This window comes from Erinaceus europaeus, chromosome 22 (genome assembly GCF_950295315.1).
Source record: "Erinaceus europaeus chromosome 22, mEriEur2.1, whole genome shotgun sequence".
In the NCBI taxonomy this organism is placed as follows: Eukaryota; Metazoa; Chordata; class Mammalia; order Eulipotyphla; family Erinaceidae; genus Erinaceus; species Erinaceus europaeus.
The window spans coordinates 14,020,623-14,164,801 of record NC_080183.1 but is presented as its reverse complement, the minus strand read 5'-3'; the positions used below and the strand labels follow the sequence as shown (position 1 = coordinate 14,164,801).

The following is a 144,179-nucleotide window of genomic DNA, read 5'->3' as shown; positions in this document are numbered from 1 at the left end:
ACCGCCTGTGAAGCGACTCCCCTGCAGGTGGGGAGCCGGGGGCTTGAACTGGGATCCTTACCACGGTCCTTGTGCTTTGCGCCATGTGCGTTTAACCCGCTGCGCTACCGCCCGACTCCCACACAGGAGAGTCTTACAGAACCATTATGCTAACTCCCTGGAGCACTTTTCCTTCTTTGTTTCCAGATACTAGCATGCTCAGTGCTGGGAATGCCCACAGCGTGAAAATGACACCTCTGGCAGTGACAGCCAGGGCTAAGCCTGAAAGAGAAGGGTGCAACGGTAGCAAAGACCTTTTAGGATACAGTAGAAGGCCTCCGTGGAGTACGGTAGCAGATTGAGAAAATCCTAACTAGACATCCAGGGCTCCAAGTTCTTAGTGACACCCGCCCCCCACCCCCCGAGATATGAGAACTTCGTCTGGCTGCCACCAAATGCCAGGAGAGGTGGGATCAGAGAAGGAAGCAGTGCCTGGGGCTTCCTGCAGGACTTTCAACCGAGTCACTTGACCTTCCCAGGTTGTTTTGGAAGTGGAGAGAGACCAACTGCCTGCCAGTTTGACAGAGTTCATGATAGGATTAGATTTTATTTATAAAGAGGTTTCACATCCTGAGCTCCAGTGCTTTGCTATTAATAAAAGGAACATGTTCAGGAGGTCAAGCTGTGAGTCCAGAGTTATGGGCCAGGCAGTAGTGTGCCTTGTTAAGCACTCAAGGACCTGGGTTCGAGCCCATGCTCCTCACCTGCAGGGGGGAGTATTGCCGCCTCAGTGTACAAGTCCAGTTTGTATGGGGCCAGTTAGCGAAGCAGGGACCCCCAAAGGAATAGAAAAAAAATCCAAGGGACTTGGACTTTTCAAAGTCCTTTGATGTCTATGGAACTCTGTTTCTTAGTTATTGCATATCAGAAAGGCAGAAGTAACATGGAACCTGTTTCCTAAAGCTGCAAGATGGAAAATATATGCGGAACCATTAATTCACCGTGAGCATTGAGAAAGGGTATTTTTTAACTGGCATGTACACATTAAGGTCAAATGACTGGATAAATGAGGGGAGTTAGACTTTCTAAGGATAAGTTCAGGACGTTAAATGCCTCCAGTCAGAGTGTCTCTTGCCTCGCTGGATCTCACTCAAGTCTAGGGGTTTGCCTGCAGCACCTTCTATAATTCTATACCATTTCACCTGAAAACTCAAAAATGAAGGGATGAAGTTCACTGCAGAGTTAACCAGTGAAGGCAGAATGTGCCCAGGCTTGCAGGAGGAGGGAAATGTCTGGCTGTCCAAAATTACCTGGAGAGGTGATCTCTGGAATCCTGGCTAGAGGTTGGATTCCAAGTTTCTCATCTACCTGTGGAAGGACACAGAATCCTAGGAAGTTCTTCTCTCTCAAAAACCATGCCTTTGAGGGCTGGGAAGAAAGCACATTGCTGGTGCATGGGTCTTGCACGCAAGGGGTCCTGGGTTCAACCCCTCACATCTCCAATAGCCAGAGATGAGCGGTGCTCTGGTCCACAATTTTCAGGTGTCAGCTCTCTATCAGATTTCAATTAGGAGAAGGGCCTTTTGTTATTGCAGGGGTTTAATGACTCTGAGTCCAGAAAGAGAGGTACAGGGAGAGAGGGAGAGAAGGACACCACAGCACCAAAGGAAGCTTCCTTCAGTGTGATGGGAGTCTGGTTTGAACTTAATTCATAGGCATGGCAAAGCAGGTACATTATCTAGGTGAGCTATTTTGGGGTCTGAAAGGATTATTTTATACCTCACTCCATCTTATTACTCAGGTCCCCAGGTCATTTCTTAGGGGCCGAGTGGTGGCGTGTCCAGAAGAGTACACATGTTACAACGCACAAGGACCCTGGTTCAGGTCGCTAGTGCCCACCTGCAGTGGGGGGAGAAGTTTCACAAGTGGTGAAGCGGTACTAAAGGTCTCTCCCTTTTTATCTTTCGCCTCTCTCAAAAGTTCTGTCTCCATCCAAAATAAAGAGTAAATATTTTTTAAAGAAATCTTTAAAAATACATTTCTTAACATTTCTATGCATTTCTAAACATGTAAAGAATTCCTAGCACACTCAAGTCATCCCCCAGAGGATAATTTTACACTCCTCCTTCTCCTCCCACAGTCCAGCACCGTAACCTGTTAGCCTGCGCTGAGTTATCTCTGAGAGTATTCTATGCGTATCTGGAGAACATCCATTATCTCTGGCTATCTGGAGCTCAGTAACATTCAAACTTCTGGCACATTTGGGATTGGGGAAAAATACAGTCAAAGGAAACAAGCGCTCATTATGTCTTTCTTCTTGGGTCTCATTGTGCATGCCAACATATTTTCTCCTAAGCATCCACTCTTGGAAGAGTCTACCATTACATGAGCAGTGAGTCACAGTTAAGGGACTGTTGTGACTTGTTCCACCCATCAGGGTATGAACCAAATCATGGATGATCTTCGCTGCTTGGGAATAATTTCATGGGGTGGGGAGAAGGGGAGGTCTTCCATCAAGATTTCTTTGATCACATGCACAGATGTTTATTCATGAAGGTGACCTCGAATGAAATGAGCGATTTCCTGGCCAGAATGTAAATTCAGCCAAGTGTCGACTCAGTAGGCAAACCCAATTCCAGGAGAAATTAAAAATGAGATTATAGCGGGTCAGGGGAGATAGCAAAGTGGTTATGGAAAAGACTTTCTCCCACCAGGCTGAGGAGGTGGCATAATGGTTATGCAAAAAGAGTTCATGCCTGAGGCTCTGAGCTCCCAGGTTCAATATCTGGCATCACAAACTAGAGCTGAGCAGTAATAAAGAAAGGTAAAGGTGACTAGCTGGAGCCCTGCAGTCGCCCAGGGATACACATGCCTTATGTTAAAAATAAATAAAAATGAGACTATGAAAAGCATGGCGGAGGGGCTGGGAGATGACTCGTCTGGTAGTGCACAAATCTTGGGCCGAAGGTTCAAGCCCCTGGCTACCCAACTCTTTTTACAAAATAGGGAGACTCTGAATCCGAAAATGTTTCCCAGGTGTGAATCTGGCTCTGGACTCAATCATCTTTATTCACTCACTCATTCACTTACTCACTCACTCTCACCCTCTCCCTTCTCCAGCAGCAAGATCTCAGGTCCTCTCCCACTCTGGCAAAGAGAGTCAAGTCTCCTTATCAGCAACTGAAAAGGTGTGGATTCATTTAAGACTTGAAAGATTTTCATTTGGAAGTGGGCCTCCTACCTCCTGCAAAGATAATCATTCTCTCTAAATAGATATACATATTTTAAAAATTTGCTTTTTAATTTCTTAATAAAAGAGGGAGAGAAAGGAAACCAGAGTATCACTCTGGCACATTCAATGGCAGGGATCAAACTGGGGACCTCATGCCTGACAGAGAGAGTCTAACACCTTATCCACTGAACCCATCACCCAGGCTGCAGTAGACAGTATTTTATGCTTCCCAGCCAATGCTCTGCAGGCTCTAGAGGAACTGGAGCATTTTGAGTCTTGGTCCCACACTACGGGGAAAGGGTGGTTAAAAAAAAAAAGAAAGAAAAAGAAAAAAGACAAGCAAATTCTCACTGGCAGTGCCCTAAAAGAATATTTGGGAACTGTTTTGGGCTTACCGTAGGGTAAGAGGCAAATTGCAGGGAGTCGGGCGGTAGTGCTGTGGGTTAAGCGCACGTGGTGCAAAGCACAAGGACTGGCGTTAAGGATCCTGGTTCAAGGCCCCAGCTCCCCTCCTGCAGGGGAGTCGCTTCACAGGCTTCACAGGCGGTGAAGCAGGTCTGCAGGTGTCTGTCTTTCTCTCCCCGTCTTCCCCTCCACTCTCCATTTCTCTCTGTCCTATCCAACAATGACATCAACAACACTAATAATAACTAGAACAGGGGCAACAAAAGGGAATAAATAAACTTTAAAAAAATACAATTCACTAACAGATGTGTACTTGGGTATGTTCACATTTTTTTAAAAAAGAGGCAAATTGCAAGGGCTTCAGAAATCAAAGTCTACTACACATTGATTTTTCAGGGTTTCAAAATAAAAATGAATGAAGCCAATGGTTCATCTGAATCCTCAGCATAAACAAAGGAGTGAACCAGCCTGCCCAGATCAGAGAAGGGAACAGACACCTCAACTGAGCACTGCAATTTCAAGTTTCTTTGAGTTCCTGGTACTTTGTTGGGTGGTTAAGGTGTCTATTTCCTTTTCCTTCTCTGTCTCTCTTTAACACACACACACAAAGTTGTTCTTGTATTTTTAAGGGTGGAATGGAAAGTTAAAAAACTTCAAATAATCCCTCCCAAAGCAGTCACACTAGTGAAAGCAGTCAACGAAGTGTCGTAGCACGATTTACTTTCCACTGGGCATTCTCACCACACTTCTAGAGGGCAGCCAACGCTCTCTCACTCACTGGCTGGCACCCACCCACCCGGCTCTCCCAGCACCCCCAGTGGAGCCGCCTTTACCCTCCGAAGGCTCTATTACCCGTAAAGATGCCGCCATAACACCAATCACAGCATTTCCTCCAAGCTCCTTTCAGATTCCCAGCTGCAGATGATGGCTGGGCCAGTCGGAACAAGTCTGATTTACTCTTTAAAAGACCATTGGCTCTGTCTAGTGGCAGGAGCCACCACTGAGTACTTAGTGATCTATGGCCCCTGTGATTTGCAGGCTCACTGGATCCTCAAGACCAGGCAGTCAGGCTGTGGTCCTCCTTAACACGGCTTTACAGATTAGAGAGAGGGGCAGGGCGGCACCGAGGGGTTGCCCAGAGGAAAATGGGAGAGAGGCGGCCAAGGCCGGTGGCTGCAGGGTCTCAGTTAATGATTCACTGGCAGCCCTCCTCTCGCCCTCCCCCCACCTCCCTCCTCTCTCTCTCTCTCTCTCTCTCTCTCTCTCTCTCTCCTCTGTCTCTCCGTGTCTCTCCCCTGCTCTTCCTCTCTTCCTGTTTCTGTCTCTCAGCAGTGCGCCAGGGCACGAGCGCACGCGTACACACAGACACACAGACACACACACACACAGACACACACACACAGACACACACACACACAGACACACACAGAGGCACACAGACACACACAGACACACACACACAGACACACACAGACACACACACACACAGACACACACAGAGGCACACAGACACACACAGAGACACACACACAGAGACACACACTCACAGACACAGAGACACACACACAGACACACACAGAGACACACACAGACACACAGAGACACACACACTCACACACAGACACACAGAGACACACACAAACACACTCACACACACACACTCAGACACACACACACTCAGACACACACACACAGACACACACACACAGAGACACACACACTCAGACACACACTCAGACACACACACACAGACACACACACACTCACACACACACACTCAGACACACACTCAGACACACACACAGACACACACACACACACTCAAGACACACAGAGACACACACTCAGACACACACACACAGAGACACACACACACTCAGACACACACTCACACACACACACTCAGACACACACAGAGACACACACACTCAGACACACACACACACCAGACACACTCAGACACACACTCACACTCAGACACACACTCACACACACAGAGACACACACACACTCAGACACACACTCAGACACACACACACAGAGACACACACACACTCAGACACACACTCACACACACACACAGACACACACACTCAGACACACACTCTCTCACACACACTCAGACACACACTCAGACACACACACTCAGACACACACTCACACACAGACACACACTCAGACACACACACACCAGACACACTCAGACACACACACTCAGACACACACTCACACACAGACACACACTCAGACACACACACACACCAGACACACTCAGACACACACTCACACACACACACTCACACACACACACACTCAGACACACACACACACTCACACACACACACTCAGACACACACACACACTCAGACACACACTCAGACACACACACACCCAGACACACACACACACAGAGACACACACACACTCAGACACACTCACACACTCAGACACACACACACACACAGACACACACACACTCAGACACACACTCACACACTCAGACACACACACACAGAGACACACACACACTCAGACACACACATTCTCTCTCTCTCTCTCTCTCTCTCTCTCTCTCTCTCTCTCTCTCTCTCGCACACCCTCTTTCATCTCCATCCCTCCGGCCCCGCGCACAGCCAAGTCCTCGCAGACCGACCGAGCTGCTCGCTGTCGGGCGGGGCGGGTGCGGGGAGGCGAGGCCAGAGCCCGAGTCTCTGTGCGGGGCGGGCGGGCCGGGGGTCGCCGCTCAGGGACACCTGTTGTCGCGTCCCCCCTCGGGCCCACGGAGACGCCCGGGTCCCCAGCCCCGGAGACACCCCGCTCGGCTGAGCGCAGGCGAGGCCCGCTCCGCCCCGCAGCCCCCGGCGGGCGCCCCCCGCACACCCGCGGCCCGAGGAGGCGGCGCGCCCCGGGCTCAGAGGAGCAGCGCCCGTGCCGGGGCGGCGCTAAGACCCCGCGGCCGCCGCCCGCCGCCCGCCGCCGCCCGCCGCCGCTCCACCTGCGGGGCCCCCTTTGCGGCGCGCTCACCTGCGACGCCGCCCGCAGGGCCGCGAACGTCGGCGGGAAGGTGCCGGGTGTCCGCGCTCCGCGCCCGCCCTGCCGCTGTCCCTCCCGGCCGCCGCTCCGACTCGGCGCTCGCTGGGGCCCGCGGCTCGCCTCCGGCGCCCAGGCCGCTCTCTGATTGGCCGAGCGGGCATGTGGGCGTGGCCGGGCGCTGCGGGGCGAGGAGCCGGCCGAGCCCGCCCGAGCTGCGTCTGTGGATTCGGGTTGGAGTTGTCACGGCATCTCTGTGCCGCGCCTGGAGCCGCGACTTGTGCAAGGTCCTAGCCACGTCAATAAACCCCTGAAAAATAAGAAAGATCATCAGTGGTGGTGGGAGTGGTGTGCAGCTCTACCCCATGTATAACCTATATAATCTAGTAAACCATTATTAAATCACTAATAAAAAATGTAAGAAGAAAGATGATGACAGCTTCATTCCCAAGGAATTACGTATCTGAGCTCAGGCGAGGCTGTAGTAGTAGTAATGCTCACGTTTTTGAACCACGTCTCCTAGCTGGGGGGATTCTGGAGACAGAATAACACAACTAGCAGCAATAACAAAGCTAATGTTTCTCTATTATTTGCTTTTCCCAAGTGCGCTACATAGACCATAGATTCCGAAGTACAGGAAGCAGTGCCATTAGAATACCCATATGTTCTGAGAAACGTGTGTACAGGTGGCATCAATTCTGAGACCTGAGAGGTTTTCATCTGGAAGGCACTGCAGTAGTCACTAGACCTTTAGCCATTTTCTCCTATGGGTGTGGAATCCATGTGAAGAGCAAAAACAACTGTTACAAATCAGGGAGCAGGCTAGGGAGATAGCATAATGGTGATGCAAAAAGGCTTTCATGTCTGAAGCACCAAAGGTCACAAGTTCAATAACCAGCCCCATCAATAACCAGAGCTGAGAGTGCTTTGGTAATAAACAAATAAATCGGAGTACCACTACAACTTTGTTTTCCTGTTCATCGAGTGAACCCTTTAAACATCCACCTAGACCATTAGGTAGAAAAAAATAGCACAATCTGAATTTTAGGTCATTTGACTTTGGTCGTGTACATATGTTTAAAGCAAATATGTGCTCATTTTCCTTATTCCTTCCTGACTCTGCTTCCTTTGTCAACAGAACATTTGAGTGACAGATTTGGCTCTGTAGAGAAGACGCAGGTGAAAACCAGCCTAGTCCACTCTGAAGAGTCTTGGATTTTACCCAAGTGCAAGGTTTAAATCATGTGCTTTGAGGAACCCAGGATACTAGGAGACCATGAACTCAGTTCCCAACCCCTTCCCCCCTTTATATCAAGGAGCAAGCCATTGACTCTCTTTATGGATGGGGCATGGGTGGAGGCACCGTGACCACAGCAGACTGTGTGAAGATGTTCTTTAATCATTATCTTTCTCCATGAAGCAAATGAAGACATGTGCTCTCTTTTATAAATGTGTCTTTTTCCAAAGCAGAATTTATGTGGCATTGTGTTTGATACCACTGTTAAGATGCATCTCTGAGCTAGTTCTTGTTTGTTTGTCACAGTTTTTTGAATGAAGTCTTTTCTAAAATTTTTAAATATTTATTTATTCCCTTTTGTTGCCCTTGTTGTTTTATTGTTGTTGTCATTGTTGGATAGGACAGAGAGAAAAGTAGAGGGGAGGGGAAGACAGAGGGGGGAAAGAAAGATAGACACCTGCAGACCTGCTTCACCGCTTGTGAAGCGACTCCCCTGCAGGTGGGGAGCCGGGGTTTGAACCGGGATCCTTATGCCGGTCCTTGTGCTTTGCGCCACCTGCGCTTAACCCACTGTGCTACCGCCCAACTCCCATTGCCATTGTTTTTTAACTGAAGAGAGTGGGCAGAGAGGAGAGACAGAAAGAGCAGACACACCATAGCACTGTTCCACCATCCAAGAAACTCACTCTGATGCCGTCCATGCTGCTCCCATGTGGGGCTGAGGTTTGAACCCAGAATGTTGTACACCGTAAAACACACAGTCGCTTAGTGATCTGTGTCCCACACCAGAAGTTCCATTTGGATTAATCACATTGTCTCTACAAAGAAAAAAAAAAGGTAATTTCAGCCAGAGAACAATTAATTTTCTCCATCATCCTGGCCGCATCACACGAAACTCAGTAGTCTTCCAGAAGAAAGAGGCATGAAAGCAGAGTCTGGATTCCCTTCTTTATTTTTTTTACTTTCTTAAGTGTATTTATTCATTTTTTTATTTTTTAATTTTTTTTTAATTTTTAAATTTTATTTATTTATTCCCTTTTGTTGCCCTTGTTGTTTTATTGTTGTAGTTATGATTGATGTCGTTGTTGTTGGATAGGACAGAGAGAAATGGAGAGAGGAGGGGAAGACAGAGAGGAGGAGAGAAAGACAGAAACCTGCAGACCTGCTTCACCGCCTGTGAAGGGACCTGCCTGCAGGTGGGGAGCTGGGGGCTCAAACCGGGATCCTGACGCCGGTCCTTGAGCTAAGCGCCACCTGCGCTTAACCCACTGCGCTACAACCCGACTCCCTATTCCTCCTCTCCCTACAGAGGAGGAAGAAGTAGAAAGAACCAGAGAATTCCTCTGGCACATACGATGCCACGGATCAAACTCCAGACTCCCAGCTTGAAAATACACAGTGCCTCCTCCCAGACTGCCAAATATATTTCTTTCTTTTATTTTTATAAATATTTATTTATTCCCTTTTATTGCCCTTGTTGTCTTTTTGTTGTAACTATTATTGTTATCATTGTTGGGTAGGACAGAGAGAAATGGAGAGAGGAGGGGAAGACAGAGGGGGGAGAGAAAGACAGACACCTGCAGACTTGTTTCACTGCCAGTGAAGCGACTCCCCTGCAGTTGAGGAGCTGGGGGCTCGAACCAGGATCTTTATGCCGGTCCTTGCGCTTGGCACCACCTGTGCTTAACCCACTGCACTACCACCCAACTCCCCATATTTCTTTTTTAATTATTATTATCTTTTTAAAAATTTCTTTATTGGGGAATTAATGTTTTACATTCGACAGTAAATACAATAGTTTGTACATGCATAACATTCCCCAGTTTTCCACATAACAATACAACCCCCACTAGGTCCTCTGGATTCCCTTTTACTTGAATCATATTATGGGTAAGAAGTATCTACAAATCTGTCTCCCCCTTCCCTATCTGCCCCCCCCACACACACACACACTCATCTAGTTGTAGACTTGTAGACTTTGCTTACTTCTGTCTCCTATATTGCATTGCTTTTTTGGTGACTTCTCTGCAGCATCAAGATTCAACTAGATCATACTTTCTCCAAGAGAGCTTCACTAATTCGTCTGGGCAAAGGTAGAAATCACCTGGCCCATTTTATATCCTTCTTGTACTGGGCCACAACATTCTAGTGATTACTTTGCAGGACCATCCCCCCAAACAAATCACAATGCATAGCCTAGCAAGTAGAACATAGTAGGTACTGAATAAACATGAACCATGTGTCTAAAACCCCCAGCAGGCTATTAAGGCAGCACTACAGAGACTGGAAGCACATCACACCCCTACCTCGACCAACAGAGCAGCCTCCACTTACAGCCTGAGAGGTGTTGAGAAATTGTGCAGATGTGGTTGAACACTGGCAGTTCCCACAAACCACTATATTTCCATGCAAGAATTAGTTACAGACCTCCACCACATTATCCCCTAAGGGTGTTGCTAATTCAGTCAAAACCATTGCAACAGTTGCTAAGGAGGCTTCCACCTTCCCAACATGCCTTTTACCTCTCTCCACTCCCTTTCCTAGCCAATCCTGTCCTGACTTGCCACTTCCGGAATTCTCCCATAAAAGCCTCTCCTGCCTGTTTCCACTTCTGCTCTCTTTCTCTTTTCTCTTCCTCAACCTGACCCAGAGAAGGGATGGTGGGCATAGTGGGAGGCGGCCATTTTGCTAGCTCCACGTGGCCTAAACCCCTGTGCTCACACCCAATTCTGGGGCATCCGGGTGACTAATGATTTGCATGCCTGCTCCACCATGAGTTCCTGGTCTCATCTCCCTCCCCCCCCTCGCCCCGCAACGCAACCTGACAGAGAGGCATTTGTTGTGGGTCATCCATCTACTTCAATCCAATCAAAATAGGCTTCTTCTGTCTCTCAGGCATGGTCAAGTCCAGTGAATAATAAGCTCTCTCTCAAATGGTACTACTAATTTTGAAAACAGTTGGGCCTTTTCTCAGAGAGTTAAACACAGAGTTATCATATGGCCCAGTGGAACTACCACTCCCACATATCTACTCAAATAGGATGAAAAATATGTTCCACACACAAAAAAAAAAAAAGAAGAAGAAGAAAAAGAAAGAAAGAAAAAGAGAGAGAGAGAAAGAAAACCAGGACGAGAGTGTTCATAGAAGCATTGTTAATAATGACTGACAAGGGGGACAGATGGTGGTGCACCAGATAAAGTGCACATAGAACAAAGCATAAGGACCCCCACAAAGATCCTGGTTCAAGCCCTCAGCTCCCCACCTGCAGTGGCGTCACTTCACAAGCGATGAAACAGGTATGCAGGTGTCTATCTTTCTCTCATCTTTTCTATCCTCCCTACTCTCCCAATTTCTCTCTGTCCTAACCAAAAAAAAAAAAAAAAATTGAAAAAAAAATGGCTGTAGGAGAGTGGATTTGTAGTGCAGGCACCAAGCCCCAGCTATAACCCTGGAGGTAATAATAATAATAATAACAATGACTGGAAAATGCAGACAGAGCAGATGGTCATCAGATGATGAATAAAATAAAATGTGATGGAGCCATAAAATAAGGCATTTTTCTCACTCATAAAAAGAGATGAACACTGGCATATGTTACACTGTGGATGAACCATGGAAACTAAGTGAAAAAAAGCCACATGCAAAGGCCAGATAGTGTATGAATCTATACCGATGCAATATTCAGAAAAGGTAAATTCATAGGACAGAAAACAGGGGATGAGGCAGTAGCGCAACAGGTTAAGCGCACGTGGCACGAAACGCAAGGACCGGCTTAAGGATCCCAGTTCGAGCCCCAAGCTCCCCACCAGCAGGGGAGTCGCCTCACAGGTGGTGAAGCAGGTCTGCAGGTGTCTTTCCCTCTCTCTGTCTTCCCCTCCTCTCTCCATTTCTCTTTGTCCTATCAATAACAGCAACAATAATAACTACAACAACAATAAAAAGCAAGGGCAACAAAGGGGAAAATAAAAATAAATAAAAAGACAGAAAACAAATTAGTGGGGCCAGGTAGTGGTGCACCTGGTTGAGCGCACAGGTTACAATGCACAAGGAGCTGGGTTCTAGCCCCTGGTCCCCACTTGCAGGGGAAAACTTTGTGAGTGGTAAAGCAGTGTTGAAGGTGTTTCTCAGTCTCTCTCCCTCTCTATTACCCCCTTCACTCTCAATTTCTGGCTATCCCTGTCCAATAAATAAATAAATATAATGCCAAAAATAATCAAAAGAAAACAGATTAGTAGTTGCCAGAGGGCTTACAGAAGGGGAAATAGGTAGAGACTGGCTGGCAAAAATAGGGTTTTCTTTTGGTATGATGAAATGCTCTGGAACTAAATAGTGGTTATGGTTATATAACTCTGAATATACTAAATACACAACAGTGTCGGGGGGGAGGAAAAGAAATGTACACAGTATGCATTCTGAGAATGTGGAAGCTGACAATGAAGGAAAGGTTAGTTCACTCCTTAAGTTTAGGCAGGAAAGGTATAAAAATGCAGAAGAATAGAAAAGTTGATAAAATCAGTTAAAAGTGGACTTGTTGGATCTCCACACCTCAGTCTCCGGCATCCCAGAGAATTTACTTCTTCAGACTGCATTGTGCCAATACTCTCTGATAGTGGGAATGTTCTTTATCTCAGTGCTTCTGATGGAAGGCTGATAGATACATGCACTGGCAATGTGGTTCTTGCAACTGGGGAAATGAGTTATTTATTTACTTATTTATTTATTTTTGCCTCCAAGGTTATTGCTGGGGCTCAGTGCGAGCGCTTCCACACTACGATCATCCTCTCTGGCATTACGCTATTCCACTGCAGAATACTGTGCCCCAGGATGGTTCCGTAGCCCCCATGCCCACTTGGTTGATTCCAAATTAAATTCCTCCATGAGGATCATTTCTGGAACCATCCGTTCCAGCCCGGTCCCATGGCTGCCAGTTCTCAGCAACATCGCCCCGCCAGATATTCGTCGGGATGCGGCATCATCTAAGTTCATTCCCCACGTCTACGCTCGACCGGACCTGCCAATATACGCGGATATCTTCGCCCACCCTGTCCAACGCTTGACGTCTCGTCACCCAATCTGGTCCCCTACGCCTGCACTGAACTTCTCTGTTCCAGACTCTTGGAAACAGAGTTGGCAGTCAGCTACGTAAAGAACAAACACCTCATCACAGACCCCTGCAAGCGTCAACCCGGCTTTGACCTAGCACGTTATGATCGGGCCCTCCTCAATCGCTATCGAACAGGCCATGGCCGGTGCGCCGCTATGTTCCATCGCTGGGGAGCCAGAGACGACCCGAACTGCCCCTGCGGCTCCAGACGGACTATGACCCACATAGTCAACGACTGCCACCTCTCCAGATTCAAAGGAGGTCTCAAAAGTTGACATCAGGCTCAACCTGACGCTGTTGACTGGCTACGGAAGAAGGGCAAACGCTAGAAGAAGTGCCTGCACCACAAATTCACTGCTCCTGGAAGCCATTTTTTCCATTTTGTTATTGTTGTTACTGGATAGGACAGAGATATTAAGAGAGGAGGGGAAGACAGAGAGGAGGAGAGAAAGACCTGCTTCACCGCTTGTGACGCGACCACCCCCTTCCCCTTGCAGGTAGGGAGCCTGAGGCTTGAACCAGGATCCTAATGCCAGTCCTTGTGTTTCACACCATGTGTGCTTATCCTGGTGTGTTACCGCCTGCCCCCCCCCCACGCCAGGAAATGAATTTTAAATTGCATTTAAATTGAAGTAGCTTTGTGTGACTACAGGTTAAGGTACTAATATGTAGCTTTCCCTGTTTAGAAGGCTGGAGCCATCGTATAAGGCAGTTTGGAAAAATGCTAGAGGGCATGGGAGTGAGACAGTCTATGTGTTCTGCCCACGGCCACCTTGATCCTGTGTTCACCAGGAATTTTTCAATAATATCTTCCTCCTCCCACCTGTGTTCCTCCCATGAACTCTTAATGAACTTCAGTTAATATCTCAGTGGTTTGCTTTGTTTTTATGGCAAGGTCCATTTCAGGCATAGTTATGGACAAAGCACTATGTGAAATTCTGGAAAGATTGTGGACAATGTCAGCCAAATTCCAAGGCAGAGAGGAAGAAGGAACAGGGAAGAAGAAGAAAAAAAAAAAAAAAAGCTAGTGGAAAATCTTTCTATTAAGAAAGTGGGAGATTGGGGCTGGCTGGTGGCACAACTCATTAAGCGTACACAGTACTAAGCACAAGGACCCGTGCAAGATCCACGTTTGAGTCCCCAGTTCCCCAAATTCAGGGCAGGGGGGTCACTTCACATGTAGTAAAGCAGGTCTGCAGGTGTCTGTCTTTCTCTCTCCCTCTCTTATCTCCTGCTCCTCTCTCAACTTTTCTCTGTCTTACCCAATAAAAAAAAGTGGCCAACAGGAGCAATGGATTAGTTCAGCAGGCACGAAACTCCAGCAATAAACCTGGAGGAAGGAGAAGAAGAAGGGGCCGGACAGTAGCATACCGGGTTAAGAGCACATAGTGCAAAGCACAGGGATCCTGGTTCGAGCCCCCAACTCCCCACCTGCAGGTGGAGTCACTTCACAACTGGTGAAGCAGGTCTGCAGGTGTCTGTTTTTCTCTCCACCTCTCTGTCCTCCCCTCCTCTCTCCATTTCTCTCTGTCCTATCCAACAAAAACAATAGCACCAACAACAATGGAAAAAAGATGGCTGCAAGGAGCAGTGGATTCATGGTGCAGGCACTGAGCTGCAAGGACGATAACCCTGGATGAAAAAAAAAAAAAAAAAGGAGACTGAGAAGCAGCAGCAGCTGGGAAATACACTTCACATATATAAGGATGCAAGTTTGAATCCCCAGGACCACATGGGCCATGTCGGTGTCTTTCTCCTTCAGTAAAGGACCTTCCTGGACTCTATTCTGCCAAGGGTATTGACCAGAGGCTCCAAGAATATTTGGGGTCACACTTCCTGGCATCTATTCAGGAGGCTAGTCTGCAGCTGGCTGGCCTGGCTGATTGGTGCCCACTTTCTTTTGCAGAATGACCAGAAGGGTGATGGCATACTGATTTAGGTTTGAGTTTCTTTCTTTTTTTATTTTAATTTCATTTAGAGGATTAAAAGCATTGATAAACATTTTTATTGCCACCAAAGCTCACTGGAGCTCAGCGTCTACATGATGAATCCATTGCTCCTAGTGGAAAATTTTTTATTTTTAAATATTTTACTTATTTGTTAGATATAAATGGAGATAGAAGGGGTAAGTCGATAGGGAGAGAGAAAGAGAAAGACATCTGCAGCACTGTTTCACTACTCATGAAGCATCCTCCCTGCAGGTGGAAACCTGGGGCTTGAACCTGGGTCCTTGTGCATGGCAAAATGTACACTCAACTGGGCATGCCACCATCCAGTCTCTGCCTTTATGTATGTATGTATGTATGTATGTATTTACTTGTCTTTTTATTTATTTATTTTGCTAGAGATAAGGTTGAGGGGGATTGATATAGAGGGGGAAAAGAAAGACCCCTGTAGCACTGCTTCACTGCTTGTAAAGCTTTCCCCCAGCAGGTGGGGACCAGCAACTTGAACCTGAGTTTGCACGTGGTAATGTATCTGCCCTAGCAGAACGCCACCAGCCCCCTAAAGGAGTTTCTTAAATGAGATCAGAGTGCTGCTCGGCTCTGACAAAGCATAAGTGCCAATGGCTGAAGCCTTGGGTTTGCCAATGCTGTGCTCTAGCCCAGACTGCTTTTCCCAGCTTAAGGGGGCCTGATTTGGGATGACACTCAGTCTACCAAACAATGAATAGAGGCTCAGAGCCTCTGAGAGTTCACTGACCAGTGTTGACGTGAGCTGTATATACGGTCTCAGGCATTGAACTTTGCGGGTCATATTCCAGCTGCAGTGCTGCCTTGGTTCGCCCAAGGGCAGCTGGGGTGGAGGTGGGCTGTCCTCACTCTGTGCCAGAACCCAAGCAGTGACTCAATCCTCCTCCAGGCCAAATGAGGTGGTCATGCCTATTTCCTTCCCGAGCTTTCCAGAGGCCCTTCTGGGGATCAGCAAGGTGGCCTTGTGCTTAAGCTGTGTCAAAGGGGGTGACTGCATGAAGAGATTGCTCTTCTTGTCCATCCCATCTTCCCCACTGGTGACAGGGGTGAGAACACTGAAAAGAGACTGCACAGCAGGAAAGGAATGATTAGACCATAGTGTTCAGCAGAAGACTTGGTGAGGGCTACGCTCAGTTGAGCGCACACACTGCCATGTTCAGGGACCTGAGTTTGAGTCCCTGCTCTCCACCTGCAGGGGGAAGCTTTAGGAAGCAGTGCTGTGAGTGTCTCTCCTTCTCTCTCCCTCTATATATTCCCCTCCCCTCTTATTTTCTCTCTTTGTACTAGCAACAATAAAAAATATATATGTAGAAAAAAATGGCCACAGGGCCAGGTGGTGGCACACCTGGTTAAGTGCACAGACTACAGTGCACAAGGACCCAGGCTCAAGCCCCTGGTCCCACCTGTAGGAGTAATGCTTCATGAGTGGTGAAGCAGGGCTGCAGGTGTCTCTCTCTGTCTCTTTCCCTCTCTCTTCCCCTCCCTCTCAATTTCTCTGTCTCTATCCAATAATAAAGAAAGAAAAAGAAAAAGAAATAAAGAAAAAATATGGCCACTGAGAGCAGTGGATTTGCAGTGTCAGCACCAAGCCCCAGTGATAACCTTAGTGGCAGTAAAAGGCCGGGGGTGGGGAGAAGAAAGACGGACTTGTTTGGGAGTTGTATTGATGCCCTGGAGAGTACTTTGTTGACTCAGTTGCACACAGATTTTGTTTCTAGATACAGTGAAAGGGAGAAAAGGGAAAGGGAGAGGGAGAGGGAGAGGGAGAGAGAAAGACCACAGCGCCAAAACTTCCTTCAATATGGAGAGGGCCAGGCTTGAATCTGGATGCTGCACATGGCAAAGTAGTGTACTATCCAAGTGAGTTTTTATTTATTTATTCTTCATTTTACCAGAGCACTGCTCAGCTCTGGCTTATGGTGGTGCAGGGGGTGGAGGGGGGGTGTGTGGAGGTGGGTGTTGAATCTGGGACTTTTGAGTCTCAGGCATGAGAATCTCTTTGCATAAGCATTATGCTATCTCTCCCGCCCCCACGGGACCTATTTCACAGGCTTCATAACTGTTTTTTTTGTAAGTCCACTTGACAGAAAAAACTTGGAGCCAGAGATATCTCACTGGGCAGAATGCAGAGATATCTCGTGCTTTACCCTGCCTGCACCTCAGGTCTGAACCCCAGCAGCACTAGGGAAGGGCTATGACCCAGCATCTGAAGGCTGACCGCACACTTGCAGCGCATTCTGTTTTTCCATTCTCGGGCCTTGTTTTCATGACAGCGCGTCCGTTCCAGTATGTCCTGTCTTTCATGGTCATGTCCTGTTCTTAAACTGTATATCCAGCCAAGCAGAACACCAAGGCAAAGCATCATCATCTCCAAAGAACAGAAAACTTGCAAAAGAAATCAGAAGCAAACAAACATGAACAGATACACGAAGAATGACCATCATATTCAGCTGTAGCATTTCCCACCTGGACACTCAGCTTTCTTTGACTCTTTGTCCTCTGTCTGCCGTTCTGCTCCTTGCTGGAACATGTTATTTGCAAGTAGTCTCTCTCTGCCGCTTGCTGGATACTCTCTTGTTGGCAGGTTTCTTACTAAATATCCCCTTTTCTTTCTTCTATAGTTTGTGTTGAATGCTTTCATAGATTTACCAGGCCAGCCACATGCAAGCACACCTCAGGAAGGAGGGAGGAAGAGAGAGAGAACCAGAGCATCACTCTGGCACATGCTAGGGATTGAACTCGGGACCTCATGCCTGAGAGTGCCATGCTTTTTCCACAGTTCCACTCCTTTTTATTGACTCCTGGGTTATCTCTGGGACTCAGTGCCTGCACTATGAATTCACTGCTCCTGGCGACCATTTTTTTTCCATTTCATTGGATAGGACAGAGAAAAATTGAGAGAGGAGGAGAAGAGGGAGATAGAGAGTGGGAGAGAGGGACAGACACCTGCACATCAACTTCACTGCTCCTGAAGAGGACCCCCTGCAGATGGAGAGTGGGGACTTGAACTCGGGTTCTTGCACTTAAGCAGGTGCACTAACACCCAGCCCCATAAATATTTCATAAAAAGCAAGTTCTGGGAGTCGGGAGGTAGCACAGCGGGTTAAGTGCGTGTGGCGTGAAAAAGACGGGCATCAGGATCCCAGTTCGAGCCCCCGGCTCCCCACCTGCGGGGGAATCGCTTCACAGGTGGTGAAGCAGATCTGCAGGTGTCTGTCTTTCTCTCCCCCTCTCTGTCTTCCCCTCCTCTCTCATTTCTCTCTATCCTATCCAACAACTACAACATCAATAACAACAACAATAATAACTACTACAACAATAAAAAAAACAAGGGCAACAAAAGGGGAAAATAAATAAAAAGATAAATAAATAATTTTTAAAAAAAAAACAGGTTCTATCCTTTTATTTTAGTGGTCTGCTTTTCAGTGATGGGAGTGCAGGGAGAAGGAATACAGAGATAATACCTCATTCTTGCCTTTGCTGTGCAAATCTCATATAACAAATCACCAAAGACTTTTTCCAGCTAACTTTGAAATTCTTGTGTTGGGTACACAGTCTCTATATTAGCTGTGACTGGTGGATTTATAGAAGTATTTCAGTAAACCAAGGGACCCAGGGTCAATGTGCCCCAATACTACCCAGCTCTTCCAATTCCCTCCCAGTCCCCTCCTTAGTTCCTGAAGTCTCTGGTCCTTGTCACACCTCACAGCAGCCTGCAATCTATAAAATCATTACAATTCCTATTGAATTCCCAATGACACAATTCAAGGAAATAGAACAGCTTATTCAAGAATTTATACGGAACTTTAAAAAAGCAAAAATAGAAAAAGCATTACTAAGGAAAAAAGAGGAAAATGATGGGGTACATAGGGATAGTTTGAAAAAGTGGGGTACATAGGGATGGTTTGGTCTCTGTGGAGCTATGGCGTCGAAAGGGAAGAAAGAGGGCCAGAGTGAGCTGGAGAATGGGAAACATCTGAAAGGTGTGATTGGAAGTAGGAAGTGGGGCCTTGCAGGTTATCGTGATTATGGATAGAAGCTAAGATTACTAGAAACCTTCCTCCACCCCCTGCATGACTGTCGGGGGTAGAGGGCTCTGGGTCTGCGAGGGCCCCAGCTATGAACAGGCATGGGGGTGGGGCCAGGTAGATAGATATCATAATGGTTATGTAAAGGAACTTTCTGTCTGAAGAGGGGGAAGAGGGGGAGAGTGGAAGAGGGAAGAGGGGGAAAAATAGCCTCCAGGAGCAGTGGACTCATAGTGCAGGCACTGAACCCCAGCAATAAACCTGGAGGCAAAAAAAAAGTTAATGAAGTAAAAAAAAAAAAGCTCAAGGGGCAGAGAGGTGGCTAGACTGCAGTGTTCCCATTGGCTTTGTCCCAGGCTGGATTTTCTCTCAAACTCAAAAAGAAACTGATAGTAAAAATTGGCCTAGATTGAGGGGATGAGAGTGTTTTACAGACACCTACTACAGGGAGATGGGAAGCTGTACCATGCTTCAACAACTATTACTCGCCCTCATGAAATGATAAATAAAATAAAAATTAAGAAGAGAAACTTATCATGTTAAAAAGAAAGGGGAAAAACACTCAGGTACAGTGACCGTGAACTTCTGAGTGGAAGAAGCAGCAAGACATAATCAGCCAGAAAGACCTATGGACCCGGGACAGTCTGCCCAAACCCAGATTCCCTCCCTCAGCCGCTGCCTCTCTTGGATGCAAACATTTCCAGTGCATTTTCTCACCTCTGAAATGCGAGTAACACCAGCCTCTAGGTGGTGGTGGTTTCCATGAGGAAGTGAGATAATAATGCGATCCCTGGGGCGGCTTAGAAGACACTTCCATTAGGGACTAGGCTACACCTGGCACAAAGTGCAGGGACCTGCGCAAGGATCCCGGTTCGAGCCCCTGGCTCCCCACCTGCAGTGGGGAGGTCACTTCACAAGCGGTGAAGCAGGTCTGCAGGTGTCTATCTTTCTCTCCTCCTCTCTGTCTTCCCTGCCTCTCCATTTCTCTCTGTCCTATCTAACAATGACGACATCAATAACTACAAAACAATGAAAAACAACAAGGGCAACAAAAGGAAAAATAAATATATTTAAAAAACATAAAAAAAAAGAAAGAAATCATCCAAGTGTCTGCTAGACAGAGAGCACAGGCAGTGTATGATGCTGTCTGCTGCTAGTCATTAAAAGCATAGCATTCCCCGGGTCATGTGGTGGAGTCTTCACCAGGCTTCTCAGACTTGTGCGGGGGTTAGCGTCCCCTCCGGAAGCCCGAAGCCCAGGCGGGTGGGGTTCTGGCAGTCCCTTTCCCCAGCCCTTCTCCAGCTGACACAGAAACTCCCCTGGGATCACATCAGGAGGACCCACTCCCTCTGGCTGTTTGTCTGTTCCTAACCACAGACCAATCACATGATTTCAATGGGAAAACAACTCTGGCCTGGGAGAGTTGTTTGATCTGGGTCCCAGACAGCCTGGTCTAAGACTTCCTGGTTCCCTGGGTTCGTGTCCCTGGAGGGGAAGGACGGTGGGTGGGAAGTAAATGGACTGAAACTCCCTGGGCAGCACCAGCTCACAGCCTATCAGGCTGTATTTCAAGATTCCCAATCCTGATGCCAACCTCACAGGAACTGCCTCTGCAGGTGACCTGAAGCTTAACCATAGGGCTGGGCGGTGGTGCGCATGCTTAAACACACACATTACAGTGCACAAGGACCCGGGTTCGAGCAGGGGGAAAGCTCCAGCAGTGGTGAAGCAGGGCTGCAAGTGTCTGGCTGTCTCTTTTCTTCTCTATCTCTCCATCCTGTCTCAGTTTCTCTCTGTCTCTATTATAAATAAATAGCTTACCCACTACAATAACCCAACTGGACAGTGGTGAACCATTTTCCTTCCAGCAGTAACAAGAATGGGGCTCAGAGAGGCCAGTGGGTCTCTTCCAAGCAGTCAGACGCCTTGTGGGCATTCCATTTATGTATTTTATTTTTTATTTATTTATTTTTTGCCTTCAGGGTTATCTCTGAGGCTCTGTGCCTGCACTATGAATCCACTGCTCCTGGAGGCCATTTTTTGTTGCCCTTGTTATTGTTCTTATAGATGTTATTGTTGGATAAAACAGAGAGAAATTGAGAGAGAAGGGGAAGACAGAGAGGGGGAGAGAAAGATGTGAAGCGACTCCCCTGCAGGTGGGGAGCTGGGGCTCAAACCCGGGTCCTCATGATGTCCTTGCACGCTTTGTGTCATGTGCATTTAACCTGCTGTGCTACCACCCCCACCTTTATTTTAACGAGAGCAATATCTATCTATCTAGAGAGAGGGGGGGGGAGAGAGAAAACGGAGCCCTTCTCAACTCTGACTTATTATAGTGCTTATTATTATATATATATTGAACTTGGGATCTCTGGCCTCAGGCCTGAAATTCTTGTGCATGACCATCATGTCATCTCCCCAGGAAGCTGTCAGATTCCCTGTGTTCTGGCCTCTGCCCCTGCCAATCCTTCAAACGCGCACACACACACACACACACACACACACACACACACACACACACACACCCTGGAACCCTGGGATCCTACTCACTAGGTCCAGGATTGACCTGGGATTCTGTATTTCTAAGGCATTTTTCATGGCCTGGGCTGCATTTTGGAAATGCTGGGAAGTGTTCAGAATGCTGGTTCCCAGGACCGACAGTGTTGTGGTTCTGGGGTGCTCTGCCCCAGAGCAGGATTGTTAAAGCCCCTTCCTCCCTGCCCAACCCCCAGATGAATTTGCCGATAGGCTAGACTGGCCTTCTTCAGCCTCTAGAGGACCCCTGTGTCCCTTCCTTCCCCCAACCACAGAGGCTCTAGGCCTGGGCACTGAAGTTGCCCTTGAAAAGGCCCTTCTGTCCCCCCCCTGCCGCCTCTGAGGCAGAGGCCACCTGCTTCCTTGAAATAGTTTGCAGCTGTGCGGGTGACCTCACCCCTCTGGCTCTGCTGAGGGCCAAGCAGAGATCAGGAAAGTCCTCTCTTCCCAAGTCATTAAGGCAATATTTAGCACCCCCTCCCAATCTGGCCTGTCCAGGGAGGAGCTGCAGAGTGGACTGCATCCAGGGGGTGGGCCTGGTCCCTTGTGAGGAGCTGCCCCAGGGCTGGGTAGTCTGGGTGGGGAACCACTGGTAGCCTCTCCTTGACCCCACCTCCCACAGCTCCTCACCAATTCTGACACCCCCAGGACTGTCCTCCCTTCAGGTGGGGTATGAGCCAAGACTGAAGTGTGCAAGCAGAGATGGAAAGACTGGCTCCCAAAGGCAGCCACGACAGGCAGAAGCAGCGGGCCTGCATATGGGAGACAGCATAATGGTTCTGCAAAAGACTTTCCTGCCTGAGGCTCTAAGGTCCCAGGTTCAGTCCCCAGCACCACTATTAGCCAGAGCTGAGCAATACTCTAGTCTGTCTCTCTCTAATTAAAACAAAATATATTAAAAGAAGTAGGATTATGTACCTGTAGCTTTTTCTATGCACAAATAAGTATGTTTACATACTTACGTGATAGTCTACTATATCTTTCTCATGTTGCTACACTTGCTTATAAATTCTTTTGGCACATTTGAAACGTCTCAAAATTAGAACTTCCTGGGGGTACTTGTTTTTTTTAAAAATTAAGGTTTATTACTCATGACTTTATTTTATTTTTTTATTTTATTTATGTATTCCCTTTTTGTTGCCCTTGTTGTTTTATTGTTGTAGTTATTATATTATTGTTGTTGTCGTTGTTGGATATGACAGAGAGAAATGGAGAGAGGAGGGGAAGACAGAGAGGAGGAGAGAAAGACAGACACCTGCAGACCTGCTTCACCGCCTGTGAAGCGACTCCCCTGCAGGTGGGGACCCGGGGTTCGAACCGGGATCCTTATGCCGATCCTTGCGCTTTGCACCATGTGTGCTTAACCCGCTGCGCTACAGCCCGACTCCCTATTACTCATGATTTTAATACTGGCTTATAAAAGTCTACTATTTCGGGGCTAGGGAGAGTAGCATAGTGGTTATGCAAAGACTTTCTTGCTTGAGGCTCTGAGGTCTCAGGTTCAATCCCCCACACTACCATAATAAGCTAGAACTGAGTGAGCGCTGCTCTAGTTAAAAATAATAAAAGCGGGGGTCAGGCGGTGGCACAGTGGGTTAAGCGCATGTGGCACAAAGCACAAGGACCGTAAGAATCCCGGTTCGAGTCCCCGGCTCCCCACCTGCAGGGGATTCGCTTCACAAGCGGTGAAGCAGGTCTGCAGGTGTCTATCTTTCTCTCCCTCTCTCTGTCTTCCCCTCCTCTCTCCATTTCTCTCTGTCCTATCTAACTATGACAGCATCAATAACAATAATAACTACAACAACAATGAAAAACAAGGGCAACAAAAGGGAAAATAAATGAAAATTAAAAAAATAAATGTGTTAAAAAAAAGATGTAGCATGTTCCACCTCAACCAGCTCAGAATATATGAGAGTTCTGAGCTTTGTTTGTTTGTTTGTTTGCTTATTTATTAATTGTGTTCACTGGGGCTGAACCCCACGTGTGGGCTACAGACACATCTTTGAGCTGCATTCTTTTTTTTTTTTTTTTTTGCGTCCAGGGTTATTGCCGGGGCTCGGTGCCTGCACCACGAATCCACTGCTCCTGGAAGCCAATTTTTTCCCCCTTTTGTTGCCCTTGTTGTTTATCACTGTTGTGGTTATTATCTGTTGCTGTCGTTGTTGTTGGATAGGACAGAGAGAAATCGAGACAGGAGGGGAGACAGAGAGGGGGAGAGAAAGACAGACACCTGCAGACCTGCTTCACCGCCTGTGAAGTGACTCCCCTGCAGGTGGGGAGCCAGGGGCTCGAACCAGCATCCTTACACCAGTTCCTTGTGCTTGGCGCCACCTGCGCTTAACCTGCTGCGCTACCGCCCATTTGAGCTGCATTCTTGACCAGTGAGAACACTTGTTGTTGTCAAGGGGATTCACTCCACCGAGATGACTTTTTTCTTTTCTTTTTAAATATTTATTTATTCGCTTTTGTTGCCCTTGTTTTTATTATTATGGTTATTATTATTGTCATTGATGTCATTGTTGTTGAAGAGGACAGAGAGAAATGGAGAGAAAGAGGAGAGAGGGGGAGAGAAAGACAGACACCTGCAGACCTGCCTTACGGCCTGTGAAGCGACTCCCCTGCAGGTGGGGAGCCGGGGCGCGAACCGCGAACCTTAAGCTGGTCCTTGTGCTTTGCACCACGTGCGCTTAACCCGCTGTTCTACCGCCCAACTCCCCCGATAACTTTTGTGCATAGACTGAGACGGAGGGAGAGAGGGAGAGAGGGAAAGAGCCCACAGCTCTTCTGCCAGTGCACTGGGAGTTATGCTCAAATCTGGGCACTACAAATCCACCACTCCTGGCCACCATTTTTCCTCTTTCTCTCTTTCTCTCTTTCTCTCTTTCTTTCTTTCTTTCTTTCTTTCTTTCTTTCTTTCTTTCTTTCTTTCTTTCTTTCTTTCTTCCTTCCTTCCTTCCTTCCTTTCTCTCTCTCTCTCTCTCTCTCTCTCTCTCTCTCTCTTTCTTTCTTTCTTTATTAGCTAGAACAGAGCGAATTGAGAGAGGCTGGGGAGACAGTGCCCGCTGAGCATGGGCACTGTATTCGTTTTTTAGGTAAGTCAGATCTCACAGTTTAAATGGTGAACCCTTCTGTGTACTGGTGACTAGAAACATGTGTGCTAATGCCCTCTAGTGGATGCCGGAGTTATTGCCAGTTTATTTCTCTCTTTTTTTTTCTTTTAATTTTTATTTATAAAATGGAAATATTAACAAGACTATAGAATAAGAGGGGTACATTTTCACACAATGCCCACCCCAGAGCTCCATATCCCATCCCCTCTCTTTATATTTTCCCTATTCTTTATCCCTCTGGGCTTATGTACCCAGGGTCATTATGGGGTGCAGAAGGTGGGAGGTCTGGCTTCTGTAATTGCTTCTCAGCTGAACAGGGGTGTCGGCAGGTCGATCCATACTCCCAGCTTGTCTCTCTCTTTCCCTAGTGAGTTTCGTCTCTGATCCAGCTTTCTGGTCCTTTTCCCAACTAGGACACCATCTCCCCAGACCTGGGTCTACCTGCATATTAGCTGTCAGGCTCAGGCAAAAACTGGTAAAGTCATGGGCCCCTTGGAATAGACCTAAAATAGACCTACTAGCTTTTTCCAAAACAGAGACCCCCAAATCTTCATCTGAAATATTCTTGCCTTTAGGTTCATGATTAGTCAACAATTTGTTCTGCTTTATATCTTAACTCTTTTTTAGCCACCAGGTTCCAGATGATACCATGATGCCAACCTGACTTTCCTGGACAGACGACCCCACTATGTACCACTTTCTTCCTTCCTTTCTTCCTTTCTTTCTTTCTTTCTTTCTTTTCTTTCTCCCTTCCTTCCTTCCTTCCTTCCTTTCTGTCTTCCTCTCTCTCTTTTTTTAATTGAGGGGTAATGCTTTGCAGTGTAATTATTGGCATATGTAGACTATCAACCTTCCTCCGTGGCTTTGTTTCTTGCCCATCACAAGTGACTCACCGCAGTGGTTTTTGCATGAGCCCCGTGTTTCAACAAGAGTGGAGTCAGAGTGACCAGGAGCTAGCGCAGTGTCACAGTCTCAAGCCTGAAACATGAGTTTGGCCTTCAGGATCACAAATTCCAGAGTGATGATTTACTTCTTTCTCTCTTTCATTTATAGATAAAAAAAAAGAAAAGAAAAGAAAAGAAAAACTACTTGGGAGCTGGGTCAAAATCTTGGCACACCTGGTTAAGTGCCCATGTTATACTGTTCAAGGGCCTGGGTTCAAGCCCCAGGTCCCCACCTGCAGTGGAGAAACTTTACAAGTGGCAGAGCAGTCCTGCAGGACTATCTCTCTCTCTCTCTCCCCCATCTCTCTCAATTTCTCCCTATTTCTATCCTATATATTAATACCTAACATTAAAAAGATAAATTTCAGAAAAAAAAAAAAAAGTACAGCCAATGCTGAGTCCATGGGTCCACAGTCAGCAGCTTCTTGCTGCAGGTTACCTAGTGACCACATCTGGACAAGCACTCAGCTGGCAGCTTCACTACAGAAAGGGGGAGGACTCAGAAGATTGAATGTGTAACACCCCCCCACACACACACACACTGGCTCATGGAGCCCCCTGCCTGGAGAATGAGTCACTGAAAACAGGACTGTTTGGGGGAACTTCTCTGACCATAGAGGATTCGGTTTGGGGGACTTCTGACCACAGAATAGTCACCAGATAGATGGGGCCACATTTCTCTAGGGAAAAAGCCAGTGCAGCAGGTGTGCAAAGTGGTTATCAGTCACCGTGGAGATAACCACCAGGTGGGAGTCATGTGAGGAGTCTGGGGACTTCCGTCTCCAAATTCCACAGTCTCTCTCCAGTGGAGACGCTATGGAAACCCCTTTAGGGAGCACACTTTACTCCAGTATTGGGGATGGGGGTGGGGGAAAGGGAAGCAAAAGACACTCACCACACCCTCATTTCCTTCAGCCCAGCAGGAGAGAGAAGCCTTCAAAAGAGGGGCACTGGGGTGTTAGGAGCTGCACCCCACATGGTGCAAATGGTAACTGGGGAGTTGGCTCAGTGGGCAGAGTGCAGGTCTTCAGACCTGAGGCTCTGGGTTTGGCCCACATGTTGCATATATGCCAGAACAGTGCTCTAGTCTCTCTCCTTCCCGCTCTCCTCATCAAATACATTTTTTTTAAAAAAGACCTTACTTATTTATTAATGAAAAAGATAGGAGGAGAGAGAGAAAAAACCTGACATCACTCTGGTACCTGTGCTGCCGGGGGTTGAACTCAGGACCTCATGCTTGAGAGTATGATGCTTTATCCACTGCACCACCTCCAGGACCACTAAAAACATATATTTTTTTAAAAATTTTTTATTATCTTTATTTATTTGTTGGATAGAGACAGTCAGAAATCGAGAGGAAGGAAAAGACAAAGAGGAAGAGAGACGGAAAGACACCTGCAGCCCTGCTTCACCACTCGCAAAGCTTTCCCCCTGCAGGTGGGGACCAGGGACTGGAACCTGGGTCCTTGAGCACTGTAACATGTGTGCTCAACCAGGTGCGCCACCACCCGGCCCCTAAAAACATATTTGTAAAAGCCATGAATACCAAGTTCATATTCAGTCAAAAAAATTTTCGATTTCCTTTCTAAGAAAATATTTTATGAGAGGGCTAGGTGGTGGCACATTCCATACAGTCCACATGTTACAGTGCACAAGGACCCTGGTTCAAGCCCCCAGGCCACAAAAGCTTCACAGTGAAGCAGGGCTGCAGGTCTCTCTCTTTCCCTCTCCCTTTCCTTCACCCTCCCCTCTCAAGTTCTGTCTTTATCCAAAGTAAATAAAATATTTTTGAAAAAGAAAAAAAAAAGATCTTTAGAAAATATTTTTAGTGTATGGGATTCTCACTGCCAGGCAGGTCTCCCTGACCCTCTCTGACCCTTGGGCGGCTTAGTCAGTGAGGAAGAAACCGCCCCCCACACCCTGCTGCTTCCTCCCACCCCCAGAGCCTTGTTTTCCTCAGAACCACTGGAGGCCCTCCCTGCCCTTCCCTGCCCTCCCTGCCCTCCCTGCCCCTGCTGGCTTCCTGTGTCTGACTTGGGGGAGAGTTTCTCCTCTTGCTGCTCAGGAGCACAGGAGACCTGAGGGTTGGCCAGGGGGTGGCTTCTTAGAGGATAAAAGGCTCAGAGGATGTCACTGAAAGGCTAAGACCACTCTCACCCCCCAGAGCACAGCCACGTGAAGGGAGCAGCTTCAGGGGTGTTGGGTGTGTGTGAGGGGGGCGGGGAGGCTGGACCCCTCACCCACCCAGGGGTGCAGCTCCAGGAAGCTGGGTGCTGTTTATAGGGGAGCACTGTCTCTGTGTGAGGAGGATGCCTTCAGGGCCAGAACTGAACTGCTTGGCACAGAGGTGAGAGAAGGCACTCACCCTGCTGCCCACTGAGCCCTCCTCCACGGCCTACCCTGTGCTGGGAGTGGGTCTCAACAAGTATTTCAAGAATATTGGCTTTTCTCTACCCGACTAGGGAAAGCTAGAAACAGGCTGGGGTGTGTGTGAGGGGGGAGATATGGATAGACCTGCCAACACCCATGTCCAGCAGAGAAGCAATTACAGAAGCCCAAATTCCTACCTTCTGCTCCCCAAAACCAGTTTTGATCCATGCTACCTGTGGGGGGAGAAGTGATAGGAGGAAGAGGATAAGAGGGCTCTGAACTCTTATGGAGATGGCTCCATCAGGACCCAGAGAGAGAGGAGGAAAAAGAGACGGACATTTGGATGGAGTAATAGGGTTATGTGTGGCTTGGAGGGGAAGAGATGGGGGACCTGGAAGAAAAAGGGGGGGGATTATGTACAAATGTGTACAGAGAGTTGTAGAGATGATGGTGACCATGTCTACAGCCTTGGGAGAACTGCAGTGGTTTGCAGTGGAGGGACTGGGGACTCAGAACTCTGGTGGTAGAAATGGTGTGGAATTAATTGACATATAATTTTTAAAAAATATTTTTCAAGTATTTTATTTATTTATTTTTATTTTTGAGAGAGATGCAGAGAAAGTCACAGGGAGAAACACCAGAGCACTGCTCAGCTCTGGCTGATGGTGGTGCGGGGGGATTGAACCTGGGACTTGGCAGCCTCAGACATGAGTTTCTTTGCATCTACCCCCACCCGACATATAATCTTGTAAATCACTAACAAAATTTTAAAAAGGGGAATGTTGGCTTTGGGTGGGGAGAGAGCACTAGGCTTTACCGTGTAAAAGACTTGCATGTCTGAGGCTTCGAAGTCGCATGTTCAATCCTGGCACCACCATCAGCCACAGCTGAGCAGGACACTAGTGAAAGGGAGGAGGTCCAGGAGGGGGAGGAAGAGGAGGAGAAGGAAGAGGAGGATAAGAAGGAAAAGGAGAAGGAAGAGGAAGAAGAGGAGGAGGAGGAGGAGGATATTAGTTTGAGGGTTAGAAAACTAGCTCACGGGAGTCAGGCGGTAGCGCAGCGGGTTAAGCGCACATGACGTGAAGCGCAAGGACTGGCATAAGGATCCTGGTTCGAGCCCCCGGGTGGGGAGTCGCTTCACAGGTGGTGAAGCAGGTCTGCAGGTGTCTATCTTTCTCTCCCCCTTTCTGTCCTCCCCTCCTCTCTCCATTTCTTTCTGTCCTATCCAACAACGAACAACATCAACAATGACAATAATAATAACCACAACGAGGCTACAGCAACAAGGACATCAATAACAACAAGAATAATAAATACAACAACAATGAAAAACAACAAGGGCAACAAAAGGGAAAATAAACAATTTTTAAAAATTTAAAGAAAAAGAAAGAAAGAACACTAGCTCACCGGGAAGGAGGGGTGTGTCCATGTGTGCAGCCCAGGTTTGAGCCCCAGCACCTCATGGGATGTGTTTAGGCATTAGAACAGGCTCCAGTGCTGTGGTATGGCGCTGGGGGTGTCTCTCCCTCTCTCCTCTTTCTAAATATTCATAAAAATAATTGGGCCCAGGAGGCCTAACAGAGGTATTACACATACCCTGAAATCATTCCATAAATGCTGCAATAAAAAAAAAATGAAAGAAAGAAAAATAAAAACTCACCCTCCCTCCTTCCCTCTCTCTCTCTGCGTGTCTCTATCTGAATGAAAAAATAGTCTGTGTGGTAATGGTGAACTCACATGTGAGTGAGGCCCCATCTCCAAGGGAGAAAACAAAACAGAACGAAATGAAACATGGACAGTCTGTGCGGTGCCGTGAGGTCCCAGAGCTGAATAGCGGGTGTTGGGAGGGTAGAAAGTGGTGGCCGAAGGGTGAGAGGTCACTTTCAGTGTGCCTCCAGGGTCAGCCCGCTAAGGATCCCCTTCTTCCTTCCTTCCTTTCTTTCTTTCTTTCTTTCTCTCTCTCTCTCTCTCTCTCTCTCTCTCTCTCTCTCTCTCTCTCTCTTTCTTTTCTTTTCTTTTCTTTTCTTTTCTATGATACACAAGTGACACCCACATCCTTACCTGTCAGGAGAGACACCGTGAGCACAGATGGTCCCCCCCAGGGTAAGGCTACCACTTTACTGGGGACATGTGGGGCCTCAGAGGTATCACACATTCCCAAGTTCGTTCCCTGATGCTGCATTAAAACAAAACAAAACAACTAATTGGAAGGAATCTGAAGTTCATCCAGCATTCTCATGAGCTGGTGGAGCAGGAGCCAAGAATGAGGAACTAGCCCTTTTGTTCCTGCCTGTCAGTGTGATGATATTTTATCTCCAGAGGGACAGCGTCTGGGAAAACGCAGGCTTAAGGCACTGGGGGAGAGGCACAGAAGAGGGGGAGGTTGGGCGTATCCCCACGAGTGCACTTGGGAAGTGCTTTAGTCCAGGACTGAGGAGCCTGGGAGATTCCTGAGGTAAATTGATTAAGAGAGTGTGCAGGGAGACAAGGAGAGGGCAGAAATGGCACAGGGAGATCAGTGAGTGATTAGAAGATTTTTTTCTTCGTTCCTTCCTTCCTTTCCTCCTTTTGGTTGCCCTTGTTGTTTTTATTGTTGTTGTTCTGATTATTGATGTTGTTGTTGGTGGGTAGGACAGAGAGAAATGGAGAGAGGAGGGGAAGACAGAGAGGGGGAAAGAAAGACAGACACCTGGAGACCTGCTTCACCACCTATGAAGTGACCCCCCTGCAGGTGGGGAGCCAGGGGCTTGAACTGGTATCCTCACACCAGTACTTGCGCTTTGTGCCATGTGCGCTTGACCTGGTGTGCTACTGCCCGACTCCCCAGATTTGGTTTTTAATACAATGCTGAATGCCTCCAAACCCTCCAGGCTCAGGTCCCAAGTCCCATGTCCTATATACAAACTCTCTGGCTCAAATATATATATATATATATATATATATATATATATATATATATATATATATATATTTTTTTTTAAAGAAAGGGTGTGTGTGTGTGTGTGTGTGTGTGTGTGTGTGTGTGTGTGTGTGTGAAGGGTAAAGATATCATGAAATGACCACCCCATCCATGGGGTTCCTCTGGTTTCTCCTTAGGGCTCTAGGGATGTTGGGCCTGGACCCATAGGCCTAAACATATATTCAGACATATGCTTTCCTGGCTGACGCATCTCCTGGACCTGCTGAGAAGACTTTGACCAAGGTAATAACAACAGAACTAACAGGTCATCAGAGCCGAGGAAGCACAGAGGAGATGTCCTTTTCCAGGTGGGGACCTCAGGCCCCTGCCTCTATTTCCCGCGGCCATGTTGTCCTCTCTGCTTCCTCCCCTCTTTCCGGAAGTCTGCCCTAACTTTCTCCTCTCTTCCCCAGCTAGGAAGGGTGGGGTCCTCTCTAGCCTGTGAGTCTCTTAAGGACAGTAAGCTTGGTATCTTCCCTTTTTCTTTTTTCTTTATTTTATTTTTTTGCCTCCAGGGTTATCTCTGGGGCTCAGTGCCTGCACCAAGAATCTACTACTCCTGGAGGCTATTTTTTCCCTTTTGTTGCCCTTTTTTTTTTATTATCATTGTTGTGGTTATTATTGTTGTTATTATTGCTGTCATTGTTGTCGGATAAGACAGAGAGAAATGGAGAGAGGAGGGGAAGACAGAGAGGAGGAGAGAAAGACACCTGCAGACCTGCTTCACTGCCTGTGAAGCAACTCCCCTGTAGGTGGGGAGCTGGGGGCTTGAACCGGGATCCTTGCTCTGGTCCTTACACTTTGCACCATGTGTGCTTAACCTGCCCAACTCCCTTTTTCTTTTTCTTTAAGAATGATGTGAACATTGCTTAGACATTCTTTCCATTTCTTATTTTTAATTTGTTATTTTAATGTATTAATTGGATAAAGACAGCCAGAAATCAAGAGGGTAAGGGGGGATAGAGAGAGAGAGACAGAGAGACACCTGCACTTCACCACTCATGAAGCACTTGAATCTGAGTCCTTGTTCATTGTAATGTTTGTGTTTTACCAGTTGCACTGCTGCCTGGCTCCAATTTTTTTCTTATATATTTTATTTTAATGAGAGAGCAACAAAGAGAAAAATGATACGAAAGAGCAAGAGACCAGGGCACTGCTTGGCACTAGCTCACAGTGGCGTGTGGGGCTGAATCCGAGATTTTGGAGCCTCTGCCTTGACAGTCTGTTATTTTATTTCATTTTATTTTTATTTCTTTATTGGGGAATTAATGTTTTACATCGCCAGTAAATACAATAGTTTGCACATGCATAACATTTCTCAGTTTTCCATATAACAATACAACCCCCACTAGGTCCTCTGTCATCCTTCTTGGACCTGTATTCTACACCCCCCCACTATTTTATTTTATTTTATTTTTTATAACCATTATTCTGTCTCTCCCACCCCAGCGAGCTTGATTTTCATTTGCACGCTGTGCCTTCAACATACATATTATTTGTACTGCTGTGGCCTCATGTCTCTGAGGGGAAATGACTCAAGGTCTTTGCTTCTTTCTTACTTGGTTCTGTTACATATTAATTTTCCCAGTGTACTTTGAACATAAAAGGCAGTTGATGTATCTCCTTGGTGGAAGGTGGTGACTCAACCCTGAAGGAACTATTAAAAAAAAAAAAAAGCTCCCAAGATTAAATCTAAGACCGTTTCACACATGTCTACATCCCTGCCCACAAAAACCAACTTTTTCCTCCTTGGGGGCTGTATTGCCCCTGGCAACAAGTTATCACAAACTCTGTGACTTCAAACAGAAATGTCCACAGCGACGGTGTCAGCGGGAATGTTCGCCCCCTAGTGGCAATGGGGAATATTGCTGCTTTACTTTTTCTGGCTTCAGATAATCCTTCTCTACCAACTCTTCTGATTTCACATCGGTTCTCTCCTACATCTCTGAATTTCTCTGTAAGGACACCAGCCATTGGCATTACAGCCGTCCCCAACAATACCAGCTCTCATGGCAGTATCCTTAACTTTTCCCAAACAAAGCCACATCCATTGGTTCCAGAGGTCAGACCATAAAAAAACAAAACAAGACAAACAAACAAACAAACAAACAAAAAACACAACTTTTTTCTTCGGGAGCTATCACCGAACCCATTCCCATGACTAAATGTGGAGGGGAGACAAGGGGCGGACCATTCACCCCCGAAGGAAAGCTATTCATTCATTCTTCAGCAGCTCAGGTAAGAACTCTGTGCATATTTCACAAAGCATCCTGCTGGCCCAGTGTACTTCATACTTATTCGATGTTTTGAGTGATTACAAAGGCATTCTTGGGGAGCCCCAGAAAAGTTCTTGTTTTTTTCTTCTTTTTTTTCCGTGACTCAGCCTTTTCTCAGATGCAGCCTCCTGGTTCCCTCTTGTGGCATGTTTTGGTCACTACAACATTTTACTTTTCCGAGGAACTAGAGACACAATATAAAAATGAAGCAACAAAGGAACTCGGAGCATCTATATTAGAACCTAATTTGCCACTCATCCTCAAGAGAAGCAACTTTGCAAAGTTCTCTCTCTGTAGAGTCAGGTGGAGCAAGCTGAGAATGTCTACAATTGAGGGTGTTGCCCTCCACAAATTGGGGGTGGGGTGGGGGGGGAATTGTACTAACTGGGAGTGTGACATTGAATGGAGCCTGGGTCTCCCCTGTCAGAAAACCCCAGGAAACAGGGGTGGGGGGGATAGTTTTATGAAAGCAAGAGATCCTGGAACCTTCTCAGTTGTTGGATTTTGATAGGGAGACCCTGACTAGACAAGATTTTCGAGAAAAATCCACACACACACACACACACACACACACACACACACACACACACACACCTTGTTGATACTAATCATTATGTTCCTACAATTGTTATTAGTTACTGAAAAGTAACTATATAACTATAGAAAAACTATATAGCTATAGAAAAGTTTGTGTGGTGGTCCGGGAGGTGACACAGTGGATAGAGCACTGGACTCTCAAGCATGAGGTCCTGAGTTCAGTCTCCAGCAGCACAAGTACCAGAGTGATGTCTGCTTATTTCTTTCTGTCTTCCTATCTTTTTCATTAATAAATAAATAAAATATTTTTAAAAGAAAGAAAAAGAAGGGGGCCGGGCAGTAGCACAGCAGGTTAAGTGCTTCCTTCACAGGTGGTGAAGCAGGGCTGCAGGTGTCTGTCTGTCTCTCCCCCCTCTGTCTCCCCTCCTCTCTCCATTTCTCTCTGTCCTATCCAACAACGACAACAACAATAACAACAACAACAATGATAAACAACAATGGCAACAAGAGAGAAAAAAAAGTGCCTTCAGGGGCCCCTGGCCCCCGAACTCCCACCCTGCCAGAGGCCCCCTCTTTCTTCTCTGACACAAGGACTTGGCTGTGACGGCAGGCAGCAGCGCTGAGTCGAGCCACCACTCAGGTTGTCTTGGTTTCTTTTCATCATGTTTTTGTCTGCTGTTCTGTTTGCAAAGCGCTTTGTGGCCACCCTAGAGGCTCTCCTGCCTCCTTTCTCTGGAGCACAAACTCAGCTCTGTGAGCTTCGGCTTCACTCCCCCGCCCTTCGTGAGCCAGGAAAGTGATGACCAGTGCGTTCATTCTCTTTCTTCTCCCTGTCTCAAGGGCTGGTTTCCAGCAGGGATTTTTCTCCTACAGAGTGTGGGAATGGGGAGAGCTGGGTGGGCTGAGGGGAAGCTCACACAGTGCAGGTAACTCAAAGCACTTACAGCTGCAGTTCGGTACCTTTGTCTCAACAGGTGACGCTGGAGTTTTGAATTTTTTATTTTCATGTGATACTAGGGAATGAGCCCAGAGCCTCATGCATGCATAAACAGCCCATTTTTTATTCAATTCACATATAATTTTTTCTTAGAGAGAGAGACCAGAGCACCACTCCACCACCCATGGAGTTCCCCTGGAACTGTCCTTGGTCTTCTTATGTGGTGCCAGGGACAGAATCCACATCCCTCATTTTAGGATACAGGCTCTACCCATTGGGCTTCCTGGCTCTAGATCTTAATGGTCCTTTAAATCTTTCTTTCTTTCTTTCTTTCTTTCTTTCTTTCTTTCTTTCTTTCTTTCTTTTTCTTTTTCTTTTTTTCTTGCCTCCAAGGTTACTGCTGGGGCTTGGTGCCTGCACTACAAATCCACAGCTCCTGGAGGCCATCTTTTTTCTATTGTTGTGGTTGTTCGATAGGATAGAGAAATTGAGAGAGGAGGGGAAGATAGATAGGGAGAGAGAAAGATAGACATCTACAGACCTGCTTTACTTACCACTTGCAAAACTTTCCCCCTGCAGGTGGGGACCAGGGGCTTGAACCGGGGCTTGAACCTTGTGCACTGTAATGTGTGCATTTAACCAGATGCACCACTGCCTGTCCCCCCCCTTTAATGCCTTTAAATGCTTCAAAGTTCAGGTGCAGAGACAGCATAATGGTTCTGCAAAAGACTTTCATGACTGAGGCCCTGAGGTCCCAGGTTCAATCCCTAGCACCACCATAAGCCAGAGCTACATAGCACTCTTGTTAAAAAGAAAAGTTTCTTTTTCTTCTTGCCTCCAGGGTTATCACTGGGGCTTGGTGCCTGCACTACAAATCCACTGCTCCTGGTGGCCATTTTCCTCCATTCTTGTTACCCTTACTGTTATTATCATTATTGCTGTTGTTGGATAGGACAGAGAGAAATGGAGAGAGGAGGAGAAGACAGAGAGAGGGAGAGAAAGACAGACACCTGCAGACCTGCTACACCGCCTGTGAAGCGACTCCCTTGCAGGTGGGGAGCCGGGGGCTGGGACCGAGTCCTTGCGCTTCATGCATGTGCGCTTAACCTACTGGCTACCGCCTAGCCCCCTAAAAAAAGTTTCTATGTCCATCTACTACTTCAAACATTAGTTGAATCGACAGGTATGCCTGGCATTGTGCCAGGCTGTGAACGCCCTGGTGAGTCAGACAGAAAAGGTGACCACCAGGGTTAAATAGGTACTGTGGATAGCCAATGCAAAGAGCTGGAAAGGCAAATTACAGAGGCGTGACTGACAGGTGGGCTTGCTTCCGGTGGGCAGGCAAGTCTGGGCAGAGCCTGGGCAGAGGGCAGAGGGCAGGGGGCAGCGGGTAGACCACAGGCATTGGGAAAGGCCCAGCCAGGACTGCTTCACTGCACATGTGCACACTCCCCACACCCCCTTTGATGCTCTGTTAATCTTTTCACTATTGCAGCTATTTCAGGAAAATGGATGTGGGCGGTCTAGGTCTAAATTTGTAAAGCGATCGGGTTAGTAGCCGTTGGGGTTAAATGGGAAGCTCTTCAAAATGGATACAAGGGAAATGGCTGTGGTCATGAGGAGCTTCTGGGGACCATCCCTTGAGCAGAAGGGGGTGGACGCCTGGGTGTGAACAGTTCATCGTGAGGCCCTGGATTCCATTTGGAATTTGGAATTTGGAATTTGGCTCTAGCAAAATCATGTTCCTTTCTTACCTGTCTGTCCTGGCAGTCAGCTGCCGTTCATGCAATGAGTGTTGTCCAAATAATAGGTAAATGAAAATGGCATGTGTGGACGGGAAAACCCGATTTCACTCTTAGCTAGGACATCGGGGGTGCAAGGCTAGCTAGCTGGGTGATCTTCCACACTCTAGTTCTGCAGCTACTTGTGTAACCAGGACTAGTTCTGCTCATTGCAAAAGATTTCATTCAGAGCATAAAGGAACAAAATGCAATTAATCAAATTTTCCTAAGGGAAAAAAAAAAAAAAAAAAAAACGATATATAATAGACCAGGCTGTCGGGGGAGTATGGGGAGACCAGATGTGTAAGCCCCGAAACCTACAGCTGTGACTGTCTATCTTGAAATAAATTCTCTTCCAAGAATGGAGGTTTCTGTTGTTCATATTTAACTCTTAGAACCATGTGAAACTTTGAAAACTCTATTTTCGAAGTCAGAATCTTTCGCTTAGGGTACTTGAGTCTCACAGCTAATACAAGACAAAATCAGAGGCTTTTCAGCCCTGAGAGCTGAATTGGCAGAGTTCTTTTGGGAGGCAGAGAGAAGGCAAAAGAAAACTCGACTGAGCAACAACAGAACACATCTATATGGATGTTCTGACGGCAATTAAGTGACCGCATTCTGCTAAACTTACGAGAAAAAAAGTTATGCAGGGGTTTTTGGTATGGGTTATATACCCATTAGTGCTAGTTCGTGTTTAAGAGAAATTCATCCAGACAAAACCTTATGGCCGCTAGAAAAGCCTTTGGCCAAAATGCAATACTAACAATAAATCAGAAGACTTGTAAACATTTCAGGATCCACTCATAAGGCTGTTTAATCTAACGACTTTCTGAATAGGGGCAGAATGACATGGAGAGACAAATGCAAACATGGTTCATGACATAGCAGCACCTTTTCCTGAACTGGTAGAAATCTAAATCTCATTTTATTTTTATTTGTATTCAGTTATTTGGAAATATTCAAAAATATGACAGAGGACCTAGTGGGGGTTGTATTGTTATATGGAAAACCGAGAAATGTTATGCATGTACCAACTATTGTATTTACCGTTGAATGTAAAACATTAATTCCCCAATAAAGAAAAATAAATTTTAAAAAATCCTTCAAAAAAAAAGAAAGAAAAATCTGTCCCCATTGCTTCTGATTTTTTTCTTTTTTACACGCATACATGCCCTTATGTACTGTGACTTAGTGCAAGTCACAGTACATAAGGGCTTCATGAGGGCTGGTATAGGCAGGCAGAAAGCAAGTTAAAGGAGAGAGGGTGTTTCTTATCAAGTCGCAGCTAAGAAGGACCAAGGGCATATGCTAATGAGTAGATCCTTGTCATAAAAAGGGCTAATTGGCCACTAGGTTACTACACTCAACTCCAGGTTGAAGGACCAAAGTATTGAATACTAAGTCATGGTTCTGATATCTGACCTGTCCACATTTGACCAAGGTCAGTCAAGGTCTTCTGAGGTGGCTGATGGTGATCCCAGAAGGGAAATTAGAGAAGCTATTTCTCACTGGCTACATCTGCGTCATATGGATTCATCCTCTAAGCAGCCGACGCTTCGAAATTGGAACAGTTTAGCTCAATTTACTTTTTGAGTTGGCACACAGGAAGAGAGGCCCAGGTTTCTAGCCTGCTTCTACATGTGTTTTGTAGACAATGTTCACTCTCAGTTTAATGTTTTTCCTTTCCTCTTCACTTCAGATCTTTGTCTATTAATTTGATCATGTTGTATTTATGTTCAGCTCTGTAAACTCTCTTGAACACTCTGGGACAAGGTAAAGTACAGGAACAAAATTTGACTATAATCAGGAATAAGTGAAGCATACTTATATATTATCTATCATAGACTGATACTTAAAAGTGCAAATTTATATTCTCCTTTGGGCAAAATTCAGTAGTATATTGTCATCTGAATTTTAGGAGTTAAAAGCAAATGAGGATTGAGTGCACATGTTACAGTGTGCAAGGTCTTTGGTTCAAGCCTTTGGTTCCCTGAAGCTTCACATGTGGTGAAGTTGTGCTGCAGGTCTCTCCCTCTCTCCCTCTTCTCTCCCCTCTTAATTACTGTATCAGAAAATAAGTTTATTTATTTTTTTACCTCCTGGGTTATCGCTGGGGCTCGGTGCCTGCACTAGGAATCCACTGCTCCTGGAGGCTGTTTTTTCCTTTTTGTTGCCCTTGTTGTTTATCGATGTTATTACTATTGCTGTCATTGTTGTTGGATAGGACAGAGAGAAATGGAGAGAGGAGGGGAAGACACAGAGGGGGAGAGAAAGATAAACACCTGTAGACCTGCTTCACTGCTCATGAAGCGACCTCCCTGCAGGTGGGGAGCCTGGGGCTCAAACCGGGATCCTTATGCTGGCCCTTGTTGTTTGTGCCGTGTGCATTTAACCTACTGCCCACTCCCCCAAATATTTTTAAAAAGCAAATGAGGGGCCTCGGTGGTGGTGCGCCCAGCTGAGCACATTTGTTAGAATGTGCAAAGACCCAGGTTCCCATCCCTGGTCTCTACGGGCCTGGGCAAAGCTTCATGGGTGAAGCAGTGCTGCAAGTGTTTCTCTATCTCCCCCCCCCCTTTTTTTTTTGCCTCCAGGGTTATCGCTGGAGCTCAGTGCTGACACTACAAAACCACTGCTTCTGGAGACTATTTTTTTATTGGGTAGGACAGAGAGAAATTGAAAGAGGGGAAGATAGAGGGAGAGAGATAGACACCTGCAGACTTGCTTTACCATTTGTGAAGTGACCACCTACAGGTGGGGAGCCGGGGGCTCGAACAGGGATCTTTGCTCGGGTCCTTGTGCTTCGTACTAACTGTTTCTAACCCGGTGCACCCAGCCCTCAATTTCTCTATTTCTAGTCTAGCCAGTAATAATAATAATAATAATAAAAAGGTAAATGAAAGACTGATTCAAGCTGCCCCAAATGAATGTTTTCCAGGGGGTTTTGAAATCCCAGAGAAGTTTATTAAAAAATGGAATTCTTTCCACACCTGAAGTCTCTGGACACAGTCTGAAGTGAAGCATGCTGCATTGATCAGGTTGGGATTGGCGGATGCAATATTATTTGGTATGAATTAAGAGAAGCATGTAGGAAAGTGCGCCCCACCCTAAGGTTCCAGGACTGGGTGAAATAAAGGCTCTATAGTGGAATTGTGAGGCTCCTGCTGTGTTAGGGTTCAAGAAGACAGTAGTTATTGTTATAACTTCAGAACTGTGTCCAGAGACTTCAGGTGTGGAATGACAACCCTTCAGCTTCATTACTCCGGTGAGAACTTTCATAATATTCTCTAATTCCATTCCAGGCAGTTCACTTCCTAACAAAGTCCCAAAACCTAGATATAGACCAAGTCCCATGAGATAGAACATATGTTCACACATATCCATAAACTAGGGCAGAATATATACCTGAAAGCAAAAGTACACAATAGTCTGCAGTGTGTACCCAACACTTCATCTGCACTATCCCAGCCTTTAGGTCCATGACTGTTCAACAGTTTGTTTGGCTTTGTATGTTAACTCTCTTTTCAGCCTTCAGGTTCCAGATGTCAGCATGATGACAACCAGACTTCTCTGGTGTCCTGGAGCTCCACTTCCCCAGAGCCCTGCCCCACTAGGGAAAGAGAGAGGCAGGCTGGGAGTATGGATCCACCTGTCAACGCCCATGCCCAGTGGGGAAGCAATTACAGAAGCCAGACCTTCCATCTTCTGCATCCCACAATGACCCTGGGTCCATGCTCCCAGAGGGATAAAGAATAGGAAAGCTATCAGGGGAGGGGATGGGATACAGAGATCTGGTGGTGGGAATTGTGTGGAGTTGTACTCCTCTTATCCTATGGTTTTGTTAATGTCTCCTTTTTTAAAGAAATAAAAAATGGGATTCTGTAACTCAGTGACACAGGTCTGTTTCCCATGCAGGAAGCATTGGGTTCAAGACCCAGCACCTGTCTCATTCTTCTCCAAAAAAGAAAAAAATTCAGGTTTAAAAATAAGTCTGACTGGAAAGGTGCTTGGTCGTAGTACATTATAGCATATGGGTTAACCAGAGGTGGAATCTTTATTTCACAAATTTCAAGATACATTACAATACAAATCTGTACATCTTTCTATTAACAGGATTTGTTTACACAATTATATTACATTTCACCAGCCTTTATACTGCAGTTAAATACAAAATAAATTTACAAAAAGTCTACCATGGTGTTCCTTTGCTAGTTTTTTTCTTTTCTTTTTTAAACATCTCTTACATATCGATAGTGGTTACGGCTTGGTCATAGCAACAATTATTCCTTTTTGTTTTTAATGAAAAAGAATAGTGTCAATTAATTTCCTGGTCATTCCAAGTGGGGAACAGTGCATGTGAGGTGATTCTTTGCACATAAACCAAGACATCCTCTTCATGCACACAAAATAAGATGTTTTTTCTTTGTGTGTGTGTAAATAAGTCACTTTTAAATGAATATCATTTCCCTGGAGAAATTTAAAGTTTTCTTGAACTGCCCAGTGGAAGACATGTAGCTTCTTTTTGATGACTCCGATACATTTGAAGACCAGGTAGCTCCTCAGCAACCTAGTATTCAGAAACTATCTATTTTCAGTTAAATGTTAAAGACGGATGAAGCATTTTCAGAAAACCTTTCTTTTATTACTATTATTTTTTGCATGCTGTTAAGTCTAATGTTGTGCAGTACACATTCACTCTCACAACAGACGTCAGTTGTTACTAGAGTAAATGTAGCCCACACTGCTTTTGTTGGCAGATCAAAGGGTTGTTCACCTGAAGCGTTTGAGTTTGAAATGTGTATGTGAAATGTTAGTCCAAACCTCTGTAAAGAAAAATCAAAAACTTTTTGCAGATGTATTATTATTTTTTGCAAGAATACGTAGGCTACAGACATGAAACGTTGCAGTCTTCATCTGTAGGCTTGCATGCATAGTTCCAGCTTCTGGTTTGAAGAAAACAAACATGAGAAGCAAAAATAAGGAGAAAAAGACAAAAGAAAAGCAAAAAACAAAACCAACAAAAAAAACCCAACCAGCCGATCAACCAAACCTACACAAAATACTTGAGCTTTCTGGAGGCAGAAGCAGCTCCTCGATTAAAGGAAGCATCTTGTCATCACCAGACCCAGTAATTTTCTAAACTTTCCCAATGATACAAAGATAAATTAGCTTTATATGCAGGAAGGTAACAGAGTCGCAGTAAGAGTCTCAGTAATATTAAGATCAGTGATTCATGAGTTGATCTCATTTACCTGCTGACTAAAAAAAGTGTTTTCTTTTGTGTCACTGAATGTTAACCAAAAATAAAAGAAGCCTTACTCAGAAAACAGAAAGAACTTAAAAAAAAAAAAAAAAAAGGAAAAACTACAAGCAACAATGCTATCTTTGTAACAAAACAGAAGCAATATGGATTCTCAAGACTCCATTAATTAACCAACAAGCCAAATGCAAAAGTGAATGGGTGAAGTCCTTCTTGTCCTAATGTGATCGCCATGGAGGGCAGGAAGACTATTAAAGGGGTCAGGAGAGATGGGCTGCGTGAAGCAATGAAGCCGCACTCTTGTCTATTAACTAAATGCTAACATTAAAACTCCCGAGTCCTGGAGTTGGTTTAATGTCACTGACATTAACTAGCTTTAGTTAAACTGCCTCCGTATTCAAATGGATGCCATTTGATTAGGTTAAGTATTGAGCACTATTTTTAGGAAAAACACCAACCCTAGTTTGCCTAGGTATCATATCCCATGAACCATCAGAAAAAAAAAAAAAAAGGAGCAAAGTATTCTGAGACATACTTTTGAAGCCACAGGAACTTATAGATGCCATTCGAATGTCTCGTAGCAACTGACCCAGGATAAGACAGGGGGTGCAAAAGCCAAGAGAAGGCTGTCTGGAGTATTAATGTTAGTAGGCCCATGCCAAGTGGCGAGCCAGTTGAAGAGTCCAGGTATGGAGAACAAGGCTGTTTCCCCATCTAGTGTTAGGTGGTGAGCACTGTCTTGAGGGAAAAAAAAAAAAAAGGCACTGAAGAGATAAACCAGTTGGATGGTAGAGGGAAAGAAAAAAATAGAAATTTTGTCACCTTATAGGGTTTTTTAAACTTTTAAGTAGACTGAAAATTCATTGGGAATCAAGTAGGGGAGGAAAGGGAGATGAGGCCGTGATGAAAACCCGGTCACACTGTACCAATTGCTCTCAAGCCTCTCAGTGTCAGAGATCACACAAACTCGGTCCGTGCAATGGCTGCCTACAGTGGCACTATGCTTTGGAGGGTCGACTCCACCACCTTTCAGAGGTGCTTTCGTAAGGACAGCTCACACTCTGACCTCTAAGCGAGTAGCTGGGAGGAAAGTTTGCTTATGGGATTTACCATAGGGAACACACACACACTTCACACATGAAGCCTTCATGTTATCAACTCATTCAGTCTAGATCCAAATACAACTCCAACGTGACAAACCAGAGCCTCACAACTCTACAGGTAGCAAGCTCTTTGTTTCCTGGCAGATGTGGGGTTATGGGAAAAGTGTGTGTCAAGATCTCTAGAAACAGGCTGAGGTTGAGTGGACACAGGGGGGCTGCTCAGACACGAGTCAAGTGTCAGACTGGATCAATGAAAAGAAAGAGAGATTCAGCTACGGTTTTGTTTGTATGGTATGTGCAATTCTTCTTCTTTTTGAATGTGTTGCTGTTGCTGCTGCTTTCTGTACTACTGAACCAGATATTTCTGAAGACTAATAGCACTGGTTTTCCTAACGGGAACAGTGAGAGGTTGGCAGGGTGCTAATACTAAGGGTGTAGTTGACTTTCTGCTGGAAGTAACAAAGTGCAGGAAGAAAACTCTGCCTGCATGGGAAGGAATAGTATAAACAGGTTTTGGCTTTCTTCAACCACTGAGTTTAATGCATATTTGATTCTCCGAGCTGTAGTATGGCCATGGTAGTTACCGCACGCCTTATTTGGCAGTGGTATTTTGTATTTCTGGAATTCATCAGGGTGGCTCTGTTCTTTTGCAACAGAAATGCAAAGTAAAATACATGCTGGGAAAAAATGCTTCAGCTTTTGGGAAAGTCTATCTATGTTCCTGATACCCAGACCTACAGTCCATTAATTAATTCGGCTGTCTCCTTTCTCCCATTCCGTCCATCCTCTGGCTTCTGGATCAAGGCTCTATGCACTCAAGCAAGCACGTAACGTTGAGATGTGAGGCAGATTCACATGTTAGCTCAGGGAGTCAGTTCGCACTCTCCTATACAGTCCATTTCAAAGAAGGCTCATGTGAAATTTTTTAACAATACCTTTGAGTCCGTGAAAGACAGAAATGATAAAAAGCATGACCATCACCAGTAAGAAACCTCCCACCCTTCTCTTTAAAAATGACAAGTATGCTGAAGATGTATACTTGCTCGTATGTGGACTGGTGAGTTTCTGTCTGCAGTTCTGAAACACTTTGAAGACTTTTTTTTTTTTTTAACTTAAATGGCAAATGCTATTTTTTGGCCTTCAAATATGTCAACATTAAAATTAACCAGGTTTTCTTCTTCTTCTTTTTTTTCCATTACAGTTTTTAGTGTTGTTGCACAAGACCTTAAAGATGGCTGACAGAGGGTGTATGCACACTGAGAGAATGACCACAGAACCCCAGGATCTAGCAGATGCTGAGTGTCTCATGTGTCCAGGGGGTGGGGGAGGAGGGGCAAGGAAAGCCTCTGAGGGTTGTTAATTCCACTCGGCACTGAAAAAAACATTCAACTCAGTTTAGGTTAAGAGTTACTTATCCCTGAAAATAAAGGCATCATCAGATTCTAAGCAGCTTTTGGAATTCAATGCCTCCCATGCCTCTTGAGGTGGCCCCTGGTCCGAGACGTCCGAACTCCAACGCGAGTGTCCTCAGCAAGTCATGTCCTTCGCTGTCACTGGCCAAGGCTGATCTGGCGGCTGTTACTGCGCTGGTTGCTGTTCTGGCGGCTGCTCCTGCTGCGGCGGGGGGGCCGGCCGTGGTCCCGGGGGTCTGGGCACTGGCATATCTTGGTGCTGCCGCTGCCTGTAGGCTATCACTGTTCCCAGCAGCAGGGCAATGATCGTCATGAGGTAAAGGTCCCATTCAGGTCCCAAGAGCTGGTCCATGTCAAGTTGGTTGAAGATATCTCGGATCTTAAGGAGAGGAGTATAAAAATCACTACGGGCGCTTAAATGTCAGAACAGACAGTAGGAATATTACAACACCAATTCCACCAATTCAAGATAGAGAACAACTGTTTTAATTGAGTTTGGGGAATATTTGGAAGGTTTTTTTTTTTTTGTTTGTTTGTTTGTTTTTGCCACCAGGGTTATTACTGGGGCTTAGTGCCTTTATGGCTTCATCACTCTCGGTGGCCACTTTTTATTTATTTTTCCCCTTTCCTCTGCATAGAGGGTGAGACAGAAAGAGGAAGACAGGAGACACCACACCACTGTACCACTAGTGTAGCTTCCCCTCAGTCCCTCACGGGTGCTCCCAACGTGGTTGTCTGGGGCTCGAACCTGGGTTCACGCACTTGACAGTGTGTACAGTCCACTGGGTGAGTCACCCACTGGCCCCTGCAATATGGTTTTAGAAGCTTGATTATATATATATTTCCCAGAGCACTGCTCAGTTCTGGCTTATGGTGATGTGGCGATTGAACCTGGGACTCTGGAGCCTCAGCTATGACAGTCTCTTTGTATAACCATTATGCTATCTATCTCCTCTCTGCAATATGTTTTTAAGTGTCTTTGAGTAGGGTTTTTGGAGTCATGGCCTTGTGAATGTACAATATGACTATTTCCAAACTGGGATTTGTATTTAGACACAGAGAAGGGAAAAAGCATCTCTGGTAAGTTCGTGCTCCTGTGTGGTGCTTGGAGCCTGAACCTGGGTTGTGTGCGTGGTGTGGCATATGCCCTAACCAGTAAGGCAACTCTCAGGGCCAAGTTATTACATTCTAGTAGTGAGATAGAGGTCTGACAGGTTTTCTGACCACCAGCTGTTTAACGCACTAATTTCCAACTATTTTTCAAAGAAAATATTTGAAAGTGACACTGAGGACAACATAAGGCTGGGAAGAAACCCAGTATCTTGGCACACTAGTGACCTATCCTTTTTTTTTGCTTCTAGGGTTATTGCTGGGGCTCGGTGCCTGCACCATAATCCACTGCTCCTGGAGGCCATTTTTTTTTTTTCCATTTTTGTTGCCCTTGCTGTTTTATTGTTGTGGTTATTATTGTTGTTGTTATTGCTCTCGTTGTTGGATAGGACAGAGAGAAATGGACAGAGGAGGAGGAGACAGAGACAAGGAGAGAAAGACAGACACCTGCAGACTTGCTTCCCCCCCCCCCCCCCCCCCGCTGCAGGTGGGGAGCCGGGGGCTCAAACAAGGATCTTTTTACTGGTCCTTACGCTTTGTGCCATGTGCGCTTAACCTGCTGCACTACCGCCCGACCCTCATCTAAAGAACTTTAAAAAAAACTAGAGCATGGAGGCCGGCCAGTGCTGTACCTGGTTAAGTACACGTTGTCATGCTCAAGGACCTGGGCTGAGGCCCTGCCCCCACCTACAGGGGTGAATCAGGTCTGCAGGTGTTTCACGTTCTCTCTCCCTATTTTCCCCTGATGAGAGAGGTAGATTCACAGTGCTGGTACCAAGCCTGGTGGCAATAAACAAAACAAAACAAAACACCGGCGGTGTGGTGCTGGGACCTCTGGTGACCCAGGTAGGACTGTCTGCTGTGTAAACCACTGTGCTCCTTTCCTGGCCTGAAACTTCTGTTCTGAATGACAGCAGAACTACTACTTCTTTCTGCTATTTCTTTCATGCAACTGGAAGTGGCAGAAAGTCATCAATTTAACAGCAGAATGAATACTGCTTTTTAGTCAGGGTTTAACTAAACAGCAAAATATTTTAACACCCCAAGTTGAACGTAAAGAAGCTAAGCTTTTAGTCTGTGTTTTAATCACTTTAGTGTCATGTAAGAGAATTTATTCCTACTATCTCCTGACTGCTACTTATCCATGAAGAAAGTAAGGATGGGGTGTATTTCTTTGGATTTAAATGCGGTCACCCTTAAGTGGTCTTTATGATACACATTTCCAGGTTAAGGTGTTACATTTTTTCAGGAAGACAGTTATAAAGAGTTATTGACTATGTTCCTTGGGATGGGATCTGATGAGGGACTTTTTTCTTCCTTCCTTCCTTTCTTTACCATCAATACTTAGTTTTTATTTTTAGATGGACTATTTAGGTGGTGAGATCATGGGGCATTCTATTATCTTTATATTTCTATATTCAAAAATGACAAAGAGGGGGGGGCCAGGCAGTAGCACAGCAGGTTAAGCACACAAGGCGCAAGGACCCCGTTTCGAGCCCCCAGCTCCCCATCTGCAGGGGGTCGTTTCACAAGCGGTGAAGCAGGTCTGCAGGTGTCTATCTTCCCCCCTCCCCGTCTGTCTTCCCCTCCTCTCTCCATTTCTCTCTGTCCTACCCAACAGCAATACCAACAACAATAACAACAACAACGATAAACAACAGGGCAACAAAAGGGAAAAAAAAATAGCCTTTAGCAGCAGTGGATTTGTAGTGCAGGCACTGAGACCCAGAAATAATCCTGGAGGCAAAGGAAAAAAAAAGACAAAGGCATAATATACTTAGTAAGGCACACTGCATGACCGTATCACAGGCTGGAGTCGATGACTCATTATTGACTAAAACTGTGAGAGACAAGGGACCAAAACAGTCTTGAGGGAGAAATAGCAGACTACTATATTGTCAACCTAAAAAAATACATACATATTTTTATTGCCACCAGTTATTGTTGGGGCTTGGTGCCTGCACAATGAGCCAGCCACCGTTCCCAGCAGCTATTTCCTTTTTCTTTTTTATAGCATAGAGACATTGAGAGGAGATGGAAAAGCAGAGATGGGACAGAGAAAAAAAAACACCTGCAGCACTGCTTCAGTACTTGTGAAGCTTCCCCCTTTGCAGGTGGGTCTGGGCCTTGAACTCAGAACCCCGAGCAAGGTAAAAACATGGGTGCTCAACTGGGTGTGCCACGGTCTGGCCCCCACTGTTAACTTTTTGGATAAAAGGAACAAAAGCTGTTGTATTCCTTCCTATCTGTGGACTGCGAGATGGGAGATGGGGGATCCACTCTGCCAACAGAATGCTGAGACAGCGTTCTGCAGGGTGTCAGGACTTCAAGGGTCAAATCTTCAGCAGCTGGCCCATTTACTCAATCACAGTCTATAAGCAAGAGGTATTGAGAGCTTAGACTGATAGTTTTGAAAGAGAAAAGCCTCCTATCTAGAAGGATTATTTAAATAAACCAAGCTGTTTTTAGAAAACAAAATTCTGGTGTCTTTTTTTTTTTTTTTTTTAACCTCTGTTTCACTGTCAGAAGAATCTGAAGCAGCTGGGCAGGTTCCTTTTTTAAACTTAAAAAAAAAATTACTTATTTTTCCTTTTGTTGCCCTTGTTTTTCATTGCTGTTGTAGTTATTGTTGTTGTTATTATTAATGTCATTGTTGGCTAGGACAGAGAGAAATGGGAGAGAGGAGGGGAAGACAGAGAGGGGGAGAGAAAGACACCTGCAGACCTGCTTTGCCACTTGCGAAGCAACGCCCCTGCAGCTGGGGAACCGGGGGCTCGAACCGGGAGCCTTACGGCGGTCCTTGCACTTTGTGCCACGTGCGCTTAACAAGCTGCGCTACTGCCCGACTCCCAGCTTCTCAGGTTCTACTTTTGTTTTTGAGTCTGTCTGCATAACCATTATGCTATCTGCCCCCTGGCCAGATTCTCAGGTTCCACTTCTTCACTCCGTCCTACAAAAACCTTCTTCTTCTTTTTTTTAAATATTTATTTATTTTCCCTTTTGTTGCCTTTGTTTTTCATCGTTGTTGTAGTTATTGTTGTTATTGATGTCGTCGTCACTGTTGGATAGGACAGAGAAATGGAGAGAAGAGAGGAAGACAGAGATGTGGAGGGAAAGACAGACACCTGCAGACTTGCTTCACTGCCTGTGAAGCAACTCCCCTGCAGGTGGGGAGCCGGGGGCTCGAACCGAGATCCTTGAGCTGGTCCTTGTGCTTTGCGCCACCTGTGCTTAACCCGCAGTGCTACTGCCTGATTCCCTACAAAAACCTTAAGGGACAGGTCTGAGTAGCCACTAGGCAACCCTCTGACTTAAAGTGTCACTTAAAGTGACTCAGTGAGTCAGGTGAGCTCCTGTTTCAGGCTGTCGTGATTTAGTTCGGTCTCCCTCACTCAGAAAGCACCTGCGCTGCTGAGGAATGCTTCAGTCATGGTGACCACTCAAATGCTCCTGAAAACAACTGCTTTGTGGCTGCATTCATTCCTTCACCTGAGGAGGCCCCCCACTTGAAGAAGAAACCCTACGATTGTAGAAGACTCCTCCCCACCAACCCCCCCGCCCCCCCACTTTTTCAAGTACAAATAAATCTTCAGACCTAGAAGGTGACATCACTTTTAAAAAATATATTTATTTTCCCTTTTGTTGCCCTTGTTGTTTTTTCATTGTTGTTATACTTATTATTATTAATTTTTTTTAACCAGAGCACTGCTCAGCTCTGGCTTATGGCGGTGTGGGGGACTGAACCTGGGACTTGAGAGCCTCAGACATGAAAGTCTCTTTGCATAACCATTATGCTATACCCCCACCCTATCGTTGTTGTTATTGATGTCATCCTTGTTAGATAAGACAGAAATGAAGAGAGGAGGGGAAGACAGAGAGGGGGAGAGAAAGACAGACACCTGCAGACCTGCTTCACCGCCTGCGAAGCGACTCCCCTGCAGGTGGGGAGCCGGGGGCTCAAACCGGGATCCTTCCGCCGGTCCTTGCACTATGTGCCACCTAAGCTTAACCTGCTGTGCTCCCGCCCGACTCCCAGTCACATCCCTTCCGTCTGAATTCAGAGAGTCAGGGCTACTTACATTCATCTCCCGTATGTACTGTAGGAAATACACAACACCCAACTTGCAGAGCGCCAGGAAGACTGGTACTTGAGCGTCTGGGCTGGCTTCAGCTGCCATGTCATAAAAACGCTTTGCGAGGTGGATATCCTACAACACAGATCGATAAAGCCACATTCACTTCTCGAGAAGTTAAAAGTGATCAATCATTACCTATGTTATATGCTAGGGAAATTAATTTCCCCCCTCAATCTTCACTACAAAATTTCTCTTACCTAAAGAAAGACAAAACAAACAAACAAACAAACAAAGCCACGTTTTTAAATGAGAAAACTTTATGTTTTTAATCTAACAGCTCAATTTGGAAAAATTTAATTGAGAAGTTTTAGGGTATGATTTAGATTCTCTTGATCTGACATTCCATTTGCTGTGTAGATATGCTAAGTATAGCTTTATATAACAACAATAATAACTACAACAATAAAAAACACAAGGGCAACACAAGGGGATAAAAAAAAAAGTGCAACCTAGGGGTCTGGCGATACCGCCGTGGATTAAGCGCACATGGTGCAAAGTGCAAGGACCGGTGTAAGAATCCTGGTTTGAGCCCCCCGGCTCCCCACCTGCAGGGAGGTCGTTTCACAGGCAGTGAAGCAGGTCTGCAGGTGTCTTTCTTTCCTCCTCTCTGTCTTCCCTCCTCTCTCGATTTCTCTCTGTCCTATCTAACAACGACAACAGCAATGACAACAATAATAGTGATAACAACAAGAGTAACAAGGGCAACAAAATGAGAAAAATGGCCTCCAGGAGCAGTGGAATCAGCAATAACCATAGAGGAGGAAAAAGAAAAAGTGCAACCCGAGAGCCCTCTAAACCCAATAGGGATATAGGATATTATGCCTTTTGTCATAATTTTTAGTCATCAGAATTTATGTAAACTGTGCATTATATTACATTAAAATTAATGGATAAAAGGGGCACATTATTTTTCTTATTTTATAACTTATAAAATCAGATTGCTAGCAATATTATTTAAATCTTGATTATTAGTATGTCACATAAAAACACCTTTTTTAATTTATTATTTTAATTTTTAAACTTATTTTTAGATGCTGTATTTATTTTAATGAGCGGGAAAGATACAGAGAGGGAGAGACCAGAGCCCTGCTCAGCTCTGGCTTATGGTGGTGCTGGGAATTGAACCTGGGACCTCAGAGCCTCAGGCATGAAAGTCTTTTGCAGAACCATTATGCTGTCTACCCTGGCCCATAAAAACACAATTTGTATGTGATCTTTATATTTGTCAAACACGAAGTAATTTATTTGAATTTAAAAAATGAAGTTAGATTTTTTTTATATAGACACTGAGTTGGAATAGGCTGACTAGTCTGACAAAAACAGGAGGCTTCAATAGCTACATCACACAGCATAAATCTTTTGGCAACTGAGAACACTCATCTTGTTGTCCCAAGTACTGATACAACTATACTCAAGACTTTGAAATCAAGTGTCTACATTTACAAACTGCAATTCATAAAATTAGAACCAAAGTGCATTAACATGAAAAGTCCTTTGACAAGAACGGTGCATTAACAACATAAAATGGACAAGCCTTAAGTTAGGCCAACCTCTATGTGGCTAAGTCAGGGGGTATAACTAGTTCCTTTATTTATTTATTTATTATTTACTTATTTATTTTAATGAGAGATAGAGAGAAAGAGGAGACAGACCAGAGCACTGCCCACTCTGGCTTATGGTGGTGCTGGAGATTAAACCTGGGACCTTGGGGCCTCAGGCATAAAAGTCTCTTTGTATAACCATTACGCTGTCTCCCCAGCCCATGACTAAACCATCTGCTAAACCATGGTAAACCCTTCTAGATATTCTTCCATAAACTCAGAAGTGAGTTGACTGCAGTGATCAGGAAGGAACACACCTCCTTTGCATGTTTCTGGTATCCAGTACTTAGCTCTCAACAAAGCTATTGATTGATCCCCTAACCAAATTTGTCAGGTGACAGATCTACAGTAAGAATTTCTAATGACAGACTGTCCAGCTTTTTGACACATTTTGCATTCCCCCAGATTCAGATGCTGAAACCCCCCCCCCCCCCTTGTGATGGTATTAGAGGTGTTGCCACGGAGAGGCGATTAGGATTAGGTGAGGGCACGATCAGGAATATCTCCTGAATGTCACTCACCCCCTTCTACGAGCACCAAACGAACTTGCTGCTTCTCTCACTGTTCATGTGAAAATTAAACCCAGAAGACAGCTGTCTCTGAATCAGGAAGTATGCCCACAGCAGAAACTGAATTTAGCTATACACTGATTCCAGTCTTCAAGATGAAATTTCTGCTATTTCAGACACTCAGCTTACAGTACTGTGTTAGAGCATCCCGGGCTGACTAAGCCAGCATACTGCCCCAAAAGTTTGACCAATTAGATGATCTTGTAATAAGAATTCTCTTGGGGGTCAGGTAGTAGGTAGCACAGCAGGCTAAGCACACGTGGTGAGAAGCGCAAGGACCGGCATAAGGATCCCGGTTTGAGGCGCCCGGCTCCCCACCTGCGGGGGCGGGGGGTGTCACTTCACAAATGGTGAAGCAGGTCTGCAGGTGTCTATTTTTCTCTCCACCTCTGTCTTCCCCATCTCTCTCCATTTCTCTTTGTCCTATCCAACAACAACAACAACAACAACAACAGCAGCAATGACATCAATAATAACAAGGGCAACAAAATGGGAAAAAATTGGCCTCCAGCAGCAGCGGATTCGTAGTGCAGGCACCGAGCCCCAGCAATAACCCTGGAGGCAAAATAAAAAAAAAAGAATTCTCCCCATCCCCTAGTACTTGTCTATGATGTAGACCAGGTTTTCAGTCATACATTTAAAATAATGGAAATAGCATTCATGTTAACTGCCTTCAATGGTATATTAATTCTGAAGAACAGATTTATCTTTTAGTGAGAATCAGAGGAACAGAGAGAATCAGAGTCTTACTCTGGCATATGGGATTCTGGGGATCAAACCTGGGACCTCACACGTGCATTCAGGTGCTCTATCCACTGCTCCACCTCCTGGTCACTTCACATTATTAATTTTTAAAGAATATTCCATTCATCTCATTAAAAGTTGTGTCTTAAGAGTTGGCACCAAAGTAACATTTTACAAAAATTTATGTCCTGTTGATTAATAATGTATAGTTGGTTAGCTTTGACTAATAATAATCAAGAATTTTCAAGTACTTAGAATTGGGCTGAGGAGACAGCATAAAGATCATGCAGAAACACTTTCATGCGTGAAGCACCAAAGGTCCCCGGTTTAATCCTCAGCACCACCAAAGCCAGAGCTGAGCAGTGCTCTAGGAAAAAAACAAAAACAAAGCCACAACAACAACTTAGAACTGCAGGAAATAAAATTCCAGTTCATATTTATATGTATGTTTCAGATAAGTTTAATAGATTAATGGGATCGATGCACAAACATGTTGCATTGACATGTAATTAATTATATAGGGCTGGAGAGATGGCATAGTCTAATTCTTTTCTGTGCCTACGTTCCTTGGTCCCATGTTCAATCCCAGGCACCATCATATGCTAGAGCTGTGGAGTGCTCTGGTTGAAATGATAAACAAAATATTAACATGCCATCAGTGCATCAAATAAAAAAGTAACTTGGTAGGTAGAATGGTTATGCAAAGGGCTCAGAGGCCCCAGGTTCCCAGGCCTGAGCTGAGCAGTACACTAGTAAAGGAAAATGGGGGGGGGGGGGGAGATTAAAAAATTCTATGGAAACAAGGTTGAAAAATATGAATTATAAATTTAGGGAGAAAAGGAAAGATTTCTGTACTATGTGGGCTTAAGATGATTTTTTTTTTTTTTTTTTTAACCAGAGCACTGCTCAGCTCTGGCTTATGGTGGTGCAGGGGACTGAACCTGGGACTTTGGAGCCCTAAGGCATGAGGGTCTCTTTGCAGAACCATCATGCTATCTATCCTCTGCCTGAGAAAAGGAAAGATTTTCATTTAAATAATTTGCTTGAGGGGGCCAGGTGGTGGCGCTCCTGATTAAGCATACATTACAGTGCACAAGGACCCAGGTTCAAGCCAGTCTCCCACCTGCAGGGGGTAAGCTTCACAACTGTTGAATCTGGGCTTCAGGTGTCTGTCTCTCTCCCTCTCTTTCTCCCCCATCCCCTCTCACTTTCTCTCTGTCTCTATCCAGTAATAAATAAATAATAAAAGAAATTGCCTCTGCATTTAAAATGATTACTGGGGATATCAAATTACTTTGATATTCAGAATGATTTTTAAAAGCTACCACATAAAACAGAACTTACAAGAGTCTTTGAAGGGGTGAGCTGGTGGCGCAACTGGTTGACTGCCCACATTACAATGCACAAGGACCCAGGTTCGAGCCCCTGGTCCCCACCTGCAGGGGGAAAGCTTTGCGAGTAAAGCAGGGCTGCAGGTCTGTCTCTTGCCCTCTCTATCTCTCCTTTCCCTCTAGATTTCTGGTTGTGTCTATCCAACAAATAAATTAAGATAATAAAAAATCATAAAAATATTTAATAAAGAGTCTTTGAAACTTATGGGGAGAAATTTTAAATATGAACTCAAGAAATGTAAGAAGATACACATTTTTAAAAATTATTTTAAGGGCACATAGGCAAAAAAAAAAAAAAGCTAAAAAGAGTCTAGATGATATAAGATTTCATTAGGAAGATTTAAGAATCAGTAGTAATGGTGTATGGCACCAAAGTAAAAGTAATCTGGGATGTGGGGGAGGCCTCAGGTCCTGGAACATGATGGCAGAGAAGGACCTAGTGGGGGCTGAATTGTTATGTGAAAAACTTTAGAAATGTTATGCATGTACAAACTATTGTACTTTACTGTCGACTGCAAACCATTAACCCCACAATAAAGAAATAATAAGAAAAAAGAATTAGCAGTAAGCTCAGAAGTAGCAAGTATTTTGACCTCTATCAAGATAATTTAGAAGCAATAAAAATTGGTCCTAGGTAGACAGTTTCTCAAATTAGAAGTTATCGACAGATGCATCAATGCGTTTCCACTTCTGGAAGTCTGCTCTGGACTCACTAAGGGTAACAGTGTAGGTGTTAGTAACTGTGCATGCTCGGAGAGACACAAAGGCCAGTTTTGCGGACTGTCCCATCTCTGGCTCAGTAAAGCCTGTGTCCATTCTGACGAAGGCCTGTTCTATATTAAAATGCAGACACTTCCCCCCAGTCACAATCCGCTTGTTGGAACACATGTTCGAAGTCCCACTCACCTGTTTAATGCCCAGTCCTTTCTCATGCATGTATCCCAGATTGAACATAGCTTGGGCGCTGTGCTGCTGTTCAGATGCCAGCCGGTAATGAATAAATGCCGTCTCATAATCCACGTCGGTGCCGAAGCCATAGAAATGGTAGTCGCCAAGCTTAATTCTAGCCACAGTGTAGCCTTAAACAAAGTGGAATGCAAAAGTGTCAACAGATAGCATGTCTGAAACAGATCCAGTGGGGATGGAACATAGTGGCTACGCAGAGATTTTCAGGCCTCAGGCTCTGAGGCCCCAGGTTCAGTCCTTAGCATCACCATAAAGCAGAGCTGAGCAGGGCTCTGTCTCTCTCTGGATCTCTTTCATAGAACAAATATAGCATTTAAAAAAATCTGTGAATACATTACATAAGAAGTGATGGTACATAAGCCTTATGACAAAGTCAAAACAACTAAAATTCAGCGAAAAATTAAATTAGAAGTATAGCCTTTCCATAGAAGTGATTACAGTAGTAAGGGAGAAGTTAAACAGGGTGGGTGATACTTTTATTTCTTTTTTTTTTTTTTAAGGTTTATTTATTTATTTATTTTCCTTTTTGTTGCCCTTGTTGTTTAACATTGTTGTGGTTATTAATGTCGTTGTTGTTGGATAGGACAGAGAGAAATGGAGAGAGGAGGGGAAGACAGAGAGGAGGAGAGAAAGATAGACACCTGCAGACCTGCTTCACCGCTTGTGAAGCGACTCCCCTGCAGGTGGGGAGCCGGGGGCTCGAACTGGGATCCCTACACAGGTCCTGGCGATTTGCGCCACGTGCGCTTAACCCGCTGCGCCACCGCCCGACTCCCGATACTTTTATTTCTTTAGTAAGACTCTTCAAATGATTATGTTCTAGCCTGCCATGTCGCTTATATTGTACAATTGTGCAATATGACCATTATTTAGGCATGGAGAAGGGGTGGGCAGACAGTGCTGACAAGAGTATTATATAAGAAAGAAAGATTCAAGGGAAAAGAGGGGCTTTAGGCTGGTATTCTAGTAATATACTTTATTCAATTATTCCCCCGCCCCCATAATATACTAGTCTCAAACTACATGCTATGCTATCCATGTCCAAAACAAAGGCTTTGAAACTAAATTTAAAAAACCCTAGAGGACCAGCGCAAGGTTCCAGGTTCGAGCCCCCGGCTCCCCACCTGCAGGGGAGTCGCTTCACAAGTGGTGAGGCAGGTCGGCAGGTGTCTGTCTTTCCCTCCCCTTCTCTGTCTTCCCTTCCTCTTTCAATTTTGCTCTTCCCTATCCAACAATGATGACATCAGTAACAATAATAATTACAACAATAAAAAAACAAGGGCAACAAAAGGGAATAAATAAAATATTGAAAAAAGAAAAGAAAAGAAAAGAAAAAAGCCCCTGGGTCTACGGGGTTGGGAGATAGCACATCATACTTCATCATGTGCACGGGCCTGGGTTCAAGTCCCTGGGCACCACAGAGAAACACTGTACAAAGGGGAACCTTCATGAGGGGGTGGGGTGGTGTCTCTCTTCTCTTCTCTCTCTCTCTCGCTGCTGCACAAGCTCTGTCTATAAGAGAAATAGACGAGAATGAGATTGCTGGGGCAGTGGAATTGTGCAAGCAGGAAACCCCAGTTGAAAACCCTGGCAGCAAACTCAAAAGCACAGGGCCAGGCATGGCTTGTGTGGTAGAAAACACATGTAACCATGCTCAAGGACCTGGGTTCAAGTCCCTGCTCCCACCTACCGGTAGAAGTTTCCTGACTGGTGGAGCAGTGCTGCAGGTGTTTCTCTGTCTTTCTCCTTCTCTATCTCCCCCTCCCCGTCTCAATTTCTATCTCTATCTAAAATAAATATAAATATGAAGAAAAACAAACAAGAAAAAAAATAACACCAGGAAAACCTTAACTATTATGTAACTAATATAGTTAATATCTCTGCTTAATTTTAAAGTCCTGAATGAATTTGAACTTTACAGGAGGTTAAAAATAACAATAATAAGGCAAGGTCTCTGGGTGAAACACAATAAACCAACTTCCTACCTTGAGAGGCGGCCCTGTTCCAGTGAAGCAATGCTCTGGGATAAGTTTCATTGTCACCTACAATGGTAGCTTCTCCTACAAGAAAAGGTAAAATCCAAACCAGGATTTAAAGAAAGGCATTAGACTTTTAAAATCCCTTTACAAATGAGGATGGATCTATATAGCATTGTAAATGGGGGTGGGGGAAGCCTAAATGGATGTGGTATAACTAGTATTACGGAATAGTTACTTAAGTTAAATATGGGATGACTAAAATACTGAGTTCCACAGAATTACTGCATTCGGGACAACATCACTTCTGGGAACTTTTTTTTTCTTCCTGCGGCACCAGTAATGAGACCAATCACTAAGCCTTTCTAAGGGTCTGCCTATGCTTTTTTTTTTTTTTTTTTTTTAATTTTTTATGTTTTCTGTATGTTGGAAATGTACTGATTAAAAGCATTTACTTTTATGAGAAATGCCATTTCCACTGTCAGCTCTAACTATGAAATGCATGTGGATGGCTTTGAGGAGGTAAACACACTTAATTGAATGTTCTCCTTGCAGCAAGAAGTAAATAAGGCAACAGTAAAGAGGTTCTGCGTGGCTTTTCTTTTTTCAACAGGCTAACCAGAGGCAAATCCTTAGGGTCTAAACCAAAGGCGGGACTAGGCGGCGCTCACGCTGATCAAGGATGAAGGCCGCGTTGCTCTGTGCCACTTCATAGCCTTGTTCTGCCAGCAGGAGGTACTGGGTCACCGCAGCATTGTAGTCACCGTCTTTATAGCTGTTATAGGCAGTCATGAGCCTCTCGGACCAGCGGCCTCGTTCACACACATTCTTGAACAACTGGGAGGACAGCAAAGAAAAAAAAGATAGCTAGAAAATGGTTTTAGAAAGATATGCTGGGGGACTTGGGCAGTAGCGCAGCGGGTTAAGCGCACGTGGTGCAAAGCGCAAGGACCGGCGTAAGGATCCCAGTTCCAGTCCCCGTCTCCCCACTTGCAGGGGAGTTGCTTCACAGGCGGTGAAGCAGGTGTGTTGGTGTCTATCTTTCTCTCCCCCTGTCTTCCCCTCCTCTCTACATTTCTCTCTGTCCTATCCAACAGTGACAACACCAATAACTACAACAATAAAAAACAAGGGCAAGAAAAAAGGGAATAAATAAATATTAAAAAAATATTTTAAAAAGAAAAGATATGCTGGTTAAGCCATTTTTTGCACTCTGGCTTTGTAAGCGACCACGAGGACTGTTCTTAGAATCTGGCAGTTCAGGAAATACACACAGAGCTCAAGTTGAACAGATCCACTATGGAAACATTTGCATTCCCTGTCCACCACTCAACATGGAAGTTTCTTGAAGCTGTCTCAGATACTGTTCTAGGTACTAGAGAAACTGTACATAACAAATCTATCGATAAGCATGCCAACAGATTTTTATAAGGAGAGACAGAAGAAACGAAGATAGTTGCACACAGACTTTTAAGACCTTTCCTCGGCTATCAATAGTCTGGGCCCGGGGGTCGGGCGGTGGCGCAGTGGGTTAAGCGCATGTGGCGCTAAGCGCAGGGACCGGCGTAAGGATCCCGGTTCGAGCCCCCGGCTCCCCACCTGCAGAGGAATCTCTTCACAGGCAGTGAAGCAGGTCTGCAGGTGTCTATCTTTCTCTCCCCTTCTCTGTCTTCCCCTCCTCTCTCCATTTCTCTCTGTCCTATCCAACAACGAATTGCGTCAACAAGGGCAATAATAATAACCACAACGAAGCTACAACAAGGGCAACAAAAGGGAAAAAAAAAAAAAAAAACGGCCTCCTGGAGCAGTGGATTCATGGTGCAGGCACCGAGCCCAGCAATAACCCTGGAGGAGGAAAAAAAAAAAAAAATAGTCTGGGCCCACTCCTGCTCCAGAAGCAATCACGCAAAGAAAAGCAGAATCTAGAGGGCAGGTTTTCCCACAGATGAGTTTCCGGTACACGAACAAGTCAGTGGGGAAGGACGTACCTCCACCGCGGTGTGACATGACCGCATCACACCTGTGCCGCTGGCGTGCATCTGGGCCAGGTTGTAGAAAGCCAAGATGTGGCCACCTTGAGAAGCTAAGTTAAAATACTTCAGAGCCTGTTTATAATCCCTCTTGACTCCAATGCCATCTGTAAGGAAAGCCAGATAAAAGGTCAGTTAACACTCTTAAATAAGAATGCCAAGAAGTCTTACAAGGGAGTGAAACTAAATGAAATTCAGAATTCTTTTTCTTTTTTTTTTTTAATTGGCTGCGGGAAATGAACTCAGAGATTTGTGTGTGTGTGATACAGCTGAGCTGGGCCCATTCAAAAATTCTTTTTCATTTAGAAAGGTGAGGAGAGATAGTCAGTCACACAGACAGACAGACAGACAGATGAGACAGCCCAGCACAGCTCCACCATCCAAAGAGCTCTATCAGTGCTGGTCATGATGCTCCCATGTGGGACTTGAGCCCAGGACTTCACACGTAATGCGATGCGCCCATAGCTGGGTGAGCAGTGTCCTATGCTTGAATTCAGCTGCAAAACCAATCAATGTAAATTCACAGAGAGACACAGACTAATATAGTTCATAATGAAAAACAAGATGCACAACTCACTGAATTGGGATAAGTCAGCCAGAATTCAATAACTCCCATTTCTTTTTTTATATATTTTTTAATTATTATTTATTTTCCCTTTTGTTGCCCTTGTTGTTTTATTATTGTTATAGTTATTGTTGTTGATTATGATGATGATGTTGGATAGCAGAGAGAGAAATGGAGAGAGGAGGGGAAAACAGAGAGGGGGAGAGAACGAGTCTGTAGACCTGCTTCACCGCTTGTGAAATGACTCCTCTGCAGGTGGGGAGCCAGGGGCTCGAACCAGGGTCCTTGCGCTGGTCCTTGCACTTTGCGCCAGGTGCGCTTAATCCACTGCACTACTGCCTGACCCCCGATAACTCCCATTTCTACAACACAGTGGGAAATAGCTTAGTGTAGACCATGACTTATCCATCAGCTGCACCGCCACTTACTGTAGTACATGGAACCAAGCTGTAGTTGTCCATCCACCCAGCCTTGCTCAGCAGCCTTCTGGAAATACTTCAGTGCCAGGTCATAATTCTACAGAAGAAAGCCACATGGTGAGGAAAGTTCAAAAGCGTGTCTATTCAGAGGCAAGGAGATTCACTTGTTCAAAAGAATAAGACAAGCAGGGCTAGTAAGACAGCTCTCTTAGACAGTGCCCTTGCTTTGCCCTGGGTACAAGCCAGGTCTGAGCCCAGCCCCAAGCACTAAGGGAAGCTTTAATGCTGCAGTGTCTCTGTGTGTGTGTGTGTGTGTGTGTGTGTGTGTCCTGGAGTGGTGAAGCCCCAGTGATAACAAATGAAGCATGCAAAAAAACATTCTCAAAGAGCCAGTAAAAAGACTTCCATTTCTTAAAAATTCTCTTTATCTATTGGATAGAGACAGCCAGAAATTGAGACAGAATGGAGTGATAGAGAGGAAGAGAGACAGAGAGACACCTGTAGCACTGCTTCACCACTTGCAAAGCCTTCCCCCGGCAGGTGGGGACTGGGGCTTGAACCTGCGTCCTTGTGCACTGTAAATGTGCACTCGACCAGGTGCGCCACCCCCTGGCCCTTACCTTTTGATCTGTAATACACATGATAAGATACTTGAACCTGCAGGGGGGATTAATGTTCACGATCATCGAGAGCAAATAGAGATCTAGTGCGACAATGTGTATGCACACACTAAGAAAGCATCAACACTAGTAGACCAGGAGTTCAGAAACACGCATATCTCATACATTAACCAACAAATCCTTTACACCCATTAATGTTTCCAATATTATTAAGGAAAAATCCTTATTTGTGCTTTCCCTTGGCAGTTTGTTGAATATTACATGATTATTTATATTTCAAATCCCACAAGTATCCATGAGAAAAATGACAGTGACTGCTGGATTTTAGGATTCTACATGATGAGAAGAATCAAAATGAAGCCACAGTGCGTCTTTTGTTAGAAAATACCTACAGATTAGAATCCTAAATCTAGCTCCTCATTTTGGGTCCAAATTAAAAGGCTCATCATATTGCTTGGAGAGATGGTATATGCTATGATCCCGCTACGCTGTCCATAGTGCAGACCTGCAAATCCAGCAGCACCCAACACTAGGAGGTGCAGAGGAGAGAGAGAAGCAATGGCCCAGGACAGCCAAAAATCTCAGGGGAGATTCAACATATCTATTGAAGCTGATACTTTGGAGTTTATGGGTGACCTATAAAAGCAATTACATGAGGTGGAGGTCTGGCTGCTAAGAGCTAGAAGGAAAGGTAGCAGCTCTTCTAGTCATTCTTCGGAGAATCTTTGCCTTTGCCAAGAAGAGTTAGGGAGCAGAGAGGCGGTAGCTAGAAGGGAGAAGGGGAGGACAGAAAGTTTCCTCTTTATAAAGAGAAGAGGCTCAAATGTTTGATTGGGCTTGAGTTGCAAGGGAGCTGGAAGAGTCAGTGGGGTGGAGAGCAAGTGGAATAACGGGAAGCAGCGTCTAGCCTTCCAAAGAAAGTACCAGAGACACAGTCATTCTAAGAGAGTAGTTGGTGTAGTGGGTGTAAGATCTAGACTCAGAGACAGCAGGGACAGGGTCCGTTTTGGTTATAATGTCTCATGTGGGCAGACAGGAAGTTAGTTCAGGAACATATCCTGGGCTAAAGTCAGAACGTTTGGTAGAAAACTTACCACTTGGACTCCTCTTCCATAGAGATAAGCCATTCCCAGCCCACTCTGTCCAACGGGGTTACCCTGCAAGCAGAGAAGGAGAGTGACAGGATTCATTGGAGGATGTTTTCCTTCCTATCAGACTAAACATGAGATGAACCTTTTAAAGACACTTGGGGGCTTTCAATGATTTGCTGGAAAAGATGAAATCCATCTAGAATTAAACTCTGGAGAAACCTTATCTGGTTCCATGATGTCTGAGACAAAATGATTAACATAGTTTTTTGTTTTTTTAAATTAAAAGCTGGTCACATTTTTGAGTTCTTCATCTATAGCCCCCCCCCCCCCCCCATACAAAAAGGAGAGAGGTCATAGGATAAAGCCAACCACTATGCAGTAAAAGCAAAGATGGTCATTTTGAGACCTCCATGGAAAGAAACTATAGAATTTAAGTCAACCCAGAGAGACATAAGGAGCTTTGGAAAGTGTCATGGAGCTTCTTTGGGACATGTAGGTGGTTGGCAAAGAGATAAACACACACACACACTGTGTCATGAATATTCCCATACAGTTTTCTCTGGGCCAAAGGAACATATATTTTATACTACGTATAACAAAAAAAACAAACAAACATCCAATTACGTAAGCTCAAGGTATAATATAAATGACCAAGTTGTATAATTCCCAACTCTACTGTTAACTAAAGTCAGTATTTTCCTGATCAAAAATTTCCCAATCAAATGAAGCAGAGACTCCGTGCTCCATAATTTGGTCCCTAACATTCAAAAAACTTGCTGGGGGAGTCAGGTGGTAGTGTAGCGGGTTAAGCGCACGTGGCGTGAAGCACAAAGACCGGTTTAAGGATCCCGGTTTGAGCCCCTGGCTCCCCACCTGCAGGGGTAGTCACTTCACAGGCGGTGAAGCAGGTCTGCAGGTGTCTGTCTTTCTCTCCCCGTCTCTCTCTTCCCCTCCTCTCTTCATTTCTCTCTGTCCTATCTAATAACAATATCATCATCATCAACAACAATAATAACTACAACAACAATAAAAAACAAGAGCAACAAAAGGGAAAATAAATAAATAAATAAATAAATAATAAATAAATAAAAAATTGCTGGGCAGGCCTTTCCCATTTATTCATTTGTTCATTCATTCACATGTACACAGTACCTTTCTTAATTCATGGTATGAATTAGTTATGATTAATCCTTCATTATCAGATACTGATTTATTAAAAGAACAGTATGAACTCTTAAGAGTTCATAAGACAAGCCATGAAATCTTACCATTTCAGCAGCTTTCTTAAAGTACTGGAGAGCTGTCTCATTACTCTGAGGCACAGTATCACTCCCCTCTGAATACATCTGGAAAGCAGACCCCAATTTCATTAAAAACTGTCACTCTCTATCCAATTACATATTTTTCCTATCTCATTTCATCTCATTTCTAGTTTTTCTCTCTCATCAGACTTTTCAACAAAGTTTAACTTTCCTACATGGTATTTTAGAATCCAACGCAGCACCAATGGACAGAACTGAGCTGCCCTGGAATTTAAAAAAAAAGAAAAAGAAAAGAAAAAAACACGATTTAAAAGGCTTCAAGTACCAATTGACTAAAATATGGAAATATGGAATGTGGTAGAGGGATAAGAGGAAGGGAACAGAATGACCACACAGTTCTTCTACTTAAGTAGATATGTTAAGGGAAATCAAAGCCAGATTTCCAAAGACAGTACTTAAGTAGTAACTTAGAGCAATAATCAAAAGGGCTAGAATGAAGGTTGAATGTTTCACAAAATTAGGTAAGGAATACCGGCTTGTCTGCCGTAAGAGTTAGAATGTCTAAATGTAAGTTCTCAGGTCCCAATTAACTAGTAATCCCATGGCAGAGACTGACAGGATTTTTCTTTTTGTAAAAACCTTTGAGAACTACTGTAAACCTCTAATCCTAGGGATTTGGTTATAGACAAAAACAAAAAACTCATTTAGCTTATATGGAATTCACCTTTCCAATCATTGCAAAAGGAAGCTCTGAGATTGCACCACAGCACACAGGAACTATGTGTTAAGTCTCCACGTGCCTGAGGGAAGACTGGCAGTGAGGCTGGTGGGAGAATGGCTACCACACTGGGCTGTTGAAAAGGCATGACATATTTTCCTATGCTTTTCCTATGCAGAAATGTGTCACGACTTTTCTGACGACCCAATATTAAAGAAAACTAAATGTCTGCAGGCAAATTCCAGCAAATTCTAGTTGTTTTTATTCTAGGTGGGAGGGAACAGCTAACTATGAGAGTGATCAAATCTGCACAACATAAAGCAGAAAGTCAATATGGTGTGTGATCCACAAACAAATAAGGGCTCAGGTACTAAGAGCCAGTCTGAATGGAAAAGTAACATGCAGATGAGTAAACATTTAATTAACTTAATTAAGAAAATGCCTCAAAACAGATCTTACTAGGTATTCTTGCACTAGGAACTTTATTTTCTGCTTACTGGTGATAAATCGTAGGTCCCGAGTACAGTGTGTGCTCATTACGTAAACATCTTTTGTACATGTTAACATAACACAACCATAGAAAGTATTGTACCTTTCCCAAGAAGGCCATAGCGTGTGAATTGCCGGCATTAGCTGCTAAGTTGAAGTAGTCAAAAGCCCTCTGTGAGGAAAGAATTGATTAGCGTAATCAGCTTTTAACAGAACCTGTCTTTGATTCTGAACCAAGGTCATGATTTCAAAATCACTTGAAAGTCCCATTATCTTGCAGCACCTCAGTTAAAGTAAATGGCGGTGATAGCCGGGCCATCTATTGGTTGTTCAAGTATTGCTCTCTATACCTTGCATCCATCACTAAGTCCCCATAAACACATCTTGAATGGGGGAAGGGGGGGGGGAGCTGGGGACATAGTGGTTATGCAAAAGACTTTCCTGGTTCTAAGGTCCCTGGTTCAATGCCCAGCATGACTGTAAGCCAGAGCTGAGCTATGCTCTGGGCTCTCCCTTTGTGTCTTTCTCTCTGGGCCTCTCTGTCCCCCACCCACCTCCTATTTCCATGACCACAATTCTAGTGCAAGGCAGCTATATTATCTGTCTCCTGAACTCCCAGAACACTCCTCTTTCTGCTGCTGCTTTCACTCTAGGGTGCACCGAACGGGACTGCTGGTAGTAAATTCCAACATGTTGATCCTTACAGTCCCTTGCAGGGCTGCAGGGAAGGTACTGATGGCATCGGGCCCTCTACACTCCGCTGCGATTAGCAGCTATATTCCTTCTTGCCTCGAGGCCTATCCACATACTGTCCCTTCTGGAACAATTTTACCTCCAGGCTCAACAAGTGGGGCTGGGGCCTGGGGAGGTATACTAGTGGAAGAGAGACTTGGAAGTGAGTTCTGGAGGGTTCTTAGAAATTAGTTTTGTTATTAGAAATTAGTTTTGTAATTAGAAATTAGGTTCTTGTTATTCACAAAGACCTGAGAAAAGACTCACGCCTGAGACTCAGAAGCAATGGCCTGGTGAGGTCAAGAGACTGATTGGCACAAGGCCCTTGTAAAAGTCATCTGAAAGGTTTCACTCTTTTATCGGAAACCACTGACTTTTTAAAAGTTTTCAGCCAGGGATCCACGTGTTGCTTAGGAAATGTTAAGCGGTAGATTCACATAACTGACAGGTGCACTTGTGGTGGCACGGGGAGAAGAAAATGTTTGACAACTAGGGCCTGTAGCAGACCAGCGTGGCAACTGGCTGTGACTTGATTGTGATAGCTACGCATCTTTCGTTTCTCACAGATCCAATATCAAATCCTCAATTCCGTGACGTGCTTTCTTACAGGGGTCTTGAGACACATTCACACACCCACAGGTAACAAAGAAGTTGCGTGTGTGGGAGTTGGGCGGTAGTGAAGCGGGTTAAGGATCCCGGTTTAAGGCCCTGGCTCCCCGCCTATAGGGGAGTCGCTTCACAGGTGGTGAAGCAGGTCTGCAGGTGTCTATCTTTCTCTCCCCCTCTGTCTTACCCTCCTTTCTTCATTTCTCTCTGTCTTATTAACAACAACAACATCAATAACATCAATATAATTACAACAATAAAAAAAATTACGTGTGTGTTTCTGGCACTACTGAGAACTAGGTTTTAGAGAGAACAAAATTTTCCCGTCAACTGTGTTCTCATGTTTGTTCTCCTACTACCTTAGGGACTGGGGCTGGTCAGACCTTCAAAGTGTGCGTGTGATGACAGTCACTGACTTAGCAGGGAGGTTACCTGGTGATTTTGTTCTACTCCACGCCCTCCGTGCAGATGCAGCTGTCCCAGACCGACCTGCATATGAACACAAAAGAGGTCAAAGTAAACGGTGCTATCTGCCATGTAATTAAATTAGGCTACCGTCCAAACCTGAAAGCAACCCAGGTACCCCACAACCGATGAGTGGCTGAGGACGTTGTGTTATATATACACACAATAGACTACTACTCAGCTACAAAAAATGACAAATTCACCCTCTTCACTTCATCTTGGATGGAGCTTGGAGGACTCATGTTAAGTGAGATAAGCCTGAAAGAGAAAGATGAATACGGGATGATGTGACTCATGAATAGAACTTGAGAAATAAGAACAAGGGGAAACAAGGCAGAACTTGCACTGGGTTTGGTATCTTTCACCAAGTAAAGGGTTCTGGGGGGTGGGGGGGGGTGCTTTCAGGTCCTGGTGCTTGATGGCAGAGGAGGACCATGCACGGGGGATTAGTGTTTCGCAGAAAACTGAGAAATTCTACACATGCACTAACAATTGTCTTTATTGTTGACTGCAAACTATTAATTCCCCCTCAATTAAAAAAAAATTAAAGGAAAATTAGGCTACCAAACAACAACAACAAAAAACCAATCTGGTGGTAAAAAGGTTTCTACTCACGAGATTTCACTGAACTACTGAAGATAATACTCTATTCTAACTCATCTACTTCAAAAAAAAATTTTTTTTTAATGGTCTGCTTTTGATTTCTAAGGCATCCTTTTGAAGTGGAGGTGAAATAAAGGTATTTTCAGAGCAGCTAAAAGTGAATCTGACACCAGTGGTCCTTTCTAAAGGAAATGCCAAGGTGTACTGAGGAAGAAGGAAAACTCAGCTGGGGCACTGGGCAGCGCTGTTATGAAGAGCAATAAAAAGGGGGCCTGGCGGTGGCGCACCGGGTTAATGCATGTGGCACGAAACTCAAGGACCCGTGCAAGGATCCTTGTTCGAGCCCCTGGCTCCCCACCCGTAGGGGGGTCGCTTCACAAGTAGTGAAGCAGGTCTGCAGGTGTCTGTCTTTCTCTCGCCCTCTGTCTTCCCCTCCTGTCTCCATTTCTCTCTGTCCTATCCACCACCACCACCACCACCAACAACAACAACAACAATAGTAACAACAAAATAGGAAAAGAAAAAACAAACAAACAAAAAAAACCCGGCCACCAGCAGTGGATTCATAGCGCAGGCACCGAGCCCCAGCGATAACCCTGGAGGCAAAAAACAAACAAAGAAGAAACAGAAACATGAAAAGCAAAATGTCTTATGAAATCTAAGTTACCTGGGCTGCACACACACAAAAAGATGATCTCCTATGGTTTATAAATATATATTTAAAGCACGGCGCAATACAGAATACAGAATTCCCTAAGGTTTCAGTATTGCTTAGGGAATGGTAAAAGTGTACTTTCACACTAGAATTTGATAAAAAGGCTTATAGAAGAATGTCACAAACAGGTCAGCAGAGGGAAAGAAATGCACCAGTAAAAACCAACTGAACTGAAGATGGTAAGAGAGAAAAGGCAGCATAGAAAACCAAACTAAAACAAGGGTAGCAAGATAAAAGAATCAAACTCAAATAATATTAGTCCCCGTAATTCTACAGAAGACTGTTGGATGGGGCCAGAAGACAGCTCACCCAGCAGAGCCCATGCTTTTATGCATGCTCAGGTCCCTGTGTTTGAGCCCTGGTACCATATCCAAGCACCATGGACAGTGCTACATGCTCTGTTGCTGATGAGTGGGACTAGTGTCTCTCATCTATGTCTCTCTTTAAACTAAAGAACAAAAAGACCCAACTAGGGAGCACACTCAACAGTGTCTTCACACATGCATGCGGCCCTGGGTTTTCTCCCTGTAGTCACATAAAAATACACTTTCACACAAAAATATACACTGTATGAATGGATAGAAAAAATAAACAAGACTAGTACTATGATGTTCATGAGACACATACTTTAAACAAGAGGTTGAAAGTATAGTATGTCACATTATAGTGCGCAAGAACCCAGGTTTCAAGCTCCTGGTCCCCCCACCTGCAGTGGGGAAGCTTCAAGAATGGTGAAGCAGGGCTGCAGGTATCTCTCTGTTTCTTTCCCTCTCTATCTCTCCCTCCTCTCTCAATTTCTCTCTGTCTCTATCCAATAATAAATAAATAAAAGTACAGTTATGTCCTGTGTAAAAACAAGCCAAAAGAAAGTGGTACAACTAGGTGGCATTAGGCAAGATAAACGCAAAAGCAAAATTATTTTAAGAGATAAAGGAGGACACCTCAATATGTAAAACTTAGTTCAACAAGAAGATTTTAAAGTCTGTATTCACTCAATACGACACAGAAATAAAAAAACTGACAGAATTAAAAAGAGAAAAAGACAAGTTCACAATCAAGGTAGAAAATTTAAATGTTTCCCTCCACTGAATGGGAGAAGTGGACAAATTCAGACGATCTGAACAACAGTATCTATCACTGTTCTCCATGTCTTTCTAAATCAGAAAGAACAGCGAACTTAGTGGAAAAAAAAGAAAGAAAGAAAGCCCATGGTGTATTGCACCAAAGTCAAAGACTCTGGGGTGGGGGTGGGAGGGTTCAGGTCCTGGAAAAGGATGACAGAGGACCTAGTGGGGGTTGTATTGTTATATGTGGAAAACTGAGAAATGTTATGCATGTACAAACTATTGTATTTACTGTCAACTGTAAAACATTAATCCCCCAATGAAGAAATAAAGTTTCAAAAAAAAAAAGCAAGACCAACATCAACATTGAAATTCCCCTTTAAGCCTTAGCATCACCAAAAAATAAACCCTTGACACTGTGCTCTACGTGGCACTTGATGGCTATCACAGTAACACTGGGCGACTTTCTGTTCTTGTCTGTGGAGAATGTGCACTAACGTGAGAAAATGAAGCCTGAGCAGAAGGCTCTGATGGTCAACTGAAATCCCACATGTCCCCATGACATTCGATTAGAGAAAGCAGTGGTGGTTTTTCCTTACAGTGCCTAGAAAGAGTCCCTGGGTCAACTTCTAGAACGCAGATCTCATTTCAGAGAAACCAAAATGGAATGCCCTGAGGGTGGGATCTGTTGTTGTTTTGGTTTGCTTTCGTTAATGCTCTTCAGACTATGTGGTCAATACCTGCTCAGAGCAATGTAAACGCTGCCTGAAAAATGGAAATGCTTGCCTCCAGATACTATAATCTAGAAAATTACAGTTGAACAGTAAGAGATGCTGTGTGACAGACAGACAAAGACCTGTGCTTGGACGTCGCCCTTTTCAGCTAAAAACTGGTAATATTGAATCAGATCTTCTTCTAGCATTCCACTGTTCATTCCTGGATTTTCCACCTCATCAGGCAGCCGTATTCTTTGTACTACTGAGCCTCCAGTCAGCGAAATATCACTAGCAACTGAAAACAGAAAGATAAGAGTCAGAAGAATTGCCCCCCCCCCACACACAGAAGTACAAGTTTTACAAGATACTAACAGACACTGTGTTAAAGAAAGTAGCTTCTGTAAGATCAGCTGTTTTGTAAACTGACAGGTTCTAACCAGTGGCTTATAACTGTTTTTTTCCTCCACAAAATATTTAAATAGAACCTAAATTAAATAACTTTAAAAGTAACTTAACTGGTGTAAGGAAAGCTGTTTCTACTCCACAGGCCACTCCTGATATTTTAAGTCATAAGGAAGAAGAGGCATTTAAAGATAATTCCGGGGCTGGGGAGATAGCATAATGGTTATGCAAACGCCTTAAAAGCCTGAGGCCCTGAGATTTCAGGTTCAGTCCCCAACACCACCAGGAGCTAGAACTGAGCAGTGTTTTGGTCTTTCTCTCAGTATCATTCCCTCTGTATCTACTCTTTCTCATTAAAATAAAATAAATGAAAATATTTTTAAAAAAAGATAATTCCATCTAGACGGAATTTATGTGCATTTACGTATGAACATGTATATATTTTTGGCAAGGTGAAAGGCAAAAAAAAAAAAAAAAAAAAGATACCATGATTGGCAACTAGACGATAGTGTGTCAATGCAGATTCACAGCTCTGGAGGACTCCGATGCCAGCCCAGTACCGGTAACCCTGCAAAAGAATTTAGGTGAGACAGTAGTCTTCTTCACAAACTTCAGTGGAGTTCTTGTTAGAACAAGCACAGCCAGCTTGACTTGGAATTTAACGCTGCTTTCCTTGATCCAAATACATAGCCAGCTCATTTATCCTGAGTTTTAGGTTCTGACTGCAGTAATTACTCAACAGCTTCAATAACCAGTCTTTGTTTTAAAACTATGTATTGTGAGATTATATATATATATATAGCCAGAGCACTGTTCAGGTCTTTGTCTAGTAACCTCAACTTGAATGTAAAAACTTGGATAACTCAATCTAATGATTCTGAAAAGTTTAACTTATAAAGAAATGTAAAGTCATTTATCAGATCTCAACCAGAAAGGCTAAAAAAAAAGCTGTGGTCACATGTGCAAAGCAAAACATTTTCTGCTATTTGCTATGTTAGGTTTCTACCTAGGTCAACTTACCAAAACCATGTGAGCTATTAGGTTGCCTCCCAGAGCTCCAAAAGTGTAATATACAAGGGCCTGTGGGAACAAATCAAAGATACTTTGCTGAACCTACACACATATTTACCAATTCAGACTACACTGTATAACTGAGCTTGAATAGTATTACCTTTGCTTGACTGGAGTTAACACCAAGTCCAGAGGCATAGAGAAAGCCAAGAGCCTAAAAATAGAAAAATAAAAGAATTCTTCCACTGCTACAGGTTTACCAAAGTCAGAAATAACTTTTTAAACTATCAAAAAAAAAAAAACCAAACAAACAAGAATCTTTAATTGCTAAAATATTTGAACTGTCCCCCAAAAAGGTGCCATTTAAAAAAAAGTCTCAGAAATCCACCCAAGGTTCTATAAAAATGACATAATGAAAATGTAATAAACATGTCACAAACTTGAGACTGAACATTAAGGACAATTTAATAGTAATCTATAAACAAGAGGAACAAAGCTGAGCATTCTTAAACATGACTTTTACTTTCCCCTGGCCAGTTCAAAAGGGTGAGGGATAGATGGTTGTTTTATATCAACAGTTTAAAACACACACAATTTTCTAAAAAAAAAAAAAAAAAAAAAGGGAAAAGAATAGCAACTCCCCCCACTCTCCCAAAAGCAGAATGTGTCTGAAGATAAGGAACATATGAGTTAGTTTCCTGTAAACTGATTATGCAAAGGGAAAGAAGCTTAAAAGCAGGAGAAGCAATTAAGATATAAACTGTTGATAAGCTAAAACTCAGCTTATGTAAGGAAGACAGACTGGTTAGGTATGTAACCCTGCAGGAAACTATGGTCACATGGGCTGTGAGCTCAGACTGACGGGGACTCAGAGGTTACACAGACTCTTGTGCTAACTGTGAGTAGACATGAGCTCTGGGTCAGCTCAATGGGGTGAACAATTAGTTGCATTTATATACTTTCTTCAAGTTTGGGAGCTACTCTCTGCCTACTCCAGCTTTCGAGCCCTATTCTCAACTCTGACTACATCTTCCCAGGCAATATTTTTAGTCCACCTCCATGTTAGTTGCCAAGCTCAAGGCAAAAACTATTAAAAGCAATGGGACCCTAAGGAACACACCTAAAACAAGCTTTGTAACCTTCTTCTACCCTAAGACCCCTATTCTCATCTACTCTAGTCCTACTTTTTAATTCCTGTTTACTATTCAGGTTTATTTTATCTTGCTTTGTATCTTGCCACCTTTCAGCCACCAACTTGCAGATGCTACTATGATCCCATCCTGACTTCCCTGTGCAGATGACCTCACCAATGTGTCCCAGAACTTCACCTCTCCAGAGCTTGACACCAACAGGGAAAGACACAAACAGTCTGAGGGTATGGACTGACATGGCAATGCCCATGTCCAGTGGAGAAGCAATTACAGAATCCAGAAATCCAACCTTCTGTACCCCTAAAAGAATGCTGACCCATACCCCTAGAGGGGGAGCAATGCTAGGGGAAAATGACCAGAGGGTTCTGAACTCCAATTCCATCAAGACCCTAAGACCCAGAGGAAAAGAGGAAATAAAGGAAGGACATTTGGAAGTAGCAATAGGTCAATGTATGACTTAGACAGGAAGGGAAAGCAAGGCTATAGAATAAAAAAAAGGGCAAATATATATATTTATAGAAATAATAGTCAACCCATATCTGAGACCTTGGGAGAACTACAGTTTCCAATGGAGGGAATGGGGACACAGAACTCTGAGGGTGGGTAGGAATGGTGTGGAATTATACCCCTGTTGTCTCATAATTTTGTAAATCAGTATTAAAATCACTAATAACAGTAATAATAATAAAACAATGGTCACAATTCCTGCCAGTGTTTAAATAGTCTGAAAATAGATTTTCTCTTCGATTAGATATTTTGTTTGATCTATAAGCAAATTTCACACCTTCAGGAAATCTGAAAAATTCAGGGCATAGTGAGAGTATGCTACAAAATCAGCAAATAAAAGGTGTTGTCAAGGACTAGATACTATTTTAGACAAAACAGGTAGAGAGAAAATGGTGTAGTGGCTATGGGGGTATATACATGGGTATATAAGATATAAATGTTTGGGGGTATATACATGGGTATATAAGATATAAATGTTCACTGGAATGGAAAGGTGATGGCAGCTGGTTGAAAAGACCCAGTTGAGGGGGCAGGAGATTGTCCTTCTGGGAGAGGGCACACATAACACCATGAGTGAGGACCTGGGTTTGAGCCCTGAGCGAAGTCTGGGCAAATAACTGAACTGCTGATCAAATAAACAAAAGCTCCTGTGGATAGAGTCTCCAGCCAAAGTACACTTACAGTCTGTCCTTTGGGAGAGCCTTCCTCAGTCAGTTTCTCAAACATCTCTTTAGCTGCTGGGATATTTTGCGTCAGGTAGTCACCAAACAAAAGAGCATATGAGACTCTCTCCAAGGCCTTGGTATGGTTCATGCCTGCTGCCTTCAGAAGATACCGATATGCTCTTTAAATGTAAGCATTAAGATAGAGGAATTAGTGATATTTTAGACTGCTACTAGAGTGTTTAAATAATATCCTCTACTGTCATATTTCTTGTTACTACTTTCAGATGTATTTTATTTTTTAAAATTTTATTTATTGGATAGGGACAGAGAGAAATTGAGAGAGGAGGGGGAGACAGTGAGGGAGAGAGACAACAGAGAGACACCTGCAGCCTTACTCTACCACTCATGAAGCTTTCCCCCTGCAGGTAGGGACCAGGGGCTTGAACCTGTGTCCTTGCACACTGTAATGTGTGCACTTAACTAGGTGCACCACTGCCTGGCCCCAAACTTGCAGATGTAGAAAACATTCTGGCTACTTACTGTTAGGTAGTTGTACATACGGCAGTCCATCAGTTATACTATCATCTTAGAGTAGTCTAACTACATCCACTACGATCATAAAAAATTCTATTAAAACAAGTTAACCAGATTTTCAGTGAGAGCATTTATAAATATTGTACCTGGTAAGTAATCCAATGACAGTCACTGCAATTCTTAAAAAAAAAAAATCTTTGCAGTCATGACAAAGACTGGATAAAATTAAGGGGTATGAAGTATTAGAAGATAGTCCTTTGTTTTGCATTCTTTCCAAGTACAAGTCTCTAAATTCTAGTCTTTGTATTCAAGAAAAACTGAGTAAAGAAACACCTAACAAGTTGACTTCTCTTTTTCTGCGACTCTGAATAACGTAGATATATTTGAGTTCTTAGAAACTACTACAAGTTTTATTCAATTAATCTCATTTTTTTCCTCACTGTTCATTCATGTGATCAGTACTTATAATCTTTTATCCCAACAAGATAAAATGTGACGAAAAGCAACAAAACGAATTTCCACGTGTCGCAAAGTTTTTCTTGTGACACAACTTAAGAACGTCTGTGCCTGTGTCAGTGCACTCACAAGTAGTAAGTTAATGGGTCTATTTAGGTAATGGCCTATGCTGGGGGAAAGGCTGGGTTTGGTAGTGCTACCTACTCTCTTTTTTGGCTTTTCTTATTGCTTCCATTGAGGATTTTCATGCCAGTCTGATACATCACTTCTGCTTCCTGCATCTGCCGCCTTCTAGCAGCTTCCTCTTCAGCTGAAAACAAAATGTCAGATATGTTTAAGTGAATTTTAATTTCCATGTCCCTCCCCCCCCCCCCATGTACCAGTACATAGTCTTTTTGGGGTAGTCATATGAACACAGTCAATGATCTTGCACTATTTTACAAGACTTACTCTAGGGACATTTAAATGTGACCTTTATATGGCAAAAAGTTAAGACTTTAAAAAGACCAACTCTCCAACAAGGGCAACACAAGGCAATAAATAAATAAATATTTAAAAAATTCTTATAAAAAAAAAGGCCAACTCTGAAAATAAATTTAGAAAGAGCAATGTCAAGGGCACTTTTGTGATAGCAATTCTAAAATGTTTGTAGAGGGTAATTAAAATTTCAAGAAGGGTTAAGATGAGCTAAAATTAAGGACCATAAGGGGCTAAAGTCAGGTGAAATAAAAAGGACAGGAGGGTATTAAAAAGTAATAGCCAGGGGGCCAGGCAGTGGCTGGCAACACACTACAATGCACAAGGACCCAGGTTCAAGCCTCTGGTCCCCACCTGCAGGGGGAAAGCTTCACGAATGGTGAAGCAGGGCTGCAGGTGTCTCTGCCTCCTCTCTCTCAATTTCTTTCTCTATCCATTAATAAATAAAAATAAATATAAAAAAGTAATAGCCAGGCAAATATATATAAATACAGATAGATAATTATAAAATAATAGTCAACCCATATCTGTGATCTTGGGAGAACTAATGTAGTTTCCAATGAAAGGAATGTAGACACAGAATTCTGGTGTTGGAAAGTGTATGGAATTATACCCGTTATCTCATAATTTTGTAAATCAATATTAAATCATTAATAAAAACTTTTTTTTTTTTTAAAAGGGGGGTGGTTGGTGGCACACTCTGTTATCACGCACAAAGACACAGGTTCGAGCCCTCGCTCCCACCTGTAGGGGGGATGCTTCATGAGTGGTGAAGCAGGTCTGCAGGTGTCTATTTCTCTCTTCTCTCTGTCTCCCTGTCCCTCCCAATTCCTCTCTGTCCTGTCAAATAAAAATAGAAAAAAGTGACAGCCAGAAAAAAATATTGTTGTAGTCAGAGAACACCTTAACATCACCTGAAATGCTACTTATCGCTGTAAAGAGACAGTATCTAACTACATGAAGCTGTCAAATTAAAAACAAATATAGATGCTAATTTAATGTTCAAGGTTTCCATTTTCCCAATGCACTGATACAAAGCTGAAAAAAAAATCACAAAGTTGCTACAGGTTTCTCAAAAACTGTTTTGCTGTCATATAGCATTTTAATAGAAACCTTAGAACTCAAGAGGTATTTAAGTATCTTGTCAGAGCCAGTACTTAAAAGAAACAGAGGTGAGTTCTTGAAATATAAAAACAAAAGTTGATGTATTAAACTGGAATACCTAATCACACTAGTCTAGATCGATAGATGAAATATATATATATATATATATATATAGAGAGAGAGAGAGAGTTACCTTCTAGGAATGCTAAATATTCTGTGCGGATCATTACTCTGTGGAGTTAAGTTCAAGATCTTTCTTTTACAGTTAGGACTTCTTTCTTAAAGATACAGCTTGTCTGTAACTGCTTTATACTGATAGTAACACTTAGGAAAGTAGGCTGTCTTTAGCACATGCTACCTTGACACAGTATACTGCACTTAAAAGTACCCTCCCTCCCTCCTTTCCAGAAATGGGAATGCACACTTGACTTCAACACTCCTACGCTGACCTTTCATTCAAGACAGAGACAGATAGCACAATAGCCCTGGACCTTCTCCTGGTGGCACGCCCCTCCCATGTGGTGCTGGGGTTGGAGCCTGCACCACGCAGAGGCCCAAACCATGCATCCTGCCCAGTGAACGATCTCTCCACATTTCACTCCAAATATATATTTTAAATGTTTTATTTATGGATTGATTTTGGATAGAGAGACAGAGACAGAAATTGAGGGTAAAGGTGGAGATAGAGGTGGGAGAGGAAGAGATACCTGCAGCACTATTTCACCACTCATAAAGCTCCCCTCTGCAGGTCTCGGAGACTGGAGAACTGGACTCAAGTCCTTGCACATTATAATATGTGTGCTCAGGGGTGGCTGAGTGGTAGGTAGCGCAGCAGGTTAAGCGCACCTGGTGCAAAGTGTGCAGGGACTGGCGTAAGGATCTCAGCTCGAACCCCCAGCTCTCCACCTGCAGTGGGGTCGCTTCACAGGCGGTGAAGCAGGTCTGCAGGTGTCTGTCTTTCTCTCCCCCTCTCTGTCTTCCCCTTCCATTTCTCTCTGTCCTGTCCAACAATCAGAGCTATGACAACAATAATAACTACAACAAGGGCAACAAAATGGGGAACATGGCCTCCAGTGGATTCATAGTGCTTCAGTGATAACCCTGGAGGAAAAATCAATGGTGTGCTTAGCCAGGTGTGCCACTACCCAGACCTATATATACGTTTGCTAAAATAGCTGCTTTTCTTTCTTTTTAATTATACTTATTGGATAGAGACAGCCAGAAATCAAGAGGGAAGTGGATATAGAGAGGGAAAGAGATAGACACCTGCAGCACTGCTTCACCACTTGCAAAGCTTTCCCCCTGCAGGTGGGGACCGGGGCTCAAACCAGGATCCTTGTGCATTGTAACACATGCACTCAACTAGGTGCGGCACCACTCGGCCCCTTAAATATACTTATATAAATATTTATTTATTCCTCTTTGTTGCCCTTGTTTTATTGTTGTAGTTATTATTGATGTCGTCGTTGTTGGCTAGGACAGAGAGACATGGAGAGAGGAGGGGAAGACAGAGAAGGAGACAGGAAGACACCTGCAGACCTGCTTCACCGCTTGTGAAGCGACTCCCCTGCAGGTGGGGAGCCAGGGGCTCGAACCAGGATCCTTACTCCGGTCCTTGCGCTTGGCACCACTTGCGCTTAACCTGCTGCGCTACACCCGACTCCCCCAAATATTTTCTACACTTGATCTTAGCCAAAAGGCCAAGAAGTGATTACCCCAAATATTTTTTAAAAGGTACTTTTTCTTTTAACAGCCTCTCTGAGGGCTTACAGAAATGGTGTATGCTGACAGAAAATCATCTGTAAACAAAAGCACTGGCGTGAGAAGCTCCCCCAGTCAACAACCTAGAATTAAAGTCGATACACTGCAGGCTTCTGGCTCATAAATCCAGTTCTTCGGTGCATAACCACGTCAGCACCACAGACCCTCTCCGACCATGGTCTAGATAAAAGTCTTAAAGGCAAGGTGGGTGTGCCTCCCAGCAGGGCGTACTTACTTTCACAGAAACCCCACTTCTCATCAGCCTTGTAGTCATAGGTCGTAGCACACCACAGCCTGCCGTCTTCCCTTCCGTCTGGTGTGCATTCGTCATATTCCTTATCCATGAAGAGAAAAGGGAAATGGCAGGGCTCCCCATGTGCTGTGCCTTCAATGGCCGTCAAAGCTGGGAAAGGGGGAGAAAAACAAAAAAAGACAAAAATATAATAATAATAAGCACAAACAGAACTCTGGTGTTCATGCATTTAATACCGTCAAATCCAACTATCTGAACTTTTAAAAATGAAGACAAAGCATTTGTAGTGGGGACTGTAATAGGACTGTCAATGAGTTTAAGAGTGACTTGAGCACAAGTCATCTCAGTAAACATGAACAGCATCTTTAACTAGCTTAGAATTTCTGAAGGGGGCCAGGTGGGCGTGTAGCGGGTTAAGTGCACATGGCGAGAAGCTCAAGGACCGGCATAAGGATCCAGGTTCGAGCCCCCAGTCCCCACCTGCAGGGGGGGTTGCTTCACTAGCGGTGAAGCAGGTCTGTAGGTGTCCATCTTTCTCTCCCCTTCTCTGTCCTCCCCTCCCCTCTCAATTTCTCTCTGTCCTACCCGACAACAATAATAGCAGCAACAACAGTAACAACAATGGAAAAAAAATGGCCACCAGGAGCAGTGGATTTGTAGTACAGATAGTGAGCCCAGCGATAACTCTGGAGTAAACAAACAAACAAACAAACAATATTCCAGCTTAATTACTGGGGGGGGAGCTCTTTAATCAATTCCACTGTACAACACCCCTCTTTTCTGTGTGAACACAAGGTAATTTCTTCAATCATATACAGTTGTATAGGAAAAATGCTCCCCAGCCAAAGTTAATCACTCACTTGCGCCTCTGTGATCCTGCAGCATTTTATTAGAGTGCCAATCAGTTCTACTAAGGTGCCTTCTTTACCATTCTCTAACTCCCACTAGACTTTGAGCTTGTTCAAGGGGAGAGATCATCTCTCTAATGTGCTCTGTGAGGTATTTCTGATATCTTCTCGGTGTTGAGAATTATGCCAGGAGCTGAATAAGGGGTGGGGCAGAGGTCTTTACTACATTGAAATGACTATCTAGCCAGGAAGAGTCAAACACAAGTTGACTGAAGTTACAGAACGGGGGCATCTCCTTTGACAGGAACTCAGGTTCACATGAAAGCTCAAACGTGTGGGAGGAGGGGGAGGATGAACGGCTGGTATGGGGAGAAGTATTTTGGACAAAGGGAATAGTGTGTGTTGAGGATAAAGACAGCACAGCATGTGCCGGAAAATAAGGAGCCAAGAATGGCTGACCATGAAGTCTGACTGGCCAAGGAGAACAGGCTAGAGAAGTTGAACTGGAGAGGTGCAGACAATTCGACTTCATCCCAAGAGCCATGGAAACGTTCCTAGAGCGGGTTTTAAAGCAGGGGTGAAGGGTCGCACTTACACATTCTGAGCAAGGCTCGCTTGCAGGGTGGCCACTTTAAAGGCTGCGACAGTCTCATTGAGAGTTGAGGGTGTTCACAAGAGAAGAATGGAGCAGAAGTGACGGTACTCAAGGGAGCAGATACGGTACTACCTAGTGGTGGGATGTACTTGTGAGAGGACGGGAAAGATAGGAGGTTTCCAGGCTCGGGCCCTCAGGAAGTGACTTGCCCTTATTAAAATACAGTGCAGGGCAGGAGAAGCAGCTTATTGCCTAGGGACCAGGTGGACTGGAAGACAACAAGCTTTGAGACTGCTACAGCCAAAGGGGGTCATGATACAACGGAACAGAACAAATGAAGCCAGTCTTGCAGCTCTTCAGAGGGAGTCAAAGAAAAAGACCAAGATCACGCATCAGAATGCTGGGTAAGACACGTACTTGACCACAGGAGCAAGGCTGAGTCTACTGTCACATATGGTTTAAGTCTAAGTACTGGTCAATTCCCACTATTTGGTTTTACACGGTGACTTAGGCAGCAGAACTCACTGGCTGAGAGTATAGGTTCTGGAGCCCAAACACATGAACAAATCCTCCCCCTTATTTGTTCAGGGAAAAATGATTCATCTCTCTCTCTCTGGCCATGAAAGTATTTGGAGATAATCCCCTTATTTAGCTGTAAGTAGGGATAGCAGTCCTTGCTGTGCCTCCCAAAGTACTCAAATGGTACATGTAACCAAGGAAATGGTTCATGAAATGGCAACTGTTATTACTATTACTATTATTACTATTATATGCACTCTGAAAGACTACAGAGTGTATACTTCTTTTACCATTAAAAAAAGAACCATCCTAAGATACTGACTTGGTAAGTTTTTCCAGGCACACCTGCTTAAATACACACACACACACACACACACACACACACACACACACACACACACTCACACACACACACTCACACACACACACACACGCACACGCACGCGCACGCACACGCACACACACACACACACACACACACACACGCATGTTCAAGGACCCGGGTTCAAGCCACTGCTCTCTACCTGCAGGTTGGAAGACGCTTCACTAGTGGTAAAACCGTGCTACAGGTGTCTCTCCTCTTTCCCTCTCAGTTTCTCTATCCTATCCAATAAATAAATTTTAAAAGTATTTCCAGTAAGGAGACAGAATATTTTTGAAGTCATTTACCAATAAAAATTATAATCCTGATTATTATAATTATAATAATATAATTTATCATCCTGAAAGTCACTGACCAGAGGCAAATGGAATCTTTATCTTTGATCTGTCTGTACTTTTTAAAAAAATATATTTATTTATTCCCTTTTGTTGCTCTTGTTGTTTTATTGTTGTAGTTACTGCTATTGTTATTGATGTCGCCATTGCTGGATAGGACAGAGAGAAATGGAGAAAGGAGGGGAAGACAGAGAGGGGGAGAGAAATAAAGACACCTGAAGAAAAGACACCTAAAGACCTGCTTCACCACCTGTGATGTGAAGCTCCAGCAGGTGGTGTGCTTAACCTGCTGCGCTACCAACCAACTCCCACGAAAAGACTTTCATGCTTGAGGTTCCAAGGTTCCAGATTCAACTCCCTGCACCACCAAAAATCAGAGATGAACAGTTGTTCTAACTGAAAAAAGACAGATGCAATGTATTGCTAACAAAATTCTGATCTGCTTTAGAAAGCCAGAATCTGTACACCTGACTAATTAAACAAGATCAGTGGTTTAAAAGTTTTTTTTTTTTTTTTTTTACAGTTTTCTATTTAAAAAGATTTATTTTTCCCAGTAAAAACCAAACAGTTCATCACGAGAATTTTAGTTTGCTCTAAGTTACATTTTTCAAGTGACTCAAGTACATGAATGAATTCTCTTTCATGTGATGGGACCATATGGCAGAAAAGAGATGAGAAAGAACCAAGGGTTTTGGCAACAAAAGGCTTCACTTGATGAAGCAAGAGAACACCCAGAACACACTTGCTCCATGAATCTAGTTAAAACTGAGTCTCTGGAGTCGGGCGGTGGTGTAGCGGGATAAGCGCACCTGGCGCAAAGTGCAAGGACTGGCGTAAGGATCGCGGTTCTAGTCCCCGGCTCCCCACCCCCAGGGAAGTCACTTCACAGGCGGTGAAGCAGGTCTGCAGGTGTCTTTCTCTCCCCCCCTCCCGTTTTTCCCTCCTCTCTCCATTTCTCTCTGTCCTATCCACCAACAACGACATCAATAACCACAACAATATTAAACAACAAGGGCAACAAAAGGGAAAATAAATAAATATATATAAACAAACAAACAAAAAAACTGAGTCTCGGGGAGTCCGCAGCGGGTTAAGCGCACGTGGCGCAAAGCGCAAGGACCAGTGTAAGGATCCCGGTTGGAGCCACCGGCTCCCCACCTGCACAGGGGAGTCACAGGCGGTGAAGCAGGTCTGCAGGTGTCTGTCTTTCTCTCCCCTTCTGTCTTCCTCTCCTCTCCCCACTTCTCTGTCCTATCCAGCAACAACGACATCAATAACAACAACAATAACTATAACAATAAAAAACAACATGGGCAAAATATTAAAAAAAAACAACCTGAATCTTGGTCATACCTATGTGTTCACTAGTGAGCTACCAGAAAGAAAGTTAGTTTCTCTGTTATTTTCTCCAAGCAAAATCAAACCGGGAAAATGGCAATTACCTTCTAAACTTGTTTTAAAGTCTTCTAGAAGTGACTGACTGAGAGTTCCTAGTTTCAAGTCAATTTTCTCAAGCAAAAATTCTTCATAATAGTGTCAGCTGCAGGGTGGAGGGTGATAGCATAATGGTTATGCAAACAGACTCATGCCTGAGGCTCCAAAGTCCCAGGTTCAATCCCCCGTACCACCATGAGCCAGAGCTGAACAGTGCTCTGGTTTAAAAAAAAAAAAAAAAGCATTTGCTGCGGTTAATTGTTCTCTCCATGAGAAATTCTGCAAGGATTTCAAAGCTATCATTTAGGAAAAGCCGCCCTCAGTTTTAAAAACAATGGCAATCAGAGCTCTCACATCATGAGGCTGACCTGTAATGCAATTTAAGTTAATGACAGCCAGAAATTAAATCTGACACTTGAGTATTAAGGGGGAAATGTGTTTACAAGTCAACTCTAAGCCTTCAGGCAAAAAGTCACATGTTCTAAATGAGGAATCATTTATATAATAAATGGCCTCATTTTATAATAGTCAAAATATCACAACCTGTCTGGACCTTGAGATGAAGAGCTTTAACTTGTAGTATTTGAGAATTTGTAACAGTGAAGAAGATGCCTTATATTTTAACCAGTGAAAATATGTTCCTACAAAGTCAATTAAAATCATTCAAGAGAACTAGCAAAGTAAAATAAATAATTCTATAATATTAGAAACATAGAACCAAACGAACTAAGAGGTGGTGAACAGGAAAAGGATTAAACCAACTCTGGCATAGCCCTCATATGGAAACCTGGGCATCAGTGCCAAGGGAATGAAAGGTCACTAGAGAATAGTGTAGAAATAACCAGAGATCAAAGGCTGAGTGAGCCCTGGCACAAGCTTATGTTTCACGATCAGGCAGGTTCCAAAGAACCAACGGACAAGTGAAGAATGCGACTTCCCAGACAGGAAAACATACTAGTGAGTGGCCAGTAAGACAAGGACCAAAAGCGAACCAGAATGAGAAAGTCAGATATGGGGCTGATAGAAGAGAATCTGAAGCCAGAAGCTTCTGGTTTTTAAGATCTAGTAAGCTTCACTGGTGATGGAAAGAATACAAGGAAAAGAGAAAAATGTAGAGTAGGCTAGAATTTGCCTTATGTACTGAATCAAATATCCTTCTTGGTCAATTTCAACTATAAAATCAAAACAAAAGAAAAAAGTCAACTTTTTGAAAAGCTATCGATATTCAATAGAACTGTCTTACTGTAACTCGTCAAGTTTAAAAACCTCAACCAACCATCACCCCAAATCCCCAAAGCACTAAGAGTAAAGCAACAGTATAGATAAGGTAAATTTCATGCCTGAGAAAAAGCAAACGATTTAGACTGACTGAAGATACACTTATTGTCAGTTGGGAGATAAACTACAGTTAGTTCTGACAGAATACCAGTGCTATGTGATTCGCTTTATGCAAACTGCTTTCAACCAAGGTTCAGTACTGCTAAACAGAGTTGAGAAATTACATATATTAATGAAAGAAAGAAGGTCTAAGTAGATTATACCAAGGCAGGCATGTTTCTTTAAGGCATAAGGAAAACAGAAATGCTGTGTGAAGAATGAACAAAATATAAAGATCAGATTTCACACAAAGCCCAGTTCTTTCTGGGAGAACTAACTAAGCACTCACCCATGTGTTAAGAAGAAAGTGACGGGGGTGGGTGGTGGCACATCCGGTTGAGTGTACATATTACAATGTGCAAGGCCCTGGGTTCAAGCCCCCAGTTCCCACCTGCAGGGGGGAAGCTTTGCAAGCAGTGAAGTAGTGCTACAAATGTCTATCTCCTCTCTCCTTTCCATTTCTGTCTGTCAAATAATTAAATAAGTAAATAAATAAATATAAGTAAATTCAATTAAGAGGGAGAATGAGGATGAGGAAGAGGAGGAGACAATGACTATCAGATGTCAAGCACTTGTCAGAGACTAGCTTCGGAAAACTACTATTTAAGAACAGTGGGGAGTCGGGTGGTAGCGCAGCTGGTTAAGCATATGTGGCGCGAAGCACAAGGACGGGCATCAGGATCCTGGTTCCAGCCCCCGGCTCCCCAGCTGCAGGGGAATCGCTTCACAGGTGGTGAAGCAGGTCTGCAGGTGTCTATCCCTCTCTGTCTTCCCCCCCCTCTCCATTTCTCTCTGTCCTATCATCAATAATAACTACCACAATAAGACAAGGACAACAAAATGGAAAATAATAATAAAAAAAAGAGCAGTGAATTTCTTTAAACAAGAGCTTCAAGGATACTGCTTAGAGCTTTAAAGTTCTGGTGAAGGTATTTCCTTAAAGATGGTCTCTAAAAGGAGTTTCCTCACACAAATGATTTCGTATACAGACAAAATAAAATTAAAGATACAATTATAACAACAATAAAAGAAATCTTTTCGTTCAAGTCAGAATCAGTTGTAGGCAGTAACAGCCTTTGCTCCTTTGACCATCTATCCTCCGTGTAATCAAATTGCTAAATTAAGGGATGTGTCTTCAGTGCCTCACTTGTCCAGGTAAAATTACAAAGCAGAACTGTCATATGACTACTCAACCAGTCTGAGCACTTCAGAACCCAATTTTAGGCATGATTTAGTGAAGCTACACTGCTCTTTTGTGCCATTTAGAATAACGCAAGTTGTTGGTTAAGCTACCAGTAAAAATTCTTGTTTCATCCAATAGTAATGACTGTTAGGGAGGGGGAGATAGCACAGTGATTAGGCAACAAGGTTTCAATGCCTGAGGTTCCAAAGTCCCGGGTTCAATGGCTACCCTGCCATAAATCAGCTGAGTAGTGCTCTAGTAAAACTTACACATCACCACCACTGACAACAAAGTTAATGCCTGTGAGTAGGAATGAAGTTCCTTAACAAAAATTCAGGGCTAGGGCTGGGGAGACAGCATAATGGTTCTGCAGAAGCCTTTCATCACTGAGGCTTTGAGGTCCCAGGTTCAATCTCCAGCACCACCGTAAGCCAGAGCTGAGCAGAGCTCTGGTCTTTCTCTCTTGCTGTCACTAAAATGAAATAAATAATAAAAAACAAATTTAAGGGCTTTCTTTTACGTGGGGACTTGTGCCAATTAATTTCATGTCAATTTGGCTAGGCCACAATAGCCAAATATTTGATTACACACCATTCTGAATACTTCTGTGGAGTTCTTTTTGGATGAGATTAACACTTACATCAATGACCTTTAAGTAAACTGCACAACCTTGTGAGTGTACCTCATCCAATCAGCAGAAGGTCTTCAAAGAACAAAGACTGACTTGCCCTAAGCAAGAATGATTTCACCTAACAGCCACTTTTTGGCTCTGTTTTCTTCTTCTTCTTTTTTAAATAGTTTAATATTTATGTTATCTTAATGAGAAATACAGAGAAAGACACACGAGGTGGGGGCGAAGCTGGCACCATTTACACAGAGAAACTGTCAGCAGATCATGCTTAGTGAGTTATTTACTATAGGGACATTCTCACTAATCACTGCCCTTCTTCCAGAATGCAGAGTCCTGGCTGGTTCACTAGCAATTCTTCACCCTTTTCTCACCTTCTCTGGAGCTAGGGATGGCCTGTGACTACTGAGAAGGCTCCTGCTCTTCTGATATTTCTTCAGGACTGGGGCCTGGAGGAACAGCCGTGGCCACCATCTATGACCACGTGGAAAAGCATCGTGAAGCCAGTTTACTAAGGAGGCTGCAGAATCCTTGCTGACGCAAAACCTGAGCTGCCAAACTATGGAATTCTGGTGATGTGAGCTAGACCTGCTTCATGCATGGACAACCAAGCATTCTTTTTTCTTCCTTCCTTTCTTTTAACTCTTATTTATTATTGGATAGAATAGTGGAGGAGGAAGTAGAGAAGGAAAGAGACAGACACCTGTAGCCCTGCTTCACCACTCACCCCTGCAGGTGGGGACCAGGGGCTTGAACCTGGATCCTTGCACACTGTTAACTAGCTGTGCCACCACCTGACCCCACCAACCATTCTAAACTGACTGTGTCAATAGGGAACACCACAGTGGAATCAACTTCTTCTGTATGACTATTTACTGGTTTCAACCAATACAGAGATGACCTACAGAAAATAATTAACCCAATAGGCATGACTGCTATGGAAAAGCAGGCATTTGGCTGAAATGTGGGAACGGACAAACTTGATAGATGTCTCACTGGTAGGTGTGACTCACTCTTTCTGAACTGTTCATACAAACTGTTCATACAAACCATGTGATTTGCATATTGGTACAAACAGTCCTATGCTTATAGTTTCACACATACCAGAAGAATCATTCTCAACTGTTGAAACTGTGAAAAAGAAATGTGTTATTGGGGCATAAGTTCCCATTTTTTTTTTTATTTGTGGCCAATCGGCAACTTGAAATTTAAACCCCAAGTTTGGGAAACAGAAATAGTGGTTTTTGCTGTGGCAGTGATAGTTTTGCTTATTGGAACCTCTGGAAAAAGGGAGCCAGCAAGAGAGACAATCTACAGATGGGGACCTGCTTTGGAGCTCTCGACAGCAGGAAACAGTCTGCTGCTCAGTGCATGTGAATGAAGAGGTTCGACTCAAAAGTTTGATGTGCGGATCTGGGGGTAGATAATATGGACTTGAAGACTGACAAAAAAATGGGGGGGCAGCACAGAACAGCCTTGCCGGTTGAGCCCTGCAGTGTCTTGCCTTTACTGCTGAAGAGAAGTCTCTCAATTTAAAAATATATAGAGAGATTCTAAAATATATATATAGATTCTAACTTCTTGGACCAGCTTCCAAGCTCAAACTGGAGATGGTCTGATACAGGTTTCCAGTGCGCTGAACTAAAAACACAGTTACAGGCTTGAGAAAAATGAGCTCAGACTCTGACCTCTGCATGTTTAGGATGGTCCCAGTGGGGCATTTCGCTGTGAGGAAATCATAAATTCTGGGCTGGACTCTGCCTGGGGCACAAAAACGCTCACAGGAAAGGGCTTCTTTGAAGGGACAGTCAGAAATCAAACTGTTCACTGGCTGTGTAGATCAACTATAGGCTTAGCTTGTGACTACTGCCTAAAGCTGCAACACAGACCACAGGGTCCTTCTGTTCACACTTGACAAATTTTCTACAGAGCCTCTCTGGACCATGTCTCAGTGCAACTGACTCCCTGTGTCTGGCTCACCCATCCTGGAAAAGAGGTCAATTTTTCCTAGGCTGCTCACTGGGTAAGTGACCAGGCTGGAAGGGGTATTCTGAAATTATTTGAAGGTTCAGGATTTTTCCTGGCCAGTTCTTAAATAGGGTGCCTTTCACGATTACAGGTGCAGAAACGTGTTTCTGTGGAGAGGCTTTGGCCCGCTTACTGAAAACTCCACCAGATAAACAGTCTAAATAAGTGAGTAGGAGATGGAAAAGTGCAAATTCATGATTACTGAATCGAGACACAAGTTTTTTTCCTTTAATTTAAATTTTATTTATTTATTTATTTATTTATTTATTTATTTATTTATTTTTTTGTCTTAGGGTTACTGCTGGGGCTTGGTGCCTGCACTATGAATCCACTGCTCCTAGAGGCTATTTTTTCCTTTTGTTGCCCTTGCTGTTTATCTTTATTATTATTGCTGTCATTGTTGTTGGATAAGAAAGAGAGAAATGAAGAGAAGGGAAGACAGGGGGGGGGAGAGACAGACAGACACCTGCAGACCTGCTTCACTGCCTGTGAAGCGACTCCCCTGCAGGTGGGGAGTCAGGGGCTCGAACCGGGATCTTTATACCGGTCCATGCGGTGTGTGCCATGTGTGCTTAACCCTCTGTGCTACTGCCCGGCCCCCAAGATACAAGTTCTGTAACAACCACAACCATCATGGAAAATAAACCTTTCACACGAGGCAGCAGGAGGAAAGAGGACATTGATAAATATGGGCTTCACCACTCATCAAGCTTCCCCCTACAGGTGGGGACCAGGGGCTGGAACCCTGGTCCTAGTGAACTGTAATGTGCTCTGAACCCGGTGTGCCACCATCCAGCCCCAATCTACCTAAGTCTGTAGAGCTAATTTTTAGATAAGAGAATGAATAGCATAGAGTAGAGAAAGTTAATGGACATTGCTAAAATATGATCAGATAGATTCTGGAAGTGGAAAAATTATATAGCACAAAGGACATTAATTGTCTAATAGCAACAACAACAAAAAAATCGTTAAAAGTTAAGAGAAACCTAAAATCTCAGTTTTAACTTCAACATTGATCCAAACAAGCCCATTCTAGTGGTCCGGGAGGTGGTGCAGTAGATAAAGCAGTTCTGGTTCTTTTTCTCTCTCCTCCTATCTCTCTCATTAATAAATAAATAAAATCTTATAAAAAAAACAAGCCCATTCTAAACAGACAGTTGATATAACTGAGAAAACTGAACAGAGACTGTGGATGTTATACTAATAGTTTGGTTTTTAGAGACACAAATCACAAATGAATGAGGAGCGTGTACAACTGCTTTAAAACGCTCTTGGGAAGTAAAAAAAAAAAGAAGCGAATTAAACTGCAATATTCAGCAAATTTTTCTATGGTGCTTTTTTTTTTTATTTTTTAGGTCTTTCTACTTGCTTGTTTTGGGTCACTGCAAACGATTGTGTGCTTTTGCTTTAAGGTGTTTATTTCCCCTAACTTATGGGCACATGCGCACATGCACACATGCACTCTGTCTCACCGAACCGGGTCTGTATCTAAGCTCTGTGGCTTTGTTAGGAGGTGCGCCTCGACAAAGTTTTTAAAAATGAACATAATACTTATTTGTCTGAGGGATAGGAAAAAGAGTAGTTTCAAAGGAAGAGAACTACTTTTCTGAAACATATAGCAATATGTAACAAAGACTTAAAGTTATATTCAGTCCAACAAATTTACCTCTTTCTTTTTTAAAATTCCTTTTCTCTCGACCAGAGCCCTGCTCCGCTCTGGCTTTTGGCTGTGCTGAGACCTCTCAGGCACAAAACCTGTCAGCTGTGCTGAACCATTGTGTGCACCCCTACCCTCCTGCAAAGTGACCTTCCCCCCCTTTTAGATTAGAACATGGACAGTTTGACTACCCTGAGCTGGGGGCTAGCACAATACCTCTCATGTGGTACCAGAACTGGAACTGGGGCTGTATGAATGGGAGTTTTCAGAGATGTGCACAAAAGTTCAACTGAAACACCCTCTAGGCAAAATCAACAAAGCAAGCACTGACATTGTCCACAGCTTAATTCGAAGTCAGGGCATATGTACAAATAATTTTCTTTTCTTTTCTTTTCTTTTTTTTTCTTGCCTCCATTGTTATCGCTGGGGCTTGGTCCCTGCACTATGAATCCACTGCTCCTGGAGGCCACTTTTCCCATTATCATTGTCCTTGTTATTGTTGTTATTACTGTTGTTGTTGGATAGACAGAGAGAAATTGAGAGAAGAGGGGAAGACAAGAGGGGGGAGAGAAAGATAGACACTTGCAAACCTACTTCACCACCCGTGAAGCAACCCTCCTGCAGGTGGGAAGCCAGGGCTCGAACCGAGACCCTTATCCTGGTCCTTGCACTCTGCACCAAACATAGTTTTCAATTCACATTTAATCTTCACTGCTAAATAGTATGAAGTGATATGGAATGATAAGGCAGGATGGTAGGTATGAAATACAGGATGTACAGTAATATATAAATCTGGACCCAAGTTAGACTTCCTAAAACTATTCCTACATCTAGAAAAAGCTGAAAAGAGAACTCTCCATGTGGGGCCAGGTGGTGGCTCACCTGGTTAAGCGCACGTTACAATGCACAAGGACCCAGGTTCAAGCCCCCAGTCCTCACTCCCCACTGCAGGGGGAATACTTTTCTAGTGGTGAAGCAGGTCTACAGCTGTCTCTCTCCCTCTCTATCCCCCCATCCTCTCAATTTCCAACTGTCTATCCAATAAATAAATAAAGATAATAAGAAGGGGGGAGGGGAAAGTTCTCCATGATACAAATAGCTGTTATCTCCAGGTGACAGACAGGACTAAGTTGCTCATTCATGAGTGCGGAGTTTTTGTAATAAAAAGATGCATTCTTATAAGTTCAAATCCAGATCAATTCTCAAGAGTGATTAATATTAAGTAAGTATGATTGTGATCTTTGAAATAATAAGCTAAATGACAGAGGATGACAGAACAGAGCAGAATGGACATGTTAACAACTGCCTTTTTAAAGGAGAGGTATTTTGCATACTGTTGTGAAAAAGATCAGGTTTAACTTTCTGTAAATACAAGATGTGAAGAAAATAAAGGAAGAGGAGTAAAGTTTTACATAAATTTCAACTGGGGAGGGGTAAACACCTGAATCAAATTACTTAGAATGACTAAAAAACTATTGTCGTAAAAAGACCTGACACAACTGTGAAAATCTCCAACACTGCTTGTTAGATGAGTCTCCGTTTTGCATACTGCTCTGTCACAGCCTTGCACGTTAGCATCCAGAATGAACTGTCAATGTATTAAAACATGGTCTTGTCTACTGATTTTCACTTGTGTAATTTGGGTTGACTTTGATGTGTTAGAATCTAGAAAATCCTGTAAAACTACATTCTACAAATGATATGCAGCTGATAACAGGAGTTCTTAGGTGTCATCAGAGATCTGAGATGTCTCCGGCATGATGAAGCAAAAGCAAAAAACAAAAGAAAAAAATTCCAAACTACCTGATTTCCGTCCTTTCGTGGGTTCCTCATAGTCCTTGTTTTCTGGGGTTGGAGAGTCTAGGAAGCTGATGTCTTCAGTGACAGATTCCTCTTCTTGGACTCTCACCTTGTCACCTTCTTCTTGGAGAGGTGGTTCCAATTCAGGTTCTTCTGAATCAACAAATATCTGACCAGCAACTACTCTGCCCGTTGAGCTGTGGTCCTTCACGGACTCATCTGATGGCAGAGAAGTCTGGGACAATAAAGTGTTTTATATTTAATAGTGCCATGACTTCCTGAACTGACTCTCCTCATGTTTACTAATCCCTATACATCTCTCAGTGGATCATTCACTCCTCTCTATAGGCTTTGGTATGTGTTCACCATGTGCCATCAGCAGCCTGACCCTGAGGTTTTCAACTTAGATGCTATTTACAACACAAAGCCCTTCTTAATACCTTAAATGTGGCTGTCTGGGTGAGGCTCTTTCCCAACAGGCCACTAATGTATCTTCTGGTTCCTCTATAGGAGCCCTGTGCACTGTGATTTTTCCTTTCTTGTCTAATCTAGACAGCAGGAACCATAACTGATTTGTATCCTTGGTGATGTAACAAAAAGCCTTTTCATTTTATCGATCAATTTAAGTACGCAAGCAGAGTACTTTTTGAAAATCAATGTAAGTGAAAACAAGTGACAGAATTAAGCCTCTAAAATTAAAAATAAATAAATAAAGCCAACCTCTCAGTTGGCAATAAAAATGTTATGTCAGAAGCTTTCACATCTTATATACACATACAAATTGAAATTAAACCTAAAAGCTCAATACTTACAAATACTATTCTGTCTTAGTTTTACCCCCAGAAGAACTAGAATTAAGATTGAAACAAGCTATCTTTTTTATTAACCCAATTTTGTTGCTCAAAAGATGATTTCTTACCCTTTCGAGGATACATAATACACTCTTTCAAATCAAGCACGAAATATAAGTCAGTGCAAATTTTTCTATATACCTTGGAATCTAAGGATTCATCCTGGCCACCTTCTTCATCTGTAAAAGAATTTTTACAAGAATTTAGTCAGCTTTCTTATAGGCAATTACTAGTACAAGTAAAAGAAAGCATCTGGTAAGTATAATAACTGAGATGCTGGGTATTAAATTTAGAATTATCTAAAAATTGGTCATATTCAGCAACTATTCGGAAAGGAGTAAGAAGAAAAAAAAAAACGGGGTTTGGGTATAGTTTTTCTCTTTCTCCAGGAAGGACCAACCACAGGTAGGAAGACTGACCCCCCCCCCCCCCACTAAAAACAGACACTTATTCAGAATCACACCTGGTCTTTTGTTCAATGCCTAGAGCCACACAGCTTCTTTTAGTGCAGGCAGTATGCAAGATTACCAAGGATGAAAACTAAGAAATATGCGATGGCAAAGCTGCCAAACTCAGGTTGTAGAACTTGTGTTTTACTTTACTAAGGAGTTAGCAGATACAGTTAAAAGCTAGTATATATTCCCGTACAGATCTATTTATGAAGAAAGTAGCTTGTAACTAAACAATGCATCTAGTTGATCCACACTTATCAAATTCATACACGCTGCTCTGGTTTGGTTTGATTAATTTCCTTGATATTATTCCTTTCTTGATTTCCTGGTATTACTTGGATTCGATCAATAGCTGCTTGATAGCCTTTTTCCTGCTGTTGAGTACAAACACATTTAACAACCATGTCCGAGCAGACACAAACATTTGATCTTTGTGTCCTGGCCAGTTTAATGACTGTCACATGGTCACTAAGCTTCCTTCTTATTCTTAAACTTACCAGTTTTTTACGTAAGAGTGAGTTGCAGTATGCTTACTCCCCAAGCTGTATGAGGAATTAGCTAGTAGACAAAATTCTGTTAAGACCATATGCTTTTTACTAGAAATTTTGGGTTATTAGTTACCATTTGTCTTTACTACTCTAAACATTACTTCTTTCTTTCTTTCTTTCTTCCTTCATTCCTTCCTTCCACCTTTTGTTGCCCTTGTTTTTATTGTTGTTTATTTTTATTGTTGCTATTGATGTCATTGTTGTTAGACAGGACAGAGAGAAATCGAGAGAGGAGGGAAAGACAGAGAGGGGGAGAGAAAGATAAGACACCTGCAGACCTGCTTCACCACCTGTGAAGCGACTCCCCTGCAGGTGGGGAGCCGGGGGCTCGAACTCAGGGGTCCTTACACTTTGCTCCATGTGCGCTTAATCTACTGCACTACCACCCGACTCCCCTAAACATTACGTCTTTTTTTAAATAAAGATTTTTATTTATTTATTAATGAGAAAGATAGGAGGAGAGAGAGAAAGAACCAGATATCACTCGGGTACATATGCTGCCGGGGATCGAACTCAGGACCTCATACTTGAGAGTCCAATGCTTCATCCACTACTCCATCTCCCAGACCACTAAACATCACTTCTTAACACTCTAAACTTGTAACAAAAAACATGCTTTGGAGTTTGCTTATCCAAGTACTAAGCTAACGTTAAGTCCTGTAACCATCTCATTATTTACAAAATATACAACTGTGTTTCGCATGATTTATTTCTTTTGGATATTTGAGGAAATTAGTCTACTTGAGGATTTGCTATATATGAAAGTGCTGTCAACTCAAAGACGTTAAAAATTATAGTGACTAGTCACATGTACCATTTTTTAATTTAATTAATTGATTTATTTTCACCAGAACACTGCTCAGCTCTGGCTTATGATGGTGACAAGGATTGAACCTGGGATCTTGGAGTGTTAAGCATTTTTCATAACCACTATGCTATATCCAGGGCCAGATTCACTGCTTTACTATTACTTTTCAAATACATTTTGTTTCTGGTGGGTGGTGACAAGAGCACTGAACATACAGGTTTCACAGTCTCCATAACATTTAGGTGGTGAGACCAGTTAACAAGCATTCTTCATGCTAACTTCCTGATAATTTTCACGCACAGCCCGTATTCTAGCATATGGTTCAAGTTTCACTCCCAGCAATGGAATGAAATCATCTCTATTATATACAAACGCTGTTGCCAAATCAACCTATGAAGAACAGATGTTAAGTGTGCAAATATACATCGTTCCCCCGCCCCCCCAAATCTGAACTTTAGTCAGTAGATAAGGTCAACACCAGAAGCTACTAGGGATTAAGAGTGGCTGTTGACTGGCTACGGAAGAAGGGCAAATGCTAGAAGAAGAAGAGTGGCAAAAGGGGAGTTAAGCGGGTTAAGCGCAGGTGGCGCAAGTGCAAGGACTGGGTAAGAATCCCGGTTCGAGGCCCCAGCTCCCCACCTGCAGGGGCGTGGCTTCACAGGCGGTGAAGCAGGTCTGCAGGTGTCTATCTTTCTCTCCTCCTCTCCTCTCTCCATTTCTCTCTGTCCTATCCAACGACGACGACATCAATAGCAACAACAGTAATAACTATAGCAATAAAACAGCAAGGGCAACAAAAGGGAATAAATAAGTATTAAAAAAATTCTTTAAAAAAAAAAGAGTGGCAAAAGCTGCTTTTGAATTCTAAAAGACTTGGGAACTTGCAGCAGCAGGGCTATTTCATGTGCATTGCATCATGCTTCTCTGTTCTGTTTGCACAAACTAGTAACATATACTAAGGTGACTGATAAGAGATCTGCTCTCATTTCTTAAAATGGGAAAGTCTTTTCTAGATGGCAGTCTTAAGCCATAAGCTATTCTCAACTTTCAAACTCACATACCCATTCAGATAGCATTTTTAAAGGATTGCTTCTAGAAATGCGAAACTTCTGATATGGAGTAGTGAAGTAATGATTAAGGACACTAAAAGTATGCACAAATAAAACGCAAAAAGAAACACTCCTATTAAGTACAGATATGAAGCAACAGAAAATGCCAAAAGATTTCATAGATTTTTTTTTTCCAAAAGTAATGTTTCCAAAACACAGTGACTTCCATTGCTTTAGTTATCATACATTTTTCTTTGAAAAAGACCCATTTTCCTCTTTACAAATTCATTGTCTCACTTGTCATACTGTGAAACAGTGTCATCTGTGTCAGACTGTGACAGAAATTCAAGACTGGTACACCTTAAACATAGATATCTAAAGAGTTTGGTGAAGCACAAAGACATTGTGTTTTCTGCTTGGCTGCTGATTCTGTTCAGACCCTCGCATACTCTTTATTTTTGTTACTGCAAACCTGGGACTTGAATAGCTAGGTTGAAAACCAAGCTTTGTTACACGCTGCAAATGAACTCTACATAGAGGCTCCCCGTCACAAGCTTGCTCAGACTTCTTCTCTTCAATTGAGATAGTATAAGAGGATAATACCTCCACCCTATAAATGTGACTCGCAATTATGTTTTGCAAGAACAGAGAAATTAAACATTCTCTGCTATCTAAAACGTGTCATTTGAATATGCATCGTCAGTATAACAAACAAATATTAAATATTAATTTATGAATGATGACTAAAGAGAGAGAGAGAAAAAAACAACAACTCAGATTACTACTCTGGCATGTGTGGTGCCAGGAATCAAATCTGGGACCTTTTGTTGGTAACCCTTGTGTTCCACTTCTGTGCCACACTTCCTAGGGTGCTTACTACGACTATTACTGGAAATATCAAACAGCAGACCGACCAGATTTAAAAGACTCTTGTCACATTGTTTGGCTAAAAGAAATAAAACATTTGTCCCTTCTTGCGAAATTTAAAACAAGAATCTAGAGGCCCCACTGAGCTCAAATGTTACCATGTACAAGGAGCCAGGTTCAAACCCTCAGTCTTCAACTGTAGGGGGAAAGCTTCACAAGGGGTGAAGCAGGGTGGCAGGTCTCTCTCTCTCCTTCTCTCTCTCTCTCTCTGTGTGTGTGTTTCCATTCCTCTTGATTTCTGGGTGTTTCTATCCAATAAATAAAGATAATAAATTAGAAAAAAGAAAAGAAGAACTTCTAAGTGAGAAAAGGAAAAGATTTTTTTTTTTTTTTTTCTGTTTTCACTATTGAGAAAATGAAGCAGAAATCTTTAAACCTCTTCCTTTACCTTTATTCTAAGGGGAAAGAAAACATTTCTAACTCAAGTATGTTTTACACGCCTCTAAAATAAGATGCTAGATAAGAACTGTAAATAGTGATAGGATCAGTATTTCTCTTACTGGCTAATTATATTCAAAAAATTTGTAATCAGTGCACCCTGACCTGAATACTCACGAACGCTCAAAATTTAGGTCAGTGTACTATATATGCTTTAGTATACTAAAGCATAATAACAACTTGATTTTTGAACAGGAGCAAATTTGTAAGTTGACATCTACAAATGAGGTTGACATCTCATGTAAATAAGCAACTTAATAAAGAATGGGAAATTCATGTAGTCAGTCTATACAACTTTATCTCTGAGAAGTATTTAGTGACATTTGAACGTTGTGTGAGCACACTATCGCCTTTATTACCTACCTGTCAGTAAGTACATCTATCTTTGTTTTAGTTCTGGCTAAGTGAAACTTTTGCCTCTGCCAGAGAAATGCTTTGGCACAATTCAACATTTCTTTTTTTTTTCTTTTTCTTTTTTAATCTTTTTTTTTTTAACCTAAAATCTTATTTGATAGAGGCAGCCAGAAATCAAGAGAGAGGGGAGAGATGGAAGAAGAGAGACAGACAGACACCTGCAGCCCTGCTTCACCACTTGTGAAGCTTTCCCCCTGCAGGGAGGGACCGGGGGCTCAGCCAGGTGCGCCACAAACCGGCCCCCCAGACATTTCTTGAACCCGGTTCTTCCCTCACATCAGCATGGCCCACAGATTTTAACACTTCTGCAACAACAGCCTACTATCATATCCTGAGAATTCCAACTACTAGTATCATCTTCACTGACATGGAGCTCAATATAAATATAAAAAATTTGGCCAAAGAAAGATGCGGTAAAATGTACTTTAGTTTTCTTTAAATTCTGCAAACTGGACTGAAAGGGACATCTACTATGTTTTTTAGGCAGCAGTTCTCAAAATTTAAAGTAACGATTCACTTGTGAAGCTTGTCTAACTAGAGACATCCTTCCTTCTGCAACCTAAAACTGTATGTTAAACAAATCTCTAAGAGGGGCTCTGAGGCAGGTGATTCACAGATTCCTAATCGACCAGGTACCTGATACACTACACTCGAAAAGTTTCACTTCCTGCTTCCTTTGCACAAATTTCAAAAGTCAGGAATGTTTCAAGAGTTATGCAGTCTTAAAGAATTGGTCACAAATATCAAAGCATCGCTAAAAGGGGGGAGTGTTAATGCAGAGCCCAAAGCAAAATGTTTGCAATAAAGTAGTATATGCTTACTGCATTTGAAATAAATCTTAAACCACATTATGGGTAGAATTGCAGGTTTAGGATCCTTATTTTAGAAGCAGAATGACGTTATGGCATTGACTTTACAACTAGGACAGATAATTTGGGGATTCGAATAACCATCTGGGAAATTTTCTGTTGTGAGAAAAAAAAAGAATTGACATTTATACCCTGCCTTGTTTTAAAAAGCAAGCAAGCAAGCAAGCAAGCCACAGACAGCTGCCTTGCTAACTGAAGCAGATTAAAATTTAAAAGCTTTACTGGGGGCTGGGCGGTGGTGCACCTAAATGAATGCACTACAGTCTGCAAGGATGGGGTTCAAGTCCCCAGCCCCCACTTGTGGGGAGGAAGCTTCAAAAGTGGTGAAGCTGGGCCGCAGGTGTCTCTCTCCCTATCTTCCCCTTTCCTTTGCGATTTTATGACTGTGTCTATCTAATAAATAAAGATAATAGAAGAAAAATATTTTTCTTTTGAAAAAAATCTTTAATGTACTGTTTATTTTCTTTTTAACAGAATACTGCTCAGCTCCGACTTACAGTGGTGCTGGGGACTGAACCCGAGAGCTCAGAGCCTCAGACATGAAGTGTATTTGCATAACTATTATGCTGTCTCCTCACACCACATACTAATAATAATGCTGTCTTTACTATCACTGAGAAACACTCTAAAAAAAAGCACAAAAACAAGTTTTCAGATGGAAGCTGAACAAGTTATTAAAGAAGAAACATTTCTAAACCCAAGTAAAAGTCAGCTAAGGCGAAAAATCAATTAAAAAAAAAAAAAAAAACTGAAGCAGCAGCAGCAGCAGCAGCAGCAGCAGCAGCAGCAGCAGCAGCAGCAGCAGCAGCAGCAGCAGCATGCGGATGGCTGGAGTCATAGAAAACGTTACAGCGACTTGTTTTCATTTCTAACCTTCAAAAATACTCCGATTACTGTGCCCAAGCTTGGGGTCGGGAACACCATGGGACAAAGGGTACACGCAAGTTTCTCAGGGATATTTCTTTCGAGGCGACCCCAGCAAGAGCATGATCCCTACAAACAAAAAGCCGCGGGAGCATCGGGGGGAGGGGGGGGCTGTGCGGTCTGCACCACCCCGGGCAGGACCCGCTGAGTGACAGCTGCGCGCGTGTCAACCTCTCAACGTACAGACCCCAAACCCGGCCTCTCAGTCCCTAACGGGGCACAGAATCCGCAGCACAGACAGACAGACAGACAGACGGACTCCGAGAGGACTGGGGTGTCTCTGCAGGTGGAGGGCGGCCGGCTGTGCACCCCCGGGAGCAGGTGCCTCCCAGTCCCAGGAAGTTTGCTGAGCGGCGGGAGGTGTGAGCAGGGTGGCCGCTCCTCCTTCCCCTCCCTCTGCAGCTCCCCGAACCCCCACTCCGGACCCGGTCCACGCAAGTCCAGAGAGACCCCGCCAGCGACAGGCCAGCGCTGATGGGGCTGCAGAGCCCGGGGTCCCCGATCACAGCCCCCCAAGGCCCGATCCGGGGACAGAGACGGGGGAGGCGGTGTTTCCAGGCCTCAGGTGCGAGAGGGCGGATACTGACCCGAGGACGCCGGGGACGAGCCCAGCAGCGCCGCACAGAGCAGCAGCGTCAGCCCGACCCGGACCCGCATCCTGCTGGCGGGGCCGCTGCCACCCGCTTGGAGCCGTCGCTGTCGCCTCTGCCACCGCCGCCTCTCTCCCGGCCGCCACCGCCTCGCCGCGGCTCTTCCTGCTCTGGTCTCCTGCCTCCGCCCCTTCCCAGGCCTCCCTGCCTCGGTGCGCGGCCAATCCTCGCCCTCCGTTGTGGGCTCGTCGTCCAATCAGCGAAGGTGTTGCGCTCGCGGCTCTGCCCCGCCCCCGAAGTCATGCATTAACCAACCATCGTGCGCGTCGTCCACACTGGCCTTTCTGATTGGTCCACGGCCTCACGACATGGCCCCAGCTAATTGGTAGCGCCCGAATTCAACCTTTCGGAATCAGAAAGTGCGGGTCTAGGAGACTAGAACTACAACTCCCATGATGCTCTTCAGGGTCCCTCTCGGCGCGGGCCTGTGGGAAACGTAGTTCGTCCGTGGGCAAGCGCCGTAAAGCACCGGAGCTCATTGAGGTAAAAAAACCAAACATTTAACACCTGGGTTCAACCGCCAACTGCCACGTGCTTTCCTTGGGAGCCACAGTAAATATTAAGAAGCCCGTATTCGCAGGTTAGGAGTTTGTGCCGTGTTTAGTTCTCGCTCCTCCGCGTTATCTAGACAATTTAGATGGAATGTGGTGACCTGAGCCCTGAGAACAAAAATAAAGCAATTAGAGCGAAATTGAGGTGTTTTGCTGGCTTGTTTCATTTAACTTAGGTAAATACTACCGTGTGTACGCAAACCAGGATGTAACTCAGAACCCGGGAGCCTTCTCCAAATAAAAAGGAGCGAGGGGGGTCGGGCGGCGGCGCAGCGGGTGAAGCGCAGGTGGCGCAAAGCGCAGGGACCGGCGTGAGGATCCCGGTTCGAACCCCGGCTCCCCACCTGCAGGGGGGTCGCTTCACGGGCGGTGAAGCAGGTCTGCAGGTGTCTGTCTTTCTCTCCTCCTCTCTGTCTTCCCCTCCTCTCTCCATTTCTCTCTGTCCTGTCCAACAACGAACACCATCAACAATGGCAATAATAATAATAACAACAACAAGGGCAACAAAAGGGGGGAAAATGGCCTTAGGAGCGGTGGATTCATGGTGCAGGCACCGAGCCCAGCAATAACCCTGGAGGAGAAAAGGAAAAAAAAAAAAAAAAAAAAAAAAAAAGGAATGAACCTTACCCACAGCAGACTCCCTCCATTCATTCATTCCTTCCTTCCTTCCTTCCTTCCTTCCTTCCTTCCTTCCTTCCTTCTTGCGTTCTCTCTCTCTCTCTCTTCCTTCCTTTCTTTCTTTCTTTCGTTCTCTTTCTCTCTTTCTTTTTTACTTTCTTTCACTCTCTTTATTTCTGGGTACATGAGACTTTGTTAAACTTATTTTTTTTAACCCATGAATATATATTTTTTAAAATATTTATTTTCCCTTTTGTTGCCCTTGTTGTTTTATTGTTGTGGTTATTGTTGTTGTTGTTATTGATGTCATCGTTGTTGGATAGGACAGAGAGAAATGGAGAGAGGAGGGGAAGACAGAGAGGGGGAGAGACAGACAGACACCTGCAGACCTGCTTCACGGCCTGTGAAGCGACTCCCCTGCAGGTGGGGAGCCGGGGGCTCGGACCGGGATCCTTACGCCGGCCCCTTGCGCTTTGAATATACATTTTTATTTAAATGAGTGCTTTAAGAGGGATTTACAAGACCCCAGGGGTGTAGTTTCACTCCAGTCCCCTCCAAAGTTGTGTCCCCGCAGCCCCCGAGGTTATAACCATCACGAACCATCCAAGGCCTTAGAGGGCACTAACTTTTTTTTTCCAGGGTTCCTATGTTTCAATCCCTTGTTTTCCGCATATGAATGAAACCATTTGGTAGTTGTCCTTCACTAAGCATAGTCACCTCCTGTTCAATCTGTTTTGTCCCAAAGGACACAACACCATCTTTTTACATCACTGCAGACCATTTTCAAAGCTGCGTCCCCCGCCCTGCCGACCCCATCCCAGCCCCAAACTCCCCAGATAAATCATCTGTAGAGGTGCCAACAGCCTCTGCAAAATACTCTCAAACTGTCGTCAGCCCTCTCCTTTGTCAGCTGCATTGTGCTTCTCTTCTGTGTCTAGGCCAGTTGGGTGATTTGGAGATAAAGTGACAGTGGCGATGAGAACCGTCTTGGGCGGTAAGTACCCATGGCAGGCAAGCTTCTTCCGGGCCCAGTATTCCTGCCCTTAGAACGGTGAAATTCGGTTTCCCTGGCCCCTCACTGGGGCCCAGTGAGCAGTTAGTCTTGGCACCCACACGGCCTGATGGAGTGCAGGGCTTTGGAAAAGTTCACGCCAGCCAAACGGCTTCATCCTTCTGTGCATCGTCGTCTTTCTTCTTGGGCAGCACGACTGGTCATGGCCCCAAGTTGGAAGCAACCCAGAGGAGTGGCTAACAAAGTTGTGGTTTATATAATGGAATAATATGCGGCTGTTAAAATGTCGTGGCCATCTCCTTTGCAATAGGTCAGAACTTGAAAGTATCCTGTTGAGTGAGATAAGCCAGAAAGAGAAGGTCCAATACAGAATGATCTCGCTCCCGGGTAGAACTGAAGGAAAAAAGGACAAGGTGAAACTGGGACTGGGTGTGGCGAATTGCTGAGGACTCTGGGGAAGGAGGGAAAAAGATGGAATGAAGGGACATTGGGACACTGGGGTCCTAGTGTATGATGGGGGTGGGGGACATGGGCTGGGGGAGCAAATATCTCCCAGACACCTAGAGAGATATTCTGGGGAGATGGGGGAGGGTGTGTACCTATTTGTCAATAGTTAAACTGTGTGTATCTCATTACCCCCCAAAGTGTATATCTATTTCTATGTGTGTGTGTTTCCTCCCCCCCCCCAAGAGGATAATAAAATGCTACTATTGCACTATATAGACTGTAATCTCACAATCATGAAAATTACTGTTAATCACAAATTTAAAAATGGCTTGTAATAATATTGCTGTTACACATTTACACTGCAGGAGATGAAAGAAAAAACATTGTTGCGGGTGTTTCTCTGTCTCTTTCCTTCTCTATCTCCCCCCCCCCCCGTCCCCTCTCAATTTCTCTCTGTCTCTATCCAATAATACATAAATAAATATTAAAAAATATGGGGCCAGGTGGTCACGCACCTGGTTAAGCACACACATTACAGCGCACAAGGACCCAGTTTTGAGCCCCCAGCCCCCACCTGCAGGGGGAAAGCTTTGCAAGTGGTAAAGTAGGGAGGGCTGCGGGTGTCTCTCTGTCTCTCTCCCTCTCTATCTCCCCCTTCCTCTCAGTTTCTCTGTTTCTAGCCAATAATAAATAAATATTAAAAAGAAAAAAACATTATTCTATGAAAAATTAGTTTCTCTTTTCTGCTTAACCTACTTGGTACTCATCTCAATTTCTGTCCTTAACATTATTTCCTTGGAGTTCCTCTGATTTAAAATCACAGGATAGGAGTCGGGCTGTAGCCCAGAGGGTTAAGCACACGTGGCGCAAAGCGCAAGGACCGGCGTGAGGATCCCAGTTCGAGCTTTGGCTCCCCACCTGCAGGGGAGTCGCTTCACAGGCAGTGAAGGCAGGTCTGCAGGTGTCTGTCTTTCTCTCCCCCTCTCTGTCTTCCCCTCCTCTCTCCATTTCTCTCTGTCCTATCCAACAACAACCACATCAATAACAACAGTAATAACTCCAACAATAAAACAACAAGGACAACAAAAGGGAATAAATAAATATCAAATCAAATCACAGAATAGAAATTGATATGCATTTCCTCCCTTTTTCGTCTTATCCACCATCAAGTTCTAGCAATTTTAACTATGTAACTACTTTTTTATGTAACCATTTATCTCTTTGAAAACCTCTCTCTCTCTCTCTCTCTCTCTCTCTCACTGAGAACTTTCTAACTGGTCCTCCTTTCCCCTTACTTGGTGAATGCACCCAAGTTCTAGTCATAGTCAGTGACATCATTCTCTCTTACTGTGTCCTAAGCCACATACTATGCGAGACTAATGTCCCGTAACTACTGCTTTCCTTCCTGTTCCTATTCAAAAAATTTCAGCAGCTGAGTGGTTCAAAGAACCAGATCTAAGATCTTCTACTGACAAAGTAGCAACTTGTTGACAATTCTTTCTTGGAAAGTACTAAGGGATAAACTTGTGCCTTTCACAGGAGAAGGAGAGATTTATCTGGTTGATAAGACTGGGGAAAGTTCACTATGAAGACTGTTTCTTTTTCTCTACTGAATGATTTTTACATTAAGGTCCTGTGCTCAGTGCTAAGGAATGCATTTCCCCATTCTGTTAGTGTTTTCCAGATTTCCACATGAGCACAATCCTCATAGGGTTCTCTTCCCCTTTTCTTACTGCCTCCCCTTCTTACCCCAAGCCCGTGTCTTTCTCACTTCACAGACATTTCAAGTTATGGCCTTCCGTGACCAGACCAGCCCTCACCAGTCTCCGTTTCTTTAACTACGTAACATTCTCAACTGTGCTTTTTTAAAAATAATTTTTATTATCTTTATTTGTTTTTTATTATCTTATTTATTGGATAGAGACAGTCTGAAATTGAGAGGGTAAGGGGACATAGAGAGAAAGAGAGACAGAGAGACACCTGCAGCCCTTCTTCACCACTTGCTAAGCTTTCCCCCTGCAGGTGGGTAACAGGGGCTTGAACCTGGGTCCTTGTGCATTATAACATGTGCTCTCAACCAGGTGCACCACCAGCTGGCCCTTATCTTTATTTGTTTATTGGATAGAGACAGCAAGAAATTGAGAGGAGAGGAGAGTTAGAGAGAGAGAGAGACACCTGCAGCACTGCTTCACCACTCATGAAACTTTCTCCATGCAGGCAGGAGCCAGGGGCTCGAACCCAGGTCCTTGCGCACTGTGACATGTGCACTCAACCAGGTGTGCCACCACCCGGCCCCTACTTTGCCTTTTTTAAAACCTTTATTTTATTGCTACTATTTTTTAATTACAGAGAATTATATAGAGAGAGATACTGGAGCACTGCTCAGCTCTGGTTTATGGTGGTGCTGGGGATTGAACCTGGGTACTCAGAGTCTCAGGCATGAAAGCATTTTGCAAAACCATTATGCTGTTTTTTCAACCCCCAGCTTTGCTTTTTGGATGCATTGCAAACTTGATGAGGACACAGCCAACAATGTAATTCTTTGTGTAGGTATATAGCATTTGAGCCATCACTCACTAGCACCAGATAATTATTTGTCTGTTGATGGATACAGCTTACCTATAAAGTGTTTCATTAATAAAAATTTTATCACATTTACAATGTACAATAAGATATATATATATATATATATAATTTTTTTTCTTCCAGGATTATTGCTGGAGTTTGGTGCCTGCAATATGAATCCACTGCTCCTGGAGGCCTTTCTTTCTTTCTTTCTTTCTTTCTTTCTTTCTTCCCTTTTTTTTAATAGTCTAGGACACAGAGAGATTGAGTGGGGAGGGGAAGATGGGGGGGAGAGAAAGATGCCTGCAGACCCTGTTTTACCGCTTGTAAAGTGACATGCCCGCCCCCCCCCCCCCGCAGGTGGGGAGCTGGGGGCTCAAACCGGGATCCTTGTGTGGGTCCTTTCGCCTTGTACTATGTGTGCTTAACCTGGTGTGCTACCTACCGCCCGACCTCCAAGATCTTAAAATACCTTAGAGGAAGAGATTAAAGTGTTTACATCCACCTTACAAAGGAAATTTAGTTCAGTCCTCTGTACTGAATCTGTAAAGTAGATATATTAGCAATACCTTTTCACCCTACTGTGTTCAAGAGATAAGTAAGAAGAGGGCATCGCCAAGATGGACAAGTAGAGAGAATCTGTTTTCTTCTCCTGCAGCAACAACAAAGACACAGGAAAACCCCAGCTAGAAATACATGTAGATCTCAGTCAAGCTTCTATAGCAAGGGCTTATCATCTAGATGGTGAGAACACAGAGAAAGACCCTCATCAAAGGCCAAAAAAAAAAAAAAAAATCTGTGGAACATTGAACCACAATGAGGAAGAGACACATAATACACCGAACATTATTCTGGTGAGCAGAAGGGGAGCTGAACTGAAATCCTAGCATCTCAATCCCATTACACCTTTGTGCCTAGCACTTCACAGTAACATGAAACAGGAGGCCCTCAACTCTGGACTTTGGTTATTTGGTGTGTGGCATGTAGCTGTGGTAGCAGCAGCCTGTCTGGAGGGTATGAGAGCTTGTGGAGTGCAGCCCTGGTGGAAGCAACCATCCTGGAGTTTAGTCTCGATAGTAATAACCCCTGGGCAAAGTAGTCAAGGAGAAGCAGTCCCCCGCTGGCTCACAGACTGCCAGTTTCTGTTCTCTGCCAGCCTGCAAAGCACCTGTAATCTCCGACTTCTGGTCATTACTTGGTTTGGGTCACCTCTGTCGCGATAACCTCAGTGAGGCACTTAGAATTGTGAACCCTTGTCACTTTCCAGGTCTGACTCAGGTCCCATAGTGGGAAGACGGAACAAATTCCACTAAGTGTTTAAACTAATGAATCAAGATAGCTATGTGTAGAAAACCCCAAGTTCAACAAAGCTTTATGAACTTCCTAAAGACAGTTTCAAAGTAAATGAATGTTTACTAAGGATGGTCACCAAAATGAGTTTAATGGAATGAACCAAAGAAGTCATAAGAGAAATCAGAGCGATAAAGAATAAAGTGACTGGGAGTCGGGCGGTAGTCAGTGGGTTAAGCGCACGTGGTGCAAAGCGCAAGGACGGGCATAAGGATCCTGGTTTGAGCTCCCGGCTCTCCATCTGCAGGGGAGTCACTTCACAGGCGGTGAAGCAGGTCTGCAGGTGCCTGTCTTTCTCTCCCCCTCTCTCTGTCTTCCCCTCGTCTCTCCATTTCTCTCTGTCCTATCCAGCAATAACAACAATAATAAAGGGAACAGAAGGGGGGGGGATGGCTTCTAGGAGCAGTGGATTCGAAGGGCAGGCACTGAGCCCCAGAGATAACCCTGGAGGCAAAACAAACAAACCCCCCCTCCTAAATCAGCTTTTCCCTTAGTCTGAAGAAGGGCTGAGGTTTTCTCGAGCAAAAGATGTAGCTTTTCTATAGTAAGTGTCCTTAACCAACAATGAATCATTTATGTTTTTGTTTTTTTTGAGAAAGCAATAGGACCTTCGCTTCCTGGGGAAACTCCATGTTTCTTATCTTTTCTTTTTTCTTTTCTTTCTTAAAGAAAAGAAATGTCATAACATATATTTGCATAGAAAAATACATCATGACTTTTCTCCTTTCTTTTTTCCTCCTTTATTGGGGGATTAATGTTTTACAGTCCACAGTAAATACAATAGTTTGTACATGCATAACATTCCTCAGTTTTCCACATAACAATACAACCCCCAGTAGGTCCTCAACTCCAAGTTTTTAAGACAGGTCTAGAATGTGGCACGGAAAACTCCAGATTAATTTTATCAATCAGTTTAATGATTAAGTAGTTGTGTATGTTCCATGCCCTTATCCAGACTGAGCATACACTCCTCCAGGTTTTCTGCCCACATTCCCACAGCTAATGTTATGTACTTAACGCTACCTGGAGAAGACTTTAAAATTAAACCACAGGCTTCTTTAATATTTGCTCAGCTGTCTTGCGCTCTGCATTTTGTTCACTCAGTGTTTTTAGTCACTGTCATAGATTTCCAAGTTGCAGAAAACCTGTTTGCTCTTCATTACAACAGAGCCCAGAGCCCCAAAGAGGTAGAGAATAAGTATCTTTCAGTTGCAGAAGCCATTGGTGTGACCTTCTTCTATTGGAATGCGTCATGCAATTAGCAAATACTGAAAGCATCCTGAAAGTGTGGAAGATAGAGTTGAAGATAGAGAACTAATTTGCCCTGCCTCCTCCTTCTCAGGGTCTCAGTGCTGCCACTACAAATCCGCTGCTCCTGGTGGCCCTTTTTTCCCCCCCAATTTTATTGGATAGGACAGAGAGAGATTGAGCAAGGAGGGGGAGATAGAGAGGGAGAGAGAAAAAGAGACACCTGCAGACCTGCTTTGCCTCTTGTGAAGCATCTGCCCTGTAGGTGGGGAGCCAGAGACTCCAACCAAGATCCATGCATGGGTGCTTGTGCTGCTGCTCCTTCTAGCGTTTGCCCTTCTTCCGCAGCCAGTCAGCAGCGTCAGGTTGAGCCTGATGTCAAGTTTCGAGACCTCCTTTGAATCTGGAGAGGTGGCAGTCGTTGACTATGTGGGTCATAGTCTGTCTGGAGCCGCAGGGGCAGTCCGGGTCGTCTCTGGCTCCCCAGCGATGGAACATAGCGGCGCACCGGCCATGGCCTGTTCGATAGCGATGGAGGAGGGCCCGATCATAACGTGCTAGGTCAAAGCCGGGTGGACGCTCGCAGGGGTCTGTGATGAGGTGTTTGTTCTTTACCTCAGCTGACTGCCAGCTCTGTTTCCAAGAGACTGGAACAGATGCTTGTGCTTAGTACTATTTACACTTGAGTGGGTGTACTATTACCTGGCTTCCTCCTTTCTTCCTCTCTCTCTCTGTGTCTCTTTTTCTTTCCTTCCTTCTTCCCCTTTCTTTCTCTTTCTTTTCTCCTTCTTTCTTTTATTCCTTTCTCTCTCTCCTTTTCTTTCTCTCCTGTCCTTCCTTCTTTCTTGAAAGTTCTCATTTTTATTAGTGATTTAATATTGATTTACAAAACTGTAAAATAATAGGGGAAAATCTTCATACAGTTTCCACCACCAGAGTTCTGTGTCCTATCCCCTCCATTGGAAGCTGCTGCAGTTCCCCCAAGGTCATTGATATGGGCTGATTCTATAACTATCTATATCTGTATCGATCTATAGCGCTCCATTTTCAGTGGCCTGCCTTCACATCCTTTCTAGTTCACCCCTACACCTCTTACTCCACCCATGTCTTTCCTTTTTTCCTCTTCTCTCTCAGATAAGTGAAACTGTGTCTGTCTTTCTCTGGTGTTTTCCAGGTTCACGTCTCTTTCACTGATGCTGTAAAAACACAATTCCTGGGAGTCGGGTGGTACTGCAGCGGGTTAAGCACAGGGCCGGTGTAAGGATCCCCGTTCCAGCCCCCGGCTCCCCACCTGCAGGGGAGGAGGTGCTTCACAGGTGGTGAAGCAGGTCTGCAGGTGTCTGTCTTTCTCTCTCCTCTCTGTCTTCCCCATCTCTCTCCATTTCTCTCTGTCCTATGCAACAACAATGACATCAATAACTACAACAGTAAAACAACAAGGGCAACAAAAGGGAATAAATAAATAAAATATTTTAAAAAACCCACAATTCCTGGGGCCAGGTGGTGGTGCACCTGGTTAAGTGCATGCATTACAATGTGCAAGGACCTGGGTTCGAGCCCCCAGCCCCCACCTGCAGGGGGAAAGCTTTGCAAGTGGTGAAATAGTGCTGCAGGTGTCTCTCTGCTTCTCTCCCTCTCTATCACCCTCTTGATTTCTGGCTGTCTCTATTCAATAAATAAAGGGAAAAAAAAACCCACAATTCCTGGTGACAAACACTTTTAGTCCCGGTGGAATGGGAGTACAGAGCCCTGTGGTTTGTATCCTCTATTCTTTACCCCACTGGGCGTATGAAACAAAGCTCTTTTGGGAGTGTAGAAGGTGGGAGTTGTCTTCCATAATTGCTTCCCCCCTGGGCATGGTCGCTAACAGGTGGATCCATACCCCCAGCCTGTCTCTTTCCCTTGTGGGGCATGGCTCTGGGGAGGTGGGGCTCCAGGACACATTGGTGGGGTCGTCTGCCCAGCAAAGTCAGGTTGGCATCATGGTAGCATCTGGAATCTGGTGGCTGAAAAAAAGTTAAGATATAAAGCAGAACAAATTGTTGACTAATCATGAACCTAAAGGCCGTACTATTGCAGATGGAGATTTGGGGTGTCTGTTTTGGAAAAAGCTAGTAGGTCTATTTTAGGTCTATTCCAAGGGGCCCATGACCCTTCTAGTTTTTGTCTGAGCTTGACATCTAACAACATGCAGTTGACCTAAGTTTTGTCTGAGGAGATGGTATCATAGTTGGAAAAAAGGACTAGAAAGCTGGATCAGGGAAGAGAGTAGCTCCCCAATATGGGAAAAGTCTATAAATATTGACTGTAAACCCCATAGAATTGATCTGAGAAGAATAAAGACATCTGAACCTCTCAGGACCACTCTAAGAAATATTGGGTGGCGTATCCACTACAGAAATTCACCTCACAGAGTGGAGGTTGGGAGTTTGTGATCTGGGCTTCCTTGATGGACAACGCCCCCCTCAAGGCCTCCTCCAGTCCTAATTCCCTCCCAAAGGCCTCACCTCCTTGCCATCACACTGGGGGTCCACAGACATTTAGCCCAGGGCAGAGAGCAGTCCCAGGGATGATCATAGTCCCAGGCCTGGAGAAGCCGGCCATGGGGACCCAGCATAAGTAGCCATCAGCGTTTCAGAGCCTGGAGTCTGGAGGTGTGAGTGCTCCCAGGTAAGTGAGCAGGGAGAGGGGAGCATGAGAACTGCTGACACTTCACAGACCATTTTGTGCTAATGAGGGCAGATAGTGGCTTAAACTCACTGTAATTTAATTCTTTTTTTCAACTAAAAGTTGCCTTGGGACTAAGCTGTGAGCCAGGTCAGCAGGGGGGAGGCATGGCCGGTCTGACAGAGCAGCAGGAAGACACCCCCCCCACCCCCTCGCAGCATTTTGAGCTTTAAACTTTGCAGGATGTTAAGATGTCCTGCAGGGGAGCAGAACTCAGGCTCGCCCTAGTTTGGATCCACATTTGTGCTCCCGCGGCTCTGGAGGAGTCCTCCCGCCCCCTTGTGGCCATCAGTGGGTATGGCACCCAGCAGGTGGGAGAGGGAAGTTCCTTTCCTGGGGGTCTAAGTCAGTCACAAGCTTCATGGGTTAAGTGTCCGGAGGCTCCCAGAATGATAGCTCTTGTTGACAAGCACATTCATTCATTCTTTTTTTTTTTTTTTTTTTTGCCTCCAGGGTTATTGCTGCCTGCACCACAAATCCACTGCTCCTAGCTAGAGACTATTTTTCCCCCCTTTTGTTGCCCTTGTTGTGGTTATTATTATTATTATCATTGGTGTCGAGAGACAAATGGAGAGAGGAGGGGAAAACAGAGACGGGGAGAGAAAGACAGACACCTACAGACCTGCTTCACCGCTTGTGGAGCGAACACCCCTACAGGTGGGGAGCTGGGGGCTCGAACCGGGATCCTTTTGCCGGTCCTTGTGCTTGGCGCCACCGTGTGCTTAACGTGCTGTTCTACCGCCCGACTCCCCCACTGCATTTTCTAAGGTAAACTTGTCATTGTAGCACGCTGTAGATGATACAGAAAAGCTGCCAAGTCAGTGCAGTGTTCATATATGTCTTCCCCACCTCCTGTTTTGAATTTCTTTTTAAATTAGTTAGTTTATTAGAGAGAGAGAGAGCAAGAGCTCGCGGGGCGCGAAGGAGTACACCTGCTGGGCATTCAGCTTGGGACCTCGTGCCTGGAAGTCCAGCGCTTTCTTGCCGGGCAACCTCCTGGTTCTGACACCAGTGCGCTGTTCTCAGGCACAGGTGTTGGTGGGAATGTCGAGGCATGGTGACAGCAAGGGAAGGACATCCGGAAGGCCCTAGGACTTGAGTCAGGCCCGTGACAACGGACACCACATTGACACAGGGGAAAGGGGGAATTCAGCTTGGGAGACGGCATTTCTGGAAGGCTTATCAATACTTCTGCAGTTGCCCAGCTGACTCTGTAAGTCTGACCATTTCTTGGCGGGAAGCCATTTCCCAGGCAGGAAGGGCTTAACCCCCTCTCAGAAGTCACCTCTTACTCCCTGTCTGTCATACTTTTGGGGAAGTTTCCCTAGTAGGTTTCCCTCAGATTGAGAAAGACATTCAGGGTGTCATCAAAAGGTTGACATTCTTTCAGACACCAAGTTGCAGATGCTACTATGATGCCATCCTGACTTCTCTGGGCAGACGACCTCACCAGTTTGTCCTGGAACCCCACCTCCCCAGAACCCTGCCCCACCAGGGAAAGATAGAAACAGGCTGGGGGTGTGGATACACTTGCCGACGCTCATGTCTAGTGGAGAAGCAATTATAGAAGCCAGAACTCTCACCTTCTGCTCCCCATAAGGAATTTTGGTCCGGGGGGGCCAGGTGGTGGTGCATCTGGTTGAGTGCTCATGTTACAGTGCACAAGGACCTGGGTTCAAGCCCTCAGTCCCCACCTGCAGGGGGAAAACTTCACAAGTGGTGCAGCAGGGCTGCAGGTGTCTCTCTCTCTCCCTCTTTATCTCCCCTTCCTTTCAATATCTGGATGTCTCTATCAATCTATCAGTAAAGATAGTAATAATTTTGGTTCATACTCCCAGAGGGGTAAATCTTAGGGAAAGATGACCAATCCCATCAGGACCCAGAGAGAAAAGAGGGGAAAAAAGGACATCTTGACCAGCATAAGGATCCTGGTTCAGGCCCCCGACACCCCACCTGCAGAGTGGTAGCCTCATAAGCAGTGAAGCAGGTCTGCAGGTGTCAATCTTTTTCTCCCCATCTCTGTCTTCCCCTCCTCTCTTGATTTCTCTCTGTCCTATCCAGCAGCAGTAGCTAATAACAACAACAAGGGCAACACAAATAGAGAACAAATGGCCTCCTCTGGTCATCTTCTTCCTGCCATTTCTCCCCCACCAGGAGTGTGAACAAAATTCTTTTTGGGGTGCAGAAGGTGGGAGTTCTGGCTTCTGTGATTGCCCCTGTAGCTTTTTTTTTGTTTTTCTTTGCCTTCAGGGTTATCTCTGGGACTCGGTGCCTGCACTAGGAATCCACTGCTCCTGGAGGCTAATTTTTCCCTTTTGTTGCCCTTGTTTATTATTATTATTATTATTTTGTTGTTGTTATTGATGCTGTTGACCGCTGAACATGGGCGTTGACAGGTCGATCCATACTTCCAGCTTGCCTCTCTCTTTCCCTAGTGGGGAAAGGCTCTGGAGAAGAGAAGCTCCAGGAAATATTGGTGAGGTTGTCTGTCTAGGGAAGTCTGGTCACATCCTGCTAGCATCTAGAACCTGGTGGCTGAAAGAGTTAATATATAAAGCCAAACAAGTTGTTGACTAATCATGAACCTAAAGGCTGGCATAGTGCAGATGAAGAGTTGAGGGGGCCCTCCACTTTGTAGATAGCTAGTAGGCATATGTTAGTTATATTCCAAAGGGCCTGTGGCTATACTAGTTTTTTTTTTTTTTTTCCCCTGATCCTGAAATCTGATATGCAGGTGGATACAAGTTATTGTCTGGGGAGATGATGTCATGGCTGAAAAAAGGGCCAGAAAGCTAGATCAAGGATGAGAGTAGCTCCCTAATATGGGAAAGGGGTAAAAATATTGTTGACTGTAAACCCCATCGATTTGATTTGGTCTGGGGCCCATATTCATTTTGCAAACTCACGGAGGTGGTCAGCATTCACTCGGCCTTACCTAGTGTATTTCCCTAGAAATGGCCCAGACACTCTTTCTTTTCACCACCAGAGGGCAGCATCAGCCCGCTATTGGACCCCGCCCTCCTCTGCTCGCAGATGGCGCTGGGCGATGAGCACAGCATCTCCCTCGCATTGTGGATTGAACGCAGCATTTAAAGGACCGCACCGCCTAGAATAATATTTTAAACGTGGCAGCTTCTAACCTCCAGGCTTCTATTCAACCGGGTATCGATAGGAATGATCCATGAAGCATTCTTCGTTCCAGATGTTTGAAAATATTCTTGCAATTAGAACTCAGCTGGATCTGAGTTTTCAAGTCTTAAAAATGAAGCCAAGTTATCTAAAACAGCACCAGGCTGCTTTGGGGTCTACTGAGAATCGCATGGGGAGTTGGCCACGCTGTTCAACTCAGTCTTCCCACCAGTCCCGAGCTCATGGACATTCTCTCCTCTGCTTAAGACGTTAGACCTGGCGGGGCACGCAGAGCTGTGGTTTTTTTCATCCAGTGAGCACTTACACAACAGTGCCAGGCACTGTTCCTGGGGCTGAGTGCTGAGCAGGGGGCTGGCACAGGGGCAGATCAATGCTGCGCCACCGTCATGGGCATCCACGGGACTTGCCACATTCCTACATGGAAGGTACCCAGACCCAGAGCGAAGCCAGCTCCGCAGGGCCCGCAGCTAATGTAGAGACTTTTCTAGAACTGGCCCAGTGCTGGCCCTCGTCTCTGACTGACAGGCTGATAGGAGCCATTCAAACATATTTATTATTATTATTACAATTGTTGCTGCCAGGGTTACCCCTGGACCTTACTACCTGTAAGATGACTCTATTGCTCCTGGAGACTTTTTTTTTTTTAACTTAGTAGGGCAGAAACTGAGGGCAGAGGGGAAGGCAGAGAGGAAGAGAGAGAGGTACGTTGCTGCTTCTTCGTTGCTTGTGAAACTCCCCCCGAAGGTCGAGAGTGGGGTTTTGAACTCGGGTCCTTGTGCATGGTAACATGTGCATGCTATACTCAACTGGATACACCAAGACCTGTGCATATGCATTTTTTTCTTCTATCATATTCATTATTCTTTTTTTGTTAGTGATTTAAAAATTTCTTTATTAGGGGATTAATGTTTTACAGTCCACAGTAAATACAATAGTTTGTACATGCATAACATTTCTCAGTTTTCCACAAAACAATACAACCCCCACTAGGTCCTCTGTCATCATGTTCCAGGACCTGGACTCTCCAGCCCCCACCCACCCCAGAGTCTTTGACTTTTGGTGAAGGTGGTGAAGCAGGTCTGCAGGTGTCTGTCTTTCTCTCCCCCTCTCTGTCTTCCCTTCCTCTCTCCATTTCTCCCTATCCTAACCAACAATGATGACAGCAACGATGATAACTACAACAATAAAACAACAAAGGCGACAAAAGGGAATAAATAAGTAAATATTTATAAAAACTTGTACACTTAAAAAATAAAATTTATGCGGAAAAGAGTTCTGCTAAGACCATATGTATTTCTTATTTTTTTTTTATTGGCACCAGGGTTCCACCATGGCGGGGGGGGGGGGCTCAGTGCCTTCATGATGAGTTCACTGACCTTGGTGGCCATTTCTTTCCCCCTTTTATTTGAGAGGATGGGGAGAAACTGAGGGCAGAAGGGAAAGACAAGGAGAGAGAAAGCAAAGCTGCAGTCTTGCTTCACTGCAAGGAAAGCTCCCCTCCTGCAGGTGGGGAGTGGGGTGTAGGGATCATTTATAAAGTGGACAAATGTTTAAGGGATGGAGAGGCAGCTTTCTTGGCAGTGCACATACCTTTCCTGGCTCAGGCCCCGCCACCATGCAAAGGCACCAAGAATGGTGGGGGGCTTCATGAACATGGGAGCCATGCTGATGTGACCCCCTTCCTCCTTTCCACCCCTGAGTCATTCTAGCTTTCTTTCCTTTTTACATTCTTTTTTTTAATAAAAGATTTTATTTATTTAGCTATTAGAGATAGAGAGAAATCAAGAGGGAAGGAGGAGGCAGAGAGACATCTGCAGCACGCAGTTTTTTTTTATTATCTTTATTTATTTATTGGATAGAGACAGCCAGAAATTGAGAGGAGGAGAGGAGACAGACAGGGAGAGAGACAGAGAGACACCTGCAACCCCGCTTCACCACTCACAAAGCTTTCCCTCTGCAGGTGGTGGTGGGGGTTTGAACCTGGGACTTTTGGGCCTGCATGCTTCCATTGTTCCCAGCAGCCTCTTTATTTTAGCTAGAGGATGAGAGGCAGAGAGCAAAGAGGAGATGGCACAGCACTGCTCCACTGCTTGTGAGTTTCCCCTGTGCATGTGTGGTGCTTAAACATGGTGCCTGGGGGTGCAAACCTGGGTCCTTATGCAGGGTGCAGTGTTGTCACGCATCTTCACCCCTCCCTTCATCACAATTCCTAAGGATCTGAACCTGCAAGTCTCCTGTGTTGCCCTGAAGTTCCTAGTCTTTTGGACAAACCCGACTTGAGAACGACTCTAACAGGCTGTTTAGTTTTCTCCTGGCTGAGTCTCTGCCTGCCTGTCCTTTGTGGGGTTCACCTGCTGCTTGGGGGTGGACAGGAGGAGAAGGGTAGGAAGGTGAGAGGAAACCAAGGGGGGAGAATATTGGTTAATATTTCACACATATTACCCTGCCACTCCAGTAATAAAGGCCCGACATTTGGGGAGTGATTTATCGTTGGTATAAACGGGAGCAGCTTCAAGGTTATCCCTCTAATAACTTCCATCCTATTGTCTTTGGAATTTCAACTCCATCCCTTTATCCTCAGGGAAGGGTCTCTTGCCTACCTTCACCTATGCTCTCACTGCACTATTCATCTCCCTCTCATAATACTGTCACTATTTCTTTAATCGTGGTAAACTAACCTAAGATAAATTTTGCTATCATAACCTTTTATTTTTGGAGCTGGGTCCTCATACATATGTGATATCATTGCTCCCAGGTTGCATTTTCATTCAGTTGGGGAGGAGAGAGAGAGAGAGAGAATGAGAATATGAGAATAATACTGGAGCTTCCCATGGTGCTATGATCCTTCCATGTGGTGCTGGGGCTCAGACCTGGGCCCTGTGCATAGCAAGCACATCCTCTACCAGAGAAAGCCTGCCCTCGGCCTCATCTCAGCCATTTTAAAGTGTGGTATTTGAATACCTCCACATCTCTGCTTCTGGCCACAGAATTCTTTCCGTTTTCCAGTGCTGAGATCCTTCTGGCCATATGCATTTTGTGTGATTCCTGGATGCGTGTCTGTCTGGCCCACTAGGCTCTCAGCTCCCTAAGGACTCAGCCTGTGCGCCTTCTCTCTGCTGCTGTCCCTTAGCGGCTGCCTCCTGTACGTGCCCATGAATCGAGGAGTCAAGGAAGGAGTGCAGTTAGTGTGCCAGACATTTCTAGCAATCCTGGGAGCATGTGGAGTGGCTTGTACAACACACACACACACACACACACACACACACACACACATACACACACACACACACACACACAAACAAGCAAACAACCCTTATAGACTTCAGTATAACGTGAATAACAATTTCAAACTATACCCCAAAATCTAAAAAAAAAATAAGTAAATAGCACAAGACCCACTCCCTTCACGCTCCACTCCCTCTGCTAAGCACCCCTTTTTTCACCACGTTTTTCAAGTACAAGAGACAATTCTGATTTTGGCAAGTTCATTTGCTTTTGTCATCTATATTCCGCATATAAGCAAAACCATCTGGTAGTTAGTTGTCTTTCTCCTCTTTATTTATTTCACTTAACATGATCACCTCCAGCTCCATCTCTTTTGTCCTGAACAATACACCATCTTTATATATATATATATTTATTTATTTCCTTTGTGTTGCCCTTGTTGTTTTTATTGTTGTAGTTATTGTTGTTGTTGTCATCATTGTTGGATAGGACAGAGAGAAATAGAGAGAGGAGGGGAAGACAGAGAAGGGGAGAGAAAGATAGACACCTGCAGACCTGCTTCACGGCCTGTGAAGTGACTCCTCTGCAGGTGGGGAGCCGGGGGCTCGAACCGGGATCCTTCCACCGGTCCTTGCTTTGCGTCACGTGTACTTAACTCGCTGTGCTACCGCCTGACTCCCTATCCTATGGTTTTGTCAATGTTTCCTTTTTATAAATATAATAAATAATTAAAAAAGGGGAAAAATACCTTCATGGGAAGTGAGAAAGCACTTATTTGATGTTCACTGGTTTTGTCTATCTCCTTGTGGTTTCTTTTACTTTTACCAAATCAAAGTGTGTCTGAAATTAACACATTTTAATGGAAATGTGCATAGATTGAACTAAGCTGATTTTAAGAAATACATCTGTTCCCTCTTCCTCTCTTTATCTGTATTTCCATATTTCTAGATAGAAAAAATGTGCGATTAACAGTTATTTCAAGCTGCGGACGTTTAACTTTTTTTTTTTTTCACTATTCCTTTGTGGCTTTCTATACTCTTTACCCTTTTATAGTAGACATGGTCTGTTTTTATCAAACTGAGTGAGTGCTAATGTAAAAACCAAAGAGAAGGATGGGAGTCATTATGGCCTATTAGCAGAGGTTAATTCTGGATAGATGGAAACTGGATAGTCAGTAATTTGTGTGTGTGTGTGTGCTTTTTGAATATAGTTTTCTTAATTTTCCAAAGATACTCATAGAGAAAAATAAATAGGACACATTGTGAATAGCTCTGATTGATACCAACTGAGGAATCAAACAGATGGGGTCCACGTCAGTCTCCTTCATGGAATGCTTCCAAAATTCAAGGACAGGTTGCTAAAAGGACAGGTAGGTCAGGACAGAGGCCAGCATCTGTAAACTGCAGGATTATGGGATTGTGTGGGACACGGCCACTCTTGGGTGGTCTAGGAGGAGAGTGGCAGAGTCTGGGGGGGTGGTCTGGGAGTCTCTTCTGAGACCCTGGGGGATCATAGACATTTGAGGAAAACCAGCCAGACCTGTTCATCACTATAGAGACTTCCACATGCCTGACTCAATTTTCCCCTTGAAGCATAACACCTAGTAAAGTCTGGGCACACTCTTAGGTGTTAATTTTTCTCTGACCTTGCAATGGAATTGCATTCTACTTATTAACCATTTTCTCAGAGGGAAATAAATAGGTCTGTAAGAACTAGGGAGACAATTCAAGTTTTAAACTAGACATGAGAGGTGTGTGATGCAAAAAAAAAAAAAAAAAAAAAAAAAGCAAACATAACACTTGCCTGGCTAGATAGTGGCCGCTCCTTATTGGATCCTAGCTGTGCTGGACTGACCCTTGTCTGTGATGTGTTTATGGAAGGCAGCCAAAGAGAAGCGTTCTTGGGCTCCAGAGGACAGACACCATGGCAGGAAGCAAAGCCAGGGGGCCAGGCGGTGGCAGACGCCGTTAAGTGCACATAGGACCCACATGAGGATCCCTGTTTGAGCCCCTGGCTCCCTACCTGAAGGGGGGTGAAGCTGGTCTGCAGGTGTCTATCTTTCTCTCTCCATCTCTATCTTCCCCATCTCTCTCAATTTCTCTGTCAATTTCGATCCAATAAAATCAGAAAATTGCCACCAGGAGCAGTGGATTTGTAGTATAGGCACTGAGCTCCAACAATAACCCTGGAGGGGAAAAAAAAGAAAAGGAAAAAGAAAAAAAAACAGGCTGGGGGTATGGATCGACCTGCCAACTCCATGTTCAGCAGAGAACCAGTTACAGAAGTCAGGCCCCCACCTTCTGCACCCCCAAAAGACTCTTGGTTCATACCTCCAGAGGGGGAGAAATCTTAGGAGAAGATGACTAGAGGCCTCTGAAACCCAATTCCATCAGGACCCGGAGAGAGAAGAGGGTTAAGCGCACATAGCTCGAAGTGCAGGGACCAGTGCAAGGATCCCGGTTCGAGCCCTTGACTCGCATTCGAGCCCTGTTTCACATGTAGTGAAGCAGGTCCGCAGGTGTCTGTCTTTCTCTCTCCTTCTCTGTCTTCCCCTCCACTCTCCATTACTATCTCTCCTATCCAACAATAGTAGCAGCAACAACAATGGAAAAAAGATGGTCGCCAGGCACCAAGCTCCTTGGGAGAATCACTGCAATTTCCGGTGGAGGGACTGGGGACACAGGAGTGGTGCGGAATGGCACCCCTGTTATTTCGTAGCTCACTGGCGCCTCCCTGGACAGGACTATTGGGAATGACCTAAAGCAGTCAATTTCTTTTTAGAGAATGTAGAGGGTGGGGAACCTTTATTCTGCCAAGGGCCATTTGCGATTTATAAAATCACCTATGGACCGTCCAGAGTTATCAACTTAAAAAGGAGCACTTAATGTTGCTATGAAAAAGGAGCTCCTAGATTGACTGAATTTGGAGTCCCACCTGTGCTTACTCTGGCGCAGGGCCAAACCCAGTGATTTCCAAGGGCTGGAGGCCTCCCATCCTGCAGATAGGAGAAGAGCGACAGAAAGAGAAGGAAAGACAACACAATATTGCTCCACTACTCTTGAGCTTCTTCCTGTGCAGGTGTTCCCATGGCAAGTGTGTGCTCTACCAGGTGAGCTGTGGCCTGGTCCCCAAGCAGTCGAGCCCAAGACCTTGCAAATGAAAGCATCTGTGACTATGTGAGGGAAGGAATTAACAGGTGCCAAAGGCTCAGCAGCAGGTGAGAGTTGAACTTCCGGCCTTGTCTGTCTTCTCAGACTTAAGTCTTAGGCTGATGTCTGAGCATCTGGTCAACCAGCTGGTGATTCCCTCATGTGAGGATTTAAGTCTGTGTCTGGGACGTTGGAAGATGTGTCCCTGGCAGGTACCCCAGCAGCATCAGGCTGATACTTATGCTTGGCCACTTATATCTTCAACCTCCCTCCTGCGGCCTCCTTCCCTTTCTAGTCTTTTTCTCCCCTCAGGGTCTTCCCACTTGAAAAATGGAGAAAGCACACATTTAGAAATTCCAGGAGACCGGAACAAAGATTCTTTGTGAACAGGAGACATGATCTCATACAAGAGGGATGTTTATTTACCCCAGAGAAGTTCATTGGAAGGGCGGAATTGTAAAGCCGATGAGACAGACACCTGTGAGGGTGTCTGATGTTTTAAGTAAATTAGTAATAAAGTGTGGTCCTGCCTGGGCTCTGTGCTCTTCCAGGGACCAGTGCAGATTTCAAGACAAACTCTCTCGAAGTTACATTTTCTCCCCCATTTACTTCAGTTTTCTTCCTTCCTTTCTTTTTTTCTCTCTTTCTTCCTTCCTTTCTCTCTTTCTTTCTTTCTTTCTTCCCCTCTTTCTTCTTTCCTTTCTTTATTTCAAAAAGGAAATGAGCATTCTTAAGGACTCAAGTGAATTTAGTTAAAACTAGTAACTTCTGACGTGAGTAGTATCGGTGACTTGGAGAGAGTCAGGTACAGAGAAAGAAGAGCGTGTGGAGTTGGAGTGTAGACCTTGCTTAACTAGATGCGTCCTCTCCGGATCTTCTCTCCCCTCACATTATTCCCCTTCAGCCCACTGAGGAGGTGGGAGGTGCTCTGAGCTGCTTCTGCCTTCCTGTGCTGAGCTAAAGATGACGTAAACAGAGTCACTGTGCACCCCTCAGCTCTTGGAGAAGGGACTAATGTCAGGTCTGACATGTAGCAGGTTCTCCAGTATCCTCTCATGCAACAGGCATCTAAGCATGGGGTGTAGCCAAGCAGAGGAATGGAGACTCGGAGGTCCGCATTTACATCCTAGCAGTGGCAGAATTTAAGTTCCAGTTGAGGTCAGGAGTTGCCAGTAAAACTAGTGAGTGGAGCTCAGAGCTAGCTCACTGGATGGAGCACATACCTTGTTGTGCAGGGAGCCCTGGGTTCAAACCCTGGCAACACATGAGAGCCATGGATGGTCACAAAGGGAGCCCCAGGAAAAATGGAGAGGTGCTGTGGTGTCTCTCTTCCCCCTTTGGTCTCTCTCCCCCTTTCTCTTTTCCTCCTTCCCGCGCTCTCTCTCTCCCTCCCCCTCCCTCTCTCCTTCCCTCTAATAAAGATAAGACATTGAGCCAAAGATGTCACTCAGTGCTGTCATGCATATGTGAGACATCATTAAAACAACAACAGCAGCAAGTTAACTGGCTGGTCCTCTCCGTGTAACGTGAATAACAGGACATCCACAGTCCTAGTCACAGGGGGATGGCTGTGTGGGCTAAGAACCTTCTGTAATATTCTCTGCACCAGGTGGGGTTTGGGCCAGTGAGAAATAGAGAGGTGGAAGCAGTTTAGATCAGGGAATCCCAAGCAGGAGGCAAGCCACCAGCCAAGGCTGAAGGCAGGGGAGTCTGCAGGCTGCTTAGGGAATGTTCCCTGAAGGTGTCAGGCCAAAGCAGTCTGAACAGAGGTTCTGTGGCTGGTGAGGCTGGAGAAGCCAGCAGCGCCAGGCAAGGAAGCTTTGGCCAACTTTGGCATTGCATCATAAGGGAGTGAAACGCTGCCACCTTCCAAATCACATCTGATAGGAAGGGGTGGCAGGGTTTGGCTTTCTCCCCCCACACACACACACTTCTTTTCCCCTGTCCCTCTCCTCTCTTCTCTTCTTGTCACCAAGGTTATCACTGGGGCTTGGTACCAGCACTACAATTCCACCACCCCTGCTAGTCATGTTTTTCTTTTCCTTTGATTGATAGGACACAGAGAAAAAGTGAGAGGGGAGAGTGAGATAGAGAAGGAGACAGAAAGAGAGACACCTGCAGACCTGTTTCATTTACAAGTGGTGAGCGCCGGCTCGAACCTGAGTCCTTGAGCATGGTCATGTGTGCACTTTTCTGGATACGCCACCACCGGGCCCCCTCTTGCTTCCCTTCTCCGGCATCGTCCTGGTTCATGAACCCCAGGAAGGAAGTGGCTCTCTGGAGCATGCGCTGTCCACATGCCTGCTTGGAAGTGAGCACCTGGCTGCCAGGAGTGTCCTGTGCTGAGTGCTTGTAACTCACAGCTCTTCCTAGGAGAGGAACCACCTTCAGCGCTGTGCCCCAATTCCATGTTTACTTAGCTACAAAAAGTTGGTCCTCTTGCCCCTAGGTGGGCCAATTCTTCATTCTTTTTTTTTTTTTTTTTAAGTTTTTATTTATAAAATGGAAACACTGACAAGACCATAGGATAAGAGGGGTACAATTCCACACAGTTCCTGCAACCGGAACTCCATATCCCGTTCTCTCCCCTGATAGCTTTCCTATTCTTTAACCCTCTGGGAGCATGGACTCAGGGTCATTGTGGGGTGCAGAAGGTGGGAGGTCTGGCTTCTGTAGTTGCTTCTCTGCTGAACATGGGTGTTGGCAGGCCGATCCATACTCCCAGCCTGTCTGTCTCTTTCCCTAGTGGGGCGAGGCTCTGGGGAAGCGGGGCTCTAGGACACATTAGTGGGGCCGTCTGCCCTGGGAAGTCCAGTTGGTGTCATGGTAGCATCTGGAACCTGGTGATTGAAAACGAGTTAAGACAGAAAGCAGAGCCAATTGTTGACTAATCGTGAACCAACCGAAAGACAAGAATATTGCCAATGGAGCTTTGGGGTCTCTGTTTTCGAAAAAGCCACTAGGTCTATTTTAGGTCTATTCCAAGGGGTCCATAACCCAAGTAGTTTTTGCCTGGGGCCAACTCTTAAGAACCACTCCAGCTTCAGCGTTCTCATGAGATGACTCAGGGTTAAGATCTCCCTGCCTGTGGACCTCTTAGTGCAGTAGGCAGTGCGTCAGTCTCATAATCTGAAGATCTCCCTGCCCTGCTGGTGAGACTGGGGAGAGTATGCTTTCTGCATAGAAATCCATGCGTCGGCCTTTGCTTCCTAGCAGCCTGACCATAGCCAAGTGAAGCACAAGTAGCTCTAGAAAGCAGAATCAGGGGCCGAGTGGTGCTGCACCAGGTGAAGGGCACATGTGACCACCATGTGCAAAGACCCGGGTTGGAGCTCCCACTTCCCACCAGCAAGGGGGATGCTTCATGAGCGGTGAAGCAGGTCTATAGATGTCTCCCTCCATTTCTCCCTTTCTATCTCCCCTTCTCCTCTCAAGTTCTCTTTGTCCTATCTAATAAAAAAAGAAAGTTAAAAAAGTGGCCACTGTGAGTGGTGGATTCATCGCACCAAGCCCCAGTGGTAACTCTGGTGGAAAAAAGACAAAGAAAAAGAGGCTGCTGAAGTTGTACAGTCATTTGAACTTTCACCTCTGAACTGGGACTGAAGGTCAGCGAGCACACTGGTGGGGTCAATAGCAGAGGCACAGGGATGGTTAGGGAAGGAAGAGGTAATAATAGTGATTATTAACTGAGCAGCTGTGGCTGGGGGATTTATTGGTTGAATAATGATCAACAAGACCAGAGCAGAAGAGGGGTACAATTCCCAACAATTCTCACCGCCAGTGTTCTGTATCCCATCCCCTCCGTTGGAAGCTTTCCTGTTCTCTATCTCTCTGGGAGTATGGCTCTAGGATCATTATGGAGTGCAGAAGGTGGAAGGTCTGGTTTCTGTAATTGCTTCTCTGCTGGACATGGGCATTGGCAGGTCGATTCATACTCAGTTGGGGGCTTTTGAGCTGATGAAAGAGTGAGAGGGATGGATGGCCAAGTAAAGGCCACTGCCCAGTGAACCGCCCAGGTCCTCCTTGGTAGAGAGAAACTATCTTTCTCTTGAAATCAGGGAGCAGGGACAGCTAAAGATCAAGTGCAGTATTTAATTATGATAACTGCTGAGGTCCAGAGAAGGTGAAATTTATTAGTATTTTTTAACTTTCTTTTAACATTTTTTATTATCTTTATTTATTTATTGGATAGAGACAGCCAGGAATCGAGAGGGAAGAGGGTGATAGAGAGGGAGAGAGACAGAGAGACACCTGCAGCCTTGTTTCATCACTCACAAAGCTTTCCCCCTGCAGCTGGGGACCAGGGGGTTCAAACTGGGCCCCTGAGCAGTGTAACAGGTGTGCTCAACCAGGTGCGCCACCGCACAGCCTCCCTTTACTTTCTTATCATTGACTTAATATTGCTTTACAAAATGTTGAGATAATAGGGGTATAATTCCATAACGTTTTCACGGCCAGACTTCTGTGTCCCCACCCCCTCCATTGGAAACTGCGGTAGTTCTTCCAAGTTTGTAATATGGATTGACTTTCTATCTACTAGTATTAATCTATGTATCTGTATCTGTATCTGTATCTACATCTATTTTTTTTTGCCCATATTTTCTATGTTCCTGCCGTCACTCCCATTCTAAGTCATCCCTATACCTATTACTACTTCCAAGTGTCCGTCCTTTTTCCCTCTTCTCTCTCAGATAAGGAAAATAGTGCCTGACTTACTCTGTTTTTTTTTTTTTTCTCTCCAGATTTGCTTCCTTTTCAGTGATGGTATAAAATATGATTCTTGGTGACAAATGTTTCGGTTCCTGGTGCCGTTGGGATCCAGAGCCCTCCAGTCTTCCCCCCTAGCATTTGCCCCTTTTTGGGGGGTGTAGAAGGTGGGAGTTCTGTCTTTTCTAATTGCTTCTCTGCTGGACATGGGCTTTGGCAGGTGGATCCGTACTCTGAGGCTGTGAGAAGGTGAAGTTTCCATCCTAGTACGGACACCTGCCCAGGTACAAGACTTTGACTGGGAAAAGAGAGAGTTCTGGGACTTGGAAATAGACATCTGAGTGATACACTCAGAAATTCTTTGTTTGTTGTTGTTTTGTCATGGCCAGAATCACCCACTCCAGGCTGACTTTTCTCAGGTAGAAACTGAGCGACAGGTCCCTGGTCACCACCTGCAGGGTTGCAGGTGTCTCTCCGACTCTTTCCCTCTCTATCTTACCCTCCCCTCTCAATTTCTGTCTCTATCCAACAGTAAATAAATAAATAAGATTTTTAAAATGTTTATTTTATTTATTTATTCCCTTTTGTTGCCCTTGTTGTTTTATTGTTGTAGTTATTGTTGTTGTTATTGATGTCATCATTGTTGGATAGGACAGAGAGAAATGGAGAGAGGAGGGGAAGACAGAGGGGGGAGAGAAAGACAGACACCTGCAGACCTGCTTCACCGCCTGTGAAGCGACTCCCCTGCAGGTGGGGAGCCGGGGGCTCGAACTGGGATCCTTATGCCGGTCCATTAACGCTTTGTGCCACTTGCGCTTAACCCGCTGCGCTGCCACCTGGCTCCCAATAAATAAGATTTTCAAAATAAATTCTCTTAGAAGAAAGTGAGAGATGGAGAGACACACACAGAGAAAGGTAAAGGCAAAGTATCCAGGACTGTCTAGTGTGGTGGGGGTGAGGCTCAAACTGGAGTCATGTGCGGAGGGGGGCGAGGGAAGAGATGGGAGAGGGACAGGGACAGGGAGAGGGAGAGGAAGGTATCAGAGCACCAAAGCTTCCTTCAGTGCAGTGGGGTCCAGTCTTGAGTCTGGGTTGTTGCGTACATGGCGAAGCAGTGCACTGCCCAAGTGAGCTATTTCGCCAGCCCCTAACTCAGATTTTTTTTTTTAAATCCCCACATCCCCTGGACCTCACACATCAGATCTCAAGGCCTCTGCAGAAGTGGTAATTCGGGAGACCTGATGGGACAGCTCTAGTTGGGCTTGTAATGAAGGGAAAAGGCGGGGAGAGGGTGCTGAGAAGTGGGGTTGGTTGCCGTGGTCACCCAGTGCTCCGGTGGCTCCTGGAGGAGGAAGCCGCTTCATACATTGATGAATAAGGTTTTGTAATAGAAATAAATACAGTTTGTCTGTGTTCAGACTAGGTATAGTAAATCTTACATGTCCTCAAGATAGAATGCATTTTTCTCTTTTCTATTTCCATTTTTAGTTCTGTGTCTTGAAATAATAACAACCCTCACAACAGTGATTAAACTAATAAATAACATTGCGCATTAGTGCATGAGAATGAAGAATGTACGTTCTGAATAATAAAAGTTTATTTATGATTCAGTCTCTACTTACTCTTTCTATTCTCTCAGCAAAGGGCAAAGGGCCTCAGGAAGCTACCAAAGCACCACACACATACGTACACACACACACACACACACACACACACACACACGGACATATCCATAGGGGAAATGGTTATATATATTCTGTCACAAGCAAGAAATCTTCCAAATGTCAGTTCATAAAGAAAATGGTAAACTTAGAGTAAAAAAAGAAAGATTAAAAATGGCAGACGTGTCTTAAATTTATAGAGGACTCAATTTCAAATTCAGTTTGGACACTTCTGAAATAGAAATACAAAAAAAAAATCTTATCCCATCCCCTCCCCTGATAGCTTCCCTATTTTTTATCCCTCTGGGAGTATGGAAACCAGGGTCATTATGAGGTGCAGAAGGTGGAAAATCTGGCTTCTGTAATTGCTTCCCCACTGAACATGGGCATTGACAGGTCGATCCATACCCCCAGCCTGTCTCTCTCTTTCCCTAGTGAGGCGGGGCTCTGGGGAAGCAGGGCTCCAAGACAGCATTGAGATACCACCTCACCCCTGTGAGAATGGCAGACATCAAAAAGGACAGCAGCAACAAATGCTGGAGAGGCTGTGGGGATAAAGGAACCCTTCTGCACTGCTGATGGGAATGTGAATGGATCCAACCTCTGTGGAGAGCAGTCTGGAGAACTCTCAGAAGGCTAGACATGGACCTTCCATATGACCCAGTAATTCCTCTCCTGGGGATATACCCCAAGGACTCCATAACACTCAACCAAACAGATATGTGCACACCTGTGTTCATAGCAGCACAAATTATAATAGCTAAAATTGGGAGCAACTCAGGTGCCCAACAATAGATGACTGGCTGAGAAATCTGTGGTATATATACACAACAGAATACTACACAGCTATTAAGAACCTACTTTCTCTGAGCCATCTTGGATGGTGTTAGAAGGAGTTATGTTAAGTGAGCTAAGTCAGAAAGACAAAGACGAGTATGGAATATGGGATGATCCCACTCATAAACAGAAGCTGAGAAAGAAGAACAGCTGAGAAAGGGAAACTCAAAGCAGCATTTGACTGAGTTTGGAGTAGGGCACCAAAGTGAAAATCTCTGGGTGGAGGGTGAGGGTGGGTGTTCCGCTTCACAGGGCGGTGGGGGGAGGGGATGGGACAGGACACAGTCTTTTGGTGGTGGGAATGGTGTTTATGTGTACTCCTAGTAACTTGCGGTCATATCAATCACTATTAATATGAGAGGGGAAAATGGATTGAATGCCTCAGACTTTTTAATGCACAGAAAATGCTTATTTTTATGTTTATTGCTAGCCTAACTAGCTTTCCTATACTGGAATCCTATTTAATATGTTCCTGGCAAACATTTGCAAGCTGTTGGAAGGACACGTTGAGGGATGCTTTGTGCTTTGGTATACAAATACCAAAACTAGTCAAGCTCCTTTTGAATAAAAGCAATACAGAGCAATGAATAAGCTCTGGACTCTCCAACTTCCCTGCCTCCCCCCCAATTCCATATGTAAAAGGTTAAAGCTGGAGCCATTTGGAATATCCAGAGTTTTCAATGACTCATTCCCCTTTCTCTGTCTATCTGCATTTCATTTGAGTTTAATGAAACAGCAAAAGCATGGACAGGTGCAAACACAGACTTTATGCAGATGTTTATTTCATCTCTGATTCCATGGTTTTGTTTTTGTAATTCTGGCCACATCTTTGAGACCAAGAATGTTAATGTAGACAGACGAAGTGACACACAAGGAAAAGAGTGGAAACTATAAGAAAGACAAGCTCACACTCTGCATTTTATTTTATTTTATTTTATTTTATTTTATTTTATTTATTTTTGTCTCCAGGGTTATCACTGTGGCTCAGTGTCGGCACTATGAATCCACTGCTCCTGGTGGCCATTTTTTTCCTATTATATTGGATAGGACAGAGAGAAAGTGAGAGGGGAGGGGAAGATAGAGAGGAGGAGAGAAAGATAGACACCTGCAGACCTGTCTCACTGCTTGTGAAGTGATCCCCCCCCCCGCCGGTGGGGAACTGGGGGGTCGAACTGGGATCCTTGCATGGGTCCTTGTACTTCGTACTATGTGCACGTAACCTGGTGCACCACCGCCTGATCTCAGCCCCCACCCCTTCTGAATTTAGTCATCACTGTTTCTATGTTTATGAAGCCAGAAATGAGGGAAGGAGACATGTTGTGCTGGAAGCCTGTGATAAGAAGAGAAAGACATGGAAATAATAGAATGGGAGAGAATAGAGAAGTGAAATTGGGGTCCCCGATTTTTAAGTCAAATCCTTTAGCTAATCTAAGATACAATATTTCTCTGTATACATTAATTTAGTTATTTAAGAAGAGAGAACATTAAAACTTAGTCTATTAAAAGGTACCCTTTTGGGGGCTGGGTGGTAGCACAGCAGGTTGAGTGCACATGGCACAAAGCACAAGGACTGGCTCAAGGATCCTGGTTCCAGCCCCTGGTTCCCCACCTGCAGGGGTGGGGGGGTTCACTTCACAGGCGGTGAAGCAGGTCTGCAGGTGTGTCTTTCCCCCCTCTGTCTTCCCCTAGTCTCTTGATTTCTCTCTGTCCTATCCAACAATAATGACAGCAGTAACAACAACAACAACAAATAAACAACAAGGGCAACAAAAGGGGGGAAAAAGCTTTCAGGAGCAGTGGATTTGTAGTGCTGGCACCGAGCCCGAGCGATAACCCTGGAGGCAAAAAAAAAAAACCCACAGTAATAATAATAATACCATTTTCTGAAGGCGGCACATAGCTCACCTGGTGGTGATGCCCCCCCCCCCATTTTGCCAAGTGTTAGTACCTGGATTTGAGCACCTTGCAAAGGGTAAGCTTCAAAGGTGATGAAGCAGTGCTCTGACACCTCCCATTTTCCCTAGATATCTCTTTATCTCTGTCTCTCTCCCTCTATCAGGAATCTCCTGGAACTCTTTTTTTCTTTTCAAAGATCTATTGAAAGAAAAAAATTTTTCATAATACCTCATGAGCAAGACCACTCAATATTCCTTAGACATGTTTAAAGTGCTTGAACTCTTTCATTTCAGAAACATAGAGCGTCTTGCCCTCAGACAGAACCAGGCAGCTAATGAACATTTGTTGAAAGTGCTTTGTTACACTTCATTTAAAGGTGTCCAGCAAGGGCCACATATGCTATTAGAAGCAGCAATTCTTGTTTTGTTTGTTGACAATTCAATTATGGAAAATACCCAGAAAGAAGTTGTGAAAAGAATATCATTAAACAACTGAGAAGTTCTCTCTTACGTATGTTTTAAAGAGGGATTGGTCTGTGAACTTGCTGGTAATTGACTGCAGAATGGAGTTGTTCACTGAACAAGCACTGGCTGAGATTATAAGGGGTAAGAGGCAACGTTCTCCACCAGCATCTCTGTAGGAATTTCTAAGAGGTTCCGGGGAGGATAGGGGAGAGCAAGTTTATCTCTGGCCTTGATAGGGAGAGACTCTTCTATGTCCAAAGCAAGAGCAATTCTCATGCATGGTTCTGTCATCTCCTTTTATTATTCTGATCCAAAGTGATTTCCTTCCTCCTCCGGCTTTACAGCATTTTCAGCCTGCCATTTTCTTATCAACAAATGAGACATTGCTTCATGTCAGCGGAGGGGGACACAGAGAGAGGAAATTTCCATTCTTGGACTCGATTGTGGTACCTTCTGGCCAGGACAATTGTGTGTTTGGAAATCTCACACTTTGGAGATGCCGTCTTCTGTCTAGTGACCTCAGTAACTTACCCAGTGCTGGGACAGGTCATTCTCAGCCGGTGCAGACAGCTTTACTGCTTTTTAAGTCCCTAGGTTTGCCGCTGGGCCTAGGAGGATGGCAAAGGCCCACTTTAGCCTACAGGTAGAGCACACGCACCTCGACAGATTATCAGCAAGCCCTTCCCAGGAATTTACAGCGTAATTCTGGGTAGTTCTATATTGAGTGCCATCTTTCTCTCATTTCCTGCTTGTCATTATCTCTTGCTTGATTGTGGAAGGCAGGCTGGCTCAGACAGCATTTGGACACTCCTAGATATCTGACAGTAGTTGTCTTAAACTTGATGCAAATTCTGACACTTCTTTTTTTAGCCTTTTCTCTATACTAGGTTGTAAATCCCTGGAAGGTCAAGGGGCAACATTTTGACTTCGTCTTTGTAGCATTCCTCTGCTCCTAGCAAAGTCCTTTGCACTTTGTAGGCAGGCACTCAATGGATATTTCTAATTAAAAGAAACACTGAATAATGAAGCCCCAATGTTCTGACAAGATTTCAGACTAAAAGAAGCATATCAGGTAGACGAGGGAAAAGGCGTAGCAATTATTAATTTCTATGTGCCAGTGACTTTGCTCCATTATCCTATAGGGACAGAGAGCCTGAGTCTACTTGTAGGGGATTGGGAAGAGACAGACATGACCCTCCACGGAGACAGTTCACAAAGAGAACATTCGGAGGCCACTCTGAGTATGCCCACGTGAATGCTCGACTTGAGAGCCAGACACATGATGAAAGATGAGGTACTGGGAGCACTGGGGACTCCAGAGAGACTGTAAAAAGAGGCCAGAGGGAGAGTCATCTGGGGAGCTTGCTAACAAGAAGTAAGAGGAACGGAGGGGTAGGTGGCTTGAAAGGCGTCTCGTGTGTTTTACTGTTCCTGTGAACTGATGAAAGGAACCACTGTACAGAGAGAAATTATTATCCTCATCATGAGCTGGGTCAAGAGAGGCCCAGGAGCATCTAAGACTAAATACACAAAAGGCAGAAGAAATGCCAGAAAAGTATACAGTTCTTGAAAATCTTTTACCACATCTACACTTTTAACCACATACATCTATATTCACATAGAGACTTTATTTGTAAATGCAAATAATTTCACCATGAGACTCTCTGTTATTTATTTTTTATTATGTTTCCATTGTCACCACTGTTACCTCCAGGGATTTGTACCTGAACAGCAGGTACCCTACTCCAGGTGGGTGGTTTTAAAAATACTTACTTACTTAATTAATTTTGTGCTAGGACAGAGATAAATTAGCAGGGGATAGGGTGATAGAGAGACACCTGCAGCCCGAAACTCTGCTTCAGCATTCGCACAACTTTCCACCTACAGGTGGTGAACATGGGGGTTTGAACTGGGTTCCTTGCATATGCTGGTGTGTATGCTCAGCCTGGTGCACCACCGCCCAACCCTCTAACCGTGAGACTTTAAAGAAAATATCTGTATTTATTTTATTTTAATGAGAGAGAAATACAGAGAAAAAAAAAATAGATAAACAGGCCAGACCATTGCTCAGCTCTGACTGATGGTGGCCCAGAGGATTGAACCTGGGACTTTGGAGCCTCAGGCATGAAAAGTTCTCTGCATAACCATTATGTTTTCTCCCCTACCCACTAAGAGAGTTTTTAAAAATATGGGACAAACAGTTGGTGCCCATGCTACTACCTCCCATCTTGATATTATAAAGAGGAGATTGAATGAGTGATTTGAAGAAGATTATAGTAGGAAGTAGTAGCGACAGAATCTACACATGAATTCACTGGACTCTTAAAAGCGTCTTTCTTTCTAAACCACACCGCACATTCAAGGTCATAGCAGCTTAGCGCCTGCAGCTCAGGGAATTCAGAACGTCCTATAGCTACGCCTACGGCTTGATGCTGCTTTTCAGAGGCCAGGGAGTGGTGACTAGCACTCCCTGACTGATTGGTTGGCTGTGCTTTTTCATGCAGACCAGGGAAGAAATGCATTGAATAGTCTTGTGGAATTTGCTTCTGCCTGTTAAAGAAGCTGCCACTGCTCCAAAGCAGAACACAGTGCTTTAGAAGGGCTACATCAGTGTCCCTAATGACTTGATAATTAAAAAAACACTAACAAACACAGTTTAAATGTAAGCAAATTACTTGGAGAGGAAAAAAATATGCAAACTCTGTCAAATGGTCCACTCTTTGTTTAATTAGACTAGAATTCCCCCCGCCCTTCTTTTAAGCTACTGACAATGGGATTGTAAACAAATTGATGGAAAACAATAGTAATTGAAGACATCTTCTCTGATTACACCCTGGGAAGAAACTTGCAGCGTGTGCTATAAAATCAAAGGCTACTTAGTGTGGTTCTGAGAGGAGGGACTGGGCAAATGTTCCAGTTGTTCTCTTAATTTGGGTCTCCTGGAAGCCGGGACAAGACTCAGACGGCAGCGAGTTTATTTGGAAGGTGACCCCAGAAAGCATGAGTGAAGGAAAGTAAGAAAGGAAAGGGAGAAGAAGCAGTAGAGGAGGTTCAGTCCTGCTGGGGACACTCAGAATCCTTTAAAAAAAAAATATATATATATATCATTTGGTGTGTGGCACTGAAGTAAAAGACTCTGGTGGGAGAGGGTCAGGTCCTGGAGCAGGATGGCAGAGGAGGACCTAGTGGGGGCTGAATTGTCATGTGGAAAACTGTTATGCATGTACAAACTGTTGTATTTTACTGTTGACTGTAAACCATTAATCCCCCAATAAAGAAATGAAAAAAATTATTTATTTATTTTGGATTGAAAGAAATTGAGAGGGGAGAGGGAGGTAGAGAAGGACACACACACACACAACTGCAGCCCTGCTTCACTACTAGTGAAACTTTCCTCCTGCAGGTGGGAACTAGGGGCTTGAACTCAGGTCCTTTCACACTGTAATATGTGCATTTAACCATGTGCACCACTGTCTGGTCCTTGAACACTTACAGTCCTTGAAGAGTAGTACGAAGTCTTTCTGCCAATTTTTTTGTTATCTTTTTATTAGTGATTTCATGATTAATAAGATTGTAGGATAAGAGGGGTACACTTCCATACAATTCCTACCACCAGCGTTCCATATCCCATCCCCTCCATTCGAAGTTTCCCTGTTCTTTATCCCTCTGGTAGTGTGGACCAAAGATCTTTATGGGGTGCAGAAGGTGGAAGGTCTGGCTTCTGTAATTGCTTCTCCGCTGGACATGGACATTGGGAGGTCCATCCATACCCTCAGCCTGATTCTATCTTTCCTTGGTGAGATAGGGCTCTTCTCTGCCAATTTTTTTTTTTTTTTTTCCTCCTCCAGGGTTATTGCTGGGCTCGGTGCCTGCACCATGAATCCACCGCTCCTGGAGGCCATTTTTTTCCCCCTTTTGTTGCCCTTGTTGTAGCTTCGTTGTGGTTATTATTATTGCCCTTGTTGACACAATTCGTTGTTGGATAGGACAGAGAGAAATGGAGAGAGGAGGGGAAGACAGAGAAGGGGAGAGAAAGATAGACACCCGCAGACCTGCTTCACCGCCTGTGAAGCGACTCCCCTGTAGGTGGGGAGCCGGGGGCTCGAACCGGGTTCCTTACGCCGGTCCCTGCACTTTGCGCCACATGCGCTTAACCCACTGCGCCACCGCCCGACCCCCTCTGCCAATTTTTATTTGTAAGGACTCCATATTTTTTCCATAAGGGCTGTACTAATTTGCATTCCCACCAACAGTATATTAATATCCATTTTATGTATATCCTTGCTGACACTTGTCATCTTTTGGTTTGTTGATGTGGCCCACTCTCACAGGTGTGAGTGTATCTCATTGTAGTCTTAATTTGAAGTTTCCTGATGACAAGTGAAGAGAAGCATTTTTTAAAAATCCATGTTTGTGGGTCATCAGAATGTCTTCTTTATAGAACTGCCTATTCAGATCTTTTGCCCACTTAAAAAAAAAAAGAACCTAGGTTGTTTGTTATTTTGTTGCTGAGCTGTTTGATTGCTTGCTTGTTTGATTTCTTTGTCCATTTTTGGTATCAATCTCTGGCCAGGTGTGGGATGTGCAAATAGTAACCAAAGCAAGTCACTTTGCAAAAACAATGGTAGCCAAACAGTCTTTGGGATTTTGTGAGAACAATGATGGTTATTGGGGCAGTGGGCACAGAACTTTGGTGGTGGGTGTGGTAACTTCCAGTAATGTCTGTCCCAGAAGTCTCTTAGGTTCTGGCTGGGAGACTTTGGAGGGCAGCAGTGCTCCACCCTCTGCACAGACCAGATTTTCTCTAGGAGTTTCTTTTAAAGGGAATCTATATTTTTCCCCTGGGCCTCCTCTGAAACTGTTAATCTCTCTGGCAAAAAATATATTTTTGGGGTGACAGATTTTCACTGCTCTACAGACCCTACAACTAGGCCTTATCATGGAGGTCTGGGGGCACAGGAGGAGGCTGGGGCACCATCTGGTCTGGACTTTCAATGGCTGATGCCACCAAAATGATGTTTTGCCTCTACTGTTACTGCATTGAATGAAGAAAGCTCATTGCTAGATTGTGCCGGTACCCAAACCAGTCCAAGGACACCAAGCCTGAACCTTCCCGAGGTTCTCAGAACTGGTCTCCTTAAGACAGCCCACTATGGATGCAGATTATTCTGAGCTGAGAATTGCGTAGTCCTGGAGGCTGAGAGGACAGTCTCATCTTTCCCACAGAGCTTTATTCTCCCTTAATTAAAGAAGCCCTTTTCCCTTTTCTAATAGAAAGGGAAATCCCTGCCCCTGTCTTTATGACCCAAATAATGTAGTTTGGGGGTTATCACCCAGATTTATGTGTAGGCTTACCCACCAACATGTACTCTCTGCATAGTGGTGTACCAGGTACAACACACATCTTGTCATGCATGAGGACCAAGGCCCAAGTCCAAGGTCCCTACCTCCAGGGTGGAAGCTTTAGGAGCAGCGGATCGACACTGCAGGCATCTCCCCTCCTTTCTCTTTCCTTCTCCTTGTCTCTATCATTCTCTGTCTCACTCTCTATTTAAAAGATGGCTGTCAGAAATGATGGAGTTGTTGTGCAGACATGAAGCCCCAGAGAGATAACCCTGGGGGCAAAATAAAATAAAATAAGATAAAATAAAATAAAATACATTTCTCTGTGAGAATTGCACTAATTGAGTAGAAATGATGGCATTCCTTCCTTCCTTGGCACTCTGGCTCCTCAGCTGGGATTTATAACCCTTTGCTCCTCTGCTCAGCATGGAACCTACGTGATCATTGTAGCTCATCCCTCTTATTTTTCCTTTGTTATGTTCCTTTGTTATGTTTTCCTTTGTTTTCCTAAGCTATGGTGCTTTTTATATATTGCTCATTCAGCCTGAGAAGTGCCCAGAATGATAGAGGATTTCTCCCTATGCCCCCAGAATAAACATACACACCACACACACACACACACACACACACACACACACACACACACACACACACACACACACACCTATATATCTTGCAACTTCTTTTTTCTCTCCCTGACTGCATTTCATCCTTTTAAAACAGCTGGTGGGGGAAGTGGTGGTGCACCCAGTTGAATGCGCATTTCACAACACACAAGGACCAGGGCTCAAACCCGTGGGTCCCACCTGCAGGAAGGAAGTTTAACAAGTGGGTAAGCAGTGTTGCAGATGTTTCTTTCTCTGTCCCTCTCTTTCTCTCCCTCCCCTGTGTTTTTCTTTCTTTCTCCCTCTCTCTCCCCTTTTATCTCAAATTTTCTTTGCCCTATCAAAATAAAGAATGAAAAACAAAACATTAAGAAATCACATACACACACAAAAAAAATTGACCCAGGCCTCTATATGTGAGAGCAAGGGCAGGTACTCTCAATTAATCAGCCTCTAACTTTCTAGCAAGCACTGAATTCCTAGTCTTCCTTGAGGGCAGCAGTGGCTGTGGGATGGTGTTAGTCAGTCTGCTAGCAGTCTTCTCCCCCTTCTCCCTACTTCCTTTCTGGGACTCAAACATGATGACTTGGAATTTAAGAGCCATCTGGTAACCAGGAGGCAACTGGCTTGAGGATGAAGGTCAGCTTTCTGAGGGTGGAAGGGAAAGAGACTGAAGCTTTGATATCTGGAGACAATTTGAGGCCTCTTTATTTGCACTAGAAATGTCATGAGATGGCTCATGAAACAAATACCTGACATGTTTAAGGCACTATTTTAATTAGATTTTCTTATTCTCATAGCCAGAAAAAAATTGATCTAATTTACATGAGATAAAGTCTCTGCCAAAACTACTACTAGAAAAAAATAAATCCCAAACCTCCCTAAATATCTGCTTTCTTGTTGTTCCCTACAAGTGGCTAATTAAGCAGTCATCCAGAAAAAACAATTAAAACAAATACACAATAGGCTGCAAGTCTCAAGTTATCAGTCCTCCAGAGACCTAAGTAGATAAGTTGTAGCTCTGAGAAGGTATAGGCTGATCAAAGCAGTTACCTTTGTGCTACAGTCACCAAGCCCTTCCTTTAAGATGACTATATTTTTATATTTAAATCATCAAATTCATTACTTAAAAGGGGAGAGGGGTTGCTTAAAATGTCTCACCTTTGAGCTTCCAGATCTGGCTTTGAGCTTGGCATATTGGAAGCAATCATCAGATGTTTACTCAAACTGGTAACATTGTACACATGGAAATAACTTTGAATTCAGGATATGCTTACTTGTTTTCCTTTTTGGGGGTAGCTTCCTCAGTCTTTTAAAACATGCCTTGTTCTCTCTCTCTCTCTTTTAACAGTAGAGAGGTCTATTTTTATTTATTTATTTATTTATTTATTTATTTATAAAAAGGAAACATTAGCTTCCTGGTCCTTCTGCCAGGCATGACATCACCTCCCCAGACAATAGTTAGGATCCACTTGCATATCAGATTTCAGGCTCAGGCAAAAAAAAAAAACAAACAAAAAAACACTAGTATAGCCACAGGCCCTTTGGAATATAACTAAAATATGCCTACTAGCTATCTACAAAATGGAGGGCCCCCCCAACTCTTCATCTGCACTATTCCAGCCTTTAGGTCCATGATTGGTCAACAGTTTGTTTGGCTTTGTGTGTTAACTCTCTTTTCAACCACTAGGTTCCAGATGCTAGCATGATGCCAAACAGACTTCCCCACCAATGTGTCCTGGAGCCCCGCTTCCCCAGAGCCCTGCCCCACTAGGGAAAGTGAGAGGCAGGCTGGGAGTATGGATCCACCTGCCAACGCCCATGTTCAGTAGGAAGCAATTACAGAAGCCAGACCTTCCACCTTCTGCATCCCACAATGACCCTGGGTCTATATTCCCAGAAGGTTAAAGAATAGGAAAGCTATTAATAGGGGAGGAGATGGATACAGAGTTCTGGTGGTGGGAATTGTGTGAAGTTCTACCCCTCTTATCCTATGGTTTAGTAAATGTTTCCTTTCTATAAATAAAAAAGGAAACATTGACTAAAATGAGAATTTTAATTCTGCTCTCTCATCAGGTTGCAGTGATGGTTAAATGAGATAAATGAGTGTCTGGACACGAAATCCTCGAGAAATGTCACCTGTTGCTCATAAAATTATTATACAGTGTTAAATGAAGTAATATTTATGACTGTCTGGAAAGAATTCATCTTACCTTAACGGAGGTAGTTCTGGGGGCTAGAGAGAGAGTATTCTAGGCAGGGTGTGTTATCTTGCTATCCACAAAGTCCAGGTTTGAACCTTCATGCCACATGGGCATTGACTGGCACCAGGGGAAAGGTCCAGTCCTGTGATGTCTCTCCATCTCTTTCTGTCTGAATGAAAAACAAAAAATCTTGAGTTGTTGGCAGTGTGGAGTTGTTCTCAGGAGGACAAGACCTCCATGTCTGTAGATTTCTTTTCTTAAACCACACATGTGTATTATGGGAGAGAGAGAGGGGAAGGAAGCGAGAGAGGGGATACAAACACTGCTTTACCGTTTTCTGTGGTGTAGCCGTCTCACCCAGGGCCTCAGGCATGCAAGGCACACTCTAGCACTGAGTTATCTCCTCACCCCTCCAAGCTTTTATTTATTTATTTATTATTTTTATTGCCACCAGGGTTGTCACTGAGGCATGGTGCTAGCTAGCACTATGAATCTACTGCTCCTGGTAGCCATTTTTCCCCTTTTATTTTCCTTTCTATTTTTTAATTTGATAAGTTAGAGAGAAATTGAGAGGGGAGGAGAAGATAGAGAGGTAGAAAGAATGACACCTGCAGACCTGCTTCACCACCCACTTATGAAATATCTCCTTTGCAGGTGGGGAGCAGGGGCTCGAACCCGGACCTTGTGCTTGGTAACATGTGTCCTTATCCGGATGCACCACTGCCCAGCTCCCCCATGCTCTTTTTTAAATAAATACTTGTAGTGACTCACAGAGGCCCACTGGCTCATCTATTTAATCTGCTGTATGGCTTACTGAAAACCATATCTCAGAACCAGACAGTCAGCTAGAAGTTAGCTAAATGTGTCCTCTCTGCATGTGAGAAGGTGACACACCAGTAGAGCTCAGAGTCTGTGGGCAGGTGGTCCTGAACCATATCTTTGGCATTGGATATGCTAGATCGATGCGTTGCTTCTCTCTCGCAAGTAAATAAATGAATCTTTAAAAAAGCGCTCTCTTCAAGTTAGTCTCAGAAGTAATGGCGAGTGAGTTAGATTTCAACTCATTGCCCTAACTCATGCACGTGGGACAGGACAATACCTGACAGCAGTTAGAATATCTCTTTTTCCCAGAATCCTTCACTTACATCTATGGTAAAAGGCAATTAGGAATACTGTTATGCAAAGAAACCTCAGTTCTGATGAGTTCTGATGAATTAGACCTCAACAGCATGTGATGGCTTGGGAGTCAGGGAAGAACAAAGTCATCCAACACTTTAAAGCTGTGAAAGTTCAGGCTTTAATTTAATTGGGACATGGGAGAAGGAGGAGGAGAAAGAGGATGAGGGGGAGGGAAGGAAGAGGGAGGGGGGAGAAGAAGGAGAAGGGGAGGGGAGGACAGGGAGGGGGAATGGGGGAGGGGGAAGAGGAGTTCTTTGTTTTGTTTCAACTAGTTCACCTTGAGTGTGCAGCTGGTTCGAGTTTCTAAGAGGCTGTTAGTTCCAATTAATTTGGTCTATACTCTTGTATGTGGGCTTGATGAATTAAGAGGCGGCAATGAATTTATCTGTGCACCAGCCATAACCTTTTCCATTACTTTTCCATTACTTTTCTTAATGAATTTTACATTTGATTCTGAAAGCTTTTTAAAAAGTTGCTCATTTATTTATTTTTTTTTTCAGGGCCTTTGCCTCCTCCTTCTCCATAATTGGTGTCAAAATAAGAACTTCACTTAGAGGGAGATTGGGCAGGTCTAGAAGGCATTTTGCTTTCTGGGCCATGAGATTTTACCCTTCCTGAAAGTCTTGATGTTTCCAAAGTCAGGCATCATCATACTCTTGATCTCTAGAGCAAAGGGAAGTGAGTTCCAGCTGGAGAGAAGAGGAGTGGGTTTGCCAGCAAATTCAGTCACCAATTGCAGAGAAGAAAGGTAATGAGCCACTGGCACATGGACAGGGCGGATCGGCGTCTGCTATAGTTGTGTCAGGGCTACGTGCGACCAACCGTGTGCTCCGAGCTTTCTTTAAGCAGAGCAGATAGGCAAGTGCTGTCAGTCTGAATCTTGGCTAAAGATGTAAGACCTGGCCCAGTGAGTCTCCAGTGCTAGAGAGGAGTGACAGAAACTGAGGATCTGAGTTTCCAAACTGCAAGCCATTTTCACTCCTGTGTGACATGAAGATCGGAGTCTGCTTTTGCAGCAGCCTGCGGCTTTGTGCTGGAGAGAACCTAAACACACAGTGTGGTTAGGTAAACACATCTCACACCACCATCAGAAAAATGTGTCTGCAAGGCTGTGACGCTAAGGACTGGAACTGTGAACGTTTCTGTTGTCGGCTCTTTGCATCTCTGAAGACTTTATTGCCTGTGTATTCGTTTAGCATGGGTGATGGCTGGAGAGTGTTGCTTGTTCTTGGGGGAAAAGCACAGACTGGGGAAGTGTGGGGAGGACAGTGAGAGTGGTTCTCACCTTGCACTGGAGCAAAACCAGGAGAAAGGAGCCGACTCGGGGACACGGGAAGGGCACCCTTGATGGTGTGTCTGCACAGCTTGGAGGGGGCAGTCCAGGTGGAGACTGGGAGCCAATCCCATCCTACTGGGAAGTGATGGATGTTTTTCAAAGGACTAAACATTTCTAACATTCCGATGACCTTTTATTGTGGGAAATGGCAAGAAACGAACACTTGGATGGTGGATTGTGGAAATGGACTTGTCTGCGTTTGTTCTCTGAGTCTGGTCAGCAGCTTGTCTAGATGTGTGGGGTGCATGCCAGAGGTGAGGGAGAAGATGACCTTCCTGAGGAAAGAGGCAGGATACTAATCAACATCACGGAAGCAGCATGTAAGGCTGGGAGTCCCATAAGAAACTTCAGAACCTGTGCTGTGGAAATGAAAGCAATATTTCAGCCACCAGGTAGCAGATGCAATGATTTCATCCCGACTTCCCTGGGCAGACGACTTCAGCAATGTGTCCTGGAACATCACCTCTCCAGAGCAGGACACCCAACTAGGGAAGATGGGGGTGGGTGGTAGTGCAGTGGGTTAAGCGCACATGGTGCAAAGCGCAAGGACTGGAAGTAAGGACCCTGGTTCAGCCCCCGGATCCCCACCTGCAGGGGGGTCGCTTCTCAAGTTGTAAAGCAGGCCTCCAGGTATCTAGCTTTCTCTCCCTCTTCTCTGTCTTCCCTTCCTCTCTTGATTTCTCTCTGTCCTGTCCAACAACAACAACAACAAACAAACAAACAAAAAGAAAAAAGAAAAGAGAAGTCGGGTGGTGGCACAGTGGGTTAAACGCACGTGGCGCAAAGCGCAAGGACCGGCATAAGGATCCTAGTTCAAGCCCCCGGCTCCCCACCAGCAGGGGAGTCGCTTCACAGGCGGTGAAGCAGGTCTGCAGGTGTCTATCTTTTTCTCCCCCTCTCTGTCTTCCCCTCCTCTCTCCATTTCTCTCTGTCCTATCCAACAATCTTCTTCTTCTAGCGTTTGCCCTTCTTCCGTAGCCAGTCAACAGCGTCAGGTTGAGCCTGATGTCAAGTTTCGAGGCCTCCTTTGAATCTGGAGAGGTGGCAGTCGTTGACTATGTGGGTCATAGTCTGTCTGGAGCCGCAGGGGCAGTTCGGGTCGTCTCTGGCTCCCCAGCGATGGAACATAGCGGCGCACCGGCCATGGCCTGTTCGATAGCGATTGAGGAGGGCCTGATCATGACGTGCTAGGTCAAAGCCGGGTTGACGCTCGCAGGGGTCTGTGATGAGGTGTTTGTTCTTGACCTCAGCTGACTGCCAGCTCTGTTTCCAAGAGACTGGAACAGAGAAGTTCAGTGTAGGCGTAGGGGACCAGATTGGGTGACGAGACGTCAAGCGTTGAACAGGGTGGGCCAAGATATCCGCGTATATTGGCAGGTCCGGTCGAGCGGACCGGACAATGAACAACATCAACAATGGTACTAATAATAACCACAATGAGGCTACAACAACAAGGGCAACAAAAGGGGGAAAAATGGCCTCCAGGAGTGGTGGATTCGTGGTGCAGGCACCGAGCCCAGCAATAACCCTGGAGGAAAAAAAAGAAAAAGAAAAAAAAAAGAAAAAAGAAAAGAAACAGGCTGGGGTAGTGATCCATCTTGGCAATACCCGTGTCCAGCAGAGAAGCAATTGTAGAAGACAGGACTCCTACCTTCTGCACCAAAAAAAGAATTTTGGTCCATATTCCCAGAGGAATAAACGATAGAGAAAGTTGACCCAAGGGCTCTGTGCCCTCATTCCATCAGGATCCAAAGTGTTTGTCACCAGGAATTTTGTATTTATACCAGCAGCGAAAGGGAAGTGAATCTGAAAAACACCAGAGGGAGCCAGGCACTGTTTCATTTATCCGAGAGAGAAGCAAAGATGTGTGGAAGAGGAAATAGGTGTAGGGGTGAACTAGTAAGGGAGTGAAGGCAGGACCATTGAAAATACAGGGCATATCGCTTCTTGGCCTTTTGCCTAAGATTAAGTGTATAAAATATGGGGGAAAATATATACATATACACACGGATGTAGAGAGTTATAGATTCAGTCTGTATCGGTGACCTTGGGAGAACTACCGCAGTTTCCAGTGGAGGGGATAGGACACAGAACTCTGATGGTGGAAACTGTATGAAAATTTCCCCCTATTATCTTACAGCTTTGCAAATCAATATTAAATCACTAGGGAGTCGGGCTGTAGCGCAGCGGGTTAAGCGCACGTGGCGCAAAGCGCAAGGACCAGCCTAAGGATCCTGGTTCGAGCCCCCGGCTCCCTATCTGCAGGAGAGTCACTTCACAAGCAGTGAAGCAGGTCTGCAGGTGTCTGTCTTTCTCTCCCCCTCTCTGTCTTCCCCTCCTCTCTCCATTTCTCTCTGTCCTATCCAACAACATCAATAACAACAACAATAATAAGTACAAAAACAATAAAAAGACAAGGGCAACAAAAGGGAAAATAAATAAATAAAATTTAAAAAAATATTAAATCACTAATAAAATAAAACACAAAGAAAGAAACATGAAATCCAGGGCTAGGTTTGAGATAACAATCACAGATCAAGCATCAGCTGTCTCTGAAAATTCTCCACTTTCTGCTTTACTTTCTCCAACAAAAGTACTGGGCCACTGATAAGAGCGCATTGTACAGACACTTTGCCAAGTCAAACTCCCCCCCCCCCCCATACACATTTTCCCACATCTGGACTCTAAAGTGATGATGTCTGAGAGCTCTTTGCTCTGTTTTCCAGAGTAAGGAAGGGCTGGGTCAGTCTCCTGGAAGCCAGGGAGACATACATGCTAGAAAGGAATTACATTTTATTCTTTTTCTAAATTTAAAAATATTTTTATTATCTTTATTTATTGGATAGAAACAACCAGAAATCAAGAGGAAGGGGGATATAGAGAGGGAAAGAGATAGAGAGACACCTGCAGCATTACTTCATCACTTGTGAAGCTTTCCCCTAGCAGGTGGGAATCAGGGCCTTGAACCTGGGTCCTTGCGCACTATAACATGTGCGCCACCACCCAGCCCCTGGCATGACATTTCTGAGGCTCACTCACTAATGCCACAGTGTATCATGATTGCATGTGAGGGGGGTACTATTGTCCAGGTGGGGTGACTGGGTGTCCAGGTCTGACTTGAGTATGGAGGACCTTTTGCTGCAGTGGGAGAGGCTCTCTGCCTCCCTTTCCCACATGATCTGTGGCATTGACAAGATTTCTCAGTGGCTTTCTAGGTTGCCTCTGTGAAGGGGGATGGAACTGTCCCTTGTTATTCCCATAGAGAGGATGCTTTCAGGTAACCCACAGCTCAGAGAGAGTCCGAAGTTCTACATGAAAACAGTGCTCACAATTGGTAATAGCCAAAACCTGGAAGCAACCCAGGTGTCCAACAACAGATGAGTGGTTGAGCAAGTTGTGGTCTATATACACAATGAAATACTATTCAGCTATAAAAAATGGTGACTTCACCATTTTCAGCCGATCTTGGATGGACCTTGAAAAATTCATGTTAAGTGAAATAAGTCAGAAACAGAAGGATGAATATGGGATGATCTCACTCTCAGGCAGAAGTTGAAAAACAAGATCAGAAAAGAAAACACAAGTCGAACCTGAACTAGAATTGGCATATTGCACCAAAGTAAAAGACTCTGGGGTGGGTGGATGGGTGGGGAGAATACAGATCCAAGAAGCATGACAGAGGACCTAGTGGGGGTTGTATTGTTATATGGAAAACTGGGCAATGTTATGCATGTACAAACTATTGTATTTAATGTTGAATGTAAAACATTAATTCCCCAATAAAGAAAAAAAAAACAGTGCTCCCTTGGGCGGGTGATGAGAATGTACCGGTACCCTGCTGCCCAGCCTAGCGGAGCCTGCCTCCTCCTCTGTAATGCCAGGCCCACTGGGTGAAATCTTTTCATTTGGATCCATGTGCAGGGCCGGATTCTAGTGGGATCAGACCACACCATCTCATTAGACCCGTCTGCTCAGCAAAGTCTGCCCTCTCCCAGAGTTGCAAGTGGAATGCTCGGGTGGGGCCCGGAGCTCTGAAGGGACCAGGTTATTAGCCTTTAGAGGCTGGGTTGTTCCTTGACCTCCATCTTTCCCCTGTGACAGCAGGGCCTTGTACAGGGGAAGAATGCGAGCTGTGGAGTCTCCCCATTAGGAAGTGTGGAGAGCTGGGGATTCACTCTACCTCCTAGAACCCCTTGTAGAGGATCAAACAAACTCTTTTGATGAGTCAGGCGGGCGCCAGCATTAAAGCTCTGGTTGGGGGCCGTGACACTTGGAGAATAATACTTGTTACACAGCCGTAGCCAAGACCTCTCTGCCTCTCATAAAAGCTGCGGACACTTGCTCTCCCTCTTCTTCGTAATTGCTTGGTATCTATGGCTTAATAGTCCTGCAGCTCCCGTGGAGAGTGGGCTCCCAGGTGCGAGTCCGATCCACTGGCCCAGGCCTTCTGAGAGATGAGCTTCCAAAGGTTAATATTTCATTGAGCGACTTGACAAAGGCCTTTCAAAGGAGGGCTATGTCCCAGCTCCTGGGGGAGCCGTGAAGCCCCAGTTCCCTGATGGCATTTTGATGCTGGTGTCTGAAAGGCTGTGGAGTTGTGGAAGTCCCCTGGGAGTGTCTTTGGAGTCTGGCGTGTAAAGTCACTGGGTGACTTGAAGGATGAGCTCTTCCCACATTTATTGAGCCAAACAGTTATTTCTCTTGTGTGCTTGGAGCTCAGTCTGTCTCTCAAGATGAAAGGTTAGCTTCTGGAGGAGAGGACTTGCATCCTAGACATCTTAATCTCCAGAGCCTGATAGTCTATTCTAGAGTAAGACTTAAGATGCAATTATTTCTGTGGTATAAGCACATTTTTTTCCCCAGTTATCACTGGGGCTTCAACGCTCTGGGATGACTTTCTCAGATAGAGAGAGACAAAGACAAAGAGGTAGACACAGAGAAAGAGGTAAATATTGAAACTTTATTCAACACGACAAGATCTGGGCTTGAACTTGGACTGCACACATGGCAAGGCAATGCATTATCAAAAATAGTTGCTGTGTCAACCATATTTAAAATGTATTTTAAAAATACTTTATTTAATGAGAGTCACAGAAAGACATGGGAAGGCCAGAGCATTTCTTACCTCTGGTTTATGGTGGTTCTGGGGATTGAACCTGGAGCCTTGGAGCCTTAGGCATGAAAGTCTTTTGCAGAACCATTATACTGTTTCCCCAGCCTCGACCCTATTGTTTTTTAAAATCTTGTTTATTATTTTGAGACAGATAGAGATAGAGATAGAGAGAGAGAGAGATGTGGAGAGCAGAGCCCCATTCCATCATGTGTGGTAGTGGAGGTCAAGTCCAAGTCTTTTAGCAACCAACATATGCATTCCACCTTGAGCCACCTTCCCAGCCAAATACTGACTTTTATTTTTGAAAATTAAATTTTCATTATAAAAATAAAACAAATCTCTGTTGAAGATTGAAAGAGTACAGAAGGGAGAACAAAGATGAGGTTCCCATCTCTATTCTCTATGCAGGAAAGAAACAAAAAGGACTATTAGCAGTTTCCTGGGTCTCCTTGCAGAAATACCTGATGGGTCTGTATCTCTGGCACATTTTTCTTTTCACAAGACATCACACTATACCCGCACATCTATGTCTGGCCTTTTTGTAGTTGAATATAGATCTTTAAAAACAAATTATTTATTTATTTATTACTGGATAGAGACAGAGAGAAATTGAGAGGGGGAGGGGAGGTAGAAAAGGAAAGAGACAGAGAGACACCTGCAGCCCTACTTCACCACTTGTGAAGCTTCCCCCCTGCAGGTGGGGACCAAGGGCTTGAACCCAGGTCCTTGTGCGTTGTAGTTTGTGTGCTTTACCGGATGCGCCACCACCTGGCCGAGACTATAGATCTTTTGAAAACTTTATTTATTTGATAGAACAGAGAGAAATTGGAAGGGGAGGGGGAGAACAAGAGGGAAAGAGAGGGAGAGAGAGAGAGAGAGAGAGAGAGAGAGAGAGAGAGAGAGACCTTAAGTCCTGCTTCACCATTTGTGAAGTTTTCTTCCAGCAGGTGGAGA

The 144,179-nt window shown here is 44.5% G+C and overlaps 1 protein-coding gene across 2 annotated transcripts; it reads right to left on the bottom strand.

Moving 5' to 3' along the window:
* Window positions 1-43,078: 43,078 nt before the first annotated feature.
* Window positions 43,079-97,954, bottom strand: SEL1L (SEL1L adaptor subunit of SYVN1 ubiquitin ligase). 2 transcript variants are annotated; one of them, XM_007519243.3, is made up of 21 exons: window positions 97,776-97,954; window positions 90,901-90,938; window positions 89,912-90,143; window positions 77,105-77,272; window positions 73,732-73,837; window positions 72,554-72,716; window positions 70,375-70,428; window positions 70,224-70,283; window positions 69,690-69,771; window positions 68,942-69,096; window positions 65,671-65,727; window positions 64,004-64,072; window positions 62,700-62,777; window positions 61,435-61,497; window positions 59,730-59,817; window positions 58,695-58,843; window positions 57,378-57,543; window positions 56,716-56,790; window positions 54,671-54,843; window positions 49,403-49,531; window positions 43,079-44,592 (listed from the first exon to the last, which is right to left on the bottom strand). In XM_007519243.3, the coding sequence occupies exons 1-21, from the start codon at window positions 97,843-97,845 to the stop codon at window positions 44,380-44,382; spliced, it is 2,388 nt and encodes a 795-aa protein (XP_007519305.2). In that variant the 5' UTR covers window positions 97,846-97,954; the 3' UTR covers window positions 43,079-44,379. The 2 variants fall into 2 exon arrangements, with proteins under 2 accessions (XP_007519305.2, XP_060037248.1); XM_060181265.1 differs by lacking the exon at window positions 49,403-49,531.
* Between the last annotated feature and the right edge of the window lie 46,225 nt (window positions 97,955-144,179).

What these genes read in the sequence shown, in the direction of transcription:
- SEL1L (XM_007519243.3), bottom strand. Translation starts at nt 97,845, where the DNA reads ATGCGGGTCCGGGTCGGGCTGACGCTGCTGCTCTGTGCGGCGCTGCTG. An exon ending in TTAACTCCAGTCAAGCAAAG is followed by an intron (nt 70,284 to 70,374) that starts GTAATACTATTC and finishes TTGTTCCCACAG; the next exon opens with GCCCTTGTATATTACACTTT. An exon ending in CTATGGCCTTCTTGGGAAAG is followed by an intron (nt 62,778 to 64,003) that starts GTACAATACTTT and finishes TCTGCTTTCCAG; the next exon opens with ATGTATTCAGAGGGGAGTGA.